The 144,179-nt window shown below is 41.2% G+C and overlaps 3 protein-coding genes across 5 annotated transcripts; all 3 read right to left on the bottom strand.

Moving 5' to 3' along the window:
* Window positions 1–58,843: 58,843 nt before the first annotated feature.
* Window positions 58,844–63,283, bottom strand: RPS15A (ribosomal protein S15a). Its single transcript, XM_080386725.1, has 5 exons — window positions 63,174–63,283; window positions 62,098–62,235; window positions 61,825–61,904; window positions 60,211–60,296; window positions 58,844–58,979 (listed from the first exon to the last, which is right to left on the bottom strand). Exons 2-5 carry the CDS (start codon window positions 62,228–62,230, stop codon window positions 58,886–58,888), a joined length of 393 nt encoding a protein of 130 aa, XP_080242851.1. The 5' UTR covers window positions 62,231–62,235; window positions 63,174–63,283; the 3' UTR covers window positions 58,844–58,885.
* Window positions 63,284–65,225: 1,942 nt separating this feature from the next.
* On the bottom strand, window positions 65,226–71,579 carry ARL6IP1 (ARL6 interacting reticulophagy regulator 1). 2 transcript variants are annotated; one of them, XM_080386711.1, is made up of 6 exons: window positions 71,454–71,579; window positions 69,306–69,439; window positions 67,445–67,564; window positions 66,442–66,559; window positions 65,686–65,770; window positions 65,226–65,435 (listed from the first exon to the last, which is right to left on the bottom strand). In XM_080386711.1, the coding sequence occupies exons 1-6, from the start codon at window positions 71,487–71,489 to the stop codon at window positions 65,317–65,319; spliced, it is 612 nt and encodes a 203-aa protein (XP_080242837.1). In that variant the 5' UTR covers window positions 71,490–71,579; the 3' UTR covers window positions 65,226–65,316. The 2 variants fall into 2 exon arrangements, with proteins under 2 accessions (XP_080242837.1, XP_080242838.1); XM_080386712.1 differs by lacking the exon at window positions 71,454–71,579 and adding an exon at window positions 69,549–70,842.
* A 4,644-nt stretch (window positions 71,580–76,223) lies between these two features.
* On the bottom strand, window positions 76,224–143,797 carry SMG1 (SMG1 nonsense mediated mRNA decay associated PI3K related kinase). 2 transcript variants are annotated; one of them, XM_080386647.1, is made up of 63 exons: window positions 143,571–143,797; window positions 134,051–134,214; window positions 129,945–130,100; window positions 124,665–124,801; window positions 122,312–122,370; window positions 121,341–121,554; window positions 120,412–120,537; window positions 120,248–120,320; window positions 119,471–119,568; window positions 117,730–117,903; window positions 116,467–116,691; window positions 115,630–115,731; window positions 114,913–115,182; window positions 114,222–114,352; window positions 113,333–113,494; window positions 112,720–112,838; window positions 111,889–111,976; window positions 111,701–111,802; window positions 111,161–111,301; window positions 110,665–110,864; window positions 110,188–110,384; window positions 109,346–109,513; window positions 108,385–108,539; window positions 107,158–107,303; window positions 106,283–106,484; window positions 104,358–104,467; window positions 103,829–103,976; window positions 103,281–103,440; window positions 102,480–102,600; window positions 101,568–101,816; window positions 100,987–101,271; window positions 99,847–99,991; window positions 99,430–99,568; window positions 98,910–99,140; window positions 98,637–98,814; window positions 97,668–97,829; window positions 97,159–97,376; window positions 96,804–96,958; window positions 95,644–95,866; window positions 94,436–94,682; window positions 93,614–93,843; window positions 92,797–93,045; window positions 92,268–92,406; window positions 92,076–92,185; window positions 91,243–91,461; window positions 90,615–90,805; window positions 89,828–90,000; window positions 89,168–89,447; window positions 88,159–88,431; window positions 87,795–88,029; window positions 86,080–86,306; window positions 84,739–84,889; window positions 84,462–84,651; window positions 83,758–84,227; window positions 82,608–82,745; window positions 81,587–81,739; window positions 81,072–81,251; window positions 80,625–80,852; window positions 79,949–80,160; window positions 79,643–79,749; window positions 78,734–78,913; window positions 78,453–78,559; window positions 76,224–77,759 (listed from the first exon to the last, which is right to left on the bottom strand). In XM_080386647.1, the coding sequence occupies exons 1-63, from the start codon at window positions 143,657–143,659 to the stop codon at window positions 77,682–77,684; spliced, it is 10,989 nt and encodes a 3,662-aa protein (XP_080242773.1). In that variant the 5' UTR covers window positions 143,660–143,797; the 3' UTR covers window positions 76,224–77,681. The 2 variants fall into 2 exon arrangements, with proteins under 2 accessions (XP_080242773.1, XP_080242774.1); XM_080386648.1 differs by lacking the exon at window positions 134,051–134,214 and having other exon boundaries at window positions 143,571–143,736.
* Window positions 143,798–144,179: the final 382 nt, after the last annotated feature.

The following is a 144,179-nucleotide window of genomic DNA, read 5'->3' as shown; positions in this document are numbered from 1 at the left end:
TTTAACATGACTATAGGGAGAGCTGGATGAAAGCCAGTATTTTCCAAGGCAACTTGTGTGCTTATATGTTCCCAAGTTTGGGAAATATTAGCAGCTGCATTTTCAGAAAGCCATGGAAACTCATACTTAGGGGATAAATACGTTAGCCTCTGACATTCAGACACACATCCTATCTCAAAGCTGAGCACTCAAACACAGAGTTATTCTTAAATCTAAGCAATAAGCAGTAAGCTGAGAAATTTCAGGTGGTAGAGCTATACTCCAGGAGGGAGCGGCTCATGCTCCTCACAGCCCTCCAACAGCTTTGCTGACAGGGTAGGGTACATGATGTGTGTGCACTATTACTAATCAGTGGCAGCTTTGAAATGCTCATCAAACAGTTTAACACCTCAATGGAGCAGCATAATTCAACTCATTTTGAAGGTGCTCTATTCCCATTCAAAATGATGGCTGGACCAAGTCTACAGTGAAATTGCATTTGTCCTTATGGAGTGCTGTCCGGATACTGCGAAAAACGTAAATTCTGTGTCAGATGCTAACTCAAGATGGGTAATTTGGCTCCAAGCTAACATGGAGATACATTAGAGCCTACAGGAGAGCTCAGCACAGTACCTATAAAGGCAGGCACTCTTTCTCCCTCACTGCATTTCTGCTCCATCCACACCACAGCCCCCTCATCCTGTGTGCAGCTCAGTGCCATTTGTCCACCAGAAGCGTCACAGACAAAAAAGGCATCTCTATGCCCAGTATTCCCAGCTGTGGTGATCACACAAAAGTACTGACAGTATAGCATCAGCTAAATAGGATGCCAAGGATTACTTTAGCAATGGTAACACAAACCATGGCGAAAGAGATGACACACACAGAAACACATCCTCTTGCTGGGAAACCACAGAACTCAAAGAAAATAGGTTAGATATGTCCGATGCAGGGGAAAAACATCTTAACAATATCTCAGTTTGGCTCCATAGGCAGCCACCTGGTGATTTGACCACATCACTCTTCCTCTTCATCCTGTAAGGTCTCCATGCACAGGTACCTCATTTCAACACCTTCAACACCCTGTTTACCTCTGCATGCCTACCCTCTCTTGCCAAGCTTCAGGCTGATCACAAACACCTCTCTCACAACAGTCCTGCTGTCACAGAGTCTTCCTACTTCTTTTGTACAGCTTTTTTAAGCTTATCCTCAAGTTTACCCCTGTATCCACACTGAGGGCCTCTCTGGAGAATCATTTTGGCCACAGACACAGAAATTGCATACAAATTGTTCTTTGCTATTCCTTTTCTGCTAATCCCTGCCTGCTGCTCTGTGTCTTGACTCTGTTCTGGGCTCCTTCAGACAATTCCCAAGTACCTGAGTCAGTTCAGACCATACTCTGTTTCCCACCAGACTTCCAGCTGCCACCTCCACAAGTTCTCCTCCCACCTCACCTTTCCTCATCTGCTGCATCTTAGTAGCACACATGGCCACAGCTCGTCTTCCACACTGCTCACATAAGGGGATTGCTGTTTTGGGAGAGAACAGCAAAAAAACCCAAAACAACAGAAACCAGAACTGCAGAGGCAACATGGGCATACACAATGAGAAAAAGTGCAAAAAACTGACAGGAATATACAAATGCTGTTTTGATGCAAAATGTACGTAGAAAGGAAAACATCTAAATCAAACATTTGTGCATTGAGAAGGTGGCTGCTCTGTTTGAGGCTGGGTTGCTTGTTGCAGAGGCCTCTCTGTAAAAGTTCCCACCATTAAGACACAAATTCTCATAGCTTACTTTCCAGCAGTGCTCATCACCTCTCATTGGTTTAACAGCTTGAGGAGGAGCTCAGCCATACCCAGTAAAAGCCTGACTTTCAGAAAGGCTTTCCATTTATTGTTTTGTAGACTGTAATTTGAATCCATAGCCTTTTGAAGGCTCAGAAAGCTAAAATTTGCACCTGTCTGACAGGTGCAATTAGCCCCATCTGCACTTGCAATTCATTTACAAATTTGAGGACATGGACTGCAGGAGCAAGCTGGAAACTAGGACCATGCATGGCAGTCAGCTGAGGGGAATGTGCTCGAGCTTGTCTAGACAACAATTGAGAGAGCATAGGGGAGTGGGGGACAGATGGCACCAAGGAAAGGTAACACCTTGCTGTTAATTGATGGTAGTTAACCACCAATCAGGGATTGCCTAGTATGCAATGCTTAGCTTCAAGAACCAATCTGTTTAAAACACGCATATATAGTGTATATAAACTCGTGCTTCTGTACAATAAATTGAGATTTGCTTGCATCAAGCTGTGTCCCGTCTCTTCATTCGCAGCAATGGACCTGTGTAATCTCTAGCCCGAAGTGAGCCTGGGGGGGGAGGGGAAAATAGTTATTTCAGAAAATCATTGTTAGGAAATAGAATTTGCTTGTAACATAAAGGAAACTACCATCTTGAGTGACAAGACAGTTAAACCAAACTTCACTGCCCAGTCAAACCTACTCAGCAAGCAGCTATGACAGTCCTTACATTCATTGCCAGATCTTTCTTAAACTTATACACACACAAAACTACATGGCTGATGCTAAAAACTGAAGCAAACAATGCTACTGCTCCAGTAATGCCCTCACCAGTGACCAAGCTCACCTTGCATTCTACCTACTCAATCCAGGATCAATCAGTCTGTTCCTGACCTCTCTGTCTGCTGGTAGTAAGCATCAAACTACTTACCCTTAAACCAAGGCAGTACTGTAACCTGGGCTAAAGCTAAACTAAACTAATAGCAAACTCATGCTTTGTAAATTTGGATTAAACTCAGTAAGTATTTTAATCAAAGAGGGAGAAACATTCAGAAAGCCTACTGGCCTTACTTTAAGATTTATTACCGATATTACATTTCACATAAATTTTGCTAGTTTTTTTCAAAGCAAAAATTAAAAATCTTAGATCATTTGGAAATAAAAGTACTTAATCATTTCAAGCTGAATAAAACATCTGAGCTGGAGCGATTCTGAGTTTTTTCTTTCACAGGAAAGACAAAACTACCTGCATTTCACTCAGAATTAATTTTCTTACTGCTTTCCTCATGAAAGGCAATAGCATGGTAATATCACTTCAAGGAGCCTCATGCCCATGCTGGTATGTTTGGGTTTTGAGACCACGAGCCCAAATCTTGGTCTATATTTACAAATGGATGCACAAAAGTCTGTATGTGTATGGCAGAAAGTGACAGCTACCCTCTGCTTTACTACGTGTGCAGAGTGAAAGGGGAGATGTAGGTCCCTGTACAGCTTAGAGATCTACCAATATCTTTTCTGCGATTAACTTTGTGAATCAAGTCATTTCACCAGATCCCTTCATCATCCTGCAAAGAACGGATCGTATCGCATTATCTTACTGGTATTAAAATCAACTACTTACATTTGCATTATGAAAAAAAAAATAACATTCCAAGAACCTATTAAAGCTGCTATGGGAAAGTTTTTATTCTCCAGCATCGAAGGACTCAAAGTATTATTCACACTGTTATGACTTAGCCTTTCTTGGATACAGGTGCCCACACCTTTCTAAGATGGCAGAATGATTGTAATGTTACGAAGATGAATGGGATGGTATTAGTTACCCCTATGACACACAGTACTTTTGAAGGAATAGTGCATTTAAAAAAAAAAAAAAAAAAATCAATCCCATTTTTGAAAGTGTAGAAAGACATACAAGAGAGGAGACAGAATAGTACTGCATTATAGGATGGGTGCGAGTATGAGGAATGAAAAGCATGGAGACATCTCACATGGTCATTGTCACACCACACAGTTCATTGCTGGGTAGCCCAGAGGGTGGGAGAGGTTCACCCACCTTCCTAGCACTGATTCACATCAATTTTAGTGTTAAAAGGGACTAGAATATTCACTGGTTTCTCCACCTTGCATATGACAGAATTTTACCCACTAAGTCCTTCACCAGACATATAACTTCTGAGTGAAGCTGATCTCATTTTCAGAAAAGGCATCCAGTTTTGATTTAAAGACTTCACGTGACAATGAATCCATCACAACCCAAGGTAAACTGTTCAAATGATTAATTCCTCTTGCAGCAAAAATGTACACCTATTTCTAGGCATAACACATTTATTCCTTCTTCACTGGTTTTCCAGTAACCAGGGGAGATAGTTTTCTTTCTCAAAAAGCTGTTCCACCAAGAGAAGCTTCTCAAGGCCATTGATATTAAAGTCTACTCACAAACAGAATGGTAAATGCCTGGTTCCTATGGCTTGGTGTCTACAGAGCTGACTCAGACCTGAGAGGCACTTCTTTTGTGAACTGACACCGGTGTGGCCATCAATTGTACGTTGCAGGGGGGAAAGGTAGAGGATGAGGGGAGGCAGAGCTGCCCAGCAAGGGGGCCCAGCGTCACAGCTCTCTGGAGAGGGAGATGAGCATGAGACACTGAACCAGCAAAACCACCTGCCTTGCTTAGGACAGGAGTCCCTCAGCTGTTCATCACAGCACCCCTACTGCCCAGCCAAGTTTTGTGGCTTGGCCAGGAGCAGATTTAAACACAAACAATTGAAAGGTTTCTCAGGGGACTGGACACTCTCTTATCACAGGACTAAAACACCAACTTGCACAGTACTATCACAAAGGCTAAAGTCAAGAAATCTGCCACTCTTCTTGCCAGGATCAAGCAAACAAGAGTTCAGAGACAAGCCGCCAACCTTGCACTACCAAGAATTCAGGATGCTGAAAGCTCAAAACTTTTCCATCTTGACAACAGCAGTGATTTACAACAGCACAAAAGCTCTGTAGAACAACTTAAAGCAAGGTTCCAAGGAGCCAAGATTAGTTACCAGACAGTAGAAAATAGGAGTAATCAATTTTGTTCAGCCTGGACTGAAGTTCTGCAACTTTCCTGAGGATCAAAAGAAACACAAAGGTGTTTGAACATCACTTTTTTTAGCTATTGAAGAGAAGATGATCCGAAAACTTATAGGAAAAAAAACACTGCTTGGCTTATGTTTGGCTTTTTGGAATGTATAAAAAATTAAATAACTAGGGGTTGAGATAAATGAGGATGCAGTTAAGATTTTTCTGTTTCTCCTGGGGCTACTTTTTACCATGCTTACTGTCATTAAGCAGGATCTTGCTCCTTAAAGAGTTCACTGTGAATAGCAAGATTATTCAGACAAAAAACACTTTATACAAGAGCCTAGATCAGACTACGGGGCGGGGGGGGGGGGGGGGGGGGGGGGGAGGGGAAAGGCAGGATTTGAATAAAAGAGAGCTTTAGACAACTGGACTTCAGCTGTGCTGAACTACATCCTTGGTTTCTCACTGCTTAATGTGTCGTCTTAGTTGCATATTGTCACATTTCATCTTCAGTAGGTGAGCCAGAAACAATGGGAAGAAGCAGACTAAAGGAAACAATGAGTGATGATGAGGGCTTTGAACAGGAAGGGGGTTGTAGTTGTGGTTTTTAAAATAAAATGGTTTCACAGAAAGGTTTAACAAAATTTACCTAGGTTGTAATACTCTGCCAGATTAAAGGCTTAGGCACATTTGCAAAACAGAAATGAATCCTGTGTTTAATCACTGTATTATAATATCCATTAATATTGCAACAGCTTTGAATTATACAATTACACAAATATTTTGCATTCCATTTGATTCAGTAATCTCATTTATTTTAGATTTTATTAGCTGTTCACTTTAGATTCATTCAGTCAGATACTCATTTGGTTTGCAGCAGAATGAGAAGAATGATTTCTTCATCCTAATGGCAAGAACAAAGCCAGCTCTCATATCTCAGTGCTGCTCTGGAGACTAAGTCTCTTCTCCCTGGAGTATTATTCCTCTCACACAGGGAGGTAAATTAAACTCCTACCTTTCCCTAATTTTCTTAAAGTAGTGGAAAGGTACTATATAAATAACTGGTATCTTTTGCTTGTGTGCTCCCCCCCCCACCCAGGGGCCTTACTGCTCCCTTCCCTCATCGCTGCACCTACTGCTGTAACACAGCTGACAATACCCGTCTTCTCCACTGGGCACCTCCCCCACTTCCAATGATGTCCCCTTCTTTCCTCCCATACTACAATTCAGATTAGAAGAAGAGGGACTGATGCAGGTGTCTGCTGCTGAGAGTACTGAGAACTACCAAAAAAGCACATAACTAACTGCTTTGACTGTTTATACTATTGCTGTTCGTTGCAGGGTGAAAAAGGAGGATACCTCAAAGTTAGAGATTTGTTCAGCCCAAGCCTTTGAGGATTTTTGATTAACTCCACAAAAGTTATATACCCTTTCCTCCCCATCCTACCCCAACACACAGGGATTAACCAATTTAGCTTATTATTTTAGGTTAAGAGAACAAGTGAACAAAAAAGACCAAAGCAAAAGCCCCTGTGAGAAGACCTCCACAAACACAAACACCATTCCTGCTCCCCAGTAGTACCTGACCTAGGAAGTAATTTGGTTTAGCAATCAATTATGGGTTAAATATACAATATTGAAGTGTGTCTGCAAAGGCAACAGTTCAATTCCCTTGCCCACTGCTAAGGCATCTCCAATTTAGAGATGACTTGAGCATCTGGAGCCAAAGATCACTATGTATAATCCTTCTATGGTCTTAACTGAATCTGTAAACAGATAAGGCAATGCCTGAAGAAATGATGTCTCAAGCAGGTCAGCCTATGCAGACACGCACACACACAAGCATACACACACACACATTCTCTACTCCAAAGGTTCAGAGTATTTTGTTAGCTGGAGGTAGGATTAAAGAATTTAATCACCCGAAGCCTTTCCCTGAAAGTGAACATGTGATAACAGTTTCAGTTGAATCATCAAAAGCATTGAAAGTTGAGACTGATAACAATAACAAAATTAGTACTGCAGATTCACATGAGCAATGATTCACATGATTAATTCTTTTTAGGGGTTAAAAGAAAAGGATAAAGCAGGATTATTGCAGCCAGCCTTAGGCTTTGAAGGACTTTGAAGGCCCCCAGAGAAAGAGACACATTTCCAAGGTAGAGAGCTTCCTTCCAACTTAAAAAGCATAGGGAGGAAAATAAGAAATAATAACAGGTGTGATGTTCTAGTGCATTGAAAACTGAAAATCTTGTTTCCATATTCATTACTGAAGAATAAAGCTAGAGGTACAGTATGATATAACTACACAAAATTAATAAGATCTGCAATCCAGTACTTCAGGATTGTATAAAAATAAATAAAACAGCTCTCCCAATGTCAAGTTGGCAAAAAGAGGGTCAGGCATATAAAACAACTGAGAAATACCAAGTATCTGTTTATGAAACAAATCCCTGCTATTTCTAAAATAAGGATGCCATTTAAAAAATAGCTTATATACTTTAAAAATAACAACAAAAACCTTGTTCAACCACTCACAAAGATAGGTTCTCAGAACAAGCATTTCCACTTGCTGCTAAGTCTAAAAAAAATGAAGATTTAAAAGCCTATGTTTATATCTAATCTATCAAAGGGTGTCCAGAAAGAGTAATGTAAACTAAAGGTATTCATTTATACCAGATTAGTTAAAACCACATTACACCATTGAGAAGTTCATCTAAATAAAAATGGTCTTTAATTAATTTTCTTAACTCCCTTTGGAAATAGATTGAGAAACTGAAATCAGAGTACTTTTCAACAGGGTTTGTATAGGAGTTTAATCCAAACTTTTAAGTCCCTATAGGTCTTTCTAACTTGTGATAACGATGTATTTCCCTAAAACAGTTAGGATATATACCTTATCTCAGCCTCATCCACACACATATAGATAGCACAGGTTTTACACTCGAGTGTAAAACTCCTTGCCACCAACAGCTCCATTCTGTGTAATGGAGACAATACAGGGCGAGGGCTGACCCTGCTCTAAATGCTGCCAGCACCAGCCACCCCGCTGTGCAAACCTGCTAGCCACCTGCAGCGTTTGCTATCAGCTCAGCTTTCTGGTCTGCTGGAACTACCAGGGTCACCTACCCACTGCAAACCGATTTCAAGAAGCTGCCAAGTGACAGGTCATCCAAACTGAGTTTTCTAGGCCAGCTGCAACAGCAGCTTTGCAGCTCACCTCCATCAGCTTGTCCTGTTGCAGAAATAGCATCTTTCAGAAAAACTACAGACAATGGACTAAACTTAATCCATTTCCTAAGGGAAATTGAAGTCTCAGGAAAGGTTTGGAAAGACAGCAGTGCCTGTCATCAATGTCTCAATTGTTATTAATGGAAGGCTATGCCACTGTGGAAGTTTTCTTCTCCCTTTTACACTGTTAAGGTGGTATTCAAACCTGCTCCCAGCACAGACTTGTGGTGCTACAAAGATGTAGCTCAGAGAGTAGCAAAAGGCTCAACAATTTCCTCACCACTGAGGTATTTTAAGCTGCCTTTGGAGGCAGTTTTGGCTACCCCAGGAAGGAGGCTTACTTGACCAGCTTAGCAGCCCAGAACAGCCCCTCTTAGTTCACAGTAAGGCACTAACAGGAAGAAAAAAACCTAAAAATTCCAGCTTCTCTCTGCTGCCGCCAATCCATTCTGATGGCCTCCAAACTGAGCCCAGCACAGCCAGGATGCTGGACACCTCTGTTATTTAAAATCCCCACTTACCTTGTAGGGAGGTCCACTTCTCTCTGGCACTCTGAACTGTAGGACAGATGAAGTGTGCTGCTGCAAGTGTCAGCCTGTGATCAAGTCCCTTCCCTTTGAATGAAGACAATTTATAAATATGTAAGTGTACAACGTTGATCTGAAACATGGACAAACACAATTACTACAAGGTCATTTGAACAAGAATTAGTGATATTTTGCATCACCTCTTCTCACTAAGTCATTAAAGAATGGTTGTTACTACCTTTGTGTTCCAAATAGTTCAGTTCTATTAGTTTTGCACATATAACATTGTATTGCAAATTATAAATTACACCAAGATCAGTAAAGATCTATTGTGGCATATGAAGGTACAGACCCTAGCTGAAATCCTTTATTGCATACATAAGTGCTGGCTATATACAATCACCTATCCACCCAAGTTCTGACCTGGAATATGCCTACGTGCAGCAAAACACCTTTGCAGCTACTCCACTAAGCTGTTTACTCCCTCCATGTTCATCTGAGGAGATCTCTTCTTCCCGGATACTGGGAGGCTTTGCGCACGCCCCTCATTGCAAACAGGTGTGCACAGAACAACAGGCACATCCCTCATTGAAGACAGGTGTGCACAGAACAGGCACATCCCTCATTGAAGACAGGTGTGCACAGAATAACGGGCACATCCCTCATTGCAGACAGGTGTGCACAGAATTATGGACACGTTCCTCATTGGGAGGCTTTGAGCACAGCCCTCATTGCAGACAGGTGTGCACAGAACTATGGTCATGTCCCTCACTGCAGACAGGTGTGCACAGAACTGATTTGCAGGTGAGTTCAGAGAGCCAGATCTAGTGTTAGTTGTTTCCTCACTACATTTTAAGGCATAATCACTCTGCAACCTGGTACCCAGACAATGAAAAAAGCCTTTTCTCAGAAAGGGCCCTTACAATCTATTTCTTGAAAGTTCAAGTTACTTGCAGACCTAAAGTCACTTTAAGGCAGGCAATATGGGGACCTCAGTCACCGCTTCAAGGAGCGAAAAAGACCACAGTACACGTATGGCTTGATGGCAGCATCTCTGCCAGTGATACACTGCCTTAAGATGGGGGGGTTATGCACAAGAAGCAGTGGCCATGGCTGAATGAGAATCAGGGTTATTAATTTTCATCACTGAAACAAAGCCACAAAGTTGGTGAGGTATTTAAGCCTGCAAATTTTGTATCGCCTTCCCAGTATACATCTACAGGGTATTTCCTCTGTCAAAGCCCTTTTCCTGGTCCAGTTGTCATAGTACTTGAGCACCTCCAAGAGCAGTTATCCTCCTGGCCCTATATGAGTGAGAAGTGCTACTACCTGCACTTTATACCTGGGAAACAGGGTGCAGGGAGGCTAAATGACTTGTTCAAAGTCATGCAAACATTTAACTTGAAGGACTGTTGTATTCTGATCAGCTTGTACAGTGTGCCAGTCTTAATAGTTGTTTAACAGTGTTTCTAACAGTTGGACTCAATCATCTTAAGAGTCTTTTCCAACCTAAATGATTCTGTGATTCTATGCAGGGCATGTTTGAGTTCCAGATTGCTAACATCAGCCTGGACAATCCCTCCTTCACATTAGCTGCTCTTTATATAGTATCATCCAGCCATTCTCAGCTAAGAGAGTCTCAATAAAAACAGAGCAAGACATGCATGAAAAGAAAACGTCTGTGCAATACAGGTAGGGGGTTGACACTAACAGATATTTGAACTACAAAACAAAAACTAAATTAAAATTAAAACTCCCTTATTAAATTTCTAATTGTTGTGTGACACTGTGCAATCATTTTTAAACCACCTGCACCTTCCTTTTATGTGAGACAAGTGGAGGAAAAAATGGGCTGAATCCAAGTCTTTGTTTGGCTTTATTATGTGCAATTCCTCTTTAGTATTCTGAGCATTTAACCTTGAAAAATAGTGTTGTTTTGCTGCTCTGTTTTCTGATTGTTAGTCTCAAGTCATCTCTGTGGCATCTTTATAAATCTGCTGTAGCTAGTAAATATTTCTTGCGGTCCAGTGCTGAAGACTGAAAAACCCAGATCACTTTTAGCTGTCAGGCAATTAATGTAATCCAAAGGAAATGAAAAGTATGTGCAACTGGGACTGCTTTTAATAACAGAGGGCTCCTGACTCATGCTTCTGAGGGGAAAAAGGAAAAAAATCGATAAAATAAAACATAGAGAGGGTGCTGGAAAGGATCTTGAGACTCTGAATGTTGCTTCATTGCAGATTATGTGACAACTAACATTTGGAGGGAAAACTTGATAAATGTATTTATTGATCACCTGTTTCAAATGACAGCCATAGTATAGTTACACAGGGCTGCATCATCTCACATAATCAGTTTCTAACTTTCCCTCTTCCAGGTCACTCCTCTGTTTTAAGTAAAGTCAAATACAGGAAAGAGGTATTTGTGTTTAGAGATGCAATTACAGTATTGATGGCTGTGTTCTTAGCCAAAATACAAGGGGACAGAAGGAGCTAAGCCAGTGAGATACAAAGGTAATAAGGTACAGGATCAATAAGCTGTATATATGAGCCATGATCTGACAGAAGTTGCAGGCTTTTCACGGGCATGGGGATGCTACTGTAAAAAGAGCATGGAAGCAGGGATTTTAGCACTCACCTAAGTGATGTTGCTATCAGTGGCAGCAACCACCCAGCAGGTACCACTGAAGGTGATGGGAGAAGCCAAGTGTTCAGCACTTCAAAAGTCAGACTGAAGTGCATAGCAGGGATTTGGGAACCTAACTGCAGGTCCCATCTACTTAGTAGATTTTTATTCGGTCAATAACCATTCCCAGTGCCACAAAAGACAAGTAAAAGGAGTGAGCTCAAAAGCCTGTTTGGCAAGGGGCAGTCCAACACGGCAGTAGTTTGGAGGTGAGGAAAGTCAGGGGACTGGCTTTGTCCACTTCACCAAGGTCTTCTAGCTCAGCTGGGGATACCACTGCTCTGGTTAAAGAAGAGAAAAACCTGGAGGACACAAGAGTGAATCTTTCAACCTCAACAGTCCCTCCAAACAGACCTGGGAGAGTGTCAGTGCCTGTGTTAACAGGACACAGTAACTCCTTTGTGGATTTTCAATGCACCTTGACATGCCAGAGCCTAGTGAACATATCTCTGCCCAGTTCTGCCCTGACCCCTATTTAAATGGATCTCTGTGCTATCAGCAGAGTTTCTATGTGTATCTCTGCAAGTCCAGAGCCACAGCATTCCCATTTGCGTCTCCTGACTAGTTCAGCTTGCACCTAATCTTTCTTCCCCTGGAGTCAAAAAGAGCTTTGTCTGTATTAAGATGGCAGGATCGGGCCCTTTCATGATACTGCCAATATAGAATAATTAAAGCAAACTAAATTAATACTTCGAGCAGATGAAAATTAACCCAGCCACATAGGCAGATAAAAGCATCTCCTGTTATTTGAAGTGTCTGTGGAGCTGCACCTTTAAACACCATGGCAACCCATGCCATTACCGAGTTCTTTTTTAGATCTCATTTAAAATGTAGGAAAATTGATGCTTTATTCACTCAGGGTTAGATTTTCTTCTTTTTTTGTCTTTTTTTAATATGAAAAAAATTTGATTTGGGTACAGCCCTGCTTTGAACAAGTAAATCCCTTTTTCTGTAACAGCATTTCTCATCCTTCCTCATACAGCTTTTCCTTCTCTTGCTCCCTGCAGGTTGACCATTTAACCAGCACCAAACATTGTTCTCCGAGAACCACGTATCGATCTGTTTTCTACCCTTTAACATACCCTTTCCCAGTTCCAAGGGCTGCATCTCCACTCAGGGCTAAAAGCAGCGGCTTAGTATGTTTTCTTCTTGGCACCCGATTCCTTCAACAGTCCACAAATGCTACGTGTTTTTCATCAACAAAACAATCTTTTGTTAATCCTGTTTACTAACTTGGAGCCAGGTATTCCCATGGCTATAAAATAGCCATGCTATATCCCCTTTCGTGTACTGCAGGTGTGGGGAAGTGCCTTCCTTGCCATGGTATCGCACAGCTTATTTGTTGATTTGCTCTGCCTGGTTTTTATGTGCAAGATACAGTCAGCCATTTCCTTTCAAACACCAGTGTAGGCATCAGCCAGTATACAGAATACAATTCTAAATTAAATTCTTCTCCTAGACTGATCTAGCTTTAAGCACAGTAAGGCTGAAAACTGTATAGGAATTATTGTATGGGATCAGCCAGCCAAGTCACGCATCTAGTGACCAGTCCCAGACACCCCGGGAAAAACTAATTATTAACAACCTGCCATGGGAATAGCCAAGTAGCCTTTCCATCATACTATGTTATACATGTCTACACTATGGCTGTGCTGGAAGTGTCTACAAGACTTAAAAGATGCATGAGAACTGCCAAAATGCATCAAGCCTCTGGCTTGCACAGGTCCTGCCGCAGGACACCAGACAACTTCAGATCCATCAGAGAGAAGCTACAGCAGGGACACAGGAGATAATTTTCTCATGCCAAAAAAGTTTCATCCAAGCCACTAACAAAGTTTACTTTACAACCTGAAGGATGTACTAGTCCCTTTCCAAAATTTGCAAACATCAGCCTTCAGGATGCCTTTGCTAGTTCAATTACAAGTCCTTTTTAATCTTGCTGCATCTTGGCTGCAGTGACGTACCTCCAGGACTTTAACTCTACTGTTTCCATTCTGCTTGCTGTCATTATCTAACAGTTCACATTGGAAAGGCCAGAAATCTGACATAGCACTAAAATATACACAGTAAAACATACGGGCCTCTTAGGTCCAGCTATGAGCTTCAACAGAGGTGTCATACTTTTGAGTCAGACTGTTCATTAAATAAATTACTTGTTCAATAAATTTAGCCCTTCCTCAGCTCATTAACTGCTCCTCAAAAAAAATATTAATTTTTACAAGTTTGTTCATTACTCACAGCTGCTTAATATATTCAAGAGTGCAGACTGCTCACAAGGTAGCCATAAAGAGAACTGAGACTGTTGGTGGCAGTTTGGTACTCTGTGTTTAGCTCTGTGTGTTGGTGGCTCTTGGGTATTGATTCTCCCAGCTGAATTAAACATTCTTGATTATTCCCAAAATAATTTTAGTTGTTTCTTATACATATTCTGTTTCCTTAGACCACAGAAAATATTTGCCTTTTCTTGAAAAATTACTTAAATTAAACTTCAGCCATACGGGTGTCCATGAACAGTAAAATGGGGGAGGAACAAGCCCCTAGGTGCCTTCGGTGACTATAAGACCAGCCTTAATACTGCCACTGACTTTCTGGGTGACATGAGGCATAACTTTTTACCATTCTGCTTCAAGGTTAAAATGTACAAAACGTCTTGACTGTTGCATAAATCAGTTAGGATGACAATTTGACCCTGTAAAACACTAAGTAATTAACAGGTAATATTAATGGTGTTAAATATATTAAATCCATAATTCTACCCACCAACAAGTTTTACTCTTGATCCACCCTTCCACTGATCTGCTTATTGCAAATATGCCAGCACCAGAACCTCAGACAGATACTTCAGAGGAGTTTAAATAAACAAATAATTTCTGTGAGCTATTTCTTTCATGAAATGTGGCCTCACCAGCAAATAACTTAAAGCAAAGCTGTATACAGATCTATTTTGTCCTCAAGAGAGTTAAAAAACTGCTGCATATTCCATGATTTGCATGTTTTTACTCACTTAACATAAAAGTAATGACATTTTCTACTCCATTCTGCCCACTTTGAGTTAAAGCAGCAATGGCCAGCTCTGAGCTTTCAGCTCAAAAGACTGATGTCACACTGCCACCCCAGATACAGCAACAGGAATTTTCAGGGATGCAGTGCATACTTGCTGGGTTGCCTATACTGCCTGCCGCCTACTAGCGGAGACTATACTGTTCTTCCAGAAGTAGGAATGTTCACACAGGTGTCAAATCTAAGATGAGGTACAGACAGACAATTTTCCCACCACTGCGAAAGTTATTTGTTTTTCAGTAAACACCACACTGTTGTCATGAATACTTGATCAGCCAAAGACCTAAATATTGGGAAGAATATTAAAATCAACATTTAAGAATTTCTTTTATCTACAGCTTCCAGGAAATGTGGTTATAAGGTGTGGCTGGAATAAGAGCCCAGTACATAATGCAGCGCCATGAATGGTACAGCAAATTACAAGACCAAGGATGAGTGCTGGGTGAGAACTAGGGATTTCCTTTGAATGGTGATTTCTGAAGATTTATTACGTTATCCAGCAGGATATTGGATTGGTATGGGCTATGTTAAATATAGGAACAGGAAAAACAACTTTATATTTTCTGTTGGAACAGACATGGCCAGTCTGACTGGGGTTATCTCAAAGCCATATGCCTGCTGATGGCATTGGTGACACAGAGCTAACTAACGTTTTCAGTTGCCATACAGTACCAGTAACATTTTTTTTCAATAACAGCTTGTTTACCAGACGAGCTACTGCACCCAACTACCAGCAGCATTTTAAATTTGTTGTTAGCACTTTTTTTTTAATGTCACTTGACTGAGTGACCTAAAATATGTTTGCAACCACAAAATGTACACACAGATGTATTATTATAAAAGATTCTAATGAACTGAGGAAAATGAAATATTGTACTATAAGCCAAAATGTAATCTTTACAGACACCATCTTATTAAAATATGAGAAGCAGCCTTTTTAGTACTATTCCTTCTATTGATATATGGAAGAGTGCCTAGGATATCATATTAGCTCTCAGACTCATCCACTTCGTTGTTTTTATGCCAGGAACAGCACTCCTTCTCCCACAGCCAAACAATATATACTCTATTTACATCTGTTATATTGTGTGCACTTACAAACAGTTGGCCAAGTTTAGCCCTGGAATAAATATATCATTACAATTGTGAATCATCAAACTTGCCTCCTCCAGAAAAGAATTTGTCTTTTTGTCCTTAAAACTGGGTATCTTGTGCTAGAAAATAACATGCTTTCGTGGAGCTGGCTTTGACTTCTTGACAGAGGAAACAGAGGAAAAAAACAAAACTCTTGCCGACCTCTGTTTACAGCTGGTCAAAAATTAAGATGCCTGGTAAATTGATATCTGTTGTCATTCCAAAGTGAATTAAAGAAAGAGATATGCCTTAAGAGAAAAATTCAGAAGACTTCACTTGTAAAAAAGCCTGACATAATCTGATTATAAACCACCCATGCGTGTGCCCATAGAGCTACATACCTCCTGCTCTCAGTCTCCTCCAGCCTGGCTTCTGCCACTGGGCTGCGTCTCCCAGATGCATCACTGACACAGAAATCCTCCAGCTCCATGCAAAGAGAAATGCCCCAGTACCAGGGAAGGTGCACACAAGCTGGAAATCTGGTCAATGAAAGAGAAGAGACGCACCCATCACTAAAAATATACCACCTCTGGAAGCTCATGTTAATATTGAAATGGACCATGATACTGCCTGGGGTTTTGCCTTAAGAGAAAATAATTTTGACAAAAATCAGAATTTTCTTCTGAAAATATTCTGATTATGTGGAAACAGGAGCAAGGAGTTGCTTGGAGATCTTAGTTTGGGGATTTTGCATTTGAAATTTACAGGCAACTTGAACCAAATGAATTCCCATTACAAAGGCAGCACAAGTGGATAAACAAAAGGCACAAAATACAGTAAGATATCCTTCAGTAAGCTGGTTCAATGTAACTTACTATAAAACCCACACACTATCTTACATGGGTGAAAAAATTTCAGTTTAAGTGGTAAGTCAGCTTCATTACAACTTGCTGACAGCTCTGTTATGATGTACATGTGTTTCTGCAGCACAGAAACTCAAAGACATTACAGATGCGTCCACCCTTTTTCCACGTACTACATTAACATGCAAGACAATCACTCAATTATTTTGCCATCATGAACACAAATCAGATGAAGTTTCATTACAAAGAGATTTCTATAATAAATAATTGACACCCACAGAACAGAAAATATTTCATCCTTTGTACATAGACCTAAGCTATGTAGCTGCCCTTAATGAACCTCAAAACTGCACTTAAACTAAGCAGAAAAGTTCCCATAACCAATTAAGACTCGTATGTCCATAGTAACAAAACATGCATCAAGTGAGGTAAGACAGTGCCAAGATTTTGCAGGGACACTGTGGGATACATAAAAGGTTCTCCACTCTTCTGCAGTTTATGATAATATCTGCCTCCACTGTAACTCCTTACTCTTTCAACACTTTGCAAAATAAATGTGTTTTATGGAATTTCCAACACATAAATTGCAAGAGGAAGTCTTGGACACATATTAAAGCAGTATTTGGCCCTGCTGCGTCCATTATTTCTCCAGAAGGCAGCACATCTATCAGTAAAACACCTTGTTATTGCCAAGATGCCTTACCCAGGATGTTCTTTCTAGGATCCTGGTGATACAATGACACGGGAATGTGACCTGATGACATCAGCAATGACAGATAAAAGTTATTTACTAACCACCTTTTGGGCTCCAAAACAAACAGGTTTGACTGTCAGAAATAGCATTAGGCAGCTACCAGCCTTTGCATTCGCACCCTCAAAGCATGTAAGAAGGCAGAGGGAGGCTTACAGCTGTAATCAGGATACAAGCTACCAGCATCTCCCAGGCTAGCTGGAGAAGGAAAGGACCAGCTCATTTGGGAAGGGGAAGCCTCTGGAGATAAATCAGCTACTGTGCAGAGCACGATGAGGGGCTGAGACATCCTCCTCACCTCCAGAAAGGGATCACCACCTCAATTCCAGAAAGAGGTCTGATCCTGCCCAGTTCTGCAGCCATTTGTACCAGGCGGTCTAGTGCCCTGGTGCCTAACAGCACCTTGGACAATTTACCTGCTTATTTTCCTATGCATCTTTTTTCTTTCTTATTTTCTTTTCTTTTAAATTGTTCACTTAGCTTTCTGCTGCACAGTTCTCACCAACAGCCCTGAGGAAAGGATCCTTTCACAATGGGATTTTCTGCCCTGACAGCTCACTATAAAGTTCCTCATCAGCCTGGCTCCATCGCGTCTGTGCCATTTCACATCACAGCTTAAACAACAGGAATAAATCAAGTAAATGAAAATATGCATCCTGAAGGCCTAATGCAAGCGATTTCATCCATTTTAAGAGCCACCAGCTCTGATTTACCTTAGAACCTTGCTTCTGCCTTGAGGGTGCCTCTGAAGTACCCTGTGACTAATGCCCCTATTTTTAGTTTTGTAGCAGAAGCAAAGGAGAAATTAAAGAAATAAAATGGAAAAAATAATGAGAGTTCATTTCAGCTTATAATGGTATTTTCTCAGGTGACTAAACATTCATTTGACTTTTGGTAGTGTTGAATTTGTTCTCCATTAGGGCAAATACGATTTGGAGGCTAGCTTGACCTCTGAAGTGTAGAACTTTCCTATCTTTATTGCCAGCCTCAGTTATTTATCAGGTCAGTCTGCGTGCTCAGATTCCAGGAAAACTGAGTAAAGAAATGAAATCAGCACTGAAGACAAACACAATTGGAGAAGCTGGCTGTTGACTCAGATGAGCAATTTCTTTCAGACTGTCACTAGCCTCAATACAAGATGAGATGCCTGTCAGAGTTCAGTATCTGTCATCTAAAGATTCATTTCACTGTATGAATGGAATAAGAAAAAGCATTAAAAAAGAAAAAAAAAAAAAGAAAAAAAAGAAAGTCTAGTCTGGAAGAATTTGCAATAACTTTTTACATGTACCTGCTCCCTTTTGTATGATGCTAGAGCATACACCTTCCACAGAACTCTTAAAAAAAAAAATCTAACAAACCCTAGGACACATATTTTTAGGAACAAAGATCGCTGTGGAAAACAAGCTTATTAATAAATTTAATGTAGAAGAAACAAAAGTTCTTCCTGAAAGGCAAAGCCAACTCATTCTCTGAAGGTGAACAGCTTATTCTGTCTGTTCATCTGTGAGAGAAAGAAGGACCAGTTTCAGATTCTCTGTGAGAAAACAACAATTTTTTCTGATTCAGGCCAAAATAGTTCTTTATCTCCCTGGCACATCTGAGTACACATGTTGGGTATTGGCTGCATTAAGGTTTAAACATGACACAACTCCTCTCTTAGCATTTCTCCTCTTTGTCACGGCCCCAACTGCAGTGTACCAGTAGGTTTGAATGCATCCACAGGGGATAAGAGATTTTGCTAACTAGAGCATTGCTAACTTATTTAGCAAAAAGTCATCCAGGACAAAGACCTTGCTTGAGTCTGTTTTGCTGAGAGTTTGCGTTATGAAGAGAGAGACTGAAGTGGGTTGGAAAGCTATTAGCAGTCCTTCCTGCGTCCCTTGAGAAACACTAAGCCAGATTCAACAGGGCTAAGAAGCTCTATGACACAAATAAAAACGGCTTCCAGCTAAAAAAAAAAAAAAAAAAAAAAAAAAAAGGTGTAGCACAACTCTGGCTCTGTCAGTGGGAAGTGCTCCATTTAGCAAATTCAATTCTTAGAAATGCAAAGTGCAAACTAGAATGCTCCCTGTTGAATAAACGGTAGAATTGGCTAAGTTCAGCTGGCCTATATGAAAGGTGACATTTTGCTGAGGAATATTTCTTCAAAAATGAAGGATTTTTGGTGGCTATTTTTTCACAGATCACAATGGGAATTTCTGCACTAGTGAAAGGTGCCAAAAGCAGCTGCAGATAGTCAAATCCAATTTATTCCTCAGCATGAACAGCAAGCAGTAATGCACGCCTCTGCAAACATGCCTTGAAAACGTCCTTGAAAGGGCTGTTTCCAGAGGTAGGCAGGGAGCTGCAAGTCCCAGCTCCAAGAACGTCTGTCTCTCAGAGGGGTGTGCCAACAAGGGTGCCAAACACAGCCTCTGCAAGGCATGGCTGTACTCACACGGGATCGGGGGGACATTTACAGTAGATTTCACCTAAACAGGAACAAAGAAAAAGGTTTTTCATGTGCTATCCAAATCTGCATGAGAAGGTCCCATGCAAGCTAGGTGCTGCAGGTGGACCAAGGTCCTGCGCTGCCACATGCACAGCAGGTTGCCATGTTGCTCCTTGCTCCCTGCCACCCTCACTCACTGCAAGGTGGGGAAAGGAAGCTTTGAGTGTGAAAGGAAGTAAAACAGTCATCTTCATTAACTGAAAATGAACTGAGTAAGGAATGACTTCTGGATAGCTGTACTTGTCTCAGTGCACATTACTCACCTGCTGGCCCTGCTGTTAGAGCTCAGTGGCTCATTTAGATGTGATATTTTCCTCATGTTTTTGAGGAGATACTTTCCTATCAAACTAACTCCATCCTACCAAGAAATTTCTGAATCCCAGATGCTTCTTTTGTTCTAGTACCACTAGTAGCAAAGGAATTATGACAACTTTTACACCATGATGTGTCCCTAAGCATCAAACATACCCAACTGTGTTGCTGATTAATAGATAACATACAACCTTCTTTGGCAAAGCGCTGCTCATAGGAGCAGAGGTGTTTTGCAATTAATGCTGAAAGGATAAAGAGGTATCATCTTGACTGCTGCACCAAGGGCCAATACATGACAGAGTTTTGTTTGAGTTTCCCAAATAGACAGAAGAGAAATTAATTTGCCTGAAAACATCCTTTTTGTGATGACAGGAGTGACCATAATGGCTATTCCAGTATTTTGTCCCCACAAAGCACAGCAGCTCACAGAGCAGTAAGTGAGAGTTAGAGAGTAAGATCCCCTGCTCCAAGGGTAGACTCAGAAAGATCAGAAGGGGAACAGAACCACAGCAAATCCTGCAACTGGGACATTTACTTTTTTAATCCCTTTCACTGAACTGAGGATCCCTTGCATCAGGAATTCCTTTCTATGAAAACACTAATTTCTCATCTTTTTTTTTTTTTCTTTTCTAAATTAATCTGTGAAGACAGCTATTCTGCTTTGGGTAGGATTTCCAGCTTTTGATAGCTGCTCCTTCCAGTTGTTTAACAATGCAAATTATAGTCACAGTGCCATGTCTTCATTCCACCAGTCAAAGGATTTTGCCTCCCACAATGAATTAGAAAATGCACATTAGGAAAAAGCTGGCAGACAGATTATTGTGATTATCTTAGCAGCAGGTATTTAAAGCTCATTGTCACTAAAGCTTCTTGCCAATGCCCAAATTTTTTGTCACAGTCGTAAGGTCTGTGCTGCTGGGATGTTGTCTTGACAGACATCTTCTCTACTGGTGTTGCTTCTTGTTTGGACTTTGTGAGTGTGGCTCAGCATGTGCTGAAGCAGTGCCACGGTGACATAGGCTCTTCATGGGAAGGAGACGTGACCTGCCATCTGCTCATCCTGTATTTTATGGTCTTTAAGTTGCACTGTAATAATTTCCTGGCTGTCATCCTGGAAGGAGACGCAGGCAGCATGAGTTCAGTCAGCCAGCAAGGCAGAGGTAAGCAGAGCTTTCAGGCATTAAAGAGGAGAATTACTCAAGCATTAGGTGCTGGAAAGACGCTTTCATGGTATCCATGGCTAAGACAAGAGGAAAGGAATTTTCTTCTGGCCTCCAGCTTTCTCTTCAACAATTTTTCCACTCTGCACCATATTACAATATGAGGTGTTTCTGAAGGGGGATGCTCAGTGGACAGAGACTCACCTTCTGGATCCCACTTGGGAGAAATAAAGTGACTTGAAAAGGGTTGAAAAACCAACTTCCCATCACTCAAATACCTGGAGTTTAAAAGTATGTTTGGTCTGAAATTGCAAGGCATGTAAGAAAGTACAAGAGTTTAGGGCCACCTTTGATCACAGGACTATCATCTTGCATTGACTGAGACTGAAGTTTTGAATAATAAAGCTACATCCCAGGCACAGCTCCAAGGAATTTGTGACACCAAGAGAGGCCTCCTGGACATGGGAGGTTGAGCTGGAGGATGACTGTGGCTGCTGAATACAAATAGCAGGTCAAAAAGGCAGTGGGAAGGGCAGAACATGAAGGCCTAATTAGAAACAAGAGGCAGCCTGTTTGCCTCTACACTAGACTGCAGTGGATGCACACAGGAGGAGCTGTGTGCTCCCAGTGACCATGCTCCAGGCAGGGATTAGCATTCCCAAGGGTGGGTGGGAAACAGTTCTAAAAGAGAAAATACTGGGGTCAAAGACTGAAGTCAGACAGGCCAGATAATAATTTTTGCCCTTTCTATTACTTTTCCTTATTGAATATATTAATAGCAATTATAAAAGCTCGAAAGCTCATTTTTAAAAAGAGACAAGAATATAAAAGTAGCTAACTTCCAGGGGAAAACACAGTGTTATTAACAGTACAGACAATGCAAGCACTGGAGCAAAGCCTAAAGAAATGTAAGATGCTGGCAGAAGAGTCAAATAATTTGGGTTTCCTTTAATTTTTTTAATTTCCTCTCTTCTCTGTGAAGGCAAATTGTCAGCTCTTAAGGATGAGAAAGTATTTTTGTTTGGTTATTGAGTCAGAGAGAAAGGCTTCACAAGGCATTTGTCCAGCAGCAGTTAAGGTCAATTCTCTGCATGGTCCATCAGTGACTTGCTTACACGTGGATCTGTCCCTCACTAACTCTTGCACGGTATAGTCCAGCACAGGAGTGTGTGTACACAGATTTAGTCAGTACCTGCCCACCAGTAGCTTTCAAGCGCTGGCAAGACCGTAGGGCCTGCAGAATTGGTGGCCCTTTTCTTCTGGCCTCTCAGTTATTCAAGGTTGCTGCCTCACTAAGGATTTTGAGCCAAATTATCTACCAGTGTTGATAACACTTTCCATGGCCTTTGGTTTTACACAAGGCAGAAATCAGTTATTCAGAGTGCCTTCACGAGTGGAGTTGACAGCACAGCTGGGGTGATGACAGAAGAAAAGCTCTGCCCTTTTTTAAAGTAAGATTTTGGGATTGAAGCAGCAAACGTCCTGCACTCAGCAGAAACCTTGACATGACGGTCATTCCCCTGGAGAGCAATCAGTGTGGTAACAGCAAGTAAATAACACCAACTCACTGCAGACAGGGTAGAGCCAGCAGGCACCGACAGAAGTTAGCTTTTTAAGAGACCATGTGGGGACAGGGAACATTTAAGCCAATGTACAACCCAAAGCACCGGTCACACACAGGGTATCACTACTGATCCACTCCAAGGAAAATCAGCTACAATATGACTTACACAGACCCTTGCTCAAGGACGTAGGACCACACAGGTCCACCCACAGAGAACAAAAGTCTCACTGGTGTCTCCCACTTTTACTATTTGAAGGAAAGGATTGCTTCATTAATCATTGTGGTGTCCCCTGTGGACTTTCTCACTAGAGCTGGTTAGCCACAGGCTGGTTGGGTCAGGAGTCAAGAGCCAAGAATGGAAAAAAGTGCTCCCACATGAAGTCTTCAGACCACACTCCCCACCAGCCCAGCTCCACCACCTCAGAGAGCATCAGGCAAACACAGCATCTGCCTCCTCCTCAGTTACTCATCACAGTCCCAGGCCACAGCCAACTGGCATCATGAAAAGTACTCCCCCGTTTCAGCAGGCTTTGGATCATAACCAGTCAGTGTCCTAAACATCAGCTGACACCTGAAAAGAGCTGGATATGCATAATCTCATTATTTGCCCTCATCTCTGTGTTCTGGCATGTCCCAAACCTCCTTACAACTGCAATGGTAACAGCATTTGTTTTTCTCAATGTAGATTTTTTCTGCCTCCCAGAAATATGGGTTGCAAGTCCATCTCTTCAACATCACAGCTTCCCATGCAGTCAGCATTAAGAGATGTTTCTTCTCTTTTACAATTACAGTACCAATGCCAAATCAGAAAATGTTGGTTTTGACAAAGGCTCTAAGCAACACCACATGAAGGTGTGAAGGCTTTCAAATACGTTTTAGGAGCCATACAACCTGATTCACTAGATTTGACAGCAGAACCACTAACACTTAAACCAAGTCCGACAATTAACTGCTTTGGGGGGACTCAGAGATACAAATAACAAAATACTTTAACCAAAGACATCTAAACCCACTTATCAATAACTCATATACCTCCTGAGACCCTGCCACTGAATACTAAATATTGATTCAAATTGAAGTTTAGCTCCTATGCAATGAGAAAATACCCTCTGCAGACCTTAATAGTTGTCTGGAGAGATTCTTTTGCAGATAACTAGTGCCTTTATACTTGACAAATTTGGCAATTAACTACTGTGTTGAATCTAATCTCCTGAAAAACTTGGTTAATAGGAGGAAAATCAACAAGAACTATTTCGGTAGGGGAGATGGAGAAAGGCACAGAGAAAGTGACTTCTAAACTATATGCATTTATTTACCTGGTCCTATCAATAAGTTTTCAGGAAGACTTGCCATCCCCAAGCATCTGCTCATACAAAAGGCTAAAAAAGCTGAGGAGTTAAGAAGGAACCTTCCTCCCCAGAGCCTTGGTACTTTTGCTGCAGTGGTTCAAAAATCAGCTCTGGTTCAGTCATAGTTTTATCAACACTTTTTAAGCATTTTCTTCTTGTTGACTTTTAATTGTGGACTTTTTAACTAGTGCTGTTATGGCCTTACTAGAGCACGTGTGTGAGAGTAAATTTACTGTCCAACAACCTCCCCAACATGTTCACCACTGTAGGAAGAACAAGTACCCTTTCCTTTCTGGGGGTGGGGGAAGAGGAGAATTAAAGGTCAAATATGCTGCTGCCATCTCTCAGTAAGAGATGCTAAGTTTTTTTGGAACCTGGGCAGAGACTAAGAAGTGTTTTAAAAAGGAAGTTGAAGACATCAGACATCCCTGCTAGGGCTCTTAGTATCCTCTTTGGAGTAACAAGGAGGATAATGATTAGGACATGAAAGTTTATGAGAAAAGCTTACTGGGAGACAGAATCTGGTTCACCTAACGACCGATGAACTCAACCAAGCAGCAGTATGACAGCAAGAGACAAGCTGGAGCCTGCCAGTGATTGCCAATACTCAGTCATGCCCTTGCTCTCTCTGGCTTCCCTGGCTGGCCTGCTTTTTTTGGTTGACATGAGTCTTATATGCAAATATACTTTCTCAACTGAGAAAGTCTGGGCTTGGGAGGAGAGAAAAGATTCTTCTGAACACACAATATATCATGTTCTCTTAGCAGCACTGTATTTGTCTCCCTTCCAAAGGTGTAACCTCTGTAAACTGCATTAGGACTAAAAAAGAGGAAAATACCATAAGAAAACCCTCCCTTGTATTTATTTTTCTGTTTATATACATCACAGAGATCCTAGCAAGAGGAGAATACAAGCTGACAAAGCATTCTACCACTGCTTTTCTCAGGGTACATACATCATCTTATCAGAAAGGAAAAGGATTTCCTACTCCTATTTGGGCCATAGATTTGATCCTCAAATAAGATTACAGTTAAGTCTATTAAAGAACATCAGATAATGACAGAACTACCTGGCATATTCCACCTGAACTACAGCAGCAATTCAAAAGACAAAGTATTTAATAAGAAATATGTTCAGCAAAATTTCAATTACTAAAATAGCAGAGATTTTTTTCTGGCATCTTTTTCAAATGCAATGAAATTTCTTCACACCTCAGCACTGGTTCTTTTATCATTGTTTAAAATACCAGTTCAATACTCCACATCCACTCTCTATTTTTAATAAGGCTTCATGTGCTAAGACAAAATGCCACACCATTATATCCTATGACCAAAGACCATTGCAATGAAAAGAAAGTTTCCCAACAACTCTGACCAATTTTGTACCAAGTATCCCTTTTATTTCCACTATGCTGCAAAAGGCCTGTCAGTTTTGGCTCATTTCTTTGTTTGTTTGTTTGTTTTCTTTTGATATATATTCTAGGTTCATGTTGGAAATCAGAATTTTGTCTCACTCTGCTATATAAGAATCAAAAGGAAAATAATTCCAGTGTCACCTCAGGGTACATCTAGCAGGAAAAGAGAATCAGGCCCAAAGACTTCAATATTAATGATAAAGTCAAGGGCTCTGTGTGAAGGCATCTGAAGCTGAAATGGACTCTCATAGTTCAAAGGAAACCCACTGTCAGCATCACCTTCTTTAGAGTTAAGGGTGGTTTTATACAGCCTTTGCCTATCAGTAACATCTGACATGGCTTGGGAAGGAATTCAGGTAGAGCTTCTCTATCTTATCTAGCAGCTAATATCAAACAAGTGAAAAACAATCCCAACTGACTCTAAATTGCCAACAGCATAAACACAACATGCTCTGAACAGTATGAGAAGGGTGACTTGGCCACAGGAGCCCAGAACCCTCCCTGCTGAATTAGTAAGTCCCCATACAAGAACACATGGTCAAGATACTCATTTGAAGGCTTTTCCTCAATAGCTCCTTGAGCATCCCCACACCTGCTTCTCCAGCAGCACAGCAGGACTCAGGCTGCTGCTCATTTGGGGGCTGCAGCACCTCACACCAGGTCTGTACTGTGTTTGGAGGGAGCCAGGTTAAAACAAAGTCAAGTGTTAAGAGGGAAGAAAGGAAGGTGTAAGCTGTGAGGCTACTAATGTGCAGTTACAGAGCTCGGACTGGATCACTACAGGTGCCATCTCCCACAGAATCCTCCTATTGCAGATCCCCCAGCCAGTAGTAACAATGGCAAACGCTGGTATGTGAATTGCTCCTGCTGAGTGAGACTTTAATTTGGGTTAAATTAAGAGAAATGAAGAGACCTCACAAGTTATTGCAGCTGGGATAACTCTTTCCTTTCCTTGCCAGAAATGTCAACACAAACAGGGTGAGCTACGAACTCGGGAGAGTTGCTGATATTTGCCAGCTGGCTACGTCAAACTTTGTGAGATGTGATAACAGACATGCCACACTGCCTCTCGTCAGCCAGCTTCTCTCTTCTGTTAGCCTCATTACAAGTAAAAATTAATATTGTTTTTAAAAATGTATTTACTTATTTGTTTCTTCCTTTTTGGGAATCCATCCAAAGAAACTGAGAACAATCCTCTCTGTTCCCACCCTCCAGATATAAAGGGAACAAAAGTCAGTAAGAATCCAATATGAGAGGGATTCAGCCACTACAGCACAGGAATCACATCTCTTGTGCCTGATACACATTAAAAAAAGTGAGGTCAAGGGGTGGTAGCCAGTGATAGATGCAAGTTGGTCTTTCCTGTAAGATGCAGAAATAGTTCAGAGAAGGTGGACTACAGCACAGAAATTGAGGCAACCCCTTTCTTCAGTCTCCCCAGAACCAACAAGCTTCTGCAGACTCAAGGGCATCAGGCCATACTCTAAGTGACATGTTCTTTTGTCCCACGTCACCATCATCTGAAGTCCTATATCCTTGTCAGGGCAGCTAAGTGTGCCCCCATCTTAATGACCAAGTAGCTTGTGATAGAACCTTTTGTTTGAATTAATCCATTACTGCTGCATTTATTTATTTGGATGCTTTAGCAGTAAAGGAAATTTACAGCGGGATGTAACATGATTTGTTTATGCTTATATTTACAGAACTTGCTACGGTGCATTGTTGTCTTCACAATAAATTGCGCAAACTGCTGCTGCGTCTCATGTACTCCAATATATTAAATGCAACAGTCTCTTTTATATTCTTCAGCACAGAGGAGTATCTCACATAGGCCATGGAGATTGCTCCAAATGTCATTGAAAGTCAGCAGTCAAAAAATCCCCAAAGTACTGAATGTCGCTGACAATATTACAGTGCACAGACAGATGAACATGATGTCAAGCTCCGTGTCTGCTCCAGAAGCTGCAAGAACGGCATTGCTCGGAGAACAGAAGCCTGTGCAGGACGGTGACTGTGCAGCAGAGGGATTCCTGGAGCTGCTCCCATGATAACTATTAAACCACAAATCCTCATTTTACAGCAATGCTAGTTAGTTTTCTAGGAATCATCCCTTAGGAGATGAGGCGCTCTCATCAACAGTGTGGCACAGGCTATTCGTTGTAAGGCCATATTGCAATTTTGAAGCATTAGAGAGCTCCTGCCACACAGAATGAGCCAGGCTTGCACAGAAAAGCACGGTGCTGATCTCCACAGCACACTGCCTCTGTGCCGGTTCCCCCAGCAGCCACGGCTGTCCCTGTCCCCCAGTGACCTTCACAGAAATCAAAACTGAAATGTCACCCCCTATCCTCACGAAGCCCAGCTGGGCACTTTCATCAGTTATCTTGCATGGAGGAAGATGTCTGTGGAGCTAACACCAATTTGGTGCCTGAGCAGAGGTGGTAAAACACCGTCAGAGGGTGGATCCTTCCAGCAGGAACCCGTGTCAAAACACCAGTGACTCATTCCCCCAACCTGCCCACTGGCCCCTGACAGAAGAGATCAAGGGGACAAAAAGTTCACCTGCCACTTACAACAAATTTGCCCAGGACAGAAACTAAGTCCAAACATCAAAACACCCTTCAGAGCCATACCTGCACTGTTCACCTGCCCCGTAACCTCCCCAGCAGGGTCTAACAGTGCCATCTACTGACTCCTGCTTCAACAGTTTTCACTCCACCACCCAAGCAGCAAGGGACAATTCTTTAATTTTAATGCTTCACAAGAGAGATGGTACAGATATAAAGTTGCCACTGAGCCAAAGACAGCTGAGAAGCAAGAAATCTCTTGGGTTTCACTAACTGTTGCTCCCGTTTCACTCCAGATTTAGCAACCATCACACAGACACAACACGAGTCAGTCAACAAAGATCAGCCATGGGAACAGGCTGACAGACACAAGTGTATTATTATGCTTTTAAAAGCCACGGTAACACGGAATACTCTTAGCTTATTTTAATTAACAAAGGCAGAATGAACTAACTGTTGATGCCAGTGCAGTTGGTCTGGAAGCTGCACTAATCTAGAAGGACAGCCAACTTTTTGACAAAGTGAACACTGTGGCATATGCTACCTAGTTGGTTTTAATGGGGGGCAAAGATACTGAGATCAGAGACTAGCAAATCCGCAATAGTCTGAATGCCAGCAGTTCCATCTTCATTAGCAGGTGCTCACTTTTATGTTAATGGCTGATCGTGAGTCAGCACAGGCAGACTTTAGCAGGGCCACATGTAATTCTTCGTAAGGAGAGGAAGAATGGTGTAAAAAAAAGATTTTGAGTACAGCAGAGAAAATGCACCAGCCAGCTTTTATACCAAGTCAGGCAATAAAACCACCATAGGCAGAAAGCAACAGAATGCAATAAAGCAAAAACTGGCTTGGTTTTTTTGGTTTGGGGGGGGGGTGGGGTGGGGTTTTTTTTGCATGCTGTGCTGCTTCCAAACATCAAGAGCAGAGGAATGCAGATCGAGATATCTGACAGCTGCCTGCGAGAAGTATGGACGAGCTGTGGCTGCAGCAGTGACGGAAAGGGCTGCCAGTGCCACACCGCTGAGTCTAGCCCTTTTCAGTTGCTGGCAGTCAGTCATGTTTTCTGTTATGCACTCATTCATTTTTTCAGCTGCTGTAACATTTACTAGCTGGACAGGCTGGGTGATGATCTGGCACACAAACTCTACCAGCACCACCAGACACCAGCTACGTGGCCAGTCTGTCCTGGCTTCCCGTCCTTGTGTCCAGCTTCTCGACTTTGGGCTGCCTCATACCTCAGATCCCAGCCACACAGCACTTTTCATTAGCTCTTCTCTCCCTCCTCCACCAAAGAATTGTCCTTTTCTTTTTTCTCCCCCTTATAATATTTGGGAGTTTTAAAACTATCTATTTACCAGGGCTAATCTCACCCTCCTAAAATCCCAGTACGTAGCCTTCCTTGCAGCGAGCCACCTCCCCTTTGCAAATATCCACCTGAAAGCAAGGTTTAGCCCACCCACTGCTATTCTCTGGGCTCAGTCCCTCAAGATAATGAAAACTCAGGTTACAACCCAACATCTCAGTATTAAAGCATGGATCAAAAGCAAGTTTTGAGTCATGTCTTGTGCTACCTGCAGTTCACATTGAATAGGGAACCTCTATGCAAATATTAGTCAAAAAACTAAGAAATTAATTCCAGTCATGCATTATGAACTATTTGTTCTGGTCAGACCAGGAATTATTTAGGGAAGAAGCTCACAAACAACTTGTTGTTATAAATTGTTTCAGAATTCAGTAATCTGCTCACAGGCCATTTTCAGATGGAACAAAGGAGAAAATCATCCAATAACCAAATTAATTGCAAATTATTTTTTCATGTGTAACAGAAAGGCTTTCCTGCTGAACCCTACCTTCTATTCAAAGATTTCAGAACACTTCACACACAGTAACGCAGCAACACAACTACGCTGTTAGAAAGGAGAAATTTGCTTTGTTAAAGAAACTGAAAACAATGAATTGAGGCTAGGCACTAAAAAAGTTACTAAAATAGCCAAAGTGATGAGTGACTGGGAATTGTGACTTTCAGATAACGAGGGCTCAGAATATTTGTGTGGAAAACTTTTTTTGCCCTGTGGTGGAAAAAAAAAAAAGAAAACAAGAAAAGAGAAATTTGCCCTTCCTCAATTAATCCCAAGAAATCAGGTCAAAATTTCAATTTTCACAAACAAACAGCAACAACAAGCTTTGAGGAGTTTCATCTGTTATCCTGAAAGTTTTATTGCAGAATCAAGCAGATTTGCCAAGCACATTTGAAAACAGAAAATTAGAATCCTGTTTCTGCAGTTTCAGATGGTCCCCAACCAAATCCAGTTTGGGAGACTTGCAGAAACGAGCACTTCCCTGTGACCTTCCTTTCTGAAAAATATGGAGCTCTTAATCTCTGATCACAGAGGAACTGTAAAGCAGTTTGAGACCATCCAGCTAGTAAAACTAACACAGAGATCTGGAAGCCTGAGCACAGCCACAGCTATCTGCCCTCCTCAGGGCAGCAGTGGGGAGCAGCACAGATGGTGGAGGCAGCACAGGTGGGCCCTGCGGAGCAGGAGGATGCCCAACTGTGTTCAGCACACAGCTTGCCCAGCTTTCTGCTCCCACCACCCTGCAGAAGGCACAGAAACTGTGGTTAGATGTGCAGGCCACCTACAGCCCCCAGCTGTGCTCAGCAAGTGCTTGCCATGGTCAGGAGAGTCCTACATGTCCAGCATCCAGCCCAAGACATTTCACTGAACAAGTAACCCTGGGAAGGGCTTTGCTCTTTTCAGTAGAATTGAGGTTAAACATCAGCAGATGTGCACCTTGTTTTCTGGGCTAGCCAAGGCTGACGGTTGCACTTTTACTGCGATCCATGCAGCACTGTGCAAAAGAGCAGGTTATGACAGCTGTCAGTTATAAAAACCAAAAATAGCTATGTACAACTTCAGCAAAGTCTCAGACAAAGCGAGGCCTTAAAAATAGTTACAGCTGAATCTGCTTTCCAAGACAGGCCTGTACGAGACAAGTACATAACAGTTGTGCTCACTGCTTCGTAAAAGGGATGTCTCAGGTCTCTGCTACATGCTAAACACTTCACAGGCTGAGTTGTCAGTCGCTGATAGTGATGCAAACCTGACTCAGTGAAGTTTGGTTTCTAGTTTTGAGTCTGGATGTGCTTCTTTTGCTTCCTTGGGGAAAGAGGCTTGTTTTTTCTCAGTGGCATTGAGGACTACTCACTTTCTAATGTGAGAATGCCCGTTTGGAGCTGGAGAGGTGACAATGTAACACACAAGGAACACAGCCAGAAGGGTTTTTTCACCCCTTTGAAGTAACACTACCAGGCAGTTCAACTTCATTCAGGCAGCTTTAAGCAAACCATACATCAGTATCCCCTGCCTAGTCCAATCAAAGCTCTTTCAAAACCTTGTGTCAGGTGTAAAATAGAGCTTGCATAGTGAAGTATTTATCTAAAATCATTCTTATATTTAACTTACTTTCAAAAACACTCAAGTAGACTATCATGTCAAAGGAACTATGCTTTTAGCAAAGTTAAAATTTCAGAAGAGACTGTTCAGGTTTTTAATCACCTACTCCAGTTCTAAGTTCCTACTGTATAAATAAAATGTATTTTAACTGTGTCACATAAATTCACTGCACATACAAAAATGAAATCAAATACTTCAGTTAAGGTTTGTGTGGTAGAAATACCCTCATCTAGATGAACTCAAAGGAAAGCACTCTTAAGACTTGGAAAAACATTTTCATTCACTAGCTCAGCTTAGAAAGAACAGCCTTGAGATGAGGTGGAAATGTGCTGTTCTAGCAGTTCAGGATGTCCCCTGCACTTTATAGAAGCTATGAGCCTTCTGGTCTCCCTTGCCCTTGGCTCCTCTGCACCTGGACACCTGCTCTGCTCTGCCTCCAGCCCTCCTCTTGTCTATGGCCACTCTGGTGCTGAGGTCAGCCCTCTGCTCTTATCCCCACACCCCGCTGCACTGAAACACTGTTTATTAGGCTCTTCCTCCCACCACCACTTCATGCCCAAAGCACTGCCGAAGACCACTAAGAAAGACCAATTTCTTTCAACCTCCTCACTGGGGCAAGGCATGACTCACCAAGGTTTGGACTGTCTCCCATGTGACATGCTGCACATTTTCCTACAGATGCTGCAGCTGCCTTCATTCGTAGCCAGCTCCTCTCTCCGCCGTGCACACGTGTCAGAATATATTGTCTGTAGAGGCTACAAAGGAGCTCACTTATCACTTTGTGATTAATCCTACAGAATTTAGTCCTTGTCCCAGCAAAACTCCCACACCATCCTAAAACTTCGCCTAAAGATGTATTGCAGATGCTATATCATCACCTCAATATTCCGAGCTCAGAGAGAAACCCAGTGATTTTCCAAAGAGCTACCACAGGATTTTCTTGGAAACAAAGCATAGGTGACATCAGTAGCCCAAGAAATTCCACAGACTGAAAAAAAAAAAGAAGAAAAAAACATAAAAATCAGAATTCAGCCCAGTTCTAGCTCCCAGAACATTGGCTTTAGAAAGGTGATTTTAGTGGCTACTTGAAAGCAGAGCAAAATTCCATTGTCACACAATCGGCACAGCTTATTGAATTAGAGAAGCATATTTATGTACCTAACAAGTTTGAATCTGCAGAAAAACCTGCTGGGAGTGATTTGAAAAGACTAATGAGACTTTTCCCATCACCAGCCGGGTATATTCTCCTTTAAAGGTTTATGAGCATGTCATTTAGTTTCACTACAGCTTTTGCAAAATCATTAATGAACTTGTGAAAACAATTAGAGAGATGAAAGGGCAAGAAATGTATGTGTTAGCCTGAAACCTGTGATAATACAGAGTAGGCGAAGCAGAGGAGAATGCACTGCTTTGAAGGCATCAGACGCAAGATCCTGATGTTTTACGCTTGTTAAAATTATCATTCCTAGTTTTGCTCCTGATAATCCTAAGGTGGAAAAATATCTTTGTAGAACATGATCTTGGAGACTCTGTTGCTTATTAAAACAACAGGGACAGCAGAAAAATCTCGTTAGGGTAAACTGAAGATAGGAATGTCAGGCCATATAAAATGCACCTCATTAATATCTGCATAAACTGAATGGTAGAGGCATGAATGCTGTAAAGACTGGATCTGACTTTGATCTTTTGAAGCTACCTTTGAATAACTCCCAGCCAACTACATATTGCAGAAGAAAAGCAAATGTTCAAAGGGAGAAAGGATCCACAATCACAGACTCGGTTGCCGCAGAGGCCTTTCTTACTTTGGGTGTACAAAGGATATTTTGGCAAATAAACCCACCAAACACCACGACCAGTGAATACACTGACTTATTTCCCTTGAAAAGGCATTTTCTCCTACTGTGCAAAGCTTACAGGAACAGGAATAGACATGGAGAAATCCCTGTTTTGCTTTAGAATGGCACATTCCCACTCCAAGAGTCACACAAATAACCTTTGGCTTCATGGACCACGGTCTGTGTGCATCACAGCTCTGAGCACCAGCTCATCAAAGGCTTCCTGATGTAGCCCAAGGCTTGGGATGGAACAGCATACGATCCTGTCACTAGCACAGCATGGAACTGAGCTGCAGATGGGCAGCCAACCTCCCTCCAGGTGTCAAACTGCCTTCCTGCTTCCCCAGCGACTTCCAGCTGCTTGGCAGACCTCTCAGCCTGACTCCTGCAGCAGAAACAGTACCTGCTGTCCAGTGCTGTGCTCCATCCAAAAGCATAAACCTCTTTATTGATATCCATCTCCTTTACAAAGGAATAAGCAATTAATTTTGGAGAGACTGCTCTGAGAGCAAAAGAGAAAGTAGTGACCAACTTTCTAAAATGAGTAGCTTGCTCATCTCATACCGTTTTTCTCCTCTGTATATGAACACTACTGCATTCTCAGCCCTGTGCAACTGAGCCTCTGCCCCGGCCTTCACCATGCATTTATGCAAGTGAATCGCTAGTGAATTCACTAGCTTCGCGGATCAGTATTCTGAAGCTCTCCGACACACAGTTGCTAATTCAGAAAATGGAGACTGCAAGCTTCACTTCTTCCCTTTTCCCTTGGAAACACTACAAGTATGGCCAGCTATGTGGCAAAAATACAGCTAAATATAGGTCAAAAAACAATGTCAATTCTGGATGATTTGCAGGCTAAGTTTGAACATAAACTGCAATAGAAACTAGCTGTCTCTGGGAAAGTCTGAAAATCGAGTCACTTCTCCACACATTAATGACTTGAAACTGGCAAATGGTATCACAGTAGTGTCCCATCACAGCCTGATGGTTTAGGTAATGTCTGAAAAGCATTTGGACCTCAGGAAGGGGAACATTTTCAGTGCAGTTTTATTTCTTAGGTGACTAAATCACTTTCAGAAATAGAGCTTGGCTGCCTCCGCCATGCCATCATTTATAAGCAGTTTAACCTACGTGCTGGGCTCTCTTTTCCAGTAGCTATGGATAGTTCCAGTTTGGGCCCAGAGTCCCAAAGCCTGAGACAAGTACAGTGAACTCCTGGCTGTGAGTCAAGTCAACCTGGAGAAAAAGAAATGAGTACAAATGGCTCAGAGTCAATATACACTGATAGAAAAAAAGTATGACGTTTCACCATCAGCTACACCCACATTAACTGGACTGGACAAAGCAGGATTGGTCCACAGCCCAGAAAAAGTACTGGAAATCTTGGCAATGACTTCAGTGAATTTGAATTAGACTCACAGGTTTTGGTGGTGAGTGAGAAACCCTAGCTAGAGTCTTCTGCCTCTAGGATACACTTCTAGGAAGAGCTGCATTAAGTCTTTTGCTGCAGCTATCAGCATCTTGCACAGACCACCCCTGTGCGCACCAGCTGACACTGCAATCACTGGTATGACTCCATAAATCTGCTCTCTCCGATGTTTGCTCCACTATATCAGAATTTGGCCCAGCCGCTGTGTCTCGCAGGGAAAACTGCATTGAAAAGTTCTACACACCAGTCGTTTCTCCTTTCCCCAACATGCTCCAGTCTTCTAATTGCCTTGTTTGGATTCTTCTCTTATCCCTCAAACTTTCCTGATGGGAATAAAATACACAGTAGATGACAACTTTCAAGTCATTGTCACGTCACACGTGATAGCTGCTGTAGGAAAGTTACTGATACTGTCATTAATTCTTTCATTTTGATTTTTCCTATGCATTTCTGCCCCAAGCAGACTCTCAATATGAAATTATTTTCTGAACTGTTTCTAGCCTGCTCCTGATGTTGCTCTCAGAATGATCTGAAGACAGATAATACAGCTGTCATTTCTCAAGGTTCCACTGCCATGCTGTGATAAAACCCAAATCGTGGTTTTGATGGTGCCAGATTTTACAAGCCTATTAAGCTGTCTCTGCCAAGTGATGGTTTTCCCTTTACAAGCTCTGGGCTGACACAGGGTTTCCATGCTTTCTGCAACGTTTAACATCCCATCTCCGCCCAACAGTCTGCCATTTTTTTAAATTATTTTTTTTTTAATCTGACTGGCATTATAGGAGCAGACTCAAATAGGGAAAACAGCATAGCCATGAGAAGCAATCACCTTATTCGTCCTCAAGCAGGGTGTCAAGAAGAAATATTTGTGTTTAAACAGAAAAACAGAAAGTCTGTAAAAAAAAATAAAATACACATACCCTGCCTTCTCGTTCAGATTTCTGTACTGGTTTTTTTTCTGGCAAAAGATCTCTATTCACCAAAGCATTTAACACACATTTTAGTCCCTCCTAAATCTGAGAAATTAGAAACTAGGCACATGCCCAAGCACTGCACTGAAATCCCAGCCGCTTTGGTGAGACTCAGACACTACAGTCAGCAGGGACACAGAACAGGTGGGAAGAACAAGACCTGTTATTCATTCCAGCATTGTTTCATTAATGTCAGGCAATTGCTATTCTGATGTGTAAACTGGGTCTTGCAGGAGATATCTGCCCTTCTCCAGTCCTCCTAGATTTTGTTTGTGTGGGTTACACTGTACAGGGGGGCAGACACATTAATTTAACCTTTAATCAAAGATCAACTCCCAGCAACGTTACCCACTTTCTGAGAGTTTTCAAGGGGTTAACCAATTCTTGTGGTAAGCAGCCAAATAAAAGAGAGTTCATAGTAAGGGAAAATATTCATCATTAACAGAGATGGCTCTTCTGGACAGCAGCACAGCCTGCCCACAGCAGATGGTTGCTTTGAACCACATTCAGTAGCTCCTCTCTGCAACTGCCTATAAAAGCTCATACACCTAATATAAGTGGTACCCTAATACCTTCATGGTCTATTATTCATCAGACCCAGCCTCCCCTCCACATTCCCATCCTCACTCTTCCCTTGATAGACGGCAAAACCTCAACAGAGGGAGTGAGAGCAGTTCCTGTTTCCCCACTTCGCTGAAACTTAGCCAAGCCTAGAGAAAATTTCTAGCTGGAAATTTTGTAATGTTGACAAACACCAATTAAGTTGCAAAGCAAACTGTTGTGAAATGGAGGTCACAGGGAGAACTTTCCCATTCCTATGAGTGCTAGTAACATGCAGATAAAGGACCTGTAGAAAACAGCAACCTGGCAGGCTGTGCCAATGCCCACAAGTCTCACGTAGCTCCAGCTCTCAGCCAGACCCGCTGCGCTGTCTGCAGAGGTGAGCACGGGTGGTGTATTACCACTGCAGAATATAATGTAAGGCTGTAGATTTGGGAACCAAAAAGGCAATGTTGTGTTTACAAGACAGAAGACAAAGATTCAGAGAAGAAAGTAATGATCTCTGCAGTGCTGATGCTACTGTCACATGACTGAAAAGCCAGGCAGCATGAGAGGTGACCTTAACTTTGTACATAGACCTAAGTCCCTAGAACTGCATCCAGACCAAAGAGTCAGTTTTCAGAGAATAGGAAGACGTGGAAATGAGTTTAAATGAGAGCTGAAAGGAAACCAGGGCCTGGAGAGCAATTCCGGCAGAGACAGACATAAAGAATTTAATATGTCTGAATAAAATAAAGGGACAACTCAATTGATACTCACAGGTACTTGCACATGGAAGAGCTAGCCAAGAGTAAGCCTCATTGAAATATGACCCAACGGGCAGAAACAAGTCAAACAAATTCAGCTTTGAAATAAAAGTTTGTTCCCCAGCACTGAGAGTAATTAAACCATTGGAATAGCTTCCCTGGGGAAGTGGCAGACTTCCCCACTGGGTAGTATATCACTGCTGCATGATATACTTTCATCTGCTTTGTCTATCCCTACACATCCAAGCATGCCAAATAGACATATTGCAGTGGTCCCATCCCACATGGCCTGCCTTAAGGCTAAAGGCCTTTGGCTTACACGTGTCCTGCTGTGAAACAAGAGCCTGGAGCCAAGGAGCTCCTTCCCTAGCCAGGACTTGGCTCTTGTTCCCCTGGCAGGGCCTACGGGAACCTGAGGACCTCCAGGCCACGCCAGGCTCAGAACTCATGAGCTCTTATATTCAGAAACAGACTGTTTATTTTTTTAGAATTATGGAATTTGGTGAAGAGAAAGGCATACTCAACCGCTCACGTAGCACACAACAATTAGTCATGCAAACTGCAGGTCCCTCCAGCCACTGCCACCGCTCTTTCCTTTTCTTGGAAACTTCTCTCATTAAGTGCACTCTGGAAATGAATGCAGTACCAGAGATGCTGGGTCTAACTCTCTTTTGCTCATAAAAAGTCATCTCCCAAAGGCCATATTCTAGTCAAAAGGCCTCTAACATGGCAACCCACCACAGAGAGGTGATCCCCCCTCCCTGCAGCATGCAGCCTGTGAGCAGACCTCACCTGCAAGTCTGCCTGACAGGGTCCCCCAGCTCTGAAATCACAGCAAAAGCCCAGTACGCTGAACTGGCATAAGGAGAGCGCAGGCTGATGCAACCATCTGTGCTATCTATTGCTAGCCTGCTGAGCTCATCCCCTGACAGTACACTGTGCCTGCACTGTGGAACCAGCTCATTTCCAAACACTGTGGCAGTGCCTATCACTGGGACCACACTTCCCAAATGAACTGGTGGGGCACCAGACCAGAAGTCTGTACTGTGAACAGCAAGACCATAGCTGGCTTCACTGCAAGGGACAGACAACACAGTTCACTTCAAATTCTTCCCTCTCAAGCCTTCCAGCTATCTGGAAAAGGCCAGTTAAAAAGCCAGACAATATTGCTGGTTCATTTGCTTTTCCATCCATTATACTTATTTCCAACCAAGAGACTTTGCTCCAACTTGATAAGCAACGGAGCCACATTTACACTTGCTCCCAAACCACTGACTCCTCAGTAACCACTTTAAGATGGCAAGAACACCAAGTTAAGTGGCAGTAATTTTCCAGCATGAAGAGATGAAGTCATATCTGCCTATTCTACTTTAGATTTTCAGTGCAAGAGTGGGCCATTTCTCTTTATGCATTGCAAGCGCCTTTCAAGCATACAGTAAGTTGTTTTCTAACGAGCTGGGACATCTTGCTTGATGAGATCTCTGTTCGAATTGTTATTTTCTTTCAGCTGGGTCAGGACTTTCTGGCTTTGACACAATGAGAAAAGCACACACATTTTCTGTGATTTATGTACTGCAAAGACTCAAGTGTCCATGCTGGCAGATGCAGTGCTTAGGCATCCACCCCTTTCCAGCAGGTTGCTTCGCCTTCTTACCAAACTCTGTCCACAACGGGACATTCCCCCCCTTTCTCCCCCCAACTTCAGGAGAGCAGAACCAGTCGTGGTCCTTGCACATGACTCCATATGTAATTTTCCTATCTAACCCACAAGACAATGTGATGGCAACAGCCTGCATCTCACACTGAGTAGGAGCAACATGTGCACCAGGTTCACTTTACAAATGTCTCCCAAGAGCAACCACCAGCATGTGACACAGCGATGCAGCCAGTGTTGCTGCCAGATGAGTTCACCTGTCACAACTCACAGATCCTCATTAAGCACTTGGCCAACTTGCAGTTATTTACTTTTGTAATGTCTCCTGCTTGACAACAAACCTACCATGCTGCTGCTTCAAAAGAAAAGTTTCACAAATAGCTATGCAGGGGTTTTATCTTCAAAGTAAAATCCCAGTGAGGCCACTGTTTCCACTCCACTACTCTCCCTCCACTGATAGCAGGTGTCCACCCTCCCCAGCATGCATGAAGCAGCAGATGTGTGGCAGACCACACTGCACAATTTGTTAGATCAAGGTTAGAAAAAACAATAATAAGCCTGCATGAATTCATGAATAAACAGACCAGTTTAATTATGGGTATGCTGTGACAGAAAGAACTTCCCATTCAAGCTTTTCACAGCACTCTCCCAAAAACAGATGAGAACCCCAAGAATATCAACAAATATATCCTCATATCATCCCTGCTGGGTGAAGCAAAATCCATTTTACAGAGAAGAACCTGAAACGGGAGGTTTGACTACAGAAACCTGTGGCACATGGTATCTAGCAGCCCCAGTGACATGACAGCAGTAGAGTACCTTTTTGGAAAGTGAGGCTTTCCATCACAGGTAGGCAGCAATTTCACCCATGTGCAATGTTCTGCCTAAAACGTCACAGTCTTAATAATATATATTAATAATATCTATAATAATAATAATTTTAAAAAAAGTTTTGTGCTGTCACGCTTGATTTATCAGCAGAAAAACAGAATAGAGGCAATTCCTGCCTTCTTTCCATCCTCCTGGCCTGCCCTCAGATTACTCGGTAACTTGACTGAAGAATGTGAAAGCCATCCTACCTTTCCAAGCCATTCTCCTTAGAGCCACCCATGAACGTTTGTTCCCAGTTACCAGACATTTCATATCTACCATGCATTCACAGTTCTTGATTTATACCATTAACACCAAAGACAGCAAAAAGCCATCAGCTCCATGACAAAGACATCTCTATCGAGCTCTGGCTTGGTTCTTCAACTGGCCAAGCCTACCTGGAGCCCACCAGGGTGTAAGCAGCCTTTCCTTTACAGCAGGTAGGTTTGGGCATGGGCCAGCTCTTCCAGGCCAGGAAGGCAGATTTCCCAGGATGAGCTAGGCAATTCAGGCTCAGCACAAAGGCCTACCAGGACTTCTGGACTTTTTGTGGTGCTGCAAATTCCTGTTGACATGCAGCACCCAGATTACCAGATATATATCCCTTGATTTACTACAAAGCCTCAAGGTCGGCTGTTCTAGAAGTCTGTTCCACCAAAGTTCAGAAAAACCTCTCTGCCCTTTCAGACCCAAAAACCTGAGAAGGCAGTGGAGCCAGCATCACTCCAGTGATTTAGCTTTTATTCACGCTGCAGCTCCCACTGTCTATTCCAGGTAACCCAGGCACAGAAGAGCAAAATGTCAGCCAAAAATTGAATATTAAGGAAAAGAGACAGAACCACCATTACACAAAATGCCCGAGGTAATCCTGCAGGGAAGGTGCAGCCTGAATAGAAGCGAGCCCTCCAGAGGCAGAAAGTCTCTGGAAGCGTGCACATGGTAGAGCAATGCACTATTCGTTCATCAAGAATTCGGGCATCTCTCACCCTGACTTTACTGAGGTGCTCAAACAACATGGGAATGGAGAAATGGGAATTTGGGTCTACTTGAAAGTCAAAGGACAAGTATGAGCTAAAACAGTGCTTTGGTTGTCAGTTAGGAGCTGGATTGTGCTCGCACTCTTACATCAGAGATCAAGGAGATGGATAAATACACTGTCTGGACTTTGTGCTTCTGGCCAGACATTACTTGGTGGCCACTGCCACCTCGTGGTACTGCCACCCATGGAGAGGCCCAGAGACAAAGTAAGGACTCCTTCACCACTGTTACTCAGCCATGAAGACCACAACTTAAAACAAAGGAGCTCTCTGGATTGCACAGCAGCATAGAAGCAAGAAGAGACCACACCATGCGGTTTTCCCTGGCTGGAAAATCCTTGCAAAACATTCTCTGCCTAGTTCTAGCCCAGTTATTCAGCCCAGGGCTTCGACACCCATCCCTGTCAAGACATTTTTGCTAGCACAACAGAATAAAGCCGGTTCTGCTGCATTCAGAGCACACTTGGAACTAAAATCTTTCACATATGGTACAGTTGCCCTTTAAAAAAAGGGAAATCTAACATTTAAGAGAAAAATAAGGCCTGGAGAGACTTGGAAGTTTTCTGTTCTGATGGGGGAGTTGAGAAAAAGCAACACTCCTACTAACAGAGAAGTTGCTCAGGGTTTACTGGATAGTATCTCCCTGCGGGTAAGGTGTGGTCTGTGTTACCCCAGCCACGCCTTGCTGTCTCAGCTGGTCCACATCCATTACTACTACTCATTAACAGATCAAACAGTAACAGCCCAAGCTTAATAGTTCAGATGCTCCATGTTCAATCTGCATCCAGTGCCCCAGCTGAACACTAATGTTTGAGATCTCCAAACTGTTGTTACACCCTGACTGTTTTCACATAAAGTCAATGACAGGGTTTGCCCATGCCACCATACAAGGACACTACTGTTACATTACATTACTTTCACTGAGGCAAGCCCTGGTTCTCCCTGCAGATTGACACCACTCGTGTATCCTCAAGGCAGTACAACCTCTTGTCTGTTGAGAATGACCTACCACCACTGCTGAATCTTCCAGGGCAACCTGATCACCAACCACCGTTACAATACAAACCTCTCCTGAGGACTGCCTTTAATGGCAGATCTTAAATCTCAAGGCTTAGCACCATTTGTGCTTGCCCTTTATTTTATTTTTCTTTCTTTAAGATCTCTGTGTACATAAGCAGTGTAAAGCCTAAATCAATGCACACAATCAAACTACAGATGAAATTGTAACAGAAAGTCTCCTTGAAAGACAGGTTCCTCCTTCTATGGGAGAGAGGGCAGCTGGGGTTACATTCTCGGCAATCATGAGCTTCCCTTTGCCATTGCTGGAAGATAACTTGACATGTATTTGGTAGGAGCTGATGAAGAACCACTGTTTTCATTGTCTGCACACTGTCCTTTGGGCAAGGGTCACTGCAGGTTAATGCAGGCAGCACAACAGTGGAAACCATTTCCCCTTGGAGTGCATAAAGCCTTCCCCAAACTTCCCCTCCACAACTCCAAAACACAGCAAAGCTGTTGTAAAAATGTGGGTGAAACACGCAAGTTATACTCCTGAAGACGTAAGACCCACTTTCAGATGCCTGGCAGAAGACAGTCAGACCATTTCCCCACCACCACCAGCTTATGTTACAAGCAGGTCTGGGAGCACACACAGGAAAACAGGCACCCCTGCGTGAGTACCCCTGTAATTGTAACTACAAACCAACTTACCTTGATTCTCCTGTGGAAATGTCAGCAGGAACCCTCCCTGTTGCTGCTGTGTGACCTCTGCCTACTGTCTGTAGGAATACTGACTGTTGCAGTGGTCCCCCTTGCTCTGTAGCCTGGCTCCCAAAGTCTTCATATTTGGAATGTGTCAAATAAATGGAAACACTGACAGGGAAAGGAATTTAAGCCTCCAAGAACCAAACTACCATTAAACCACCAGCACACACAGAAACACATACTAATAACCTAAGGAACAACAGCCAATCTGAAAAACAATAGGTTATTTTCTTTTGTCTCCTGCTCTTTTTTATGGCTCATACTACCTGTCATAAATAGCTACTAAAGAGCCCATACCACAGCACGGAAGAGAGGAGGGGAAAACCCAAAATACACTACAAAACATTCTCCCTCAAATTCTGCCCATCAAAGGAAATTTAATCTCCAGCTGTCTACCATTTAAGAAATATCAAGTAAAATGGTGAGAACAGACTGCAAAAAGCCTTTTTTTGTCATTATACTCACTACTGAGGGAAAACATTTTTGATGGTGTGACCTTTGCATTGAGCTGTGTTCATACTGAAATGCATTTTGCACACCATGAAAAAAGCAGCTCCTTTTGACAGCTGAACTCAATACATAAGAACCATTTAAGAGAAGCTGCTTTACAAACAGTGGGTGGCAGATGACAATTAGTTTTATTCTTCTATTATGGTAGTGATGGGGAGAAAAAAAATTATCACCATTAGTCACAGTGTGCTTGATATGACAACAAAGAGGGACTGCACTCTGTCTGTCTTCATTCCCATGTTTTATTTTCCCTGTGTATCTGCAGGCATTGCCTCTTCCTTCACACACGCACAGACACACTCTTCGATCTGTTCTGTTTTGTCTCCCTTTGCTTTAATTCAGCCCTAAATATGTTAAATATGTTGAATACAAATCTCAGCAGCTTCCTAAGCCGCGGAAGCATTTTGCATTGGTCCTTGAAGATCAGGATAAAAAGTTGAATCCAAGAAAGTTGGGGATTAAAGAGGAGGAGGAGGAGGAGGGGAGGAACAGCAGCACAGGGAAGCATGAGGGCACAGAACAAATCCCTCACCAGTGCAAGTCGCTCCCTCTGGGACCTGAATTACACAAGATTACTCTCTAAGTATTACCTCACCCCGACGGAGGGCCTTGTAGAAGGCCTGCCTAGAGCCATTTGCGGGCCTCCGGGGACGCCTGCCTTGCTGCTTTCCTCAGGCCGCGGCGGCCCCCACGGCTGAGCAGAAGGCACACGGGGGCCAGGGGCCGCTGGGCTGCAGGGGGCAGCTAGAGACCCAGGGCCTGAGGCAGCTGCCAGCCCCTCAGGCCGCGCTCCCCGCCCGCCTCCCCTCAGGAGGGGGCCGCGGGGTGACCGCGCTCCCTGCCCGCCTCCCCTCAGGAGGGGGCCGCGGGGTGACCGCGCTCCCTGCCTGTCTGCCCTCAGGAGGGGGCCGCGGGGCGGGTCCGGCGAGAGCCGCGGGGCGGGGGCAGGGCGGCAGCAGCGCCGGGCCAGGCCCGGGCCAAGGGGCTGTCGCTGCAGTGACCTGAACCGACACAGAGAGTGAGTCACAAGGAACCAGATGAGTGCAGGGATGACCCCAACCAAGCCAGTGCTGGTGCCCAGCAATCAAACGTGGCATGTTCCCTGCGCTGAGCACCCATCTTCACGGTGGGGACCCAGTCACAGCCCCTTCTGAACACTGGGAGGACTACAGGAGCTCATGGAACAAGATAGTAATACCGATCTGTTAAAGGACAAGGGATAGTAATTAATGAGACTGTATAAACCCGTACGTTGGCTATAAAGATGGTTTAAGTATGTAGTTGTAAATGTTGGTGAGAAGGAATTTCAATAATGAGAATTAAATACAACGGAAGGGTTAGAAGACACATGTATGTATAAAGTTACATGGGACTCAAGCATGACACAATGGGTGTGGAACAGGAGTGGAGATTGTACTGGGCCTGGCTGAGCCCCCTGGCAGCCCTCATGGTGCTGCACTCACCCCGTGGCAGCCCTCATGGTGCTGTGCTCCGTACCCGCAGCCAGAGAGGTGCTGATAACACACCGGTGCTCCGGCTCCTGCTGACCAGGGCTGGCACAGCACCAGGGCTGGCACAGCACCAGGGCTGGCTCTGCCACATTCCCCCTCGCCAGCAGGCTGGGGGTGGGCAGGATCTTGGGAGGGGGCACAGCCAGGACAGCTGACCCACACTGACTGAAGAGATATTCCCATGGCATATAATGGCTGCTCAGATATAAGAGAAATCGGGGGCGGGAGGCATTCATTACTTACAGCATTTGTCTTCCAGAACAACCGGTAAGTGTACTGAAGCCCTGCTTCCCAGGAAGTGGCCAAACATAGCCTGCTGATGGGAAGCAGGGAATAACATCTTTTGTTTTCCTTTGCTTCTGTGCATGGCCTTTGCTATTGCTTCATTAAACTGCCTTTATCTCGACCCACAGGGTGGGGTTTTTTATCTTATCCTCCCTGCCACCCTGCCCCTGCCACTGTTCTGCTGAGGAGGGGCGTGATAGAGCAGCTTGGTGGGCACCTAGTGTCCAGCCAAGGTCAGCCCACCACAGCCCTGACCCCCACAGCCCTGCCCTCCCCAGAGCCGCCCCATCCCTGGCATACTGGCAGCCGTGCGGCTTTTAAAGGGCTCAGTGGGCCAGGAGCTGAGCTGTGCCAGTAGCCCAGCCTCTTTCAGGAGACATGAGATTCTGAAACTCCAAGTCTGACAGTGATTGCTGGGCTGAATGAGGGAGAAATGAGTCAGTGGGGTGCACTCGGAAATGGGGCAACAAGAACGTAGGGCATCGACATGACACTTGCTGGTGCTTGTGCTGCACGTACCTCAGGTGGCCGCTCCCTTCTCACACACGTCACGTCGCAAAATCCCACAGCCGACTGCTTTTGGAGGGGGACCGAGGGATGAGCAGAGCCCCTAGTCCAGGTGCCACGTGGGGAAGTACACATGTGCCTGGGCCCTCTCTGAGGCCACAGGCTAGGACAGGGCACCGGGAGAGCAGCTTGGCAAGGGGAGGGATCCCCAAATGCCCAGGAGCGAGGCCCAGCGCCCACAGCCCGGAATGGCGCAGGAGGGCAGCAGCCTTGCCTTTGGGCACCGCAAATGCAGATGCCGCTTTGCCACCAAAAGGCCTGGCTTTGGAAGCACCAGTTCCTGTGCAGGGATCCCCACAATGCCGCCCGCCTCTGCAGGGAGAGGAGCCCAGCCCGCCGCAGCCGCCAGCCCTCACCAGCGGCACCCTGGCTCCAGAAACACCAGTGAAACCCAGCCGGGTCTGCTCCGGGCCCCTCAGCACCAGCGAGCCCCGCCAGCAGGGCCCTGCCCCGCTCCCCTCAGCGAAGGCCCTGCCATGCCCTTGCTGCATCCCTCACTCACCTAAGTAAGCGGTGAGCTTTTTCTGCAAGGGACTGAGCATGGGAGCACTTCCTCAACATCAGACGGCAGGCTGGGCTAAGTATGCAGCATCTTTTTCCTAAGAAAAAGACTAATTCCACCACAGCACCTGCAGAAGGGGCAGAAGCCAGGCAGGCTGCAGGCCCGTGGCCAGTGAAGGCCCGAGGGTGCCATGTGAGGCACCAGACAGCAACACATGAGGAGAGACAAAGACATTTACTGAGCACAATCCCATCCAGGCAAGCAAGTAAACAAAAAATGGAAGCAAAGCTAATAAAAAATATCCTATAAAGAAGTTATTTGGCCATAAATGAACACCAAGGTGGCAGCATCAGATATGATGGCTCCCAGATATATATTTTTTTTTCCCCCTGAAGGTCAGGCAGCCCTTTGACTAATAAAATTTGAGAACCACAGCTGTAAAGTCTGTTCCTGCCTCCGTTCTTTGCCTGCAGAGAGAATATATGTGCATGAGTCTGTATTTCAGATAGCTGGGGCCAAGGATAACTCAAAAGATCTTCAAAAAGGATAAAAACATCCTTTGTTGTATGGCAGCTCCCAAACTGTGGTTTTGGTAGAAAATAGGCAGAGTCTAATTTTAGGTAGAAAATAGAGCTCTACCTATTTTTGGTAGAAAATAGGCAGACCATACAAAAGGCAACAAACCAAAGCACGTGAATTCAGGCAAAGGTTGAAATCATTTTAATACCAGCTGAAGCTTTGTAAATGTGATTAGCATATAGTTAGGAGACACTTCTCCTTTGCATCTAAAAATACTATGCCAGCTCTGGAAGGGAGCAGCCACCAGCAGAGCAGGAGAGTTGCATAAGCCTCTATGCACCACTGTCTATGGGAGCAAAAGGGTCCCAGGTGCTTTCTTGGTGTTGTGCAAAACAGCAGATAATTCATCAAGCATTTTGATTTTCAGGACACTCAGCGTAACAAGTCCATCAAGGTCAGCCTGAAATATTCATAAGACAGGTATTCGCACGATACATTGGCATCCTTTCGATATGAGGCTGTGCATCTCTTGTAACACTTAAAAAGTGACACCAATTTTTAAGTGAAGGCCTCCAAATGACAGTTTAAAACCTGAAGTGGGAAACAACATTTAGAGCCTGGTTTTGTGGCTCTGATTTGCATGAGACTGTGCTCCCACATAGCAGGGACAATACCAAACTCCATGGGCTGCTCCCAAGTTGGTTCAGCTGGCAGCACTGCCTCTCAGAGCATTCACAGCCTGGTGGGGTTTGGATCTGTGCCAGTGGAAATCTTCCCTTCAATTGTTTGAGCTTTGGATGAAGACTGACTTGCACAGACCTTTAAACATGAACTTCAGTGAGGTTCGCTGAGGAAAGCCAGTTCAGCACACACTGCCCATCAAAGGTCAGCAACTCGGGGATGAGCTTCACCAGGCAGGAGCAGGCAATGGCCAGGATCAGCCATTATCCTTCAGACAGACCATAAACTACTTTATCCTTCAGACTGGGTGCTAAAAGCAAGGACCTGAATGTCTCCCAGGCTGCCTGAAATCTGGATCTTTCTCAAGTCTAGGCAGGGGCTCTTTCCCCCCTTCCTTCCCAGCTCAGCGCTGGCACAGCACGAGCCTCACTGCAGCCCCACGCTCAGCCCAGTTCCCCATTCCCCTGTGTGCTTCCCATATAATCTCAGTTGTTGTTCTAGGCAGACAGCTCTGTTTTTACTTAAGGCAATTCTATGCCTTTCATTGTGTTTTTAATTTTCATTTCACCAAGATTCACTCCCACGACTGTGCTTTCTGGCTTCTTCCAGCTTTTGTCCTTTATTTTTACTGCTGGAGTCAGAGATGATTATCTCCAAGAAAGAAATTTCAGCTGCATTATGTTGATGGTAAGTGCTTGTTTTCCTGCCCTGTCTGATTTTCCATGCAAGATGCTTTTCGTATAGCTTTAAGTGTTTTATTATTTGCAAATTAGTTGCCACGTCTCCAAGTTTCCCTTTCCCTGCTGCGGAGAGTGCCAGCATCACTGTAAGGAGGGGACTGCAGCCTCTGGCAGGCTCAAAGAAGCAATCAGTTGAACCTTGAAGAGGGCCATAGAAGCCTCCCACAAATGCAGGCTGCTCTGGGGCACCGTGACCTCCCATGGTGGTACCGCAGTGTCTTCAAGCACCTCTGCATACCACAGCCTGTGCCAGGGCAAGGCTGAGAGACAGCGACAGGATCAGAGGCTTCCCAGCAGCCAACGCATTCAGTTGCTGGTACACAAGCTGTGACACCTCCACCCTCAACAGCACGTTCTCCAGCATGCCATGGAGATCCTCAAACTACCACTTCTGCTGCCGGCACTGGGAGATGCCCAGGCACAAGGGAAGAAGTGCTGAAGTCTGAGACTAAAGACAGATCCTGATGCCACCTAAAGTCAGTACGAGCTGGACCTGGCCAAGATTGTCCTTCTACAGCATCATCTTCTCCATGACAGGAGGCTTCTGAAGATGCCACATGAACCTCCAACCACGACCAAGGTCTTCAGAGAAGCACCTTCCTCCTCCTGTCAGGCAGGGGAGATATGCCCTCCCCAGCCTCTCCAGCAGTACTCTGCGATAGCTTTCCTCACATTTCCATCCCAGCACTGTTGCTGCCTGCTCATGCTTTGGACCACCAGTTCTCAGCTGCTTCAGCCACCTTTCACAGGTCCGCAGCAGCCTTGTTGGTCCTACACACGTATTACATAGGACCTGGCGATGCCATGAGCTCTCTCGTATCACTTACTGCACTAGCACCCAAAGCTAGAGGGGCAGACAACCCTGTAAGAGAAGGCAAGAGCAGCAAAAGTGTCCCCACACTGTCACAGGTCACCAGCAGCCACAAAAGGTCCAACAAGGTCCTTGGCCCCTCAGCTAGCCATGCTGGCCATACCCTACAGGGGACACTTGTCTGACTTCAGCTAAGTAGTGCTGTAACAGCAGCATGAGTTTTTTCCTCCCTGCCTACTTGTCAGGTCCCTCTATTGACATATGCTACCTGCTCAGCTCTCAGCTCTGCAATACCTCCCACATGCCCAAAACCAGCAGGTAGGAGACCCTCACACCATACAACATCCCATAGGCTTGTGAAATAATACACAGTCAGGGCAATACAACAGAGCAAATGCTACTGAAAGCCACTGCTGGTTCAGCATTTTTATTTTCAATCAAAGCAGCATTTTCTATTTTTTGTAATAGTTTTTTTCCCCCTTTGGCATTTTCATTAGATGACCAATAGGAAAAAAACCACAAAACCCTCAGCAACCTCTGAGTGAAAGTTATAAGCAGCCTGACACCTGGTAACGAGAGATTTCAAGCTATGTCCTGGCACTTTTATGGTATTTCTGAATCAACCACTCAATCAAATGAACTTAGGAAGAACAGAAAGTTTGTTACTCCCAGGCATACATCTTAAGGTTTTTCATCTTACATTTCAGCAATGGAAGACTACAGTACCAATACAGCTGGCAAATACCTCGCAAGTCAATACTTTTGCCACAGTATAATTATTTCCCTCAGAAAAAAGGCTTCCAAGACAGCTCCTGAGACAGTACTTGGCATTCACAGCTGACCTGAGAACCTCTTGGCTCCTCACTCGAAATGCCTCACAATTTTTCTTAAGGAATCAGAGCTCAGACATTCACTTCATTTGTCCACCTCATTGTCATCCCTTCCCCACACAGCTCTGCAATCCACCAGCCAGTTTCACTCAAAGTTTGAACAGTATGATAAAGGTCCAAGGTTGTCCATTTCCACACATACTTACATTAAAATGTGCGCAGAGGAGCTGGGAAATCTTACTTGCTGATGCAAAGCAACAATTCAAAGATGATGCCTGCTGAGCCACTCGAGTGCTAAGACATTCATCCTGAAGCTGCTGCGAGGGGGTCCTTCGCCCATGCCAGTGGGCAGCCAGTGTCTGCCCAACACCCAGACCCTCGGCAAAGCTTTTCCTCGCTCCAGAAAACTGGGGATGAAATATCAATCATATAGTGGGAAGCCCTCACTGAGCTGGTCAGTGATTTTAAAATTACTGCAGGTTCTAAGGGCAAGAAACTCCAAACCCACAAAACCAGAAGGAGCAGGGCAGCAGTGGGACTGCCAGACCCTGATGGCCAGCATGACGGAGCGGGCTCTGGGCAAGCAAGCAACAAACACCTCCCTGCAGAGCCTCCAACCCTGCTCCCAGCTAAGAGCGCCAGGTACAAGGGCACCTGAAAGGATATAAGCACAGAAAAGCAAGACAAGAATAAGACAAGCGGGTTCCCATAAGCAGAAAGGTGGGTAACCTGCACAATTCAAGCAAGCGACCTTATCTCCATTGCCAATCTTCACTTGGAGCACCCAGCTCCTCAGAAGACAATAAAGCTTTCACCCAGCCACCCACAGGTCTGTAATTAAATTCCTGTGAGATAAGCGGGATGTTTCCACTCCCCTCCCACTCCAGCCACAGCTCAAGTTAAGGCTGTTGGCTGTGACCAGGAGTCCCAGGGGCTGGTGAGGGGTGACTTGCCCTTGCAGGAGCTCCGCAGCACCCAAAAGCAGAGCAGAGCCACCATGGACAGGCAACTGTCAGGAGACGGGGGAGAGGAGCTGGCCTCTCGTGCTGCTGTTTCAGTCGTCTCCTGTTTGACACAAGGCACAGAATGTTTTCGCAAAGCACAGCAGTGCTTCGGCCACTCACTCATCTCCCACCACAAATGATGCCATCCAAACATCAGTGCTAATTGCAGAGACAGGAAAATCATCTGCATTCTGCCCATAACAACGTCGTTATTTTTACGTGCACACACACACACAGGCATGAGTAAAGAACCCTTCTCGTTTCAAGCTGTGCTATTATGCTAACTACAGGGAAATAAATATGCCACACTGTAGCTAATAAGTGTCATTCACATCAGTATTTATTCCAAACATGTTTCCCCATCACGTCTGTTCTGCCTGGAACTGCTCATCACTAAAGAGGAGACCTTTATTTCTAGTGATTTTAGCAGACAGGAGAGAGTTTGCAATTAAAGTACACTTTTGTACAGTTTAATTATTTTTATTTCAGCTATCAGGGAGTGTTATCTGCTATTACTGCACCTTTCTATTTCTGGAGCTGTCACCTACCACAACTGGGTTCATATTTTGCCAATTTGCAAGATGGATTCTTGTACCTGGGCACAGTAACAGGGCTGACTCCCGATGTGCAATGGGTCTGCTGTTCTCAGCCCCGTGCCATACACTGTACAACTGGGTCTCCATGGGGAAAATGGGCTTGGAGTCACTCAAGCTCAGACACATTCCTGTACTGCAGCTCCTGCCACCCCGTGTGTGTCTCACCCTCATCTGGTGCCTGCCATTCGGTGATGTCTGGGGGCGGCTGCCGTGCCAGGCGCTGCCCAGCACTTCCACAGCCACACTGGGAGCTGCCAGCAGCTAAGCATGGATCCAGGCACCTTCAGTTGTTGCCTTCAGGGATTATATCTCTGCTCATCAAAGGCTGGTGAGGACTGAACATCATTCCAGAAAAGTATTTCAGAGCTAAAAATAGTCTCCTGATTTTTGCTTCCCTCCCAAAGCAAATGCCTGCCTGGCAGGCAGCAGATGAATTTAGTGGTCCTACGATGCACATCTCATCTTTCGCCTGAAGATGCTTCACAAACACAGTAAGCAAGGCATCACACCAAATCCCAAAACTCCCACTACCTGGGCTGAAATTTATATAGCATTTTTCACATTGAACTGAAAATAGAACTGATTCCAAAATCCTCCACTGATCATGGAAAACAAGCAAGGCCTTGACTTCTGCCCAGGAGGGACAGATCTACCCACCCATCCACACCACAGCAAACACAGGTCTCTGCACAAATACACGCACCGTGGGCCTCTGCGACCCACAGCCCGCCGGAGTGAGGGAAAAATGGTTTCAAATCTGAGGAGCACAGATGCCCAACTGAGGGGCTAATATTGCTGCCCTAAGGAATAAATCCCAAGGACTGAACGAGGGTCAGCACTAACTACCAGCCCACACAGACTTGTGGAATATATGTTGAGGATCCTGTTATGCAAGAATACAGCTGGGCATGTTACTGCAAGTGAGGAGACAAGCATCCATGTGAATTGCAGAAGTACAGGGAGAAAAGGAAAAAAAAATATTCTTTATTTTCCCCAATTTTTTTTTATTCTTAAGGCCTGATTTGTAAAGATACTAAAACCCTAAAGTTCTCATTGAAGTTCCTGAATTTTCCTTTTTAAAGCTGCACAAAACAGTGGACCAAACACCAATTAGGCTTCATCCATTTGGCTAATGAGACTGGGAAAGTACCCCAGAGGTGGGTTTCAGCAGCAGCTTTTCTTTTAATCTCACTCATCACCTGCTTTTCTCCTCCTGCTCCCAGATATAATCCTTGCTCCTTCCTGCTTACAGCTCGGTCCAGCTGAAAGCACAATTTACTTGCATCAGCGGAAGACAACAAGAAACGCCACGTTTCTTCCCCACAACAGAAGGTGCAAATCCCACTCAAATCTAGCTGGGGAGGTGAAGACGGAGGGGTCTTGCACATAGATGCTTCTGTCCAAGATCACAAGTGTTTTGCTACTCCTGCCTTTTTCTTATTTTCTTATATTAGGGCAAGAGAGACATCTAGAGATCACAGGCAGGGGATTGCAAGTTCTGGAAAAACAGTTTTCTGTAGAATGGGCAGCATGGTGTGTTTCCAGAATGGGAACAATAAATGAACTTAATGAAATATGAAACAAATCAAGTCCCAGTTATAAATGATGAAGACTCAAGAGGGAATAGCAATGGATTATAGAGTAGCAGGGACACAGTCCATTTCCATGGCTTGCCCTCAAGGCAACACTACCCCCAAACTGTGACAAAAAGCACCTCCTTGGCAGACAGAAAGTTTGGGGTGGGTCACATACCCTGCTCAGGAACCCAGTCCAAAAGCAGACAATGCTACAGGAATGCATACGCAATGATTAAGTGCAGCACTAGCAGACAAAACCCTCAATAAAATGTAAGTAAACTAGAACTTGAATCCTGCCCTTTTAATCCCAAAGCAAAAGCTCACATCCATCCCACCAGCCCAATTGCACCAACAGCATCACTATGCTCAACTCAGTCACAATACTGATGAGATGGGGTGTCCTGAGGATCAGGAAAATTACAGCCCAGAACAGGCAGAACAAGCTACCCATTTCATTAAAATATGTACCTAACCCATTTGCTTTTACAGGCCATTTGACATCCACTTTAACAATGTTTTATGCCACTATAAAAAATGTAAGTGGTGGTTGCTGGGTATTTTCACTGGCTGATCTCAAGCATCCTGCTGCATTATGCTGTTGCACGACACTAAAATTTGATCAACTACAAGTGCACAATGATTATTGCCCTGATGCCAACCCAAGAACAAAAGACATGTCCCCAGAGGTTTTCCTTCAACAGCTGTGTCACAACCAGCGCATGAAGGAGGGGGAACAGGGCTGTAGGACACATAAAGCAGTTGTAGCAGTCAGCTACATTTAGTCTGTTGAAGCAAGCAGACATCAATTTGATAACCTTGTTAGACTGAGGCTTGCCACTGGCACAGCAGAGTGTGCAAAAGGCGGTTTACCTTGCTTGCTGCTTGCTGGGAGTAATCGTTGCAGCTTTGTTGCACTTGCAAAGGCAGCTTCTACCAGCAGCTTACCCTCCTCTTCTTGTTTGCTCCCTCTCACCCAGAAGGAGTTGAATGGGATCAAACTCAACAGGAATGAGGTATAACAAAGGCCCCATACCAAGGCCAGGGAATATAACAGAGTATCTCTCCCGGACTTAGTTCCCAACTCCCATTTTAGAAGGTGGAACAATTGTGTTAATGACACAAGTATTTTCCCCACTTTTACTTTACATATATTTTTTGACTTGCAGTGTTCCTTCCCCCTTCTTCAGTCAGTGAAACTCCAGCAGGAGCACACACTGGGTGATTAAGGACATCCATTTCTCTGCTTAAGGAAAACTAGCACACCAAGGTGAGTCAGCACACAGCCAAGACCTGCATTACACAGGCCGAGCATGACTAAAATACTGTCGTATCACAAGTATCCCATTTTACCAGGTTGTAATTTAGTCATTAATCAAGTATCTGCCCATCCTTTCATTCTGGGTACTGCACGAGAAAAGATCACCAGTCAGTACAGCCTGTCCTGGTGGAACTGTAACCCTTTTGGGATGGTGAAATTCCCAGCGGCTGCCACCTCCGCTTGGCTGTGCCCAGGCTCCCCTCGCAGTGTGATGTGCTTGCCCTGTGCATCAGTGCCCAGGTAACACAGGTCCTAATTTGCACTCCCTATATAAATACATACATGTCAATTTAGCAGCCACACACTGAGTAGGAATCACTTGGTGGCTGCCAAACCCAGCACAGCCAGACCAAGAATGCCAGGACAGCTTTCAAAACTGGGGGTAACCACTAGGTAACTGTGGACATCAGGACCACTTGATTGCACTGAGTTGTCCTAGCAAAGGTCAAAACTCTCCTTACCTTCACCAGAACCACAATACTTCTTTGTACATGTTCCCCTCTGTTTCCAGTGCTTCTATGGTTATTTTTACATATCTCATATAATAACCCAGACTGAATCAACTCAAAACTAAGGGGAAGGTTTTATGCCTCCATACATCCTCATTCACTTCATCTGAGAAGCGCAGAAGGTCAATGGAATTTATTTTTTTCCCCAGCAGAAGATGCACCTTTGCATACCAAGCAATAAAGTTTACCCAGTGATTCTTGTCACTTGCTATGTCAGCACTTTTCTCATTGTAAAAATATCTGTCAACAAAACCAAGTTAATCCAGGTCATGAGCTGGTAGACAAGACACAATGTACCAGAGCAAGGAGACAGTGAATATCAGAAATAAAGAGAAAAATATGTATTTCTCTTTTAAAATAGAACTGCACAGGTAAAATAGCAGCACTTGAGCAGAGAAAGCATCAGAGGCTTGGGCAATAACAGAGGCCACCAGCTTCTGAAACTCTTTGGCTCTACCAGAATAGTCCTGTGGACTAAACTGTGTTAAATCCATCCAGATATTTACTGAGAGCCTGGTATTTGCATTAATTGGCAGTAAGACTGAAAAATAGTCTTAAGTCTAAATTAGCTAAATAGCATTAGACAAAACACAAAAACTATCTTGTCATTTGAGAGCATGTAATTTTAATTAAAAACCCTACAATAGCAGCTTTGGCAGTCCCAGATCCTTTAAAAAAAAAGGATGTCTCCCGTCCCCTACCATCAGCCTCATCTGCACATCTTGACATGCCCACCACCGTGCTCCCTGTCCCCGCATCCTGCAGTCAGGACCCCATACCAGTCACGCACAAATTCCCATTCTTTCACTGCTGTGAAATGACTGCTCGGTGCCAAATCTGCTGGGGCAAGCTCTAAAGCCTCACTCACCACTTCCAGCCATTCTCTTTCCTTGCTTTCTGCTGCATCGCCACACACGTCCTTGTCTGTTGTGGCTGGTTTTCATCTAGACTCCAGTAGGTGTGAAAGAGCCACTCAGGGAACTGTTCAGACACTGGAGATCAAGGTTTAATTACTGCCTTCGTTTCTGGTGCAAGTAATCAGCACACGAGTTTGAGCAACACCACACAGGCTCCATTCTGGGGAACGGAGCTGGCTGACTTACCTGTGGCAGAAATCAAACGGAAGGATGAGGAGGGGAAAGCACGTTTCCAGTGAAGCTACTGTCATGCACCAGCCTTTTTACCCTGTTGTATTTTGAAGATCCATACATATTCTCACCTCCCATACCAACTTACATCAGGCCTTACTGCATCAAAGACAGAAAAAAATTATCTTTGCGGACGGGAGTGCAGGAGAAGCCAGGACATTTAGCTCTGCAGGAGGAGCAGGGAGACCAGCAGCAACAGGAAGCCTCCTCACACAGAGCCCCTCAGCCTCCAGCCATTCGAAGTCGGATGCTGCCATCTGTTGACAACTTCCCACTGCAACAGTAAATAGGTATTTCTCTTAACAGACGGCAGGCGGTTTGAACATGTTTTATCCTGTTTATAAAGAAGCAATGGCAATCGGCATCCGGAAATGCCAATCACGTATTGTGACAGCAGTGAGACCAGGCTGCACCCCGCAGATGGGCACCAACCCGCTCCCAGCAACTTCCGACTTCAGAAGTAATTTTCACAACTCAAATTAAGTTCTGACCCCATTTTACCACCTGTGACTGGGACTACTGATGCTTACCTTCTTGTGATCAGCTGAGCAGGGGCCTACAGGCAATACATCACCATATGCTATCCATACCATAACATGACCAGCCTCTCCACGGCACAACAGCCAGGCCAGCAGCTGTGTTCACACGGAGCGAGGCACTGGGGTTTGGCTCAGCAAGGAGTAGCAGACCTCCAGCCAAAAGGCCAAGACTTCTCTCTACATCTAGAAGGGTGTGGAGGTGACACAATCACTTCCAGACTCATTCAGCATCAGACTGCAGGGTGCCCAGGGCAGCACCAGGGGTAAACCTTGGCAATTCAGGGGTTTGCAGCACAGCCGCTTTCTGTGCATGTCGCCCACCCTCTGTTTTCTACACATGAAGGTCAACTGGCTCTGTCCCACAGGGGATGACTCCATCACTAATGTCACCCTCTGCTCCACAGGTACCAAACACCTTCTCTAAACTAACACTTCACCTTGATTGCCAGTTGCAACCCATACTGCACTTTCAGCTTTGTGCTTCCTTCCCTCTCACCTCCCCCTACTAATCTTTGCATTACCCAAAATGATCGTTAACTTTTACCTACAAACTGCTTTCCCCAGGCGTACGTCCTCAGCTCACAAAGCATCACTGAGGCTTAAAAAAGCAAAACCACTTTCAGATTTTAAACACACCTAAGAATTTCTACAAACCCATTTAAAGCAGATGTGTTGCAGGGTGTGTCATAGTCCTGCCTGTCAGCTCTCAAGTCCCACTTCAGAAATTCCTTGGGTTTCAGCCAGCAGCGACTGCCCAGGAGTAAAGCTCTCATCAGTGAGACGCAAGCTTAGAGATAATCTCAAGAACTCAGATCAGCCACATCAGCCTCCACAAGCGGTAAGCCTTGTGTGTAGGTACATTCCTTAAGACACACCACGGAGAAGGTACATCTGCTGCTGCATGCGTCTCTCCAAGTCATTCTTTTTACACTGGAGATCTAATTTCCATTTAGTAATTCTACAAAAGTCACTGGGCTGGCTTGTGAAATACACTAATGGCTTACTCCCCACTGGTCCATCAACATAGCATATCATTAATTCTGCTACTTCAGACGTCTCTGTGGTAGTAAAGGACATACACAGGTAAACTGGTTCAGAAAAACTGGTGTGCGCGCTGTATAAAACTGGTTTAAAACAGTAATGTCAAACTAGCAGGGAACTCAAAGCCATAGTACATTCATCTGAAGAAAGCCTTAGTGTCACTGACCTTCTTCCACCAGGTATCAGAAACATGTTTTCTATTCTGGACTGATAAATCCCAGCTTTTATAAAAAGGATCAGTGGAATCTTGACATGATCCTCACGGTTACTCTGAGCAAGAAATACAAAAGCTTGTGTGTGTATCAATACTTAGTACTGCAAAATTATCTCCATTAAGCATAGAAAAAAAGACCTGAAGAAAATAGCTTGACTTGACAACAAAAAGGGGTCAAGGCAGACTTATTTTGACTTTGTAACTGCTCTTTGTAATTCAAGGTACAGATCTTTATCTTCAGCTGAGCAAATTTGTTTCAAATCAGAGAACACACTGAGCTGATCACATTTGAATGTTCTGATGCCATCTGCAATCCACACTTTGTGACTTAACCAGCATAGACTGAGACAAAACAGGTAAACTAGCCTGATTTTTTATTATTCCTGTTCTTCTCAGTCAAGCTGCAAGTCTGTTACAGGACGCTAGTGGTCCACAATCAGAACACTTGCTGTAAGCAGTCTTTCACAGCTCTGTTGCTTCTTGTTCCTCACAGGAGAGCCACCACCTCAGGGGAGATTGTGCTGCCTGTCTACACAGTTAAAACCTCTTTGCTTTGCAGGATCACCTTCTTTTCTCCATAAACAGTGACAGACTGAACCAAAACAGGTTAGAGTTTGAAGACTCCGTGCCTGATGATGGTCACTCCCATCCCAAGGCTCTTTGAAAAGCTTTGTGAAGTACCACCTACAAGGCACAATACTTGATCTCAAGCAACTGTAGGTATCAAGTATCAGGACGTATCGCCAAGAAGGGACATTGTTTCCATCTGTATCAGGAGAACCACAAACTCAACAGCTGTTTTGCAGCATGTTGAAACTGGCTTGCTACCCTTCAATAGGCTCCTTCCTAATAAAGACTCCCAACAAAGTCAAATAAGGCAAAGGATTTCTAACAGCTGGCAAAAGGACAATGCCATCAGCCCAGAAGCTTACCTCCTCAGCTGTAGTTACCTGCTCTGTGTACTGCTTTGAAAGCATTTTCTTGGTTTTTCTTTATCACGTACATTATGCTGTTATGCATCAGACACCTGAAACAAAGACCAACAGCTCCTTCAACACTGAACAGTCCATTGCCTGCAAGTTCAGATATCCTTACCTCCTAGCTCCAAAAACTTCAAAGGAAATCCCAGTTGTACCTTCACGGCAACATGCAAAGCAGCTGCACAGCAACTACCCTACCCAAAATGTTTCAAATGAATGCCAAAGTAGAAATTTGAAGAAAAAGCAAGAGAAAACATTCACACCTCTACCTCAGTTACTCCTTACACTACAAGATGCGGAACAAATTTGTGATCCGAAATCAAACTTCAACCATCTTAATTATTCCACAATCCCACATCTCATCACTTTTTAAACCTTGAACATGAAACAAATTTCTGGCAAGGCATCTTCTATTATTTAGCCAAAAGGTGAAACTGTATCACATATATGTAACTATGGAGACACACTCATCCAACACCTATGAGACAATCTCACTGTTTAACATGTAGTTTAACGTGACAGTTCCCCTGCTGAAGTTGTTCTGTATAGCAACCGGTAACTGTCACTCAAGTGGCAGCTATCAAAAGTATGTAATATCATTAACAGAAATAAAAGCTGTGACCAGGGATGATGGGGAACCAGAACGTCACTTGAAGTTGGAACTTGCATGCTATTGAAGAGTTGTTACAAGCACTACCAGCAGGTAGCGTTTGAAGTCATTAAAATACCGACTGGAAACACCAGAGTCCATTTGAACAATTTATTAGTATCCTCTTTTTTTACAAGTTTTAGAAAAAGAATCCCAGGATTTTGCCTCCTGTGTGTTTTCGCCTAGCCTCTTCATGGTCCATGATGCCAGCTGAGGTTGTCAGTACAATGTACCTGTTAAGAAACAACAAACGTTCAGTTTCTTGTTTCATTCCGTGCTCGTGCAGCGTTGACAGCGCAAACTTCATTTCATGTGTTACAACAGTAAGATTAGTTTCTGGAAGAACCCGATCTTACTTCCGTTAGGCCCACCACCAGACAACAAAAAAGAAACTCCTCTGAAGTACAACTCTGCAGCACTCAAAGGACATTTACAGGCTTCTGCTCTCCAAATATCTGCTTAAGTCTCAACAAGAAGTTTTCTTGCGCATTCGCCCTGTAAAGTCAGTTCTGCTGTTGCACAGTAGCAACTCTATCGTTTCTAGACAAAGCCTGCTTCTATTTTAAGCAGACATTTTTCTTTAGAGCAGGCAGAGTTGCCATGGTGCCAGACAGCTCCTCAGCTCCCCACACTTTGTCTCTCTGTTTTGAGCACTGTGCACTGATGCAGATGAGTATCTGGATCTGGACTGACAACTGAATCAGCCTTCATCATTGCTAATGCCAGCACCAGGATTATCAGCATACTTCATCCGCACAGCTTCAGGTCTGAGAACCTCTTCTCCCACCACTCTATAAATACTCTCAAAAATCTCAGTGTGACAACACACGCTAGTAAGCCATACAGGTACAGCTACAGCAAGAGGCTTATCTCTGGAGCTTTAAGAACAGAAGTGACAACCAACTGTTAATCCTGCCTTTGACAGGACAGACCGGCTGAGCCCCTGAAGGCTCTTCCAGTCCTGTCATCCTGGTGCACTGAGATTTATTACTCTAGACTCAGTGAATTTTGTGAAGGAAAAAAATACCACAAAATAGTAAGATTTTCTGTGTTACGGAGGTTTGTTTAACAGGGGCTCTGAGTCTCTCACCACTTATTATCTAATCAATTTATACACTATCAAGAAGTTTAATTTGAAGTAGTACAACCTAGTTCCATCAACCTTGTAACTTTCATGATTCCTTCCCCTAAAAACGGCCACTAATAAAATTAAAACCAGTAAGAGAAAAGAGAAAAGGTGAAATGAGGATTTACCAAAGCCAAGCAAAATCAGGTGCTTGCTTAGCAGTGCCCCTTTAAAACTGGTTAAAAAGAGCATTTATATGGAAGATGGATTTTTAGACCGGTATCTACCTCCAGACTGATGAGAGAAAAGGTGTCAGGCAACTTGTAACTCAAGCAATATGAAAGCATAAAAAAAATCCCACGTTTTTACATACTACACAGATGTGTTTCCATACTTACCCAAACTGACGTGAAGGCAGCAGGTTGTTCTGCCACTTTTCCAAATCCTTCAGCTGAACGTCAAATCTGGGACTGATTACACCACACTATAAAACAAAATTCCATTACAAACTGAAGAACTTTATAAACTGGATTTGCACATTTGTAATTCCAGTTCACTGGATGAAGGAATTTAACAACTGCAATTAAAAATATTTTTGGCAGCAAAAGATTAGAGTACGAAGAAGCATGCTCCATTACCCGTAACATGAAACAGTGCTTCCTCTCATGTACGTTGAGCCTCTCACACAGCTATTCAGCTATTATTTTCTTAGCCTTGCCTCCTCCTCCTCCTCCTCGCTTAAATAGCGACTTACACTGCTGCTGAAGCTTAACTAACAAATTAATGGCTAGACCTGGGAGAGCACAAAAGCACACTATGAACCACTAAAGATTATTAAGCATCCTATATCATCAAAAATCCTTCAATTACTCAGGGATATTCTACTTCTAATCATCATACATAGATGGCAAAAAATACCTGCAATTTTAAAAAGGGGGAAATTAACATTCCTAAAAGTTAGCAAAGTTTTCAAGTTAATCATATTACTTACTATGACCACCGCTATCACCTCAAGTTACCTCACTAGCTCAAAATATTTTAATTAATACCCAAGAGCAAAACAGAAACACAAATTCCTGCACTGATGGGCATTTTTCTGAATCAAACAACTCTTAGCTTGTTGCAACTATTCAGAGAAACGTTCGATCCAGCTACACCCTGGAAGATCTTTTACAAAAGCATGCTGGAAGAGTTCAAGGAACACTGTACTCAAACCTGACGTATATTATTTTTATTACGGACACATTGACACTAGTAATTTGGATGGTGTTTGAATTCTCCGCCTACTACACTCCAGTAATTTTCAGCTGCAGTACTTGTTCATTGCAGACATAGCCCCCAATGTATTTTGACCAAGTAATTTTTTCATTTCTTTAGTAAAGAGCCACCTCTGATTTGAATAGCTTAATTGGAAACAATAACGCACAGCAAGTCATCACAGAACCAGATAGCTCAAGATTTTGAGACAAAAGCATTTTTAAAAAATCCAACATACATGAATACTTCATATGCCCCAGGAACTTAAAAAGCACTAATTAACATTCAACTTTCCCTCACCTGCAAGCAAAGCCCATCTAGCAGCTGGAGAAACGCTTGTCTTCTCAACATTTACAGGTATTAACCATCAAGTGGAAAGCAACTCAGTGCCTATCTCTTAAGACAAGTCTTCTAGATAGCTTAAACATCAAAGAAACTGAGAAATCGCTAGGTAACCAGAAAGCCTTTAAAGAGAGAGAAACACACAGCACTTGCAAGCAGACTTCCCTGAAAATGTGTCTTACATATTCAGAGTTTAAAAGAAATTTACCCAGTCAACCATACCATCATGGATCTAGAAAAATTAACAAGCATTTGATAACCACTGATAATACCCATGAGTGAGAGTCGTACAATAAATACCACCTTCCTTACAAGTAATTCTTTCCAAACTGGAGCAAACAAGGGGGGGGCAGGGGGGAAGGTCTAATTTAAACACCGTCCTAGAGAACTGAGTTCAGGAAAACAAATCCTACCTTGTTGAGTCTGCCTGTGAGATTGACAACAATCTTCCCAGCTCTGTGATCATCAATTATCTCAAATTCACCAATGTAACCTATAAAAGACGAGCAAACAGACACATCAAATATGTATGCTTAGCTACGGTAATACAACTCAATTAACCACGATGTACAAGACTAACTCGAGCACCTCAATTTACTTTTAGCCAAAAAGCACCTAAGCATAACAGCATCCACAGAAACCATGAACTGAGAAAAACAAGTCAGTGCTGTGCACTCAAGACTTACCGTGCTTCATCATCACAGTTAAAAAACGGACGATTACTTTGGAGCACGGCCTAATGAGAACTTGGCGTTTCCCACGTTTCTCTGCATTGTTGATGCTTTTGAGCGCATCGGCTAGAACATTCATGCGCACCATGGTGCCTGCAGGGAAGACAAGAGGCAGTTACGAACATCAGCTTTTCGGCACAGAAATACCGAGCACTCCGCTTTTTTTAAGACTAGTTTTAATCTTAAAAGATCCAAGATCGACAGAAAGTTATGTTAAGCCTCCAAAAACAATTTTAGGCTAACAAAGAGAGCAGCCCTGTTCAAAAACCGGGTCGTACATGGTGTTAAATGTCATAGATGCATCTACATAAGAGATAGGAGCTCGGCTCGCCTAGCTGCAAGAGAAGTGCCGAATGCACGCACGACACAGCACTCTGAAAAGGGAACAGGGCACCAGCTCCTGCGTTCTCGTCGTACTGACATGGGTACCCGGCCTAGGGCACGGTGTAACCCGGCTGGCACTGTCACCCCGCTCACTAGCGGGGCCGGGGCACCGCCACCGCCGCCCACGGAGGGCTCCCGGCCCGGGCCAGCGCCGCTGCGAGCCGCCCCGGTCCCGCGGCACATGAGGCCTTTCCCGACGGAGCCCGAGGCCGCCGGGCAAGCGCGGCCAGGCCCCGTCCCCTCCCCCGGGGCCCAGCCCCCCGCCCCCCGCTACCTCCTGGCAGGCAGCGCCGCACGACCCTCGCTCCCCGCAGCCCGCCGCCTCCGTGGCCCGGCGCCCCCGAGCCCTGCCCAACCCAGCCCCCCAGGGCAGCGGCCCGGGCCCGGCTGCCGCGCCAGCCCCCGCCCTCGGCCCCCGCCCCGCATCTCCGCGGGGAGCGGCGCCATCGGCAGGAGGGCGCTGCCCCCCACCCGCCACTCTGGAGGCTCCAGAGAGCGCTCGGGCAGACACCGGCGGCTCAAAACGGGCCGGGCCGGGCGGGCGCACCCCCGCGGCCCCGGCGAGGCGGGCAGCGGCGGCCGCGGGGCTCAGATGGGGCCAGAAGGCGGCGGATGCCCGCCGGCACCCGGAGGCAGCCTGCACTCACCGGTGCAGCAAGATGGCGGAAAAGGAAGGGACCCGGCGCCCGCGCGGGATTATGGGAGGGCCACGGGCGCGTGGTGGCGCGCGGCGCCCCGCCAGATCTCGCGAGACTTGGAGTCCCAGTCGGCAGGCGCCGCGCGCTACAGCTGGTCATCCCCATTGGCCGGGAGCCGCGTGGCGCACTTCCGGGGAGACGCGGCTGCCCGTTCCTATAGCAACCGGAACGCTTCGGCCGCGCCGGCGGGGCCACTGCCGGACACCGGGCTGCCCCGGAGGGCAGCAAACCCCCAGCCAGCCACCCACCGACCCCGAGGCGGCAGGCAGGGCTGGTACCGCCGCGGCCGTCCCGCAGTGCGCTGGGCTTCCCTTTCCCCCCTCCCATTTCTAATTTTTTAAATCTTTTTTTGCAAGACAGAGCACCACTGCAGGGATTCCCAGCGCATCCGCTGACACGTTACGGGCAGCGAGCAGCGTAGCTACTCAGTACCGTGAAGGGAAGGCGATGGTCCCAGCTCACCGAGCGGAGGGGTTGTGCTGCTATGGAATTTTCCAGTTAGAAGGGGCACAGGGCACTCAGAGCTGGCACAGCAGCCGTACAGCACCCAACAGCCATGCCGGCATGGGGCACAGGCTCCCAGCAGTCTCCCACAGACAGCTCCGTGACACTGTGCAGTGTCACCACGCGTCTTCTTCTATCCAGGATTTCTTCCAGCGACAGCCTGTGCCAGTTAAGTACACAGCTCTCCCACCAATGCTGACTCCTCCAAGTGGGTCCTCAGGGACATGCGGTGGGGCCTGACTCCCTCCTGGTTCAATAGGGCCGACCCCTCCAAAATGCAGTTAACTCTACAGTCAAGTAGAGCACTTTCTAAATGATGGCACGGCAGCATCTCCCCACGGTTCAGATCTCTCAAGTTTTACTGACTGGATCCGATTTGTCCACAACCTATCCCTTTTATCAGTGTCCATCAACTCCAGGTGACATTACAGCCCTTCCTCCCTGCAGCAGGAGCTGTCAGTGTACTGTCAGGGCTGATACAAGTTTTACTATTTACAGGGAGCCACCCCAAAGGGAAGGTGTTTTTCCGTTAGGACACTGCGCACTGCACACCACATGCTACCAAAACACCACTCCCAGCCCCAGCTCTCAACTGGAAGATGTACTTACGCAATTTTCTGTACATTCACAAAAAGCAAGTCTTAAAAGTTTTTTCTCTTTAGTCTGTATTTACCTATTCAACAGTTACAATAGACACTGAAGAAAGTTCATTTTAAAACAGTAACACAGGTTTTAGCTTTTTAAAGATAAAGTTCAGTTTAAAAAAAAAAGAGAAGTCATAGAAAAGAACAAACAATTCAGAAAGGCTTATTTACAGAGACAAACCTAGCATATCCAAGGTGATTTTGTATACAGACAACAACATTCAGAAAACCAAACGTGCTACATGGCTCCACAACAGCAGTTTTTAGAACAATCGGCCATCGAGGCAACATGCACCTTAACTCACTTTCTACAGTCTCAGTGCAACAAGTTGAAATTTTACACTACAGCTAAATAAATGAACTACAAATTTATATGTTCCAGAGCCCTATTCAACAGATAATCTGGTATATGCAGTCAAAAAAAATCAAACAGGTTCAGCGAGATGATCACCTTCAGCCCCAATTTTGAGTATGCACCCTCAGCTATGACCATTCGTAGTCAGCTAATTGTCCTCCTTCCACAAGGATCAGTAGTAATAAGCCTCCAAGAAGCAGAAGCTTTCAGCACTGCCTTTCATACTTGCTGTAGGCACACATTAATGATAGTGAAACTAACACAGTTACAGAAATGCTATCACACATTATGATTCTGCTGTTTCTTGAGCTGGGGTATTTTATCACAGGGCCTCTTAGTTTGGTGAAGACACTTAATAAGCTCTGTACATCAAAGGTCAGGATCTTTCGTATAAGATCAGCTGCAGAACTCAAGTCAGCACAGCAAGAGACACACAAACCCACAGCAGTTGCTAAATTGACATTTTCACTTCATCAGGGAGCCAATAAAAAAAGCCAATGAGCAATAAAATTTCTATTGTCTTAATTATACATTAATTCTCAAAACTGTTCAAGTAAACCTTTTACAAGAGTGAACAGCAGTTAAGTCTTCATTCATTTTTCTTCTCCTTGTGCTTGAGAAGTTTGTTTACCTCCCTTTTCGCCATTCCAACATACTTTGTAATGATCCCATGCTGGTTTAGTCCAGGAAACAGCAACAAGAAACTTACTAGAGGGGGGAAGAAAAAAAAAAAAAAGGAAAAAAAAGAATTACTTAATACTCCTTTAACATGCTTCTGTCACCCTGCAATTTCTTGCTTTTCTTAAGAACCATTAACTGCTTGAAAACAGAAAAACATGACCCTGCAACAATAACAAATCACCACACTCTCATAACCAAAAAATACTTCTACCAGTCTCATACCATTTCAGGCAGCTAACAAAAAAAGTTACTTCTGTTTTGCATGCTGCATACTTACCAATAAGATAAGTCAGAAAGAGATTGTGAACTTGTTGTCCAATCCAGGCAACCACAGCAAGAGAAAAAAGCATGGTCATGAAGTACTAAAAAATGAAAAGGGAACAGTTATCACAGATCTGCTGGGAATCCTCCCTCCTCCCCTTCAGTATTCGGCAACACTTCAACATTTAAAACTAACTTAAAATTTGTTGGCTCTTCCACATGCAACACCTATGCATAGGCTTGTTAAAACTGAGATTACAGAATTGTAAGTTCTCATTTATTTTCTGACCATCAGTTTTACAGGATGCCAGCTTTTTTCTGTCCTGATATCCCTTAGTCAGCCTACATCAACCCCACTGACACAACTTCAGCCTCACGCAGTACCTGAAGCTGATTTCAGGGCAGAAAACTCAGCAGTTCACGTACCTCAGCTGGCATGTTACTAAGGGTTTTTTTGGTGGGGTTTTTTTTTTTTTGATAGTTCAAGTACACCGGAAACAAGTTGTGTTTCCAAAAACTGAACTATCCAAAGAAACCCAATGTAGCTTTACCGTAGTACCAAGGGTACACTCCTAACTGCATAGCACTGCAAGTTTAAAGTCATGTATCTTGCCACTTTAAGATGTGTGACTGGATTAAGTCACAGCCAGAACTGCTGGTTCTTGGTTTGAAATACCAGTTCAATCAGACATGTACCTCATGAAAATAGTTAAGATAAAACAAACCAAATAAAATCTTAATACAATAGAGATGAACTCCTAGAACTCAATACCATTTTAGGCTTCTCTTCCTTCAATGTGAAGAGGCGTTTCCACCAGCCAACAATTCGGCGACGAGATTTTACCAAATTGCTACAAATCTCATGAAATCTTTGCTGCTGTTCCGTAGTCCTTTTATTAAAGAAAAAAAGCCAGAAATAAGAATTCAGGATTTCATCTGAAATTTTAAAAATCTCCCATGGTATTTTTCTGGCAGTGAAAATTTATCCAGTACTTATCCTGGCATTTGTTTCACTTGGTTCCGGACCTTATTTTTATTTAGCATCATAATGCAATTCCCCATATAATTTTTCTGTACACTGACTCTGAAAGAGCAACACATTCAAACCAGAAGACTATTGATTTTAGTCTGATACCAGTGTGATACACACAAGTAATACACACCTGACACCAGCGTGTATTACTTTGGGTTCTGTCAGTTCATTATTAGACAAGAACATTTATCCACTAGTCATCTTAAAGCAGATACACTAAAATTTACTTCTAACTCAATATTTAGTTCAAATAACATTCTTCTACAGCTTACTAATTTTACATAACCCTTGTCCTTCTTCAAATCTGTTTCAATCACAATCACATTCACACTCTCTGCACTGCTCTTTTCCTCACTGTATTTACCACTGCCACTCTTTCAAACATATAATCCAATACCCTTCTTTATGATTTTAATTCTCAGTGTCTTATTATCCATTAATTACTAAAAACCGGTTTAGCAGAACTAACTAGCATCCTTAATGGAAAGCAAAGAACGCACCTGCTCCTTCAAAAAAATCTTATTTTTCGAGAAGAAAAGGAACAATAAAGATACATTATTGTAGTTCTCTTTGTCTTTTTCTGAATGAAGGACATCTTACTAGTGTCCTCACTTCATTTATTACAGAGACTACTGATTTTTTGCTACGACTATCATCTGGTATTTGCAAGCCACATACCATTTTGATAAAGTTCGTTATTTATTTACACTCAAGAAACTATTTTAAATCAAGCTTTCCTCACCATTTATTAGAGCCAAAGATTCTAGGTGCAAGAGCAGGAACAAGATAATCAGCCAAACAGAGGAACATAACAAAACAGGAGACACCCGAAAGAACTGATGGGTCCAAGTAGTAGATCATCCTGCAGAAAGAAGATAACAAGACATGACTTCTGGATGCTCAGCCTACTAAATACTAGACAGAGTATTTAGTCCTGACTCAGGACTTCAAACAGTAGACCTACCCCCTTGCACAACCTTGAAAAAATTTTCAAATTTGCTCTTATTACTAGTAAAAAGTTTCAAGTACTTCAGCACTATCACAAAGACATACAGATTTCAAAACACATTTTTCTTAATGTACTAGATAAGAAAATGCTACAATACAGCAAACATAGTATGAAATACAGTAGAAATAAAAACTAATCAATTCTTGCCCTCTCAGAAGTTGACATCTAGTGAACTTTATGCTGACCATGGGATGAGGATGAATGAGTAACACAGGAAATAACCAGATAGAGTGAAACCTCTACATTTGTTGGTTCTTAAGTCAGACACAGAACTCATATCCACTATGGGCTGTCAGTCACTCTGTCTCACCTGCGAGAGCCAACCAAACCTGTTCTGGACAAGGAGCCATAAATCTCCAATTAGGACAGCGTGGTGCTTTTACACATTGTGTGCCAACACTCAAATACTGGACGAGAACTAGCTCATCTCTTAAGCATCTGTTAACACTCAGCTGTGCCCCGTGCTACTTATTTGCACTTAACACAACTTCCTGAACACTGAAGCAATAAAAGTAAAGAAATTACAGTCCATTGGAGGGCCAGTCTTTCTACACATCTGGCACAGGGCTACTGTGCTGAGTGCTGAAGTTCATTTTTCATGAAGTACCAATTTAGAATCTGAAGTAGTTCTGTTTCCTCAGAGTATTACTCAACACAAGATCTTTCCTTCTATAATCACAGAATTTATACCAGAATACCCTGAAGTTCATGTAATTACTTCTGTTAAAAGTTATTTTTCTTTTGTTTCCTTTTTGTTTCTTTTCATTTCCGTCCTCCTTGCCTCCCTTGAAGGCCGTAAAATTTATATAAACCAGGAAACCAATTATCCTTGCCTTACCTGCTTCAACATTTGTTTTTGTAACTCCCATCTTCTCCTTACACCAAAACCACATGCAACTGGCAAACTCCACAGCTGGCACGGACACTAGTCTGTACAAGGCAGGTTGATGTCACCTACTACCCCATTACATAAAAGCATGTACAAGTGCCTCCAGCAAGCCCGTTCTGCATCTCCAATGCAAAGACAGGCACATCCTCCCATCCTGTTGACTGAAAGTTACCTGCAGTCTCTCCTTTTCCTCCTTTCTCAAAGGACAGGGCAGAGACTGTAAAAGAACAAGTTCTGCAAATCTGATTGAACTCATCCTGAGCAACACACCAAAGGTGCTGAATAGAAAAGTCTGCCCTATGGAAACAAGTCTTCCATAACAATACTGCTGTTGGTTTGGGGAAAAAAGCCAAAGGAGATAACCAGATTTGACTAAGAAGTAGGTTACAAAGGATAAGGGCAGAATAGGAACATACCAATGAAGAACATACAGCTGAGCATGGTAAAAAACAATGGCAACCACTGCTGGCAAACAGCCTTCGCAGAAAGCACTGCCCCCACCTCTGGGCAGGACGTGACCCACGGTACTTCCTGTTCTCAATACTTAAGGTTTTTCTTTTCAAGAAAGTTCACACGCATTCAGACACAGAACCTGGAGAGCCTTCCTACTAGATTTTTAAAGACGCCTTACTAATTTACTTAATAGGCTTTCCACCAGCCATGAAAGTACGATGGTGTTCTAGGCTCCCTCCACAAGCTACTTACAGAAACGAAAAGGAAACAACACTCATCAGTGCCAGAGGAAACCAAGCTCTCTCCCAGCGAAGAACTTTATCGGTCATCAGAATCACTTCTCCCCATCCTTGCAACTGCTCTTCCAAGCTAGCAGTTTCTGCAGCCTACACAAAAAGAGAAGAAAAGTCTTTTATTACTAACTAGAGTATCAAATTAATTCCCACACTCAAGTACCTAAAAAAAGTGTTGTAATTAAAAGTCCCAGTCACAAACCTTTCTGAGTAATTAAATTACTAATAGTGCTGTAAGTTTTGTACTGAGTTACATTGTAGCACCGACACTTTAAAACAGTCAAGATCCTAACAATGCAGCAGCATATGTTACTAGACCAAATGATACCTCCTCCCACACTCAGCCAAGATGTTTTCCCCCAATCTCCCATTTATGGTACTTCCTTCCCCAGGTTAGTAAAAAGTCAAGTTTTAAAGTCTAGCTAAAGCCTCTCAAGTCTTCACTGTCAAGACCTGGAAAACTGCAACATGATAACTGTTTAAAACACATGTATTTTTCAAGACAACTCTACCACATTAAGCTGAGGCTTACTAGTTGCTGTCCAACACCATTCCAACACATGGAAGATGGATACAAACTCAGAATCCACAGTTAAGGAAAAATACCCAATTGATCACATCTGGACTGCAAAGGTAGTTTTTCCACAGGTTGCCCAAGACAGTGATCAGGCAGCCTTTAAACTCCCCTTCCTGTATTATTCCTACCTTCACTGCTACAAATCATCTGCAAGGAGGCCTTTTCTGTTCTGGCATCAGCTTGCTAAGCAGTTCACCTGAGATGTTCTGCATTTAACATAGCTTAACAGTTTCCCCTCATTGGGACAAAGAATCTCAGAGATCACAAAATTCATTCAACCGCGAACAGAAGCGATCACTGCCCAAGCTGTGAGAGATGAACAGTCACCAAGACCTGCACATACACTTGTGCAGAGACAGCAGAGCAGGTTTCATTCTCAGTTGTGTGCTATGCTTAACTCAAACGAGAAGCCTGATACCACTGGAGTAACAAGGACAGCTGAGTGCAGCTATCATGGTAAAGTATGTCTTTCCTGTGTGATTCCATTGGAAACTATTTGAAAACTATAGTTCAGGACAGAAATGCAGAAAACCATCTGGCATGCTGCCGACCACCTGCCCGTTACCACATCCATTTGAAGTTATAAACCCAAACTGTCAGATGGAAGAAAAAAAAAGAACAAAAGCTGCATTTTTCTAAAAGTTTTATGACAGATTGTTTTGCTTTATTACCTCTGATCGTCTGCATTTATTATCACAACCAAGAGAAAATTTGATGGGAAACAGACTGGAAAACCGCAGCGTTACTCACAGCAGCCTGCCCCTGCCAGCCCAGCAGACACGACTGTAAGGTGTTTTCCCACCGGGCCCGGTAGAGACAACTTAAGTCAGCACTTGTCAACACCATTCGCATTCCAGAGCCCACCCGTCAAAAGTGGTTTTTCGTCAATCGAACATTATGGAAGTCTCCACAAATACGAAGTTCTGCTCGCAGCGGGCTGCCCTGCCGAAGGCTGCAGGCGCTTGCACACACAGCTCCCTCCCCGCACACACAGCTCCCTCCCCGCACACACAGCTCCCTCCCCGCGGGGGCGGCGCGTTTGCCATTAGAGATAAAAAAGTAATTAACCGAAGGATCTTGCTTAAGTATTCAAGCCCACCCTTGATATATTTAAGCCCATCACCCAGCTCCTGACACTCTCCCGCAACGCTGCAGCATTCCGCAACGCAGCCGAAGAATGTTGAAACACAAAGACATGAATATTTAGTATTTCATAACAAGTCATTAAAAATTAATATCGATACGAGCCCGGCGCGGCAGGTACCGCCAGAGGCTGTTTGGGCTCCGGCCTGCGAGCAGCAGCCCCGCCGGAGCTCAGCCACAAGCCGATGCCCACCCCAGGGCCCCTCGGCGGCAGCAGCGGGCGCAGGGAGGCCGCTCCCCGCCCTCCACGGGCCCGGCGGCCCTCGCCAGCCGCCGCAGCCAGGCCCGGCTCTCCCCGCCCTGCCCGGGCCCCAGCTCCCCGGGCAGCCCCGTCGCAGCCACCGGGCGGCCCCGCCGCCAGCCCCAGCGGGGGCCGCCCGCCCTCACCAGCTGGTAGACGCTGTTGTTGTCGCCCTCCGCCATCTTCCGCGGCCCCCTCACCGCCGGCCCCACCCTCCCGCGCCGCGCCGCCGGCGGCTTTTGTAGCCTCCCCGGGCCTGATTGGCCTTCTCCTCACTCAGCGCGGGCCAATCCTAAAGCTTCTGCCGCGCCTCATCGACATCTGGTTGGCTGGTGGGATTTGAACTCCGAGAGCCGCCCAATCAGCGTGGGGCCTCCGCCCCATTCCACCCCCCTCCGTCGCAATGCGACTGCGACAGGAGCGGGGCGGGGCAGCGCAGCGCAGCAGGGCCGGCCCAGCCCAGCCCCGGGACCCGCGGGCAGTGCGGCGGAGCAGGCCCGAGGCGAGCCGTGGCGGCCGCCTGCCTGGCGCTGAGGCCCGCCTGGGCTGGGGGAGGCGAGCCCGCAGCCCGCCGTGGGCACGGGGGAGGTGGCGCGGTGGCGGTGCCACCTCCCGGCAGGCCCTGAGGGACGGTGCGTTCACTCTAAAACGCCCGACCCGTGTGCCCCGGGCGCGCCTGAGGAGGCAGGGCGCTGCGGGTGGTGTGCCGTGGGGAACGGTTCCTTCCCTTGGCAGACACCCGCGCCCGGCGAGCGGCGCGCATTCCCACCGGGAACAGCTCGGTGCGGGTAAAGCGCCCGTTGCTGCCGAAGTAACGCGGGGCGGGGGGCCCGGCCCCGAACCGGCCGTGGCTGCACATCCCTGCCGTGTGCCCTGCGTGGCTGCTGCACGGGGCCCCGGAGCAGCGCCCGCCGTGCCCGCTGTGGGCAGCCGAATTCCCGGGTGGAATTCCCAGGCGCCGGGATTACCGCATGGGAGACCGATGCAGCACCTGGACTCCACCGGCAGGCTCTCCCGGCTGCCCCGCAGCTTGCTTCCCTGTCTTTGGTCACATAGCATTTCTTCCCATTTATTTCATGGGAATAGACACAGGAGAAAAAGCACTAGGATATAAATATTTTTTCTGGCTCAGCTGTCTAAATGTTTCAGGCACGTGTTACAGAGCTTAATCACCATCGCTAGGATGTAATGCAATTCCAAAACAAGGGCAAAGAAAACCTCTTACGGTTTCTGGCACCAAAACTGTGATGCTTTTCCAAAGCAGCTCACCAGCTTGGTGGAAAAGAAAAAAAGGATTAAGGACGATACTATAAAAGCAAGAATATGGCTGTACTGGATTGTTGGGTCTTTTACAGAGTGCTTTCCACACTCAAGATTGTATGTAAAAAATAGATACTTTACTGAACCACCTTTGAATTCATTTGCATGTTGCTAAAAGCTAAGAGTAAAGAGTATTTTTGTGTCCTATTTTGCCCCTAAAAATAACGGAGTCCACCCTCAAAATCTGTAATTTTACCACAAAGCTCAAGCAAAAGCTAATTTCATTAGGAAGTGATGCCAGTAATAATTCTGATCAGTCTTTTGAGGAAGTACAGACACACATAGACACATGGACGCACCACTGTCCCTAGGAGTACGGGCAGTGTCCCGCAGAAGCCACCTCTCTGGCTACTCGATAGGATCAGCCAGCTCCCGGTTTCATCCATGTGTATGATTCTCACCCCAAAACCACAAGCACTCACCAGTGAAAACTCAGAGGGTATTTCCATCATCTTCATCTCCTACCGGATTCACTACCTTCAAGCTGGTCTTGCAAATGCCAGCTCCCAGGTGAGTCCGCTGTTAGTATTTCTCCCATCCTAGAGGGGCCACCGAGGTGCAGTTCCCTCATGTTACGCCTTGCCCCGTAGCGGAGGGGCAGAAGGAACAGCGAGTGCTGCGGGATGCCCTCGCACCCAGAAATACCAGGGCTGGGCCATCACACTCTGAGACCAGGACAGCATGGGGTCCTGCCACACTGCTCAGGACCTTCCTCGCTGAGCAGCCAGGCCTTCCGAAGCACCGCGTCAAATGAAAAAAAGATGTGTGTGTATACATATACATGTATATGTTTATAAATGCAGTTGTTAAAATCAAAGTCCTACTGTAGAAGGCAGAGAAAGGTAATAGTAGCTCAGAGCATGGAAAACCCTATTCATCACCTCCCGTACATTACCTGAACTATAGACAGGCAACTGTTTTCTGTGTGCTTCAGTGTGTGACACAGGTCGTGCTGCAATGCGATGCATTCTTCCTACGCTGAGCTTCCCTTAGCAGATGCACAGAAAATTAAATTCCCAAGCCAGCTTCAAAGCATCTTTAAAAGGAGCAGTTTATTGCTCTGTGCACTTAGACATCGAGACACAAGTTTTACATGTTAAGCCTCCACCCATTCATACCTCATATAATAAAGGCATCTCAAACTTTTTTCTTGTGCTATTAATAAATCTGATGCATAACAGAATTGCTCTAATCAGCTATGCACTCAAGTATATACAACAGTTTTATGTAGTATCTGTATTTTCAATTAAATTCTTTAACTAAAACATTTAAAGAATACCCATGGGTAACTGTTTTCCACTACTGAAAAAGAAATAATGTATGCATGTGATAATTGGGTACTTTGTTAAGAAAGCAAAAGATGGCAGGTGTCATCTTTAATATTCTTCCTAGACCAATTTTTCAATGTGTAATGATTTTAGGAAAAGCTTGCAAAAAAAAGTAAGGGAAGAAAACCAAAGAAATCTTTGAAGTACTTTGAGTGAGCTAGAACAGGACTGCCAAATGTACTAGGCACAGAACACATCAACGAATAATTGAAGCAAATTAACCTTAAGGACTACAGCATTTACAAAAATGGAGCTTTAACCTCTCCAATCCCACCCAGTATTTCTGAAGGAATATTTTTATATGGTGCTTTTAATTCAGGTGAATTCCCATGGCAGAGCTTGTGCAGGCACACACACCCTCCTCACCCTGCAACACAACCTCCCACCGGCACTGTCAGCAATGCTTTTATGGACATCTTATTCATTTTTCCTTGGAAAACTAGCTCCCTCCCTCTGATTTACGTCTTAGACACTTGAGTTTTGCAGAGAGGTGAAAAATTAGGCAAACCATTACTATTTAAATAGACTAATCACTGAGGGCAAAACTAATTGTTGCAAAGTAAAACCAATTTATTAACTGTACACATTACCATTTCAATTTCAGTTATATTAACGTGACACGGCTGTTATCCCAATCCCACCAAAATAATCTAAGACACCACTAACGAATCCTGATTGTTTAACACATCCTGGTAACCCATTTGGTAGATCCACACTCACATCCTGGCTTTGCAGAAGGGGAGCGGGAAGAGCAAACTAGTAACTGGATTTTCAAAGGGTTAACAGCACGTCACCCACTAGCCTATAATGGGGAGGGGGTAACAACTTAAAACCGATGAGCACACTTTGAATTTGACTTCAAGAAATCTTATTTAAAGAAATCAAGAAGTCTTATTTAATATGCAAGATGCACACACAGAGCCTACATTTTAGCTTTAACCAAGACTGTACCGATTTGCCATATTGTCAATATTTACCAAGAAAAACATGCCAGCAAAAGCTGAAATTCCCACTAACTCCTAAGTGTGCAAACTGACTCCTCAACATTAGTAACCCAAATCTAAGTCTCTGGAGAATCCTGCTCTAATTTGGGATTTGGTTTGTTATTTGTATTTAGGCACTTCATTCTCCCCCCTGGTTTTCACAATCACAAGTAGTTTTGCATACAAGGAAATTATGAATACAATTTTTTTTTTAAAACTTTATTAAATTATGCAGTAAGAACCCATCTCCACACAAGTGTTTCATTTCTGGATAGCAGAGGTATAATACATGAGCCACAGGTGAGTGCATTACCCCTCCCTTCCCCCCAGCTTCCAAGAAATAAAACAGCATGTATAATACACTCTTGTTACTATGGTACTCCAAACAGATTGTTCGTAAGGTTATTTTTAACTGGAAAAAAATAAAAAGGACCAACAGTGCCAAGTGTCTCGTTCTGCATATGAATGTTCTTCACTGCAACGTTCAGAGCCTTCCTTCTTTCAACGCGTGGCGTGGCAGAGGGTTCAGGAAGCAATGGCAGTGGAATGCATCTGCATGGGTATCGTCAGAGATAAAGCCTGCGACTTCCCTAGAGTTAATCAGGCAATCAGAATGCAAAAAAGGCCGTGTGGCTGTTGAAAACTCTCACACTTCCAAGTGCATGTCCACGAAAAATTGGCAACAGAGGAGAAAGTGAATTCTAAGACCTACCAAGGAGGCAGAGCAGTTAGCATAGTGCAAATACTGAAAATAACACAAGTTTGTCTGTTACTTACACCTGGTGTTAAATTTATGTTACCTGAAAATTACTAGCCAAGCTTTCTAGTCAGATGAACTGCTGCAAATTCATTCAATTAAATTAATTTTATGCCAGGAATGGGCTTGGCTCAAATCCTTTAATACTTAAGATTTTGATTGACAAAATGCTATATTTAAAGTTTTTCCTTTGAAAAGTAACTAAAATGGCAAAAAGGATTTTCCCATGTCTATTATTTTTCAACAACTGTGCGTAAAGAATTCACCAAGTTTACAAAAGAGCAACTTTTAATACATAACTGCGCACATTTATCTGGGTTGAGAACACCAGTGTGCGCTTCTGCTTTAGCTATCAGCACCTGTAAGATTGTGTAGTTGTAACTGAATTGCACGAGGTTTATTTGCTCTAAGAAAAGGAAGTTGCTTTTTCTTAAGGGTGTCCGACTTCAAAAACGAAGCAAGAAGTCTTTTAGACAACTGGCAGACAAGCAGGACATTGATCTAAGTAAGAAGATGCCATTTTTAGAGAGACTTTTCTGAACATAATCACACTTTGAGTGCAGAATTGATTAAAAAAAAGCAAGAAACCTTGGTGGAAGTTTCACTGTGGATGCATTATTGAACAACCATTTATAGAAGTAATATGGCAAAGGAAAATTACTTTGCAGAAATCTTTACAGATCTAATTGAACAAAAATTGGAGAGTCCTTCATTTCTTGGATTATACATATACCCCTGTGAACTGAAGCACTACAATTTACAAGTGTAAACTAAAAATATTAGGAAAGTGAAGCAAAAAGCATATCACTCTACCTCCACCAGAACATCACTTTATTGTTTTATCTGTCATCAACAATGTAAAACTCTACTAGATACTCTATCCTGGTTTTTAAAAAGGTAAAGATTACATTGGATTAGCTACGTTGTACAAAAGAAACTACAGCAATCACAGTAGAATGAGATTGGAGGGACAATTTGAATTACAAAAAAGTGTACACTGCAAGCAGAGGGAAGTGCACATTAAATCAAATGCCTGTAAGATTCATTACTTTTAAATGCACAGTGACAATTTTGAGAAACTGTACATAATAGAATCACAGAAATGACTTTAAAATAACCAAAACTACATTTTGCATTTGACCAACTCATAAGTAATCGTTGATGTTCTCTATCTTCAGTGCTTTTGGAAAATTTTTTTACCAAACGAAATTTAAGTTGTTAATTTGACTAAACTGTGAAGTAGAAGCATTGAAATAAAAAGTATATTGGAAGTACGCCTAACCTACAAGAATAAGCCGAGAGGGGTGTATGCAAGGAGAGGCTGGGAGGGAGGAGAGAAAGGAAAGAGGAAAGGGAGAAGAGAACAAAGGCTTTTTCTTCTATCTCAGAAGTTCTTCCAATGCAGCGTGTATCTGATGTACAGCTCTTGGCTTTCAGTCCATTTCTGAAGTTTACATTTTGTAGCCTTTTTCCATACTAACTGGTTGACTCAACCAGCACTGTTGCCACGCAACAAGAGTAACAAGAATCTGAATGCATCAAATCTTCCCTTGCTGTGATTTCTTCATGGCCCCATTTTTTCTGTTTTTCTTTGAACAGGGTTCGGTGTTTCCTGAATTGTTCACAGGGTCAGGTGGAATTGAGTTCCAAATCACTCTGCGGTTTGTAGCATCCCGATTTCTTTCTGCAGCTAACCCCCAGACACGTTTGCAGTTCTTCCGTAGCAGAAAGACAAACCGTGTTGTTCAAGCAGTGAGCTTTCACCCTTGACCGTGGGGGTTGCAGACCATTGTGTTTAGCGTATCCCTGAGTGCAGCTATCCTGCAGGATTTCACTTCCCAGTGCACCGAGATTTCCTAGGTTTCCTCAGATTAAGCCCCAGTATGCATCACCACCGACTGTGGTGCGGCTATGGATGCCTGAGGCCGAGTTGATTCTGGTGGATGTCTGACCTCGCTGAACCAGACTGATCTGCTTTCTCCCTACTCATACCCAGGCAGTCCAACCTTCATACAGCTGAGCCAAGTTATCTAGATTAGTTGCTTCCTTAATCACAAAGTCAACCTATTAAAAAGGTCAAACAAGCAATTAAAAATAAGCTAGATTTTTAAAAGCGTTTAAGTGATCTTAAAATTTACTGTTGAATGTCACCTGCAAATACAAAGCTTGAGTGAAAAGAAATCTATAGTAACTGTAAACTTCATCTTGCAAAACTTTATGTAGTCCATGTAAGAAATAGGAATTGGTACTGCAGGGGCAAAAAAAGATCGCACCATCTCATTCATCGCCCTCATCTCAAAAATAGTCACAATGTTCTCAGATTTATGTGGACATCTGGGTCCCCTGATGCAGTTTCCCAGAGACAGGAGCATGGCTGTGTTATGCTACTAAACACAGACAAGTTCTGTCCTTTAGACAGCTGTACAGATCTCATGTTCTCCCTGGGTATCAACAGCTGTGTAACAAATGTTAGCTTACTGACATACAAAAACCAATTTTATCCAATTCGTGAATTCAGATAGATCTATGATATGGAAAACAAAAGCAATTGATTAAAAAAAAAAAAATCAATGCAGCAATATAAGGCAGCAGCGTACCTTGATTTGCATTGGAATAAGTCACACATCTCAAAAGGGACCCCCCATTCACAACAGGATTTCAGTCTTTTAAGGCATACTCCAGCAGACATACACATGTGCTTGCCACCAAATATTTAAAGCGAGGACCAGTACTGGAACTTCATTATTTTCAACTCACCTGTTCAGCAACAGACATTCTCCTGTTGGGATCCACATCTCGGCCCTCTAACTTGGCTTTGACCCGCTTCCACACGCTAACTGCATACGAGTTCCTTTCCTGCACCGCTAAAGGTACAAAATAAAGTTAATTCAATTTTACATTCCCACACAGAAGGCCACTGATACGTTTCAGGGTTTTTTGTTGTTGTCAGTGGTCATTCTTTGTTGTTTTTTTTGGGTGGTTTTCTTCTTGCAGTTTGTTTGTTTTTTGTGTTTTTTTTTTTTAAGCCCTGTATTTACCTTTTCCTGTTTTAGGGTCCCTGGCTGTCTTTTTGGGACTACAGGCAACACTTTTGCCAGCTCCTGGGACTGTGCTTGGAGGAGTATCTGCTGACGTGGCAAGATTTTTCTGAATTAGCTTTCTTGCGTTCTGTGACATCACCTCTGGCTGAGTTTTCTGCCCGGTATTGCTACGTACAGCTGTAAAGGAAGTTTAAAAGCACTTAAAAGTACTCAAAAGAATGTATCATAGATATAAGAAAAAGCACCATTAAACATATATCAAATGCAGTTATCAGTACAAATGCATTTTAAACTTCTATTTTAAAGTCTGCAGCAGTTGTTCTCTCCTCAATCTTTCAGTTTTCTAAAGTTCTTTCACTTTGTAAACAGAGGTTTTGTTCCACTGCAAAACATTTATTTTTATGGGCAAATTTTTATGGGCTCTCTTAAGCTCTAATTCTATCATTTTGTATGGTAGTTATAAAATGCAATCAGGAACCTGTACTTAGTCCAAACATTAACAATAGAATAATCCTTTAAATAGAAATCCATGCTCGTAAGAAACCTTGAGGTTTTAACTGTAATGTAATGAAAGTTTTACAAATGTGAATGCCCTTGTAGGGTTTCAGGATTAATTTCAAGGTCACTATAAATTTTAGTACTAATTTCAACAGAAATTACAGTTCAGTTGATATATGTGACAATGCATTCCATGTATTCTGGGCTTCCTGGAGTGAACCCAGATCTTTAAGTCTGTTCAAAGGCTACGACCAAGCAGCCATTCAGCACTGTATGCTGAATGACTTGAATTTTATGGGCTTTTATGATCTTGCAGAGATTGTCTGTATATCAAAGTTTAATAAAAGTGATGATCCCCATTCTAACATCAATTCCTGATGTTTTGGTTTGTACTTTTTCAAGCATTACCTGCAGCAAAGGTTGGCTGATACGTAGCAGCTGACGTTGGGCTTGAGCATTCATTTGATGTATCCGTGACTAAGGGTGATGCAAAACCCACCAGATTATTGTAGACACTAGGAAACATAATGGACTTGATAAATATTCATGCAACTACTCTACGTATTAAAAACTAAAACAGAAAGTCAAGTGAAATTTTGCAAAAGAATTTCTGCATTCTATGACGATCACCAAGCAGGTGCCCTGTACTGTGTCACTGCTCCATACAAGCAGATAAGCAAAGTGCCTTCACCTGAAGGCAGGTGACTTTCTTACCTTTGGCTCTGTGTTTTTAGTTCTTTCAAGGTGGGAGTTATTTCCTGCAGCATTTCAACATGTTCCTGACTGCGGGCTTGACCCATAACCTGAACTAATGTAAACAAAACTGTCTGAATATTATCTTGCCACGATTTATATTCGCCCAAGAACTGCCTAACACTATTCTCATAGGGAACATCTTCACCATCTGCCAAAGCCGCTTCTTCATCCTGTAACAAAGATGTGCAAAAAGGTTAACTACTTGCTGTATTTTGCCTAAGAGAATGAAGTTGAGCATTTCTTAGCCTTTTCAGCCCCTCTGTTTGTTATTTGACTACAAATAACCATTAATTTTCAGGAGTTACATTTCAAGAAAATCAATTTGAGAAAGACCAAATGTTTTAAAACATTTTTTAATTAAAACCCAAGAGAACTTGTAAACACAAAGAAAATGTTTCAACTGCCAATTGAGAGAAAAGGTTTAATAAAAACAAAGCCTGACGAGCCTAACTTTAGAAATAAAGCTTTACGAACTCTTAGAGATGAAATTAGTTTTGTATCTCAAACTCCATATGCACGAACACATTTCACTGTTCATAGGTACTTTACTAAGCACATATTTACAGGTGTTAATTTTCTTAAAACCATACTGACATGGGTTAGAATAATAAGTTTAATGAAGTTTTAGGCATACCTTTGCCATAGCTTTCAGTAGATGTTTGACATCTCCAAGTTGTCTGTTATGACCCGTGAGCACAGTTTTAATACTATCCACCAGATTCTGAATTGTTTCACAAACTGTTTCTATTTGCTGTTCTCTTTCTGTTTGTACAGTTCTCTGTGTAGATATTTCCTGGGTCAACTGCTTGTGAGCTGAGTGAAGCCATTCAGAGCTGCCAATAGGATGTTCAAGACCAGTGCCCTAAAAATAACAGAAACATTTTTGTATCTGTATCCAGACATAAAACTCAGTTACTGTGTAGGTGCTACTGCCAATTGTTTAGCAGCTGATGGAATACACCGTAATCCACCACCCATCCAAAGGTATACATAACATTAATTCAGAATGAAAGACAAAATTCAGAGCTCGTGATTACAGTGATTCTGTAACATTACATACTTTGCTTTGACCTTTACTTACCACTCTCTGAAGCAGGCGAAGCTCCAGTTCAGAGACCGAACTGTTGAACTGTGACGCAAATGAGCACATTTGTTGACAGCGTTTGAGAAGTTCAAATAATGCAGCATCAAGATTTAAGGCTTCTGCTGTTCTAGTGCGTAAACTTTCAAAATGAATGATATTACTGCAGAGGAAAGTGACCTGAAAAATCGAAGTAAAGTGAGAAAAATTATTCCAATTAAACTGCCTATTATACAAACTGCATTTCTTCCATGTCCTTGGAAGACAGAGTTTTAAATATAGCAGTAAAGCCGCTCTGTTAAGTAGCGGTATCATTTCAGGGCCATCCACCCCTGCAGCAATTCTCCCAGAGATTATTCATATGGCTTTCGAAGTGAAATTACCAGAAGTATTTGGTTATTTCTGTTTGCTCTTTAGATGCTGAAGAGGAAAAATGTTTTCTACATGAATCTCAAGCAGGAAATAAAAAGTGAACACACTTATCAAGTCAGTAATACTGCACTTATGTAGAGTACCTGACTCGCTCTCTGACTTTCTTTCAGTACAAGGTTTCTCCTTTCAGCAATAGTGGCATCAAAATCTTGCAAGACGGGTGCCAGTGCAGGATTAGCGCCTCCTGCCCATTTTAAACGCTGCTCAATACTTGCTTCAAGTGCTGCTAGTTTTTCCTGTATTGGGGAAGAAAAAAAACCCAAACAGATATAAATAACCTATTGATATACATAGTCTCAAGCCTAAATGCCTAACTTAAAAAAATTGCACATATATAACACAGGCAGACATTCTTATACCCATATATATAAAAGAATGTGGTATTCATGACTGACAAATGTTAGCTTATGCTGGTTTGAAAGGTTTGTTTTCAGCACACATCACAACTGGATTTGATTGTTATGGAAATAAAGCCATCTGTCTAGATTTTAACCTACCAGAAAAAGAAACACAAAAATAATCACATTTCTAGGCTAAAAATTATGTAAAAATCATAGGAATACCAAATTATTTTACAAATAATCTTCAAAAATTATTACAAACAGTACCTTCACAACTAAAAGGAAATTAAAACTCAGGAAGCTAAGCAGTATTTGTTTTAAACAATTAAACATTCTATATTACAAACACCCAAAAGCCTAAAAAGCCAAGCCACAGCACACAGAATAACTGATTTGCTCAGCTCTACAACGGAAGCTTCTGACACTTAGCTGGTGGAATGACAGTAAGGATGACCTAAGTCAGACAAGCTTAAAGAACAGGAGCTTGACCAGCCTTCAGAAGGAAAGGTACTTTCACATATTCAAACTTTCACTCATGAAACAGATTTACTGATATTCCTGAGAGAATATTTTGTATGAGGTAGCAAATTAAAAAAGCGTAACAGTACACATCAGACAGACTGAAAGAGATTAATGAAAATACCACTAAGTTTGTACTTCAGTAGCAGGAGAGAAAACAATCTGGGGGTGGCAGACAATTTTGCAGTTTGTGCTAATCACATTCCGATACGCTGCTGAACAAAACTCCCCAAACCAGCAGTACCTGGACTGTTGCAATTGAAGCTTCAATCTGACTGAGCGTGTGAAGTTTCTTTTTCATGCTGGCTAAAATTGCAGAACGAGGCGGAGGAGTAACAGAAATAGCTTGTGGGCGACTGATAAGGAGATCTTCGTGCTGCCACTTTAAGAAAATAAGGGGAACAATTTTCAGCATTGCTCAGCACGAAGCACTTTGGCCCACAAACAGCAATTCCAGTGCTCCGTAACAGTTTACAAGAAAGGGTGTTTTAAAAGGGCTAGGTGCCAGATGATACCGGCACGCTTGAAAGTTCTAAATCATTAGAGAGCGTTAAATTATGTAAGTAGTTGTAAACGATGTTTTGCTGGCTTGGATATTTATACCATTAATCAGTCACTAACTTACTAGAAGTGATTTATACACATTTCTTTGATCTAACGGAAAACCCATCAATATTCAGAAACAATTCACTTGTGACGCATTAAAACCAAGACGGTTTTGCTTACCAGTCTATGAAATGGTTTACTACCTGGCATGGAGAAAGCTTTTACCCTTCACCTACAAATCGCTACACGATGAACATCAATGATACTACAACACACCTGGATACCAGCACACACTTCAAGGGACACAATGTCATTTATCTAAAGCCTCAGAAGGACATTTTCAGGATTGATACTGCCGCAATTTCTATTTTTTCCGTAAGGCAAACAGTGGAGCAAGGATACAGTTAATGGCTTAAAACTTTGAAGGAAGGTACAAGATGACACTCAGCAATGCGTACCCTCTCTTTTAAGCAATCTCCTCCCTTAAAGTCATAGTCTGTTTGAAGAAAGGGGGAGAATAGGACAACATTGCCAGTAAGAGAGCCAGTGAACGATTTATTTTTCTAATAAATGACTATGTGGAGATTGAAAAAAAAATACATGTACTGACTTGAAAAATAATTTACACATTGCCACACTAGCATCTCATAAAGCAGCTAGTCTTCAAAAGAAGCTAGCTGTAACATTTTTTTCCTTATACGTTTACAGGATAATTTAAAAGCAACACACTTTATCAAGTCTGTTACAATACTCTAGAGCTCATTCAACAACCTGTTGCTCAGACACAGTAACTAAAGCTCACTTCCAACAGACAACGCAGGCAGAAATAACGCGCATTGTGGTCTCACCTGGAACATGGCAATATGCAGCTGCACTCTCTGAAGGCTGGTCTTGCAAGATGAAATACTGGTTTCAAGCCTGCGCACTAGATCATGCTTCTTCCACGCTGTATCATACGAACTAGCTAATACTGTTGCCCTGTTCATGACCAACTGTGAGAACTTGCCAATTTGGATGTTGTGCTCCACAGCCTTCTTGCACAGGTCATCCACAGAAACTTTGCTTTCTGCCCCAAAGTCTTTAGCCTCTACCTGAGCAATTATATCAACACCCAAAGCACTGATGAAACTGCATAAAGTTAGTCCCAAAGCTTGATTTGGAAGGCCAATTAAGAGCTGCCTCACAAAGTCAGCTGTAAAAGCCTTGATTGGTTTGGCCATTTGGTCTTCACTAAAACAAGAGTTTCTGTAAAGAGCTTTCACGTTGACAATTTGAACAGGTCCATTTACTGCGTTCTGGTCTTCAAGGGAACTGATTCCTTTTAAAGGAAAGAAATAGTTTTCTGTTATAAACAAAACATTTGATGCATCTAGAAAAATATTATCTGACTTATAAATGCAACAAGATTACAGGAAGTAATTTTTAGTTTCTGCATACTTGCCACATATGAAAGGTAAGTTACAGTAGAAGTGACCATTTTATATCCTTCTAAAAAGAACACGGGATGAGAAGTGGACAAAGCAATACTGAATATTCAGTAACATTTATTTACCTGACAATGTTTTAGAAAAGGTACCACAGAGCCTGAAGAATTCTTTAATTGTTTGCAGTCTCTTCAGAAAGAAGATTTCCTCTAGAACTTGCCGATTATTGTCGTCATCAAAGAAGTTAACTTGGGTGCTGCGGGCCTCCCTAATTATGTCAATCTTACGCCAAGCAACAGGTATTTCCATCTTGTTTAGCTGAGCAACGTAAAGGAAACAGATCAGTTTTTATAAAACTTCCGTATTTCTGACTCAAGAAGTCCTCTGAAAAGAACAGATCCATACCTTTTCAATCAACAAACCAAATGCAGTTTCCACTTGAGCAAACATTCCATCAAAGGCTACCAAAAGCATCTGACCAGCTGACATTTTGGGAGTTTCATCAACTGAACCATTTCTCGGCTGAATCAGTTCACCATACTGAGCGTGAAGTACTCTTTAAAAAAAAAACAAAACAAAGTGTTACATGTTTTTGCTTAGTCTACAAGAAATAAATAGGATTTTCTTAAACCGATTGATCCCCCAGCTAGAGCAGATTGGAATTAAGTTGTAGCCAAACAAGACAAAATTTTTGCAGGCTTTTCGTAACCCCCTGCTCACCACAATAACCCTAAGGCTGGTGTCGTAGGAACGGCTAAGGATACCATAAAAGACAGGATTGTATTCAAGGACCAACTACAAGTCTAACTTATAATACAGGTAGAGGATACAGATCGTACTTCCTATGAGCATGGTAAGAAAGTTACAAAAAGTGATGTCAGTATCACCTTTCCTTCCTTGAAAGCCAAGTACTAGTTTTATAACATACACGTATGTAACCAACTGACTGGAGTATGGGGTAAAACGAAGGATGAGGCCTCAGGCTCATGAAAGGGTGGTCTTATCCTCGCCCTCCCTTATATCACTATTGATGCCCAACTAACAGGCTGAGCAGGCTTGCCAAGGGGTAAACTAGGAAGAAAATTAACCTAAAGGGGAAAAAAAGGTAAATTAACTGGTATAGCAGCCTTCCTTGTACCACTGATGAAGCCACCATAAGTGGCTCAAGGGAAGCAGCGAGATCACTTCTAGTCAGCAGGAAGCTTTTGAATTGGCTCAGCTGTCTACCAAGCACTTCCCCAGAAAGGTAGTTTCCCACATTCCAAGACGCACAGGTCTGTCCTTGGTTTGGGTTTTGGTTTTTTGTGTGTTGTTTTTTCAATCAAGTCACCGATTCATCACGCAAAAGCTGCTCATCAAACCTCCTGACGAGAGGAGTGCCATGGTTACAAGCTCTCCCTTTCACAGGTTCCTCCCACACTCAATGGACCAGTTCCTATTTTTAGCATCCCTGAACTTCAAACATAAAAATCGTATCTACGCGTTTTGGAAAAAGTTGACTACCAAAAGTCAGCTTTAAGCAGATATAAGTGTAAATTGCTGTAGCTCTGTATTTCTGTGTACGCAGGTGGATAAACGCACAGAGAGGAAACACGTGCAGTTTAGACACTGCACTCTGCTTCAGGAGAATATTCTCCGGAGGAAAAGCCTGATGTCAAACAAGTAATAAAATTCAGACAAACTAGTGCTCTTCACTCTTCATTTTCTCATACCTGATTTTTTTTTTTTTAAAAAAAAGTGATTTACCTTGCAACATCGATGTAATGAGTATGCATTTCTTCCTCTAGTCCCATAGCAGCATTTCGTAGGTAGGCTTGAAGAGATTCCACCAGCGTTTGCAAGGGGACTCCATCAGTTGTTTGTTCAATAAGATTATCTAATTCATGGAGCATACTTTCTAAAGTATACTCTCCTTTCATCAAGCACCTAAGCGCTTCAGGAAAAATAATCTGTCGGAAATTTGAGTTCAATTCCTGTTGGGAATCATCAAAACATAAGAAATTTTCCCCTCTGAAAAAATATCATGTGCAACTTTTCTTATTTTAGTATTAGTCTGCCCTGCAGTAGACATCAGTTAAAAGATAACAGTGGTCAGTCAAGGGTCCAAATCTTACTTTTTTAAAATTAAAGAAATCAGGAATACATTAAATCCTGGACAAACCCAAAGGTTTGACATCTGCACAATGTAGCAACAACTACCTCAACAGCATCAGCAGCAACACCTTACAGCAATCCTCAGCAGAGGATTGGTGGTACAGAGATCACACTTCACAAACCAATTTCATCAAAATTGGTAGCTTTTCTTTTCCATTATGTAACTATCAATGAGTTAAATTATATACTGAATTTATGATTTCCTAAACTGATTAGACTAGGTAAGGAAAACTAATCTAAAACTTGCCAGGTAATGATTATTTTGCTACAGTCCTACTCACGACACAGAAATCAATACAGGTAAGAAACACAATACCTTAAGTGGCACAAAGCAATTTTCTCCAAGCAGAATACAACAGAGGGCTAAAGGCAGCTACAGAAAGAACCAACCAACATGCTCTGTCTCCAAAATGAGACAAGACACGCCAAAAAGATTCGTAACCTTAACTGCCCAGTGAGTTACACATCTTACCTAAGAGCTCACACAGCGAGGACTACAATGTGTAGGTGAAAGATGTCAGCTGCAATGCAATGAAATTGCACGTACGTTTCTGCAAAATTTCTGAAGCACCAATATTTTGAAGAGCGACAAAACTAAGTGATGAAAATCTCCATGCACTTACACAGGTTGGTAGGAAAATATTTTTCAAATACAATACTGAAGAACCAAAAGCCTCAAAAAGCTATTTACATCAGCCACAGTTTACAAACCCCCTAAACCTTCGGCACATATTTCACTCAAGCTTCCGCTAATGTTTTGTGGTTTGAAGCAGAAACATTTCTAAACCACAAAATTACAAATGCATTTTTCTCCTTTTGCAATCTTGGAGATAGGGGCCTGTAAAACATGTTTTCAGAATTTGTCTCAAACTACTTGTTTTCAGGTGAAAATAACTAAGGCTTAGCAGGAGCAGACAACAGAAAAGAACACAGATTAAACAGTTAGGAAGTTGTTCTGGACTGCCAGCAACAGAAGAATGAAAGCAACACATGATGCTGGTGTGTCTATAAGTCTCATGCTAACTTTCTCACAGTTACTTACTTGACAGCAGTTTTTACAATTTGTCATGTACAGATCAAAATGTTTTCTTTCAACCAGTGAAATGTAAACTGTAGTAGCGAATGCCTGTTCAGCTCAGCCAAATACAGCAATCAAAACTAAGGTCCAAACCCAACAACAACAACAACTCAGCAGCACCATAAAGAACCATTTAGCTGTTTGAGGAAGAAGCTTTTAAGAATGGCTCAGCTAAAACCTTAGAAGGTTGGGGTTGAGGAAAGTATAGTAACATAAAAGTAAGTATCACCTGAAGCGAGATATATACTCCATTCGCTAAGTGAACAGCTTCTGATGCTTCAATTGGGTTCGGAATATCTAAGTCCTGGGGTACAAGATGACACTGCTTCAGCAACTGTACAAGGCACGTAACGTTCCCACTCATGCTGCAAAGCTCCTCCAAGAACCAGGCTCCATCTCTTGAAGTCAAATCAACCAGCTGCTCTCCAGCACTAGATGCTGCACCTTCCATCATCAGATTTCGCCTAGATGAATTATGACATTTACTTAGACAACCTGCTTGCCATTGCATTCTCCACATGTTACTTGAACATTCCTTTTAGGTGGTCTCAAACATGAATGCGTACAAAAAAATTTCACAAGAGGCATCTCACCTCGTCAGCGTGCAAAGAGCAGAGATGATAACACTTGCTAAGCTCAGTGAGCCCTCCTCTCCATTCTCATGAAGGAAAACTTTTATGCAACGTTCGATTTCTTTCAGCTGCTCTTCACAAACAGGTACAGTAACTGCCTCCTGTTTCAAACGCTCCACCTGCCTGATAAGTTTGTTATTTATATCTGCTGCATAGCGCTGTAGAGTCATTTCTGTAGCAGTTATGAACTGACACATACTTGGAGGTGGCTGAGGAGCATACTGCATTTCATACCTGTAAAGTAGAAGTACAATGACAAAATTCTCCCTTCTCAAGCACCACCAAATTGCATTCTGCTCTGTGGGAGGAAAAACACACTGCATTTGAACAGTTCCCACACCACCTACACCATATCAGCTCTAAATACCACAGCAGTCGATGGCTACCCTAATGACACTTTTGTAAAATCCTAGAATGCACCATATTTCATACCTATTTGCAAGGACAGAAAACAATTAGTAGCCCTTGAGGCAAAGAACGATTAGAAAATAAGAAACAGGAAGAAAATAGGTTTCACTGTAAATGCTTGATATAATCTAGATCTTGTAAACCAAGCGGTAATAATGCTGAAATGGCCTGACTTCAGAACAACAACAACAAAAAAAACCTGCCTGAAAAATCTTGCTTTAATAAAGAGAATCTTTAGCTGACCTAAGTGATTTTTAAATACTAGAAGTTTCTGAACCCACTAAATATCACTACCCTAAGGCCACAAACATGGTTCTTCATTTATTCATTGCATGGCAACATTACTTGGTTTTCTTTTTGCAGTACCCAGATAAAACTTGAACTGTATTTTTAAAGCAGTTTTTCATCTTTTTCTACAGACTTCTAGAATTACAACTTAATCTTGTCTTGCTTTATAATTAGATCGGTCCTTGCAAAAGTATTACTTTTAATTAGAAAACTAAACCCCTAAGGTAGCTTGAAAATTAAGTTCTTCAAACAATCCATTATTCTGTCAACTTACTTCCTAAAGATATCCTGACAACGCTCTATTGTCATGTTACAGATGAGTTCTTCCATCCAGGTTTTCCACTGCTCTATTCGGTGCTTCTGGAACACAGCTTTTGGATACTGAAGAGCTACTGTTGCATAGTTGTGCAATTGTTCAAGACAACCACGTAAGACGGATCTTCTCTGCTGGAGAAGAGCCCCAACTTCCCCTTCCAGTTGTTCACACTGACTGATTAGATGCGCCTGGCCTGCATTTTGCAGAAACGCTGTTGCTGGTACATAACTTGGAGGACCTTATAAGAAAGATGGTTAAAAGTTATGATGCATCTCTGAAGCACATATATTTTACAGCATACAAATACTGAGCATTAACATCTTTTCAAAAATATTTTTTTTTCTATGATAAAGGAGGCATGGAGAAGTCATATTGAGAATTTTGAGCACAAAGAAAGAATAATCTTGTGCCCAGCTGGGGTAAAACAGACAAGTTCCTTCATACAGCTTGGCACAGAAACCTTGAGTGCTCTAAATCACCCTTTGAAGAGCCCCCTTTCTTTCCATTTATTATACACAGGTCCTTGCCTTTAAGTCAGAGGATACTCATAATACCTCCTGATATTAAAGTCTAGTTATTTGCAAACCATTAAAAATCCACACAAATACTATTTTATACCTAGGTCCATTTGCGTGCTAATTTCTTGAAGAAGACTTGCAAGTTGTGTTGCCTCCAAATTAGTGAATGCAGTTTGGTAATGTGTTATCCACTGCTCAAATTCATTCAGCTTCACCTGGATTGCTTCCTGGACAGCTCTTTGTTGAGACTGCAACTGTGTGTGCTCAGAATACCTGAATTATTGAAGCCACAGAATCAAGTTAAGTATTACAAGAAAAAGAATACTTAACTATATCGAATACAAAACCCTACAGAAAAATACAACTACCTTGTCGACCAGAAAATGAACACATTCTCGCCAATTATGTAAAACTTTAACAGTATTAATAATTCTGTTTACCTACAAAATAATGAATGCATATGCATATTCATGCAATTCTGAAATCCTTGATCAATTTCAAATAAACTTGAAAGCTAAAGAATTAGAAACTTGTATGAAAAGATTTTTCTGCTATTTATCAATAGCTGTATTATGTGGATTAATGTGACGGGACACCACATTCAGCACATTGTCTCTTGCCTTGACAGTCAGGTGTGGAACACTGACTAGCACAGGTTATATCGATAGAGTACGAGGCGTAGGACATAGATAAGATTATTCAGTAGGAAAACAGTTTCAATAGTTCTTCTGTACAAGCAGCGACTTGCTGACTTTAAGAAGAGCTTTCACCCAGCTATTAATCTCTCTCATATATACATTTCTAACATTTAACTTGTAAGTGCATTACCAAATCACAAATGGTATTGAACTGTGAGATTCCCGACAGGATTTCTGGCTCCTCTGTACCTGTGCTGAAGTGTGTGGGAGGGATGATCCACTCCTTCCGCGCCTTCCAGAAATTCTATCTCCTCCAGTAGTTTTCCTTGCAACTTTTCTACATCTGTCAACTGCTCTTGCAGGTTCAGATACTCTTCTAAACTACTGTCCAATTTTGGCAGCACAGCAAGCATTTCATCTCTGTTCTTAAACCAGTTAACCTATAACCAAGACACAGATGTTATAGAACTGGACTTAGTTCAAACAGGTAAGAGAAAGTAATATACAGCAGCATTTAACCCTTCAGCGATGTTGTTCATCTAGGACTACATCCAGTGCTACAAGTACTAAAGCTTAACAGACATTCTTCATTTAGATTGCTCACTAAACCTCTATTTTTATTCCTCTAGCCCAGATTTAGGCAAAACACTGAAACATGTTTTAGAATTACACACACAGAAAATGAAAACTAAATACTTGCAAGTTCCATACAAGCATACTGTATTTCCTCAATACAAACTCATTTTAGCTCAATAGAATTTGTGAACTACTTCTAATAAATGACCACCTCTTCCACCACTGCCAAAACACACATGTATTAAGTGAAAGCATAGGGCCTCATTTTGTTATAAAATAGAAATTTTTGTAGAAAACTCACCTTTATCTCGGCCACTCTTGAAGAAAACAGACTACGTGTAATATCTCTTTCCATTTCTCTTTTGCTTTGCTTGTTTTCAGCCTGCTGGCCACCACCACCATAGACAGCTCCAGCAAATCCTGCTTCACCTCCTGCTGTCCAGTCCACCAGAGGATCATAAACAAAAGCTTCAAGCAATGTAAGCAAAGTCTCTCTCCCACGCCGCATAATATGAAGGACCTGCATCACATTTTAAACATTCTGATCTTGCATTATCCTTCTATAGCAGTGGAATTTTAAGTGCAAAATGTTGTACTTGAGTAGGTACAGAAGTCCACAACCTCTCCCAAGCCACTACAACTACAGAACACCACCACAACGTATACAAATGTGACAAAACTGTAGTAACATCACTAAAACTAAAGAATGCATTCTAGCCTTCCACAAAACCTCCATACTCTTGAACAAAAGGGAGTTTTCTTCTCCAAGTGTCTGTTGCTAAGCATTTTTCTTTTTAAAACTTATCTGTCATGTTTATAAAGGACAAGTCCTGAAGAAAGAGGGCAAGTAAAACTTTACAAAGAAAGCTGCAGGAAAAACTTAACATTTTACATCTAGCACTACAAGGCCCCCTTCCCCCCCCCGAACTCTAATTGTACCATTACTTGCATATGTATTTATTTGACATTCTCTGGTTTCTTAAATACCACTATAGGAAGTATCTAAAGTAAGTCCAATTAAAACCACAGCAGAAAAGACTTTATAAATCAACAGCAGAACGTTTAATAAAAGAAGTTCTAAGACAGCATTTGGCAAGTGATAGCCCTCAGTTTTCTGCAAGTTTCCCAACTTACTTGTTCACAAGAAAGCCTGAAAACCCCTTCCACTCCTGTCACTCCAAGTGCTGTCTCAATATTGTGCGTCATCCGGAACGGAACCTTCTCTGGTACCCTAAGGCTTTTTCCTTCAAGATAAAAATTTGTTTCTTTTAATCACCAAGAAGGGAAACCTTTCATTTGAATAACATATAGCATTTTTTAAATTACCTTTTTCAAAGCAAACATTATAATCTATGTGGACAACTTCTCCTGTAGTCATATCTATAAGAACATTATCCAGATGTCTGTCTCCAAGACCAATGATGTAGCCAACCATGGACATAACTGCAGTGGATCTTGCATACGACTTTAAAGAGAGTTTCAGGAAAAAATTATTTGTGGGAATCCTCTGCCAACACATTGGACTGACTACCATCTTAAAACATTTTAAGTGTAAGACAAATCAAAACCAACTTATTCCAAGCTGTCTTCTATTTGTTGTCTGATTATATCTTACAACAGTTTTCATGTCTTAGGCTGATAATTCTAGTATAATAATGTAGAACTATCAGGTGTACACCCATTTTTCATTCCAGATGGTACAATTGCCAACCTTTCCCATTATATGAAACTTCAGCAGTGCTACCTCACCTAACTCATGAGTATCATTGCTTGAACACATCCCAGGCATTTGTTGCCCCTCATCCCATTAAAAACACAAGAGTTTCAAAGGGAAAATATATTTGTTGTAACTCACCTGCGTAACTCTCCACCATTCATCCGGTGTAGTACATGATGACCAGAGCTCCTTAGCTAGGAGATTTGGGGGAGTTGCTTCCATCAGTTCTTCTAGAACAGCCCTCATGACATTCAAGGGCCAGTCACGACGTGACACATCAAGACTAAGCCCAACTGCCTTTAAAGCAGGTCCAATTTTACTGTAGTAAAGTTCACTGGGTCTAGGCACTATTCCAGGATTCTGAGGAGTCTGGTACGAGTCCTGAGCCTAGGAAAGGTAAAAATGGCAGTTTACATATCACAACTCATTACCACAGAAAAGTGTCCCAAATTCAGTTTTGGTGAGAATGAAATACGAAATCAACTCCTCTGAGCTGTGAAAGCCACCCTCAGTAGAGAAGTCTTTCAAAAACTGGTAGTTAAAAAAAGTCTGAATAAACTGAAAACACATTGTTTTGGCCTAACTCTACTCTTATCAAGGTAATTTCAAAAATATAAGTGAAAACTATATTTAAATGAGAATGAGAGAATGAGATTTAGAACTAAAATAATTTTAATTGAGGTTAACTATTTGTTCAAAAGCAGTTCTTGAATTCTTGTGCCAGAACAGTATATTTATGTTACATACTGATATATATATATATACACACACACAAATACTTACATGGTTTCATCAACATCTGGTAAAATCCCAAGAGATATGAAACAGAACCATTTTGCATTATTATAAACAAAACACAATCCTTTTAAGACTACATTATTTAGAATTGCAAAGCAAATCTGAGTAAGTGTTTCCCTTCTGATTTGTTCTAGCTGGCATCAAACATATTTGTTACCTTTTGTGCTTGTAAAGCAGCTTCTCGTTGTTGCCACCGCTTGTAGAGACCAAACAAAGGTGTAGCTCCATCCACCCACTGGATCAAGCCTGATCTTGTTCCTAGAGGTGTCACAGAGTAGTGCCTCGCGTGGAACCTTGGTGTCTCTTGACGGTTAATAGTAGCAAACATTGTGTTCACAATTGATAAGAATTGCATGATTCTTTCATCTAGATGCAAGTCTTCCAAACCTGGAATCAATTTATTTTGTTTAAAATTCAGTTTCTAGATAAAAAAAATTCTTCTCTTACAGCACAAAACACGTAATTTTTTGAAATCCTACTTAATTTCAGACCATTAATAGTTTAATAAATTATGCAGATTAGGTTGAGTTGTTCAGCCTAAACCTAAATGTTTACATAACACTTACCTACTAGAATCACCAGTTTATGACAGCTCTTGGTGTAAGCAGTACACACAGCATAACGAATAGGCCTTGCCGGGAAGGCATGAAGTCTCTAAAGTCTGCTTCTAGGTGCTACCTTAACCTTCTGGAAAAAATGCATCCAGCTAATCCTAACAGAATGCAAGCAGAAAACTGTTCCTAATGCAATTCTTATAAAGAAGGGGTCCGAAACACCCCGACTTAGATTCACAAGGCCAAATTCCTTGAAAATGTATGGTGAAGTGGGAGGTGGGGATGAAAGGGAGCAGATGCTCTAAGCAACTCTTTCTCCATGTCATGCAGGCAGATAAAAATCACAACCATGCATCTTTCCAACTTCAATATAGTCTAATTTATAAAGAGACATTAACTTGTATGAGAAAATCTCAATTTCTTACCTTTGAACAGGTAGGGATAGTTCTTTCCATCTGAACCCAGGAAAAGCAGCTTTTTAGGTTTGGTTTTTGTAGGCAGGATTGTGATGGTGCTGCCCACGCTGTGAATTGTGATGGTGTCTCTGGTAGATACTTCTCCAGGAAGTGCTATTTCAGTGTTCATCATGGCAGCCAACCAAGGACTGATTTCTTCAAGTCGTAAAAGGTAACTAGCCCGCTTCTGTGCTCTTTGCTGCAAACTAAGCATAACCTATTCCACAAAAACATAGTTGTGTTTTAGGTTGAAGTTCACCTTAACAGCTAGCATTAAAAAAAACAAATAAAACCTACCACCAAAACAGACTTAATGACGGTCATTTTCCAGAAAGCATGGAGATTTTTCTTAAAATGCTTTTCACCCTTGCCACCCTACTAATCCATTTACAGCCTAGGATGAAGACGATCAAAACCTGAAAAACACCCTTTATGCAGCAAATATACCCTGCCTGGCAATAACTGCCAAAGTCATAAACAAATCAAACTCATCAAGAAGTTTGCTCCTGCATTTACAAATATTGGAGCTGTGGTCAAAGGCAGCAGCATTCAGCCACCTCCTCTTTATGTATCTGCATGCTTGCTTGTTCTGCAAAGCAGTAGGGGAACTAAAAAAAAAAAGTATTTATATAAAAAACCTCGGTTCTGTCTAGCAAGACTTTTAAAAATCACCAGGTTGGCTCTAGATATTGTTTCTCCTCAGACCCATTAAAAACTAAGACAAGACCACATAACTGAAAATAAATTGTCTTTGGGAAAGGTTGATCATTTGACTGTTGCTGCACAGCCCGAGGACTATGCTTAGATAACCAGAGTACCAACTTGTTAAATTTTAAATTCACTAAATTCAAACAGCATGGAGTTTCAGAAAGACAGTATTTAAAAAAATAAAGCCCTCTGCCCCTAAAAAACTGACAGCATCCCAGACAGCAGAAGATGCAAGATTTGGAAAAATTCAAATAAATTCATTGGGTAGAAATGCAGTAATGCACAAAGGAAGACTTGTTACAGAGGCAAAAATTACTGTGCTTTAGTGTCTAGCATGCCTGTGATTGCAGAGAAGACTAACTTTCAGGCTGCAATTTTGATATGGCAAAAAACCACTGAGGGTCAAGCATGTGGTGTAGCAAGGGTACCAAGAATCTCCACACTGTACTCTTAGTCTGTGACTATAATACCTCTTTAAATGGCAGCCAGCTGCTTCCAGGTTTAGCAGGGTTCAAAGGATTCTTAAGTTTCTCTAGCGCGTTTTCAATTGCATCTCCATAGTTATCCTGAAACCATTTCTCATGAGGAGTTTCTGCAGGAGCTGCAGTGATGCTCCGTACGTGTTCCAAAGCAAATACAATGGGCTTCATTAGAGCTGTATGCTTTTCACGCATGATTGCTATTTTCTCCTCTCTATTAAACAAAAAAAAAGACACCAAAATTTTCTCTTAACTCCATAAAACCAAGTTATTTCATAGGCAAAGCATTAAAATAAGACTGCAAATGAGACATCTAAGAACGCACAAAAATTATTACATCTCTAAAATGAGGTCTTCAAGAATTATAGTATTAAAAGGAAGTGTATTTCATTCCACATTGAATGCATGTTCCTATGAATGACACTTTTCCCCACCCCATTTTTTAAATCTGAAACATCTGAACTGGATTCTTCACCACTGGAAACCCTGAGGAGAAGCTCAGAGCTCAAACCACTCCAAGCAACTGATTTCCTTTAATAAAGAGTTCTTCACTACTACTTCCTGAGGATGTACAGGATGTACACACTATAATGAAGGGAAAGAGAAATATTCACATCAAGCTGTTCTCCCATCCCATGTCAGCACCAACTATAGAGTTCAAGAGGCATTCCTAAGCTTAGCCAAGTGCCCAGTGAATGGCCTTCCTCTTCCACAAACTCGTTCAAAGGAAGACAAAGACAGACTTACTGAACACTGAAAACCAAAAGCAGATTAAGAAGATCTGTTTACTCCCAATACCTGTATTTACAGTAAACTCCAAAAAGATTACACGTTTCAACATCCTCGTCCTTGTTTTAGATGACTTGTAAGACAGAACTTGGAAAACTGTAAGATCTCATAATCCACAACTTCACATACACTGGGTTCTAACACATTATTGGTACAGAACGTGGATTCACAAGCAGACTTGTTCTTTCTCATTCAATTAGCATACTAGCTGTAGCATCAAAATATTCTTGAAATAAGGTCACTGGCTTACAAAGCAGCAGCTAGAATAATATGAATTCAGGAGCAACACCACTGCTTGACTATATGCTTCCCCAAGAACAAACATTTGTTAGGATTATCACTTGAATTATTCAGAGACATACTTTCGTAAAGTGTTGTTGTTTTGGACCCTCTTGACTTCATCTTCCAGTTGCTGAATCCTTCTGAGGACATACATGTGCTGCTGCAGTAAAACTCCCAACCAAAGTTCATCCCAAAGAACTGTAACTCTGCGCAGCTCAGCCACTAACATCTGAACCTGTGTAAAATAAATTAGGATTCACTTATTTTTAAGAGTACTAGTATTAAGACTTATTGTTGTAGATGAACTTGAAAAAAGATGACAGCCTAACAGCAAAGATGCACCAAACTTTCAGTAGGTCTACCCACAAGATACATGAATTATATTTTTTTGTGGTTCAAATAAAAGCACAAGTCGTATATATTTGCATTATTTACCTGCAATACCATTGTTGGATTTGCAGCAGAGAGTTTCTCCACAATTTTGCTGTAACAATCTTGCATCATTGCTTGATCTTCATTTAATCCAACTTTTGTGTCATCCTTACTACTTTCTTGAGAAGCTGGGGGGCTCCCTCCATCACATTCACCACCCAACAGTTCTTCTCCTTGAATATTACCTAGCAAAGTAGGGATGGCAGAAGGCAGCTTGTTTCCTAAAATAAAAACAGATTTTAAAATATTATCTACACTGTTCTGGTCTTGAAAGATACATCATTCAATACTTCATTTAGCATCAGGTCCCCATATTACATTAAGCACTGGCAAAATATACAATGATAAAATTGAAAAAACTAAATCAAATTAAAGGTATCAGTGAGGTCCCATAAAAAAGTAGTCTTAAGAAAAACTATCAGTTACTGAAAAAAACCACCCCTATCATTTTACGGAGTATATAAAGATATATTAGCTATAGTGTATTTGAACATTTATTTTTCCCTCCATACCTGAAGTCTGGGATTCACTGCTAAGTGAAATGGTACCCACTATTGCAGGATATAGTATGAGATGAGGAGAATCTTGAGCCACTCGACACAGTAAGTTGCAAATACTCTGACGAACATACACTTCTGGGTGATTCAGGCGGGAGAAAAGCTGAGGTATAATACCTTTATAAACAGGAAAAGAAGATGTGCTGACTCATTTAATTTCAAATGATGCATATTTTTTTTTTATTTTTAAAAGCACGCTGGTTTTTCATTGAGGGAACATAAATGTCTAGTTTCCCAATAAAAACTTCTTTTAAATAACTGCTTTGCACCGTCCACATAGTAGCTTATTTTCTTCTATTATTCAAATACAGAATCCTTTAGTCAAGCACTAGGAATTGAGTTTTGCACACTTATCTGTCACATAATTTTTCAAAAATAAGGGGACTCACATTAATAGCTCTTGAAGTTAGCATAACTGGATGTTTCAAAAGAATGTAGAGTTTTACAAATAGCTGGCCTCCTCTCCTGCTGCCCTCCACGCTTTAACTCAATAACCTTTTATGGGAAAGTCCCTGAGCAACCTGGACCAGTAGTGTAGTGACAAACAACTATTTGAGACACCTGGCTATACCCACGCATCCTTCTCTGAACTGCATTTCAAACCGTAGCTAAGAAAAAACTAGTTGCTTGTTTGTGGTTTTTTTAAGGTGGTAATATAATGTAATATTTGACAAACTACATCTCCTTTCCCCTTTCAATGCCTTAAGGCACAGGAGGGAGGGAAACAGAATCTATGCCACTTATCTATTTTAAGATTAGAATACATGGTAGACAAATGCCTTTAATGAAATTATTTAGTAAAAGCCAGGCCCTCTTTCCATCATGCTTAAATAAAAATGCTATGAAAGGACAATGATACCTTTCTGCCTGTGTTAGGGAAAATGCATCAAAATTCATTTTAATAACTAGATAACATATATTTACCTCTCCAAGGAGCAGTAGGTGTAGTTTCTAGCCCATGCTCCAGATACTGTCTAAGTTCTCCAGCATGTTTCACAAGCAAACGTAACAGTCTTAGGGTTGCCATCACAATAACATCATCAGTGCTTTGCTCAGAAGTATTTCTTAAGTGCAGCCTGGGATCATCTTCATCAAGTGGAACCTTGAAAGAAAGAAATACTCCTCTAAGCTAAGTGTATAGTTCATACCATATAGAAAAGTCTCTGACTGAATTTCCTCATCAGCACAAACACTAACCTGACCAGCATTGAGTTTGAGGAAAGTAAAGTATGCACTGCAGGAGAGTTTATAGAGACTGAAGATTCTGTCTACAACTTTCCTCCAAACTTTAATTAACCCTTCTGTTGCGTTTTCATCAAGATCTGAAAGCCAGGGACAACTTGTTAATAACTGACGCCATATAACATCCACCATATCATCTTCTTCATTGTCTTCATTTTCAGTGATTTGTAGAGTCATATCTTCATCCTAAATGCAAATAAAGACAAAACAGATTTAAGTCCTCCAACCATTTCTACAAGCAATATTAGTTCCTAATCCAGTTTTTGTCCAGGCAACCGATGCAACTGCACATACTTGATCATATTACCGTAGTCCACAGACGTGTTACCACTTAGCTAGGAGACTGTTTCTTAAGAGGACTCTTGTCTGAATTTTAAACTTGAAAACATTTACAAGAGTCAAGAATCACAAGTAGAGGAAAAATAACATTCACACTGAAGTTAAACATTTTTTAAACAAGCAAATTTACACTTACTTGAATCCCAGCTGGACGACACACTGCTTGCCCAAGAATCCCATAGATTTTCTCTTTATCTTCTTCTGCAATGTTGTCTGGAAGCAAGTTCTGAACCTCAGATTTTTCCCGGGGCAGAAGACGAACACCTTCTCCCTGACTGTAACAATTGATGAATTACTGATCCCCAATATATTAGTACTCACAGAGCTACTGAACTTATTAAGACTGTGCATATAAAGTTTATTGAAGGAAGAAATCTTAATCCTTATCTCAGAATTAAACTTCTTTTTAAAGAGGGCAATAATCAAGAGAACATTCAGTTCTCTGATCACATGCAACTTCAGACCCCAAAGAACAGTAACCAAACACAAAGCTAGGGTTTATCTTAAGAAAACTAACTGTGCCATGTAAGTTTAAACATTAGGATGAATTTACCTAGCATTATCGACTACTTTCCGGCCCCATCTATAAGCCCAGCTAGCCAGGGCTGCCCAAGACTTGGCTACTTCAGGTGCCTGTACCGAAGACAAGTGATACAGCTGTCCCAAGATGAAGTCAGGTTCTCCAACTCCAATATTTACTGTGATGGGAGAAAAGAGCAATACATGTTATGATGCAAAGTCTACGTCTAATTTCTTTAGCATAGAGAATAACATTGTAAAGTATGTAGTATTTTTTTCAGTCAAGTTAGTACCCAAGAGGAAAATTTTCAAAAAGGAAATTACTTTTCAGTTCTGACACAGACTGCAAAACAAAGACCAGTTTTTCATTTGCTAACGACCACTGCCTATACCCTACAATTGCTTTCTCCTTCACAGAAAGAATGGAACTGAGGCAAGAAGTTCATGATCTCCAAAACAGCAAGATAATGCAGGAACAGACTTTTATGAAGTACCTAGGGCAGTGTGTTTATTTGTGTATATATATATTTTCTTCACTGTCAAGTCAAAGCACCTACCACTCAACATCCATTAACAGATGTTAAAATAATTCTGACCCTGCAAGACAGGAATTAAGTTATTTAGGAAATCCATGTCTAAGCAAAGAAATAACTTTATCTTGACATTTGAAGAAAAGTCTGCTGAAAACTGGGAATTGAGGGTACATTTTGGGGCAACAGAAGTGTTCAAATTAAGTATAGGTTTTCTTGTTATCTTTAATCTAAGGTAACAGCTTTTCACAATTATCAAGGCCTTAAAAAATAAATCTTGACAACACTTAATCTGAAAGATTTCATTCAAACTTTAGCAAACACAGGAGCCGAAAGCAGACAAAAACTTAACAAAAATTGATAACCTCCTCAACATAAAATAAATGCATTCCAGTTTCTTCTCCAGCCACCATCACTTGAATCAGAAAAATGTGAAAGAAATATGAAATAACAATCTTAAGGTGTTTGGGGTTTTTAACTGTGTATAGCTACCTATTGCACAAAGCACACAGTGGTTATACATGTATTAGGAAAACAAATACACGAGTGATGGAGCACTTAGTGTTTATCAGTGTAAATGATGCTATCCCTCAGTGGAATCATTAGTAAATAATTTAACAAAGCACGAGTGAGAACAAATCTACCTGTAGATTCACTTTCAATCCTAGGATATTCCTCTTCTAGCGTATTAACAGCTGGGAGATCAATCAAATTACATATGTTTTTAGACAGGGTAGACAGACCAGTGTGATTCTGCTGCTGTCGAGCTCTATATACTTGTTTCAACTGTCCTGAAATTTCTTTCCATTCTGCTTGAATCCATTTAGCCAGCGTGAGAATAGATTTAGCAACTGCATATTCAGCTTTGGCAGATTTGCAAAAGGATATGGCACAAGAACTCAGCATTTCCATGGCATGTGTTGACTGACCTGCATATCATGAAAAGCGTATTTTCAGTTAAGTGTTTAGTCAAAACACTTCTGAAATTCAGCATATTCAGATACGGCTGGTAACAATGTATTTTTACAGAGAAAATTCTCTTTTGAAGTTAAAAATTACAAGTAACAAAAGACTTGAGAGAACACTTTCAGACCAAGACAACAGTTAATAGGATGAAATTAGTTCCTAATGATACTGTTCTACGATTTCTTCAAGGTCAGGGGAATTAGCATGGTTATAAGGACAAGAAGCTCAAATATCTACAATGTAATTAGCAAATACTCACCTGCTGTGTATAACAATTTTGTTTTCTCAATATCAAGTTCAGGACCCCATTTTTCATCTATCTGACCTGGTGCAGACAATTTTTTGAAGTGCTGGACTAAGTCTTGTGCAGTGGTGGTTTTTCCTAGCTGAACTTCACTGCACTGGGCAAGCAGTCGTGTAGCTAGAGCAATATTTCCTCTCTTCCGTGCAAATTTTGCTGCTGTTAAGCCCAGCTCCATTAGATGGCTTTTAATAGGGACTGTTGGTTCTGCAGAAGAAACCAAGACATTGTAAACAAAAATATTAAACAAACAATAATTGCACCTACATTATATACATAGTTTCTGTCCAATCTATTCCATATATAGCCATCAGTTAAAAAATTGCTCAGCCCTTTTATACTTCCTAACACCTTCACAAATTTGGATGACTTCTGCCTTGAACGTTAATATACCCCATCGAAAACAAAAAAAAGTATTTCCACAGATTATCTGTTGGGCAAAAATGTATTTTTTTAACAATAAGCAGTCTTCTTAACTAAGAAATCTACTTGTCCCCGATACAATTTTTCTCCCATTGCCTTTTATCATACTGTATATTTAAATGCCTTCTGACTGTTTTTAAAGACCCATTATTGATAGTGCTGAAGTGTTCGGAAGTGAAAGTATTTAAAGTATGAAGAGATGAGCAAGTAAAAGTGTAACCAGAGGAGTAAATGTAGAATTGCTAAGCATTTCGGAATAATTTTTGTTCTTTTTAACAGTCTACATTACAGTAGTAATTGAGGCTCCCAGTTATAAACAAGTCACGCAAATAACCAGAACTCTGCTTTTTAAAAGTAATCCACCTAAAATAATAGAAAAAGACACAGCTGCTGCTTTCAGCAGATTTAAGTTTACTTTTCATAACACTAAAATGAGAGCTTTTATACCTTTAAGTTTTTCCATCAGTTGATTCTGGTACACTGTGTACCTCAGTGCATGCATCCATGGCCTTACATCATGTTGTTTGCATGACCTCAAAGCATCATTGAAGAGAGGTATAAGACAGTCCTGAAAGAGGCATAGAAATTGCACAGTTGTCAGGACACATCTTTATCAAAATGTATTTTTATCTATTAAAACCAATGAGCATTTTTGTGCAGAGCTTATTTGTATTAGTAGCCACTCTATCGTTAACTAATAAAATGCAAATATTTTATTCAACTCTAGAAAGACATGCTTGATTTTGAGAGGACAACACTAAGAATAGCTTAAAATCAAGTAGATCTGTTTTCTGGACAACATGATTAGAAATTAGAACTAGATCACTCATACTGTTTGAAGTTAGACATGGAGTTTTTAATTGCTGAAGTGATTGTTTTTTGATAAATATTTTAAAGTTACTTTTAAAGTAAATTACACGTGTTGTAGGAATAAGTGCTACAAAGTATTTAGAGATGAAACAGCAACACTTCTCTAAAAAGCAACAACCAACAAAACTTTAAAAATACTACAAGTGTAACTGAAGGAGATAGTATAACTATAAAAAGAAGTCAAATTGAAGTATATTTAAAAAAAACTGGGTCAAGGCACATTAGAAAACTATGTGTCTTTAGCTAGAAAACTAACAGGTCTTTTTACAGTATGATTAAGAATGCTTAAAAAGATTAATATAAGTTCTATATGCAAAACTTCATGACCTGACATGGAAAAAGACGTTACTCCTATTTAGGTTTTAAACACAGACCTACCTCTGATGTCAGCCTGTTGGATACAGTATTTTCCAAAGCAGAAGAACAATACAACTGAAGAGTGCTCAATACTGGTAAAGACTGAGACACTGTGAGTGTGGAAAGTCTTAAAGGGCCAATAGCGATTCGTGATGTTTGCTTTAAGTACTTAATAACGTTTCTGAAATGAAGAATCAGAACAGCCGTTTTTTTCAGCTAGACTTTAAGAATAAACAGTGGTCTCAAAATTACTGAAGAAAAAGCAAATTCAACATCTTCAAAGAGATGAGAAGATCTTGCAATATCACACAGAAGTGCCACTATGATACTTTAATTAAATCAACAAGCAGCAGTACTTATCAACTTAAAGAACTACATAATCTCCAAGTTAAACATAGTCTTGTCTTTCTTCAGTAAGCTTATAACTCACAACAGCTAAAACTGGTAGCAAACTACCACAGGTGCTGAAGTACAAAGCAGAGTAGGCTTTTCACAAACGTATGTTTAACAAATAGAACAGCTTTTCACAGTATATTACATTCTTTCATTCAAAGCACATTTCAACTTACTCTGATATTGACTGCCACTTTTGCTCCTGTTCTATGTGGTTTACAGCTGTCGCCAGACATACTGAACTTCTCAAAAGCTGTACTTCAACTGCTTTTTGAAGTTCTCTTGGATCAGGACTTAGCATATTAGGGAGGAGCTTCTTCATGTCTACATGGAGATTAAACAATTGAAACCAACCAGAACTGCCAAATTTTTATCAAGTGTCACTGAGAATGCATTTTTGAAAGCAAGGAAGTTTGGAAAAAAAACCTTCTTTAATATATATATATTTTATATATATATGCATTCATATTTGAAATTGATGATAAATTACTTATAAACAAACACATTAACTCCAGAAAATACACCTGTATCAACAGTTACAATGACCACTGCCAATCATTTTGAAGCTCAATTCATAAACGTTACGGTCAGTCCACTGAACACAGCAAACTGCATTCAGAAGTTCAGTCTCTCATTTATAGAGACAGACACATGAAGAAATATTTACTTTTGTATTTGAAGTAATGTTAACTTAGGTGTGTATACCTATTTTTTCTTTGGATCCCCCTGCAAGTAGGTTGATATTTTCTCCTGGTAATAATTCTAGTTGTTCAGTGCATTCAGTAAGTTGTCCAGACTCAAAGCTGCTCAGAGATCTGCAATTCAATGTTTATAGTTTTATTTTCACATTTCTTACTTCATTCCAGTTGCTAAGTGTCTTATATAGCTAAAAAGAAAGACTCAAGCCTAACTCAAAATCCTACAGAGCACTAATGATTAATCCTAAGCAAAAATACCAACTTTCATATAGATCAGTAAAAGACAATAGTACTGCACCAACTGGGCAAATTCAGTATCAAAGTGAAAGGAAAAAAACCCACACCTCCCCGGCTGTGAAGCTTTTATCATCACACTATATATAATACTCTACCACCACAGCCAGGAAGAAAAAATTTGGTTTTAAACTCTTTCCAAAGTCAAATCAAGAAAACCCCAAAACTCTTTCCCCTGCACAGGAAAATAAGTTTGCGGGCAGAATTTCATGAGGTGATGGTTTCATCACTTCAGTTTACACAAAACCAAAATACCAGAAATACTGGAATATCATGCAGGTTGTGGATCATCCAAATTTATATTGTTTAATGGCCTGAAGCAGCAATTTTAATTTTTCCCTCATTATTCCACATTAGGAAATAATGGAAATAATTTGGGCATTACAGATTTTTACAGAACTACACAAAAAAAGGGACTAAAAGGTTAACAGGCTTGACGACTCTGAAATACAGAAGATTCAAAAGGTTCAATATTCTTGTTACTATCCACTGAAGGAGAATTATCTAAGTATCTGCATCAGAAAAAACCAAAAGTATTCAGCATGTGAAAACTCCCCCTTCTGCTGAATAACTTTGATTGTCATTACTACACAGAGTCGCTTATCAGCCTGCTCAGGAGTGGAGGAGTCAACGTGCTCCGCATCCTCAGGAGCTCTTTACAGGATTTTTCTGATGATTTAGTATCTTTACTTCCAGTAATTACCTGGATGAAAATTAACTCAAGCCCGTCAAAACAACCAGACCTCTGCATCATTACAGCAAGTACTTGCGATGTTTATCATTACAGTGGGTTTAGTTTACAAAACCACGAACGTTCAGAAAATGACACATTCTCACATCTGTGACAAGCACTCCCTTTCCTAATGGATTAAATGCACAATACTGAGTTACTGCAGTAAGAAAAAGGATCACCCTTTCTCTGACAAAAGTAGTCACCTTTTCAGACCTGCAAGATTTTATTTTGAAGCTTCCTTCTACGCTTTTATTTTCAAGTCAACAAGTTTCAGCCAAGAGGATTTTACAATCTTCACCACAATAGTATAGGGATAGAAAGTAATGAAGTTGTCAAATGAAACAGAAAGGACCCTTAAACATTGAGGGAGTATTTCAACACCACGAAGAATTTTCAAGACAAATATCAAGGGTTAGGAAATAAATGCACAAACAACAATTCTAGGTTCCATTTAAAAAAATGGAACCAAAAAAATGTAAGCAGCCAAGACCACCTCCTTAATATACTTTTTACATTCAACTACTGAATTAAAATATTTTTGAAGAACTGTACCACTGAGATCAATTTTATTTTTTACTATTAAGTTGTGCAAAAGGATGCATCTTCTACCAACAGAAGTAGAATAAATTTTCTTTTACTTTCAATGAAAAGATGGTTTTCTTGAACACTAAGAAACCTCAGCAGTCAGAAAGTCATAGTAACTATTTAGAATTATGTTACCTCTTTATTTATCTGTATGGCTAGTAAATAACATGGCCAAGTTTTCCCTCTCTGAACACAACTTTCTTCTTATCATGCCTCTATTTCAATAACATCTGGTTTCTAAAATCCATAAAAACTTTAGTATTTCAGTTCTAAGATACGGAACTGTAAGACACTGCTGAATAAATTCATTATATGCTTACTTTATGTAGTTAAAATCTGCTTTCAGATTGATTGAGGTATTACTATTGCTTTTCTTCAATTCATGGACCATATTCTGCCACTCCTGAACAGCAGACCAGTCAGCAATGGAAATGTAACATTCACATGCTTTGTTACCCAAGTAGTTTATAACTTCAGGTGAAGAGTCACTTGGCTTAGTCAGAACAGTTTTTCTAGTTTCTCCTGTGAAACAGCAAAAAAAAAAGTACATATACTTTAATATATATTTATGCTTACATATTTTTAAATAGCAATTCTATTACTCAAATGTAATTTCTATGCCTTTTGTCAAGAAAACCACGTAATTTAAAAAAAAAATAATCGAGTAGTTACATAACCTTTACAGTATTCTTCTTTCACTTAAAAAAAAACAGAACCTTTTCAAAGGAGGTTTTGGAAGAATTTAGTCCATTTCTGTAAAGAAGCATCAAAACAGATAAACAGAGTAACTAGAATTAAGAACAAAGAACGTCCCTTTTCAAAGACAAAACTGAATACTGAAACCAAGTCTCAGTAATTAAAACACTGTAACTAGTGCATTTACGATATAATTGTATCATAAATAATAAGCCTTAAGTCATGATCTAAAATAATTTAGAATTCAATTTGTAAGTTACAAGGTATTTTACTATTATTTTTAATGTCACTCATCCAGACCTCAATACTGCAAAGCGTCTATGCATACTACTGGTTTCAACGGCATTACCAGTTCAGTTTAACTGCAAACAGAAATAGATGTTCAGATTTAAGAATTAGACACCATCACTACCACGGCTATATCAACGAACATTCCAATTTTATGTACATACAGTAACAATATTGTATTTCTTCTAAAAAGAAAACAATAAATACTGACCATTCAAGGAATGCTTTGGGCTGGCATTATTCACACTGTTTGAATTGGCCAACTTCAGAACAGTTTTGTCAAAGCCTGTTATGCAGCAATCCACTCCTGTCATGGAGCACAGGTGCTCCTGATACTCTGCAGTTGCTTTTTCAAACCTTAAATGGTTGAATATTTTAGTCAGCATTTTACAGAACCAGTTTTCTTTTTTGGTAAATAGAATATATTTTAAACATTTCTTTAGCACAATACTCAAAAAGTTCATGTCACCTTCAGCAAAAGAAAAGGATAACGTAGAATACATGTTTGCCATCTGAATTTCCAGGTTATAGCACAGTACAAAAACTTTTCCATTCAGGTTTTAATGCCAATTTCAAACCAAGTACAGATTAAAGGAGACAATTAAGTTTTTTATTTGACTGTCACACTTTTTAAGTGAATGAGTAAACCTGAATACTGATTAACTATGTATCATTTAAGAGAGGATTGTAAAACTGAGTCTAGGGCAACAATTCACACCTTAAACTTCACATTTCTGAGAAACTTCTCACGTTACAAAGCTGCACGTTATTTTAAGTAATCTAAAAAAAATGGTAGAGAGTTGTAAATGCAAAACCTCATTTTTTTGTTTTGTTGTGGTAATCTTACATTGCAGGTAAATAATGACAGATGTCCCTTTTTCATTTCATACAGAACCAAGGATGTGTTCCTTTAAGGAGCTGAAAACACCAAAAGGAAGGCATATCCCACCTGGAACACTGACTCACTTATTTGTACCTGCAGCCAAAGATTCTACTTCAATAGACGTAGAAGCTACATTTTCAAAACTGAACTAAAACTGCAAAACATCTCCCTTGGGAGTCCCTCTCTTTGCAAACTATAGCAGGTAACCAAATCACACCATTGGTCAGAAACTTCATTAGAAAATATTTAAATTAATAATATTTTGCAATGGAAAATTAAATACAATATGAAAATAATATTGCTGGGTATGAAAAACCAAGAAAAAACAGCTTAGAAACACCATTTATATTAAATTCCTGGTAATTTAGTTAAAAGTTAAAGTACCTAAAAACACTGAATGCATTGGGTATCTCTGAAAGACACAATGACTTGGACATGGAAGTTACATCAACAGCCTTGATTCACACCACAATTTAAAAGATTCAGAAGCAGAACTATGCATAAGAAGGAAAAAGTGTCCAAGTTTGTAACATTCAGTTATCTGAGAAAACTTACCGCCCTTCTGCTTGGAGAGCTACAGAATTGATCCAGGCAAGACTCTTCCCAAGTACAGCAGAAGACCAGACAGCGATACCCTGAATAGCTTCAGGACAGTGAAGCTCACATAATGCTTCTACTAGCATTGTAATTGTCACCTCCAATTCATTTCCCTAAAACCAAACCGAAAGCTTTATTAGAGAAGTCTCACATAAAATAAAAGCTATATACACGGTTAAATACTTGGAAATAGTAAAATAGTATTTTATTATACGCATGTACAAGTGAAGTGCTTTGCATATTCATCCATTACACTGCTTTTGGAAAAGCAGGGGAGCTAAGGGAAGAGGATAAGCTGTGAATCCATAGCCTAAATGTCAGCAGTTAGCAATCACTATGTGATGGCCTATATCTATGTAAGTATGAGAATTCATAAAGAGGCAGTAAGCAAATCTATCAAACCTCCTTTGTTAAAATATTTAAGCAAATCAAGTCATGTACTGAAGAAACTATTCAGCCTTTTTAAGAAGGCTTAACCATTTTATCTACTGATCTCACCCCATGCTTACCTGCTAGCTGCTTACAGAGGAAGGATACCCTCACGATACATCCCCCCTGCCCATACCCACAGGTAAGCAGAGACATTACACTGCCACAAGCTCAGGAAGGCCACACTAATATAATAGCAGTTTCATAAGGTTTAAGCAGAATCTTCCACTTAAGAAGAATTGCTCAATTCCAACTGTGAACAACCTACAGCATTCATTTCCTTATAGTATTTGACCACATATATACAGTACATCCTAACCTCCAACATACAGTATCACTTAACCACAAAAGTCTGTCAATACAGAAGCATGTCTGTACAATGCAGTCTTTTACCACTTGGTTTAATAACTACTGATTGCCTTAGCTTAGTTCTTTTAGAATGATGTGGAAATATTTTTGCAATAGCCTACAGAGCTTGAGAAGAGATTACCTGAGAAATACTATTGTTAGTTTTCATTTCTGTGAGTAAATCAAAGCCATGCCTGACTGTCACAGCAGGCTGGCCAGCCAGCAACCCAACTCTCATGATGGAAAGTCTAATCCGCGTGAGCCAATCTTGGCATGTCTGACGATTAGTATAAAAGAATGTCCTGATAACCTTTAAAGACAGAAAAGGTAAGTTTTACAACACCATTCTGCATGAATCAAAACAGTTACATTAAGTACTTAAATACTTACAACAATCAGTCAGGACAGGTAGTTGAGTTTTCAATTGAGAGATGATGAAAAAGGTAAAATTCTGCATCTTCCGTTTTATTAATGAAGATGGTTTGAAATCATGCATAGCCCACAACTGGCCAGGCATACTTGCAAGCTAAAAATCTTGAAGTAAACTGACTATAAACTGTACATTACTACCAAAGTCTGCTAATTAAACAGCTTATTTCAACAGTGAAGAGCACTTCGCAGTTAGAACTACACAAAAGGGTATGTTGTTTATAAATAATTACTGTACTCCTCAAAAAGCAATTTAAAGCCTCAAATAATTGTATTACTTTATAACAGGACTGCTGACAATCTACAAATAAGTGACTACTACAAATCAGACTTACTACACACTTGATTTTATACCACTATACAAGCTGGTACTCCAGAAATAAGTCCTGTTTTCACGTTTCTCTAGGAATAAGCCAAAGTCAAAGCAAGACAAATTAGAGTCTCCAACTTTGTTTAAGTTTTTCTGAACTTCCACAGTCAAGACCTGAACAACCTTGAAAACACTGTTCATTCAATAGACTTTCAAGTAACATCAGCACCATAAGACAGACAAACCTTGGGTGGAGAGGTAAGGGCATTGGCACATCCTTCATAAGCATTGTACATCAATTTTTCCAAGTTCTCCAGATACTGTAGAAGGAGAACAAGCCTAAGCTGGTTGCTACTGTGTCCTTCATCGTTGTCTGCAGTAGTCCACTGGCTAACATCTTGGTCAGGGTTTAACGTATGGGCTGCAAGACTCCTAATAATACCTAAGCATTTTACCAAAACATGGAAAAAAAATAGTTACCAGAAGTACTTTATTTAAGTGTGTCAAGGGATAGCAATGATCTCTCAAAATCTCTCAAAAGTTAACAATAATTATGCAACTGCTCTTCTGCAATTACATTTCTTGATGTCAAAAACATGCTAAAAATCTATAATCACTGAAAAACAAAGCCACTGCACTTCTTGCCTTGGACACAAAGTTCTTAGCTGCTCAACCTTACAAAAAAAAAATCCCATGAAAATAAACTATATATTTTACATTACCTTCAATTGTTTGAAATGTATCTTGGGCTCTACCCAGAGGAGTTCGTAACTTCGAAAGAACAGTAAACTGAGCTGCTTCCCAAACAGCCCATTGCCAAAGAACAGCATCAGTCTTCAACAGATTACGAGGGATGGTTGGCTGATCTCTCTTATCTAGTCTTTGACAGCTATAGAATAATCTTTCTAACCAATTATCCTTCCTGAAAGAAAACATCAGCACATTAACACAAATTCACATGGCAACAAGTTTATATTGCACACACTTCAGCCCCCTGTTGCCCTCAAGTCTTTCATATGATTATTTCCAAGCAGCAATGTACATAGGCAATTATGCAAAAAAGGTGTGCATTTGAAGATACTTATAAATACTTCAGTAAATGACTGAAGGTAAATCAATGTAATTTGTAAACATAATTACAAATTTAAAACTAAATACGGTTTTGAATTGTTTACTGTAAATTCAACATCCATGGATTTCAGTTTTAAAAGTTCTTACCCAGTTCGGTGAGAGTTTCCATACAAAATAAAACTAATGACATCAGAGAAATCCTGTGGGTGGAATGTATTACTTGGAGCTTTGCTCATATGACTTCTTATAGCCAAAGAAATTTCTTGTATTTCTGTGTGGGTACGGTTACTACAGGAAGAGAGAGAGAAAACAACCCATGTTACAATGCACTTGAATACATCAAAGAAGTTGTGCAAAAAAGTTACACACACACACACGCAATGACTGGAAATAAGTATATTCTCTGGTGCTTTCAAAAGTTCAGGCCTGAGACAACTTGCAGGATGTAATATTGCCGAAGCTCTGGATAACATGTACCTTACGAGTATTCATATTTGCTACAAGAAGTGTTGCATAGTTTATCAAATTTGTTAATTACTTTGTGTACTACCTACTGTTCTTAGACCTGCAAAGTAAAAGAGATACAAGACACTCCATGCAGCCATACTTTAAAAATCAAAAAGCATGACAACGTTCAACTGGCATTATTCTTCAAATATGTCATTGAAGTTAATTTCAACAACTTACCTCAACACAACATCTAAAGGAATCGACTTCAGAAGTTTTCCAAAAGTTTGTCTTACACGAGCACCACTATGTACTAGTTGAACACGACACACATCAACACATCTGCATCACCAAAAAGGAAAAAGAAAGGTGGTAACATTTCCATTAACAGCATAATTCAAATATTATACAGAATTCTGTGCAAGTACCTTTGTAAAAGGTCATCTGGGAGGGAGGAAGACAGGGCATGGAGACTACTACATGCTTGAAGACAAATGTTCATATCATCCAGAAGGGCTGAATTAAGGAGTTGAAAGGAAAAAAAAGTTATTCTTCCTAGAATTAGGTAATTTATGCATTACTCTGTTTGCGGTAGAACATCTGCATACATTACAGTATAGCTGGCAGGAGACAGAGGCTTCAAGCAAAACTTCTTCATTGACTAGTTTTACTGTAAGCAAGTAAATGACTAGTAACAAAGTCGCTTGTGATAAATGTTCTCATGGGTCTTTTCCGACAGCTGACAGATTAGTCCTTCTATGGTCCCCATACACTGGTGTTGTACACAATATATTTCAATAGAAAAAAAGGAAGGTGAAGTTGTAACTCCTGGCCTTGGGAAGTTACTGCTCTTGCTAGTATTATGGTGCTAAAAGCATTTGTTCCCATATTTCTGTTTCCAGGTTTTGAAATCCAAAACAAACAATACATGACATTATGGAACGGTTCCATTGCTTTTGATAAAATATAATGCAATCTTACAAGTAAGATTTGGCACATCACTGACATTTTTGGTAGATGCTTTTCACAATTTCACAATCACAAATTGTTACTCAAGGACAATAAATTGTTTGCATAAGTAATAGGTAGGGATCCACTTGAGCAAAAATACAGGAGTGTAAGTTTTTGTGCAATACAAACTGGAAGCCTACCCAAAAGTAAATTAAACAATAAGTAGTTACAACTATCGGTGGTATATGACAAGGTCACTTAATTATGCCAAGTAAAAGACAGTTAAGTAAAAATATGTGATATCTTACTGTTTGCCAAAAGTCCTTTACAAAATTTATGAAAAGATGGGAGAGAAAATAACGGTGCATATGTTTCCGATTTTTTCATCAGAACAGCCACTTCCAAAGCCCATGTCATAAGTAGTTTCCTTCAAAAAACAAAAGTGTTAGTCACCCTATACAGTTACAGAAAGATATCTTTCAATATAACTTAAACTACTTCACATTACAGATGAGTATTGTACCAGAACACTTTTTTTTTTTTTTTTTTTAACAGCAGCTTTTGGAACATTAAAATGCTCCCTAGCTTTCACAACATGTTGGTAATACAGGGTTGTAACTATGGTAAAAGGGTACTACTACTGAACAAAAACCTTTTTTCAGTAAGCTTGGATAGCTCTGCTTTTACTGTATAGATCTTACGATGGCTTCAATTTTTATAATTTTCATGCCTAAAAATCAGCAGCTACTTTTTCCACAGGTATGTCATTATCAATGTTTCAAATAATAAAAAAAACCCAAATATCTGATTGGTTAAATTTATCCCAAATTTTACAACTAAAATTATCCTGGTTTCTGAATTAAGGCATTCTACTGGTAAGGAAAAAAAAAGCCTCCTGATTAGTAAGAAAACATTAGTTACCTGGTGTCTTGAGTAAGGTTATCCTTCTTAAGCAGTAGCCCCAAAAGGTTTAGTATGATTGAAAAATGTTTTTTTGTTGCTGTGGTTACAGTACTTATAACTGCTCCATCAAACAGAGAGGGAGAGGAAGAACTGAGGCTACTGGATATGAAATGGTCATGCCTGAAAAGGCAAGGAAAAACATAATATAAACCCACCCCAAGAATAGGGGTACTTCCTTAAAGTATACAAGAGAGGGGAAAAACAACAACAAAAAACACCAAACAAATGAGAACAACCAAAAAACCCAGCAGCAAAAGTTAACATGGTTACTGTGTGGGTGTACATTCTGTCAAAACCCACGTGTTCTGATCCCTAGCCGAAAACAACAAAGCGACAATTTGACATCAGTCCATGCAGCCCCATAACCTGGTTTCAACTGTGGCTGGTATCAAATGCATAGTGAAAAATCACCAGAACCAAGAAATGGATAGAGTAACAGTTAAACTAGTATATTCCCCTACTTCAGCAACATTTTGTAGTAATAAGTTCCAAAGTGTGTTTAAATCTGTTGTTTACATTTCATTACCTCTCCTAGATCTCACAGTAAGCAAAACAGTAAATAGTCTGTCCTTATTTACTTCAGTAGAGTTCTCCCTCAGTTATCTCTATTCAAACACAAGACTTCTAATCTGCCTTTGAATAAAATGCCAAATTTTAAGCCAGGATATGCTTTCTTGGCTGAGATACAGACTCCCTTCAATTAATGAAAGTAAAAACTGATTAGGGAAGTTGGAACAAAAGCTTAATTGTAATAGATTATTTAAATTCATCCCTTCAACAACATAATCTATTCAGATCAGTCCATCCTAGTGCTCTTAAAATACTGATGAATTATTAATCTTCATACCTGGAACAGTGTGAATATAACGTATAGAGTACTGCATACTGGACAGCAGGAAAATGAACTGCTATGTCACCATGAACAATCATCAGATTTTTACTCAGTAGTGCAAATACAGTCGGTGAAAGGGCCCACATCTATAAAACAACAGCAACAAACAAACATAATAAACAGGACCTATTTTTAAGTGTCATTTTCACACCATTAATTATTGTGTTTTGCTTCTTCCCACGGGAAATAATTTAACTCACTTTTCTGACCGTAATTGCAACTATTTTCTTTCCTCTTTTTAAGCAACCTGTTCAAAGCAGTATAAGTTTTTATTTGGAAAGGTCTGAAACCAAGGTTTTCATATGGCTGATATACCACCAGAGGACAACCTAAAGCTGCTTTTATTTGTCTTGATTTTTAAAAAGAATTACTATGACTATCTTCGAATCAATCCATTAATAACCCTGATAAGATGCTCCTCCCTAGAAGCTGTTTTTCCTTATGCACCAACTGGAGACACAATCCACCTGTTCAGTTTCCCCAAAGTTGCAATACTAAAGTTTTTCTACTAACACCTTAGGAAACAAATATGATCATTTTAATCATACATGTGCGCACTAATAGTGAAAGACATTACAGTATACTTTAAGTAAAAAATTGTTTTTAAACTTGTTGTACAAACTGTATCTGTAGAGTTTTTACTCACCCCAATTAATGAGTTTTTAGCATTTCCAATAGTACTTAGAGCACTGAGGTCAAATATAACAATAAACTTTGCATTATCCACATTGAGGATACGCTTCTTGAAAGAGTCATGCTGGATTTCAGAACAGGCATCAGGAAGATGTAAACTATAGAGAAGACTATTCAGAGCACAGGTCATTTCTCCTAGAATCAACCTATAAGCAGTCTCCAAAACAGGAATGTTCTTCAGGCTCAGTACGGCTTGGTATACAGCAAGGGCTGCTGCAACAACCTTGAGATTATAAAATAATTACAGTAATCATTGATTAGCATGAAATCATAACATATATTCATCACCAAAACTGAATTTAAAATTACGCTTCATTATCTATGAATAGCCTAGTCTGATACACATACCTATCTCCAGTTTTCTGTAATTAAGTACTACTTACTTGCAGAATCTGTTAATTGCTTTCCAGATCATCCACACAACACACCCGACTATGAAAGTCACATCAGCTAAGGACTTCCCTATCTGGTACAATGTCCAGCCTACCAATTCCTTATCTAAATGCCAAAACCAAGAACTAGCTGCATCTGCCTTTTCAGAAGTTTTATAGATATGCAGTTAGATTAAAAAAAATATATTTAAGATGAACAAAGTTTTACAGCTTAATAAATATATTCTAGGCAATACATGAAGGCTGTTGTAACACCTGCAGAAGTCACTTACTCTTACCTCTTTCTCCTTATGATAACGAAGAACAAGTAGTTTAGACTCTGGTATAAATAATTTCTCTACAAACGACGATGGTAGTTTTGTATTTATTTGTTCAACAATCTGGGGATAAAAGCCAAGATGGTAAGCATCTTCACCTGAATTAATTTTTATTAGAATAGATTATTTAAGATTAATTTAAACACTTTTTCTAGCTTATACACACTGTATCTAGAAAAATCAGCTTCCCAGCAATGCAAGTACGTTGTATTTGCTTTCCCAAATTCACATTCAGAGAATTAGTTATTTTCAGGCTTTAACAGCACAGCTGAGAGCTAAAAGTTGCACAATTCATTTAGATCAATGCAGGTTTAAGAGTCTGTGGCCTACACATGGAGCTATATATATTGACGAAGTCTGATTTCCCGCATCATGGCATCAGTAGATAAATAGAACATATTATGCACTAAGATTCTGAAATTCACCAGGTGGTGTGGTGTTATCAACTGCAGAGGCCAGAGAATGGCACTGTTCAACAGTCAAGCCAGACGGGGTGGAAAAAACAACCAACCACCCCTCACCAAAAAAACCCAAACCAAACCAAAACACCACCCCACAAACCACAAAACACGAATGCTCAGGCTAAAACTAAACACCATGATCTACAAACCAAATGCATAAAAAAAGCTAGCAGCAGATGCTTTACAGAAAACACAAGCATTTAGAAGAGGAATTTCTTGCTTCTGATCAGGAAGGGAAGAGTTTTGAATATTTAGTACACACAGAAAAACACGCAAGCTTGCTCAGAAAATAGTATTTTCCAATGTGAAAACCACAGTAATAAAAATATTTACAAACCAGTGTCAACAGATTCAGAACTGAAATGATATAATCCGTGCCACAAGTCCGACAGTTTTCCATTTGATCTAATCCATACGTGATGACCATGTCACAGTGTATGGTCATACTTGGATCTAGGCTGCCAAGTAAAACACCAACACACTCATTGGCAGCTGTAAGTACAGCTTCAGAAAAGAATACTTGGTTCGCTGTAGTCACACATCTCATTACTCTGTACAGCACCTGGAAAATTAAAAACACACCTAAATTAAACTCCATTAAAAAAAGAGTCAAGGACTGCATGCTATGTAATAATATCCACATCCATTTGATATCCCATCCATTACCTACTCTGCAGCTTGGTAAATTCTGTCAAAAGAATATTCTGAATAATGCACATCATGGCACTACAGAAGAAAAAACAAACCTTCAATTGCCTGGTTTCCTAGTCAGTTGAAAGCCTAGAAAACCTAAATTCATTATTCAGAATTCTGTTCAGTTCCAACTGATGTCAACAGAACTCCTCTTGTAAAAGAGAGACTAGTGTTCTTTCTTGAGCTTTTGTCACAAGAAGCCTCTGCAGATTAAGACACAAGTTACATCACTGTCCTGGCTTTAATTGGAAAACCCATACATTTATTTACCCAAGAAGTTTTGTCCCTCACAGAATGTCGCAAGGGCATAAATTCCAGTTGTGCAGCTCACGCAGCAACAAGATTCTGACTGCTAGCATTTTTTTTTTTTAATCATCCACATCCTCTAGAGTTCCTGTTACGGAAGTGTAACAGCTATTAGCATATTATATAATATTTATTATAAGTTTACACTATCCCATCCTATACTTTAGAACAAGTGGACTTTGCTATCAGATTTGCTAGATACAATTTCAGCACAGACTAGAAACTCCTACGTTTTATAAATACAAACTTGTAATTTGAGTTCAGTTTTTATACTGTCATAACAATCTGAATAAATGGTAACATTATGGTTACAAAGACAGGTAACACATGCATAAACCTAGCTGCATGAAATTAAAACACCTAAAAAAAGCTAGTTTATGCTGTATGACTCCCATGTGCTGCTATCACAATCTATACCCTAATATTTAATAAAATTCTTCCAGTATGTTTCTTTAAGAAAATACATTTCCTCAAAGCTGAGCATATATATACATATTCATGTAAAATTCACAAAACCCAAACAAACTCAGCAGTGAATAGCATCACTATTTGGTGATAAATTATGTCAGCAGGAAACAAGAAGAAAAACTTGAATTCTTACATCAGTTACATATGCTTCTGTAATTGGTGGCCCTCTAATTGGGCTGAAGCGTTCCCCAATACTCCTCACCACAGTACTGAAAACCCGAAGCAGCGCAGCCAGTTTAGGTAGTGATACCGAAGGAGGAGGAATATCTTCATCTACTGATTCCCCTGAAGCCACATGGCTGAGGTCCTACAGTATAAAAAACGTATATATCAGTACATAGCATTAACAGTTATAATACATGCATAAAAGATCAAAATATGAGATGGAAAATACTTCATCTATTTTCCAGACATATTATAGGTACTATCCTCTGTCTCTAACTTCACATACATAAGATGGGATATAGACACAGAATGGCAACGAGCATGTCACAGACCAGTAAGGAGATACTGTTTGTTAGTTTAGCGACTGAAACAGTGTATGCAGACTGTATCTTGTAAATTAAAACAGAAGTTTATAATGTTCCCGGCCCCTGGAACAGGATCATCCATATTGCTGCTGTCACAACAGCTGTCTGCAAACTTTTACCACTCTCCCAAACAATTCCCATCCACAAATTGAGTCAGGATGTTCGAGTGGCTATTCCCATCACACTGTTTACATGCAGCTACCTTGATCTGGAGATCCTGAGTTTACTAGCAGGGTACTTCATGCCAGCTGGCATCAGTGCCTGGGAACATTCCCAGAAGTGTTGATCTCATTACTATAGATATAGCCTTGGTCTACCCCACTGCGAGATAAACACACACTAGCTGGAACCACCTCCTCCATGGTTTAAGTTAACACAACGTTGTCTTAAAACTCTTCCGTGACTAAGAATACACATGTTGTCCAGTTCAGCAGCCAAGCTGATAAGCAGCAATTTACTGCACTGACTAATCACTTTCAGCCGTGCGCCTACAGTCGCAGTAGTGCAGGTTTCTGTGGACTTGACGCTGCCAAAGAGGTCTATGAATCCTAACTCTTAAAGCTGTACCTTGGTGTATATATAGGTACACTAATAAAATCAATTTCTTTCTTCTGCTTTGAGGGAAACAGACTATGCTGGAAATACGATTTCATCTATAGGATCTGCATGTTAACGTACATAATATAGCATAATCTACTTATAAGCATATATACATATGAGCACATATACCTTAAGACAACACTCCCCCCGCCAAAAAACCCAAAACTTCCTTTATTGACACCGCCAGATAAACTCTATGCTCTGTTAACTAAGCAAAGGTTACAAAGTCAAAATCAAATATGTTAAATTAACATACTTTAGTTTTCTATCAGTTCCTGGTACATGATTTTGTGCACAACATAATCTCATAAAAAAAAAGAAAAAAGACATTTACCATTAATCTAAGAATCCCTCTCCCTGCGGTAGTCACTACTTCTAAAAAATTTCTGAAGCTGGGCAATTAAGAGAAAATACCAAAGAAAGACTGCAAAATGTCTTCATTGCAGTTTTTTTTAAAATTAAGGCATTCCTGCTTGGTTAATTGTTTTCATTATAACATTATATTGTCAATCAACAACGGCTGAAAGCCTGGTTCTGATACTGTTTAAGTAGTTCATGAGGATTCGTGTGGAATTGTCATTGTACGTGCCATAACTGTACTCTATAATTTGATCCCATTTTCCCCAGGAAAACCATATAATGTTATTTTCTACAAGTGTAATGCCATCCATAAGAACCACAGCTGTGGATTTTTTAAGAAATCTGTAACAGTTAACATGGTATATACCATAAAGTCTCATTTACCTCAGCGTAAGCTTCCATATCTTCTAAAAACTGACCCAACAGCGTGGTAGAAAAAGTAAGATCAGCCACCCAAAAGGGCTCCAAACTCTGCAGCCATCCTGTATAAAAATACCAGGGCAATTAAAACAGGGAAACAGGGTAACACATGAAAATTAAATTTTAGTTGCATATTGCTGAGCTAAAAGTTGCTAAGGTAGAGAAAGTCACCTGCATGAAAGCTTTTACATAAGTTGTTTTTAAAATAAATATAAATTTCATTTTCCTCTTTTGTCCCTTTGACAAATCCATTTTAAGGTTCAGTCCTGTCCCATGGCAGTTAAACATTAAGGACAGAACCTAGGGCTGACACAGGAAACATAACAGACTTGCTGTGAATAACTCCAAGACAACTGCTACAGCTATACGAAAAAGTTTCCAGTTTCTTAAATGCCAGTACAGTATCTTTACCACAAGGATTCTTTGTAAGCACACAGGAGAAAGCATTCTTTCACAGAGAACATATTAAGATGTATAAAATTATTAAAAATTGTTTAAAACTTACACGAAACAATTTAGGTTTAAATGTAGCCTGAATAAAGCATCCCATTTCTCCAGATATAGCATAATATGGCAAATGCAAATTTACTAAAAATTTGGAACAAGGTCTCTTGTTACATAGCCAGAAACTCACTTTGGTTTTATGTCAATCTCCATGTCAGTAGGACCAGACTAGTGTAAGTAAACCCACATCATCTGCAACCCAGTGGACTATATTAGTGACTCTTTAGCCAAACTTACCAGACACCTGCTGCGTCAATGAAGGTTTCTGAGTGTGATCTATATGCCACCCAACCAATATGTCCACTGTGTCCTGGAAAGCGATTTTGAAAAAAGTTATTTACCCATTTTGCTGCACCAGCATTTATGTGAGTAAGGAAACACAGAGGATAAAGTAAGCTTACCCTAAAATTGGTGCTGAAAATGTGTGGGTAGCATCGGGACACCAAAAGGATGCACTTGACACATTTGCACAGTAACTCTGGTGTATCCACATTTTCTAGAATGGACTGCAAGCTGGTCATCACAAGCTAAAAAGTAAAGCAAAGCCACTAGACATAACACTTCATTAAAACAACATACAAAAAAGTAATGATATTAGACACAGATTTATTCAGTGTTGAACACTTTTCAAACTACTCTGACTCAAACAACAGAAGCATCTTAATACTCTTTCTGCAGGAAGAAAAAAAATGTAAAAAGCATCACATACTGCATGAAAATAATAATTTCAAGTGGGCATTTGTTTGAAATATGACAGTCAGGTTCAAGGCTTGGGGACACCACATTCTTTAATTCTTCAGCCACAGAACAACTAGTTGTTTTAAATTCCTGTTTCTCCTGCTGAAGTTTTTTGGCTCTGTAAAGTAAATATTACACTGGAGCACAGACCTGGATGTAGTTGTTCTACACCCAAAATACAGACTCTAAAACTTGAACCAGAGGGCCAGATTTGTCTGCATACATCCTACATCTAATTACAATTCAGGTTAGAAATTGTAAATAGGAGGGGTAGCATAAAGTAATCAACAGGTTGGATTTTGTGTACCACTCCACTTGAGTTCTCTTTTTGGTCACAACAAGGTTCTTCCTCTTGGATCTGCAATATATACTAAAAAGTCACTTCAAAATACGTATCATCCTACAAAGGCTTGACATTCCTTTCCAATGTAATCAGAATCAAATAATTCCTTTGGTCAGAAAGTTCCCTCCCAGTTATTATATTTACTATGTTAACATATCATTACTTATTGTTCATTCCAGTTTAAAAAGTTGATTCAAGCATTGCACTGGAAAAAATTAGTAATAATCCTGTTTTAACTTGTAGTCTTACCGGCATCAAAGATGAAAAGGCTTTCTTTTCTCCTACAGTCTCTAATGCTTTGTAGGTTGCACACAAATAAAGAAGTTTAACTTCATCTTTTGTGGATGAGCTGAATTTGCTAAAAATCCATTTAAAGATCTTCTCAGCCTCGTAGCTCAGAGAAGCACAAAGAAGGCCAAGACAGCATGCTCCTTCCTGTCTCAGTTCTTGAAGCAGTTTGCTACTGTATTTTTGGGGAGGAAAAAAAAAAGTGGGATCTCCAGACATGACAGCAGAACACAAGAAACCACAAACAAATTGAAGTATTTCCTAAAGCAGAAAAATATATGCATGAATGAAGCTTCTTCTCTCCTACTTAATGGCAGCAGTGATGAAACTAAAATAAAAATAACCTGAAAAACTCTGTGAAATATTTTTTCTATGGAATACATCAACTTGAATAAAAGCATGCAACAGATAAGCCATTCTACTCGCGACACACTACCCAAGGAAAAAAATTCTTAACATACAACTGACTTTGGATAATAACAATGAACTAAACACCAAAAATCCCATCGACATCTAAGCTCCCTCTACATATGCTCTTAGTAGGATGTAAATTAATTAAATCAGGTTGTAGAAAACTTAATCCAATTTGCAAGCTAGACAACCACAGCAGCGTACTACTACACGCAGGTGATTAAACATAGCTGAGACAGACTTCATATTACCTACAACACAGAAGCCACGCTTGTGTATTCAAATTGTCTCCATGTGAAGTGTACTTTAGACAGTCTAACAGTCCTGTTGATGTGCCTAAGAGTCTTAATTCTCCCCCAGTTCAGTCTTGTTACTGCAATGTCACACCCATGCAAAATTAGTGAATGAATTTCTTTCAGTCTTTGCCCCCTCCATTACATTTCTACACTGAAATCCAAACTTAAAACTGAAGTTATTTTTCCTCTTTAAAACCTTCAAACCATTTAGCTTTTCCAGCTTACCTTTCATTGAGTACATCATGAATGGCAGTCAGGATATTATCCAGTTGTTTAATTAGTACCTATAATACAGGATATATAAAAGCATAAGCACAATAACGGCACGATAACTTCTGCAAACTAGGTCCTGTTTACACCCACATTAAAAACACCACTGCCAATTCTGTTTGCCAATAGACTACTATTATGCTTCCCACAGCCACTGCAGACAGCATGAACTATATTAAGCAATACTGCAATATTATCCTACATGTTATATTTCATATTTATTTACACTACCCACAAAAATACACTGGCAGCCTGCTATCACTGTTTGTTCTAAGTTTAGTTCTTGCTGATAAGATTACATCACAAACATAAGATTCACCATCCAGCTCACCAGTAGCATCTACTGAAGACCTAGTCTCCTATACTTATAAACAATCGTATCAGCAGAATATTTAATTGATCAGATAGTAGAATCTGAAGTATTTTCTCCTTAGGCAATCCGGACTCTCAGAGAAACAGAGTATTATTCTGGGGAATGAAAATTATCGATGAACCGGTGCTTCTTAGTAAACATAACCAGAAATACTTGTTTTGCTAATATGCACTAAAGAAACCCAACACATCAGTTAATTGAGTTGTAAAATACTACATTAGCTGCAACTGTGTATAAGATGAAGTAGTCTTCTTGACAAGTTAATAAAAGCTTTGTTCTCTTTTCTTCAGAAAGATATTAATCTTCAGCACCACGGACATTATATAGTGTTTGTTGTTGCGTTTTGAGTAACATCACTCTTTTGGGAGTAGAAGTGGGGAGAGAAAGAGGTTCACATGCTTGATTCCTCAGAACTCACAAGGACATTTTAAAAATGTGGCTGGTGTTTGCAAGACGTTACAAAAGAGACAGGAGAAGGCATCTATACAACTTAGGAGCTGGAATACTATGTCATTACATGACAATGCCACTGCCTAGTGACTTTTACTACTTTGTTGAACACACATTTCGACCCTGAGAATGAAGAGAACTCTGCTAAACTGCACTTAATACTGTCAAGATCTGCAGGAGCTACTGCTAGGTTAAATACTGTCCATTAAAAAGTTTTAGGCTTGACATCGTGGATATCACTTGACATACGGTCTTGTTCTCATTGGCAAGCTGGGAGAAGTTTAAAGAAAAGTTTCTCAGTGAAAAACTTTTAACATTCTGATCACTAACAAAGTTTGTCACCACCGAGTTAGATATTCGACTGGCAGTTCCAACAGGGTCTGATATGCCAATGAACTAAAATAAAATGCAGTTACAAAAAAAAAACCTAGGGAAAAAATGCATTGAGAATAATGGAAGTAAATAAAAAAAACAGCCATGGAATAATTGTGGAAAGCATTTACTCCCCAAACCCTTGTACAAACAAGGATTTAGTTTCAGAGGAAAGCTGAAGTATTAGCTAGGCTTGCACATGGTCTGCTTATACCTAGGTCCACAGAATAGGTAAGCCTCAATATTTAAGTGTCATGACTTTTGGAAAAAGAGCACAATTACCATTGAATAATTAATACATAACGAGAGAATGAACCAACTTCTTATAAGTATGGATAAATGCATAATTCACAACCGAAAGGTTGCAGCACTGCGTGTAAGTGAGCGGCACAGTATTAAACCATCACTTCCTGTTTTTTTAATACTTGGAGAACTCCTAAGCTCTCCAAAACAGTGAAGGAGATGTGTCAGATTAAATATTCTTAATACTGCACTTCAAAATAAGTAATATTAAAAACGCATACCCACAGTGGGATACTTCCCCCCCAACCCCAAATCCTTAAGAATCACCTGAGGACACTAAGGAGTTCAACAACCCATTAAAAAACCCAAAGATCTAATGAAAACAAAGATCCTTTTGTTCTATTCCCCTAAAAGGGAATACACATACAAAGTTGTTTAGCTGGAAAGCTGAGTTAACTCTAAGATGAGCTATTCACAAGACTGTAGAAACATCTGTGTATTTTGTTTAAAATACAGAAACAGTTCTTGAACAAGACAACAATACATTTTACTTTTCTCTACTTCCTTGTTGAAGAATCCAGAGAATATTGCTAAGATGAGGCAAAAAGCCCCATACACATACCTTATTTATTGCTACAGTGCATGACTTCAATAGTTTGCTTTAAGGCAATATGTCCCAAGGAATCAAGCAATAACGAGTTTCCTGAATGCTGGAAAAAGGGCAGGCAATCCAGAAATACACTTTCCTTTGTTATGGAAGGAAAGTCCCTGTATGTAAGATATTCCTTGCAGATATTTCTCAATACTCAGATTTTTAGACAGTTTTATAAAACAAGAAATACTCCAGTGCTACAGAAAAGAATTACTAACCAGTTTATTATCTGGTTGCTGGATGAATTCTTTCAATTGCTTTACAGTAGCCAGTCTTCGGTCTCTGTCGTCTTCCCGAGTAATCCTCCGAAGAAGATTTGACAGTCGAGACTCGTCAGAATAAGACAACGATCGCTCTGAAGAAGAAAAGGCAATTATTTCTTTCCTCTACAGCATTTGATCAATAGTATCTGTATAGTCTGAAATGTGTATTTGTGGACTCAATAAGTCATAACAGTAATTTGAGAAAAAAGTAAAAAAAAAATCCTGATTTGTTTTAAAGCTACTATAAGAAAAATTAAATGTAAAATCTAAGTTAGCTACTAAAATATTTCATTTCTTCCACTGGACAGCTCAGCACCTGGGTAAAATTCATTCAGAACTAAGCAGAACTGTTTTACTTCTACACAAAAACCTGGATTTGGTTCCCTTCTACATAAATGGAACTATAAAAAGGTGGGGGTGTGGTAAGGTTAAATCAGATTTCTGACTGTATATATAAACAAAAATAATTCAACAAATAATATTTAAAGAAAACCTTGTGGAATAAACAAGCTGCTTCTTGAAGCAAAGAACCAAATTTAAGCTCAAGCATCTACCAAGAAACAGGATTTTCTCCACCATTTTGCCAGAAGAAGTAAGATTATGAGCAGTTCTCTGATAGCTAGCAGGGTTCTGCTTTGCAATGGAGAACAGAATGACTCTTCCTTTATTGATGAACAAAAGTATACAGGTGTGTAGGGGTGCAGCGGCTACCGAATTAAGTGGATAATACAGGAGAATTAGCATCTTCCAAAGAAAACATTTCATTAAAGTTGACCAATAGCACTATTGATACCAGTGAAGGTCACAACTCTGTCTACCTGATTTAGGTACCAATTACAATGAATTCGCATGAATAATTCAATTCCCTTATTTGCAAAAAAGAAATAAAGTTTCTTTTGAGAAGTTTAACATTAGATGTTTCACAGTGATTAAAATTAGAGGTTTCATGGAACATGATGAGTTTTTTTTAGTCACCAAGCCTCTTATAAGAACACCCAAGACAACTAAAGGCAGCTTTTTTCTCCAGTATGTTACACATCAGTCATCTGATGGAAGCAACCATAAAGGCAGCCTGGTTATAATGGAAAAATACTGACAAATGATGGGAACTGCAGCCTTGGAACCTGGAGCATCCTTGAAGGGCAGCTGGGCACCTAAGAACCTGAGACATCCTGAGATACCCTTGATAAGCACAAACCCAAGAAAATGCAGCAACAACCTTATTGTCTAGAAAGGAGAGAAATAGACTGTAATGGTGGAAAACATCCTCGGAAGGCAGGATTCTGCAACAGCTACTGGCTGCTCCAGCTGGAAAGAGAGACTGGGAACACAAACATTGGTCTGAGAAAATAGAAAACAGCACCATCTGTTGCCTGTTCCAGGTGAAAAACAGTAGTTAGTAAGAGCTGCTGGTGGCTCCAAGGGGTTGCATCCTAAGAGCCCTTACGTCTTAACAATAACTCGCTTTCCACCCAAAATGAAGCTTCTCCCCAAGAGCTCCCCCTGCAAAGACTTCACTATGCAAGATCTCCTGGACAGACTGGACCCGTGCTGGGAACACCCGACTGACTCCAGGTTCCGTGATGCAGATCATCGCTGAAGTTTTTCTGTCACCAACTGGCACCACTCCTAGGAGGTCTGGTGAGTGCTGTACCAGTAATACTTTGAACAGTGTATATATATAGGTGTGCATGTAAGTAAACAATCCTAAGTATATACTTGCTTTACTAGTGGTAATTTGTAGTAACTTGTAATGAAGAAATTTAAGAAATAGAGAAACCTTTGTGTACTTGTATATTACAAAATCCTATGAACCGACCCACAGGCCAGTAAGTCTTATAGATCATCATCTACAGGACAGCATGTCTTCTGTATTAAAATCATGAAGAATGTTCTCAACCTTATTTTCATGTCTTTATTTTTTACATTTTAAAAGAGTATGAATAAAATAGGCTTTGATGATCTGTTTCTTGCCAGGCACCAGTTTAAGCAACTCATTTTGAAGACACCTGACATTCTGAAGGATTAGGCAGGCTTAGCAAACATTAAAATAGCAGTAAGAGTCTGAAGGATCGAATCTACATTTTGTTCCTAGCTAGCACAACTACACAAGACATGTCGAGATGTTATCTGACAGGCATGAAAAGCACCTGTTTTAAGATGTCACTGATTTTACAGAAGACTAAGGCCTACATATCCATTTAGGAAGAACTAAGATTCTTGCCCCTTGCTTTATCTAGAAGCCAGAGCCTTCAGTAGTGGACAAAAAGCCAGATGTCTGGTGGGAAACATACAAGAAATCATGAATAGCAAAGACACCTTTTGAAGAAGTATCTGAAGTGTTCCTGAGTGATGGTACCAGACTAATAGTGACAATCCCTGCTAGATGATTGCTTGCATCTGAAGATCTCCTTGTATTTCTGCCCACAGCTGAGCTAGCAACTGTAGTCCAAGGCTTACCTGCCAACAGTTAATACACTGCCAAACTTCAGAAAGATGGACCTAGTGCAGTTACTGACCCCAAAAATATACCAACCCTGGAGAAAAAAAGAAAAGGACTACCAGGAAGAATGCAGCCTGACCATGGGTGTGCCATGCCTACTACCATTTTCTTTAAAACCTAGACAGTAGTAGGTCACCAGACCAAGGAAAAAAGGAAATTTTTGAGAGTTCAGATACAAAACATATGCAAACAAGAATGAAAGTTCTTTTAAAGCTGGGTTACAATGGAAACTAGCACAGACCACAGTACACAAAATAAAAAGCGCAACTGCAATCCATCAATGATTCCACGTAAAAACTCTTCTGCTAGGGAAGTAGTTTTCTACATTACTGAATGTATCTTGAAAACTTAAGCTGAACCAAATTTACACATGCTTATTTCACTATTAGACCATCTACATATGAAGCCTCTCAAAATAGCAATTTGAATAGGTTGTTGAATAATTAAATGCATTGGCCACCCCATACCACAGTCCTTTCCAAAACAACAGATGTGCCTCATGAGAAAGAAAACTGTTCTACAATATTCCTAGGGTTGTACTCTACCAGCACTAACCTGGACCAGAGACACACAGCACACATTTCTGTCACTCCCACTTTGTACTGACCTCTGCCACTCAGCGAGCGAATGGGAGGCTACACCAGCACAGCTGAGTAAGGTCACTAGAAACTGCTCTTGAAGGGCAAACCAGGATGCAGTGGTTTGGAAATATTTACAAAAAATATTTTTCAGTAACTTTTTATAAAGATATTCTAGGTCTTTGTAAGGTCCCTAAAAAAGTTCCCCCTCCTGTCCCTAAAAAAGCTGGTTGACTCTTCAGTGTTAGATGAAAAGTCAGCAGTAACTATAAGCCTTGAATTACTTAAATCCATAACTTGCAACTTATTAGTGTTATCTTCTCTGCATTTATCTTTTTCTTTGTAATCTCTTCATGGAAAACTGTAATTTATTTTGAAATACAGTTGCACTGTGCTACATACAAAAACATCTTAAACCCAGAACTGTATAAATAGAACTAACACCATCAAGGTTACTGCTACGAGACACACATTTAACTGCTGCCAGAACAAGACATACTGTTCAAAAATTAATAAAAACAAAAGTTGCTTTTAGTAGAGATCTGATGAACGTTGGTATTAGTCCCTAAGAGTGTGAGCTGTCTGTTGAGCCATAATCATAACCTAAAGATAAATAAAAGAATGATAAACTAATCAAGAGCATGACTGAAGCTGTACTAATCAAATCACTAGTTAATGAACACCAGTATGACTTCCACTTCGTGAAAAATCCATGAGGTCTCAGCCACATGCTAACTCACAGAAGACAGCTACTGTAAAAATTGCTTCATGTACACATAAACAAACAAGAAAATATAAAAAAAGAAAATAAGATCCTGTTGCAACATGATCTCACTGTATTTTGAACAAGACATGAAAAATCAAAATGACTTGCTGAAACCTACAAACAATTACAAAGACAGCCTAATTAAAAAGGAGAAACTCTTGAAATCTGACATCTAGAGGACAGAATACAAGTCACAGGCAGGGTCTTCAGTCATCCAAAATTATAGTTCTTAACATTTTAAGGATTAAAGAGGTACTCACATACGTAGGAGGCCAGTTTTAATTTTCTGCCAGTACTAACAGTAAATTCACGCACTAGCCCACTACCGAAAGTATCATTTACACAGAGCTCTCAATTAGACAATTCTCTGTTTCCTCCACAGACATAATTTAAGACACTAAAAGATCAAGACACCAGAATGGTATTATAAAGTCTTGAAATTAACCCATACCAAAGATCAGACTTCGCAACACTCATGTCATCACTTGCACCTCAGTCCTTCCACCCACAAAGCACACAACATTCTTTTTTCACCTTTTGTCACCTCTGAAATAGAAATTCCTGAGGAGAAACACCGTGTCCTCATATGTTTATGATGTGGCTGGTATAAAGCAGTCACAGTTTTTGTCAGTGGCTCCACTACCACTTAAACTAAGTGATGCAATAAACAACAGTGCTCAGTCCTAACAAAGTTTCTATTTTCATTCAAAAGTCCCTGGAATATTTTTTTTTTTAACTATGATTTAAACCCAAATAGCAAAAGCACAAGTCCAGCATTCTTGCACCCTCCTGCAACTCCAGATTCCCTCTCCTTGCATCTCCCAAGACCCTGCCCACATTCTTATGATGCCTCTGGTTCCCCCCTGGCTTCTAATCCTCAGCTGAGCAAGAGGGAGCATGAATTGTTGCTGGTTCAGGAGTATGCATCTACTACTGACTAACCAGCTGGTTTGATGTGATGACTGGTTGACCTGCAGGCCAGTGAGAACAGGTAACGGCTGAGCTCATTGTCACGGGTTTTCTCACACTAGGACTCATTAATAAACAACTTTTCAACAAACCAAAGAGCAAATTCTCCTCCTTGGAGCCCTCGAACTCTTAGCCAAATCTGGTTACCCTGAATAAGGGTTTAAAACTTATTTAAGGGAAACTGAAAGATTGACAGCATAAGCCATACAGTCAAGAGATGTGCCTAACCTATGGAGGAATGCTCAACACAGGGAACAGTAAATACAAGATGAGAGTTTCCATCGGCATCATCTAATCATATATCACAAAAAAATATCTGTATAGATTGCCTAATCATAGTGAACTTCTTTTCATATTCTGAACACAAGAGAGATTGCTAGAAGACATCCTCTTTTCCTGTAAGTCTGCGGTATCCTTACCCTGTGATTTCCTCATGTCTTTTGTGGCTAAAGCACGATTCCCATGCGGAACACTTGTAAAATCAGGATTGGTCACATTGTTAACTCTCAGCTCTTGCCCCAACGACTTCCGACCATAAGTATTTTCCCCAGATCCTCCATTGACACTGTATCCACCTGTGGAAAAACCAACATGAGATTAAAATGGGCTATCAGACCATATATTTAGTAGGGTAGTATGTTACGAGTTATTCTATTCATATGCAAATTAGCAGCCCTATCCTCTACCACCTTCTTTAGCTTCCTTTCTTCACATGAAAAAATGTTTTGTTATGCCCTGCAAGTTTCCAGGTCACATATTCAGAACCTAATCAGTCTTTTTTTGAAGCATATGAAAATCCCTCTATTGCATTGACTTTGTTCACGGCCATTTTGGGGCAAAAACATCGATTTTGTAGCATTTGGGGGTTTCTTATTATTACTTTTGACCCTGTATTTTACAAGGCCCTTCATGTCAAACTGCTAGTACACATGATTAGATACATTCACTTCCTTGCTTCTTGATTACGCACATCAAATTTCCACACTGTTTTTGTTACAAAGGCCACCACATAGGCTCAGTAAAACGGAAAAAAAAAAAAAAAAACGAAGAAAACTTTTCAAAAGCCACAGGTTATTTATATGTACAGACTGAACACCTCTCCCTAAACACACAACAGTCAATATTTTCATGCACTAATACTAACGTTATCTTAAATTAAACTCAATCCTACATACTCCCACTCAAGATACACATGGCACATCTCTGGTAACAATAGAAAATTGAGGTAAAACTGTCATTTTGTGTAATGCAATTACTTTTACTCCTAGACTCACAAGAATTTACATACACAAATGTTGAAACCAAAGATCTCTCTAGTCTGACACTACTTTGAGGGGCAAGTTCTCGAGCCTGCCCAATATTTCATTCAATGTATCATAGCTCACTTTTGAGGCAGTTGTGCACACAGCTTTCTGAAGTACCTTCCCTGTCTAAGACAAGGAACAATCAACTAATAAAATTAAATCCAGAACAACATGAGATATGCAAGACTTCTTTCAGAAAAGTTACTTCCACAATTCCACCTGCATCAGTGAAAGAAAGGCTGGGGAAAAGGAAAGGTGGCTTTCTGTAAAAAAGATGCAGCCTCCTGAGGCTACAGGATGGATTAAGAAAAAAAAAAAAAAGTTGAAACATCGAGGTGAATCCAGACTTTAGCAGATGTAAAGAATGTCATATTGAAGTCAAAGCTTTTAACATAAAGAAGCTGTGAACTACCAGCAGAATTTTGTGCATTTCTATACACATGGGACTATCCTACCATTACAGAAAATCCTGTGCAAAGTCTCAGTTGTAATTAGATAATTATAATTAAAGTAAAAAATTATTTTTTTATTTGTGTATATTTGGATTTGCAACATTAAACTCAATTTTTAAACATAAACTAGCATGTGTGCCACCTTGATGTTATTTTGTCATAACAAACCAACACTGTCCTATGAAGGAAATTACTTCTAACAGCAATAATCACAAATTCAAAGCAACAAAGATTAGTTTAACTGAATATGTCAGATAATCATGTTTTCAGACCACAAATATTAACTAGCAAAAACAGACATATACTACCGGAGCTCTTAAGGTTATTTCATACTTCCCCTCTAGCACATAAAATATCCCAGGGGCTTTGGTTGTCTGCAAAGGCATGTAGTATTCACTATAGCATATTTGACATTATTTTAAATTAAACAAACACAAACCTATATTCTCCCACTGGACATATAGTTGGTACATCTTTGGTAATAATATGAAACACTGTCATTTAATTAAAAAACAGCAGGGCAATCAGGTTTTTCAGCAATAAGGTTGCAAATATTACATTATAACTCTCCCCAGTTACCTCCTGGTCTGAAAAGTTTTTGAAAATCCTAATATATACAAATGCTATTAATTTCCCTTTAAATGCTAAATCTGACATCAAATAAGAACATGATCAGCTATGTCATTGTTATTAATTTTAGCATAAATATACAGGTACCATGACATACAAATAATAGTGCAGTATCTTTTTAGCAGTAAGGACTCAGAGTACATCATAATTACAAATCAAAAGGGAGGTAAGTGTCACAGGGAGAACATCTCATCTATAAGTAAAAAGCCAAGAGCCTTCTTTAAAAACTTCTATCTTCCAACTTCCTTGTCTTGTTCCGAAAATAAAGGGGAGAGATCTAATTGCAGTCTTCCACTAGTTAATGTGATGAGTTTTATAAAAATAAAGAAGAGCCAGGCTAATCTTACAGATACAGAGCAGAAGTACAGGAATCAAGAGTCAACAGTCATAAGCTGCAGCAAGGGAAATTTGAACTGGATATGAGAAAACAATTATTTATCAGGAGAGTGGCAAAGCACTAAACAGGCTGCTTAAGGGACACTGCAGAAACTCCCATCATTGGAGGTTTTCAAACCTGAACAACTCCTAGAAATTATCAAGTTGGAAGTAATTTTTATTATGAGTACCAGAAACTAGGGGAAGGGGGCTGTAGAATCTCTTCTCAAGGATTCTAGGAATTTATGACATGGTTATCCAGGACAGAAAAGCTAGATGTTTTTAAAATGAAAATTCCACGCTGGCAGACTCCAACAGTTTAAGTGAAAAATTTTAGGAAACAAGGAAACTATTCTGTAAGTTTACATGTTTCTCCAAAAATAAAAATGAACTAGAGAGACTTGGAATTTGATTTTATGGTACAGAATATCCTAATCATCCCTTTTCAAGTCATACCTGAACAAAACAGCATAGTTAAAGTGCTGAGCTAGCAGAGACATGCCCTGTAAGATAGAGTACTTGAGGGAGAGATAAGTGCATTTTTCTTTTCAAATGGCACTTTCCCAACAACCTCAGGAACTACCTTACTGAATTTGTCCAGAACTTACTATTTCAGTATCCTGCCAGTATGTTCTTTAAATTCTAGCACACTTCAAAGTGTAAGAATAACCTACTATGCCAATCTGTGTAAAACACAGTAAAGCTCCCCACGTTAGCAGACACTCTGACAAATATACTCACTTTCTAAGCAATTCCTCTGTTAAGGTTAACCAAATCTTAAGGTTCTCAAGGTATACAGATAAACAAATACCCGTTTCATGCTCCTGCCTCCTACTAACAGTACCTAAAAAAAACAACTTTGCAGCAGCACACCCAGCTGTAACTTCCCCTAAGATGTAGCAATTCTTTGCAGAGAGTTACAGGGCAGAGAAGTAGGGTGAGTGCAAATGCTTTTCAGGTTCCTGAAAAAAACCTCCCACACTAATCTCCCTGTGAGATTTTTGGGGTTTTTGAGTCTGACCTGCCTGAAGATTTATGTAGCCTAAAAAGTGACTCTGCAGGTAAAAAAATCTTCCTATTTGATACCTTGATCTGGCAATTAGAAATATAAAATCAGAATATAGATTTCTTTTTCATAAAGATGAAAAAACGTGACTAAATTTTCAGCTGTTCTCTACAGAAAGTATTTCTATTCTAAAAAAAAAAAACAAAAAACCAAAAAACACACACCAGAAAAAATTGTATGAAGCATACATCATGCAATTTATATGAAATCAGATTGAGGCACATAGAGGTAAGAATTCCCATTAATGACAAAACATAGATACGATTCCCAAAGATTCCAGCTCACTGCAGTAAAGCTGCAATAGGTAATATATCAGATTAGCAGCCTGCTTAATCAGGCAGTCCATTTTCAATACCATCAGGACTAGACAGTATTCAGGAAGAAATTACAACTTGTAAACCGGACAACTATTCTTTAGGAAAAAGTGCCTATTCTGTTAACACATTAAGTCTTCTCTCACATTTTTCAGCTAATGCAACTGCATATTTTTCTCACTATTCATATCAACCACACGTTTCTTTGATCCCTGATAAATTTCTCAACACAGAGATACTGTGGCAATAACTTGAATCAGTTCACAGTCTTTTTTGGGGGGAAAAAAAAAAACCAAACCAAAAAAATAGTTCTGCACCATTTCCAACTTCCTGCCTTCCTCTGAATGTCCCCTCAATTTACACATGAAACAGCAATCTGTATACCTTTTTCTTCATTCTGTATGTCAGTGTGGACTCTGATATCATCGTGTCTTTGTCGAGACACCACAGCTGAATTTGAGGGTTGTAATCCATAGGAGGCAGAACTGCCCCGATCTCTGGATGAAGAGTATTTTAAATTGTCCTGGTCAGCTGATGCACTGTCAGTTCTATAAAGAGAAAAATATTTTTTTTTATGTAGGGATATAACAGGAGTGGGATTCACATTCACTTATAAATGCAACATATTTAAATGACAATCCCAAATGTATTTTTCTGTGTCAAAAAAGTTGTAAATCTAACCTGCTTCTTAAAAAGAAAACTTAAATTCACGTTGGCATTAGAATTGACGTAATTATTATCGCAACATGCAAAGGAAATGCATTCTAGTGTGCCAGTGCCTTTTCTCAGGATGTTCTCAAGTCTCTTTTCAGGTAGATGCCTACATAAGGAAAAATGACTTCCCAGAAGGGAAAAGTAAAATACAACTAGGTATAGGTATATGCCACAGCTAGGCAATACAGCATCTGCCATTTATGAAAGTCATTACTAATGCGCACAAGTATTTACACAATACACTATGGGCTTTATTGAGCAATGTAAAACCACTTATTAGATGGAGGTGTTACTAGTATGTAACTGATAACGAACATAGGAATCACATATTAAGTTTCTGCAAGACAAAAATTGCAAAACAAGAAAACAGGCTTTACCATGGAAAAACCTGGAAATGTAAGTTAAGAGCTGTTATCCTTTAGAGTAACTGTTTGCTGATAAGAAGGGAGTTTAAAAAATCTGCGTTAAGCTTAAACCACCCTCATATCAGAAAATTGATTTACAGCCCAGCATAAACTTTTGCAGAAAAAGTTGAAAATTATAAAGCCAATTTCTCACTGGACATACTACGTGATTTCATTTTTTAAAAATACAATAACTTTAATTTACGAAACTTGTGGACATGAGACTTCAAAACCTAAATTCAACCAATGATTTTAAATGCATCCTTACGAGCAATACTGGAGGTTTTACATTAAAACTGGTAAAACAACACCCATCCAAAACGCCATAGAATTTTGTTCAGTTCAATTATATCTGGAATCATACTATTCAAATTATTTACAGAGGGCTTTCCCCAAGCAAACTCTAGAAGACCTACTATTTTTATTTTAAGCTTTGGATAGTTCACTTGATTATTTAACAAAAAGCAGGACAGGTCGTTGCTTTTCATTCCTGTAAATTAACTATAATTTGTGTAATGAGAAACATCACATGTTCTTGGAAAAGTCTTTAATTTTTACTTTCCAAGAGAACACTATGATTAAAACTGGTAGACACATTCATAGAAAAGGAGTTGAATACATCTTAAGGCCAAAAGGGAAAAACACAGCTACAATTTTTGAAAAGCAGTTGTTACTTGAGCTGTCCTGAAGGCTTGCTATTTTCAAACACAGCCCGTCCTCCATACAATTGGAGGAGTAATACCATGAGGGCTGATATTTGCAAAAACCACTGGAATTAAAGACACACACACACATAGACTTTATTCACTTGAGACTGTTAAAAGACAATACACCACCAATTTGGAACAGGGTTCAAATGAAGAAAATTGTGCGTTTGCCCTGTTCTCACAGTGCAAAGTTGACAGTACGTTTGTTTGGCAAATATTATTCCCTTTCGCTCTACTACAAGCAAATTCATCTTCAGATATACACAGGAAGACTTTTCCTCATTCAGTGTTCACTGTGGCATCACATCTACTTTTTTGCCGAGCACTTGCTTGGACTATTTCATAAAACAGGCTGTGGTACTCAAGAGGCAAAGCCTTAGTAAGTAAAAGTCTTTGCTTGTGACAGTCAACTAAGACTGCAAAAATACAGTTGGACCTTCATCATTCACCTAAATTATGCTAACAACAACAAAGTTCTGCACTGCACCTCCAAATGGTATGAACTGTAAATGTGCATACACCATGTGCAAATTTTCCAGTCTGCCACAGAGCCCCCAGATTTTCTCCCTGTCCTAAAACCTCAGGAAACTTCCAGCTCACTTCGAGGAACAGCAGAGTTTATTATGGAGGATTCAAATTATTTTAGCCTTCCAATGAAACAGACAAATTTTCAGTTGGTTACTGTAAGTACTGGTAGATTCTCAGTAGTGTACCTCCCCAAAGAGCATTGCTTTTTTTAAGGCGATGTGCTGCAGCCTGTATCATCTCCAATTGTCAAGCATTAAGTCTGAAATTCTTAAGTCTGAAGGCAAGCTGATTAAATGGAACAGTCTAAAAAATTGTATGTGTATCCCAATCAACTGAAGAACTACACGTGTTCTCAGCTAACCTCACTTCCCACAGCACAGCCTTTGAACAATCTGTAAAATTTTCCATTGTGGTAAAATACGTAAGCCTATTGTCTCCCTGGGAAAAACCACAGACTCACTTCATTTTCATTCTGTCTTTGGGAACGGCTTTCTGCAAGCTGATCTGTTCACACTTTATCACCCAACTAGAAGGTGAGCACAATTTTGTTAAAATATGTAACTGTTCTCCAATGTATCAATGTAAGAGACAATAGATCCCACTGAAAACATTGTTCCCACTACAGTAAGCGTGTAGCTTGGATATCTAGCGGTTTCTAAGCTTTCTTTAGGAAGCAGAGAAAACAATGCTTCATAGAAAAGATACTGTTTCCAGAGAACTAGGTTCTGTGGCCCAATGGGCTGCTATGGCCCACATTGCTTTAAAGGATTTTGAACTGAATTAAGCTTAGAGTAAGACTTACACCAAAAGCAGAGCCCGTCATCTCATGGGCCTGTACATTTCTAGCTGTTCAACACGCACTGTTTCTCAGGCAGGAAGGGAATTTAAGACTTGTACTGTTGCTCCTGCACAGGCACTCTGGGAGTTTGTGGTGTAGGCTCGTCAGGACCCCAGGGATAGGACCCCAGCACCCGTCACCTGTGCTCCCTTACCCAGAACCCAGACGCCTGGGTGACACAGGACGCCGCGGTGCAAACTCACAGTGAAGCACAGCCTGTGTGCACAGGAAGAGACATACAATTTTCAAATCTGTTTCTGAAAAATACCGTTTTTCATGCCAGTAACACGTTTGTGGTTTTGAAAGACGACCACTTAGAACTCAAAACGCAGCCACTCTATGAGCAGGTACTTGCCAAAGTCTTACAAATAATTACTTTCTCTGCCTGCCTTCAGCCCTTGGAGGTACACTGCAGCCATTCCACCAGGTGACGGTAAGAACTACTCCCAGCTACCTCAACTCACACCTGCATTTCAGGAGCACACTTTTCCTGTTCACACGGCAGTATTTCCACTTTAATTACATTGTGCCAAGCAGACAGTAGGTTACATGACAGACAATGCTTAACATCATCTTTCAAAAAAAGCCTATGTCACAACAATTTTATCAGTTATACACACTGACATTGCCACAGACCTGAACAAACATTGTATGCTAATAAAATCAGTGTACAACATTAGCAACATATAAGCAGAAGTACAAAAGCAAATGCGGTGTTAGACAAAGTTGGAATGGGAAACTGCAAGGATAAACTTGATGATGATCACATTATACTGTAGCTTTAAAAGCTTATTTCTCATTTTGAGACACTACTCTTATTTTCACCCAAAAAACTCACTGATGGAGACTAAGCACAGTACTTCAAGAGCTCACATGACAATTTTCACCTGTGCCTGGTTCTGGGTGGAAGACTACCTGATTACCACCAACACCAATTTCCTGCATACACTCTTTTAGCAATATCATTTACACAGAAGAGATTACATTCAGGTTTCTGCAGGGTGATGTTTAACCTGCCTTTACTCATCAGAAAAAGAAAATAGTTTACCCACCTAAATAAGCAGAAATGGCCACTAGTTCTTTCTAAACAAAAAGCGCTACTGATTTTTCCCGCCCCCCCAGGGACGTACAGAAGGAAATAATTCCCAAAAATAAATGTGTATCTCATTCCATCAAAAGTATCAGCATGATTTGACTAGCCAATTTGTATGGCTGAAGAAAGCATGGCTGAGAACAGCTGGCTTTTAAAAAAAAAATTATCTAGAAAAAGAAAAATAGGTCAATCAAAAAAATCACACTTCTTTAGTTATATGGAAGCCTTAAGAATTTTTGTCCAAGAAACTTGTTACAAACAAGCTGGTGTGTTCTATTCATTATCTGTAGCACACATATCTGCCATATGGATATTATTTTGAGACAAAAAAAATAATCATTTAATTATTCTATTTATTTCCAAGTACAGGTTCTACATTTATCCCAAGACAGCTCTACTGTACGAGTTGTATTATCATGCAAGTCAGTCAATTTTACTTGCTTATTTGTTCCATTTGTCAAGTTTATTTGCTATAATGCAGATAAATTCTTCATTACTTAAAATCTTTACCAATAAAATATTTAAAACTTAGAGCCACTGTATCCACTCAAATCAACACCTTCCTGTCAAGTTTCCAACCTTCCTTCCACTGGCATGCAGAGTGATGACAGCCACCTTTGCCATGCTCTTTTATCATCACTTAGTCCATCTTGCCAAGCCCAAGCCTGGCTGAGCCCACCCCAAAGCCACCTTCTGCTTCTACTTCTGCGCTGAGAGCGCGTAACAAGGGTGTAAGTTGCCATGTTTTCTACTAGTGAAATAACAGCTGTCTATTTTCCTACTGCAATTCTGTCATATCCACTGCTCGACAACTACCTGCAGCCACAGTACCTTTTCAGATCACCGCTCGATTCTGCATCACTCCCTTCTTAACACGGCAGCTCACCAATTTCCTTCTGTCCTGTGACGGACATTAGGAGGGAACATCAGGGTAACGTATCACATACATACATCCTGTTCTTATTTTTCCATAGGCATCTTCTGATAGCCATTTTTGGATACAGGATATTATGCTAGCTAATTACTGGTCTGATCTAGCATGGCTATACTTGTACGGAAGACTATCTGCTCTCCAAGTTCCTTTTGCTTCCCACTGACACACTTTCACCTTCTTTCATCTTTCCCACACCTCATTCTCCTCTGTCTTCACATTAAAAACAAAGGCTTTCACATTACAAACTTAGGCTCCCCCATTTTACCAAAAAAAAAAAAATCACCACCAAAAAAGCCCTTTGATCTCATACCTTCCCAACCTTATCAGCATATTCAACACACTCAGATGTGAAAGGAGATTGAGAATTACTTGTTGTCAGTTCAGAACTGAACACATTCCTGTTCATCTCCCTCAGCCCACTGAATCTCTTCCCAAGGTTTCCACTGATCTCTTCACAATGGCACCTCACAACTGATACTACATCTAGATCTCTAAGCAGCCATCAATATCACTGACTATTTCTTTCTCTCTCCCTATGCACACTTTATCTCACCTTTTGCCCTCTACTCTCTCGCAACTATCCCTGAAGGGATGGAAAAGCCTTACCAACTTCCATCATACACAACTCTACACCCATTCTCTGGTAATTTCAGCAACATCCTCAAACATCTCTATGTTGTCAGCTTTCAGGTCTCTCAGTTACAGACCTGTCCAAACCAAGATTTCAGCCTATTTCTAAGAAACACGTTCTGTTTAACTTGTACATGCAAACACAGAAGAAACAGTCTCTGTTTCAGCTTCGTTCTACAGAGCATCCCCTATTATCACCCTGCTTGTCATTCAATGTGTTAATCGAGCATTATGAACAGACAACATCCACAATAACTAGTTCCTGCCTTTTGTAGAAGGCACATCTCTGCTCTTTACAGCCACATAAAAAGCACTACTCTCATCACTTTCTTAGCCTATTTGCTCTGATGAGCTTCTTTGCTCCCTGCCAATACCTCCCATTCAATCTTGAATCAAATACAGAGCACTTGTCCTCAGTTATAAAGTGCTAGCCAATACTGTTCTCCTGCTTAAGTTATAGGCTACCTGGAAGGAAAGCCATATTCTACTGTCTTGTCTCATCCTGTCTATAGACACACAGAGACCTAGGCAGCAACTTGGTTTGGCAGCACCACGCTAAAAGAAATTAATAATTTGTAACACTGACTTACATTGCATGATGAGAAGGATACACTTCATTTTCAAGAACGAATTTCAGTACTAAACCTAGTAAGACTTCTGGAACTTCTCTCAGATGCAAAAGACTTTCTTTTTCACTCTTCCCTGTACTCCCCTGCTAACCTATATTTATGACAGGAGAGACAGAGAGGTCCTGTTAATTAAAATCTTATCTTCCTTTCCTCCCTTCCACCTAAGAATAAGCAAGCCATGGTGCACCCTGTACTTGCTAGCCTGCTACCCTGCACTCACGCTCCTGCTTCGTACCATCATAAGGACATGAAACTTGCTTTGCCACTCAGACCATTTTGTACCAAAGGAAGGTATTGCTTGTTTCAGTATATAATTAACCTTTGGTACTCTACCAAATTAATTCTGCTCATACACAAGACCTGCACACTGACATGATTTTATTTTTTCCCCCAAAAGTCATATAAGGGTATACGCAGTGAGATCTGTCAAACAAAAAGGAAAGAAAAAAAGAAGTAAAGGTCTAGAAAACTGGGAAGATTAGAAGGGGGAACAAGATCTTACATAGCCTTTTCAAAAAACCCCTCACTGTTTTCTGTCACAGATATACAACATTTATCTAAAAAGTTTTTGTGTTACTATTCATTTAAGTCTGGTGCACAACCTAATATGCCCATATATATCAGGACAACTTCCTCTGCAATACACAGCTCTATCAATGCAACACACTGCAGGAAAACCAGTTCACGTGCATCTGACAGATATGACTGTATTCATGCAGGTACAGAAAAAAAAAAATCTAGAACTACTCTCCCTTAAAGAAGGATGTGGTCTCCAACTTTCAGTTTCACAAAGTTTTCATCCCAGATCCCAATGCTGATTAGCATTACTAGAACTTCAGAGGAATTTGGACCTAGTAGTAAGAACCAATCTAGTCATTTTTACACACACAAAAATGGGCATTTGAAAACACTATCCATCTGATAATACACCCATGCATTAGCAGTTCCTTCCCCCCCCTTAGGAACTTGAAACAACTACAATGACTACAGCTTTCATTACTTTGGTGAGTGCACTCCCTCTTCCACGCCCTGCAAAAAAGCATTTACCAGCAACATCACCTAAGCTAAACGAAACTAACAGTCAACAGAAAAGAAAGGGGAAGGAAAGAATACACGGGTATATTTTGTGTTGGGGGCTTTTTCGAAGAGCATAACCGAAACAATCTATGAAAAAGAAACACTCGTTGCAAGTTTTATATAACAGATCTCCTTTCAACCATGCATGTGAATCACTTCTAAAAATTAGTTAACGCCAATACAACAAAGACTGATAGACTCACAGGTTCCATATCACCAAAGCCATCTTTCTCAGATTTTAAAAAACATGAGCATAACATATAGAAAAATACAGGCTCTCCTGTTTGGGACTGTGTGAACATTTTTGATTGCTGGGCTCTCTCACCAGATTGAACACAATAATATTTAAAGGAAAGAATAAAGTTAGATTCTTGCAAGTGACAGGATCAGCGAGATGTTACCCATTTCTTAGCAGGGGCTCTAATCACCTGGTGTGATGGAAACAGAACGAGGCCCTATCCGCACTATGAAGCTCCCCTGGTCTGCCACACTTTCTCTAGTGCTTTCAGATTTTTGTTTCTGCTGTGGCTTTTGGGATAATGATTTGAGCAGCCCAGTTTACAGCAGCTGTGCTTGAGAGCTAAGGAAGCAAACTGCAGCACAGGGAACTGACCAGAGTCAGGCACTGAGGTGACAGTCCAACTTCTTAAACCAGCCTTATCAGCAGGCAAAGCATTTCTAGCAGCTACACTCTTACTTTCATGCCTAACACAACTGAACCTATTGCAGGCAATGCTATAGTGGAAGAAGTCAGCTTCCTAGCCCCTGTACGATGTACTTTTAGGCTAAAAAATAGAACTTGTAACAAAATATATCCAACCACAAAGCATTTATAGAAGCCATCCACTGCAAAGACACATCCAATTCGTTCCAGGCGGGAAGGTCAAAAGTTAGGGTCCAGAATTCCAGACTGCAGTCCAGAAATCTGAAGCAAGGTAGTAGCTAAGGAGCAAGAGAGAAACCAGACTTCTTAATTCACCCGAAACCCCCAGGTGCTATAAGACAATGTCACCAGTAAGGTTTGCAAGTTTTTAAGTAAGGAAAAAATAGCAAGTTATTTGACCACACAGTTCAATAACAGAAGAAATTAGAACGTAAATAACCATGTCCCATAGACCACTAAGAATTGAATAGCCTCTAGCATTAGGCCTAGAGGCTGTGCTGCTAGCTGTTCAAGCAAAAGGAAAGCTACCTTCACAATAAATACTGAAGTTACACCTGTGTTTGCCAAGATAGATCTTCAGATCCACCCAATTTTCCTAGTCCAAACTGTATGTGACCTGGACCGTTGTCCGTAAGTATGTTCCCAAGCACGTGTGTCACTGTTCTTTGCTGCTAAAAAGTTTAAAAGCAGGATCCCATGTTGTGTTAAACTTTCAAAAACACTAAAAAAGCCCCAAATTTTCCACATTAAAAAAGATATTAAGAAACACCAAATTTATTTACAATTTCTACATGACAATTTTGACTCTTGAAGTAGCACAGCTGCGCATTAGAGCGAACACATTGGCATCAGATACATCAGAAGCAATCAAGACCTGAAATACACTCCCTATACTTGACTAAAGAAATCAACAGACTTTAAATGTCACTTATGATGAAGTACCGGGTGTAAACACACCTTAAAACCCACCACGTTGTATAAGCCCTCACCCCAGCCTACTCAGAGCTCAAGTACTTCCCCCAGATAAACAAAAATAATAAATAATCCTTTACTGTTTCACTAACCCTCAGAGGACTACAAGTGCTCCTGCTGCCTCTGTGCTTCGATCACCTGCCAGCTGACACCCAGGCTGGAAAAACACAGGGTCCGAGTCCGTGTCGCTCCCCTCCCCCCCCCGGTCCCCCCCGCCCGCTGCAGGCCCCCAGCGCTTCAGCTCTCCGGTGAAGCGTCCCCCGCCCGCTGACACGCACCGGGCACCGGCAGGTACGTTACAGGCCGCCGGGGGGGCCGCCGAGGGGTGCGGGGGCAGGCCGCCGCGCTCCCGCCCGCCCGCTCGGAGCTCGCAGCGGCGTCCCACCGAGCCCCGGGCGCTGACAGACCCGTCCCCATCCCGCCTCCGGCGGACGCGGATCCGGAAACGCCCTGCGCGCCCCGGCCCGGCTCCCGCCGGAGCACGGCCGCGGCTGGCCCCCTCCCCGCCGCCTAGGCCCGGCGGCCGGCCCGCCGCCACCCGCCCCGCGCTAGGCCCGGCGGCCAGGAAGTGGCTCCGCCGCCGCTCCGAGCCGCCGCGGCCCGCGCCGCCCCGCTCCCCCAGGCCCGGCGGCGGGGCCGGGCCGAGCCGCCCGCCGCCGTGCCCCGCTGCCCCGGCCCCCGCGCGGCCGCGCCCCCCGCCCCAGCCCTGCCCACCTGGGTTGCCAGTCATTCCAGCCCCGCGGGTGGTAGTGCTGCCTGCTGCCGGTGCCGCTCAGCCGAGACCCCGGGGCTCTGCGGCTCATTACCTTGCCCGAGACGGCATGGCCGGCCGGGCAGCGGCGCGGGGCAGGGGCGGAGGAAGAGAAGGAAGCGGGGCGGAGAGGCGCGGGCGGCGGCTCCTCACTTGCGCTCCGCGGGCGGCTGCTGTCTCACACCGGAGGGAGGGGACGCGACCGCCGCGGCTGCTCCGGCTGCTGCCCGGCCGCGCGGCATGCCGGGATCGCGGACATGGGCCGCCCGCCCCCTCCGCGGGGCACGCCGGGAGGGCGGGGGCGGGGCGCTCCGCCTGCGGCAGCCCCGGGCCGGGCTTCCCCGCCTGCGGGAGGGGGGTCCCCGGCCGCCAGGCCCGCGGGGCCGCAGGCTGCTCTCGTGGCGGCCGTGGGAGAGCGGCCCGGCCCGGGGCGTGAGGGGCGCGGGGGCTGCCTCCTGAGCCTGAGCCCGAGCCCCCACGCTGTCAGGGTCGGTGACAGCCGACAGGCTCCCGGCCCTTCCGCCTTGAGGGGGACCCGGGCCCCCTGCGCCTGAGGGCAGCCAGGGGATCCC

The sequence above is a fragment of the Falco punctatus genome (assembly GCF_963210335.1).
Source record: "Falco punctatus genome assembly, chromosome: 4".
Classification (NCBI taxonomy): Eukaryota; Metazoa; Chordata; class Aves; order Falconiformes; family Falconidae; genus Falco; species Falco punctatus.
Note: the sequence above shows the minus strand (reverse complement) of the source record. Positions and strands in the feature narration are given on the sequence as shown.

What these genes read in the sequence shown, in the direction of transcription:
- SMG1 (XM_080386647.1), bottom strand. Translation starts at nt 143,659, where the DNA reads ATGAGCCGCAGAGCCCCGGGGTCTCGGCTGAGCGGCACCGGCAGCAGG. An exon ending in CATACAGAATGAAGAAAAAG is followed by an intron (nt 130,101 to 134,050) that starts GTATACAGATTG and finishes GTTTTTCCACAG; the next exon opens with GTGGATACAGTGTCAATGGA. An exon ending in AGCAACCAGATAATAAACTG is followed by an intron (nt 122,371 to 124,664) that starts GTTAGTAATTCT and finishes CCTGTATTATAG; the next exon opens with GTACTAATTAAACAACTGGA.
- RPS15A (XM_080386725.1), bottom strand. Translation starts at nt 62,230, where the DNA reads ATGGTGCGCATGAATGTTCTAGCCGATGCGCTCAAAAGCATCAACAAT. An exon ending in TCACAGGCAGACTCAACAAG is followed by an intron (nt 60,297 to 61,824) that starts GTAGGATTTGTT and finishes TTTGTTTTATAG; the next exon opens with TGTGGTGTAATCAGTCCCAG. An exon ending in CTGCCTTCACGTCAGTTTGG is followed by an intron (nt 58,980 to 60,210) that starts GTAAGTATGGAA and finishes GTTTCTTAACAG; the next exon opens with GTACATTGTACTGACAACCT.
- ARL6IP1 (XM_080386711.1), bottom strand. Translation starts at nt 71,489, where the DNA reads ATGGCGGAGGGCGACAACAACAGCGTCTACCAGCTG. An exon ending in GTTGTTTCCTTTTCGTTTCT is followed by an intron (nt 67,565 to 69,305) that starts GTAAGTAGCTTG and finishes TTCTTTCTGCAG; the next exon opens with GATGATCTACTACTTGGACC. An exon ending in AGGAAGAGAAGCCTAAAATG is followed by an intron (nt 65,771 to 66,441) that starts GTATTGAGTTCT and finishes TTCATTTTTTAG; the next exon opens with TACTTCATGACCATGCTTTT.